Source organism: Melospiza georgiana, chromosome 17, assembly GCF_028018845.1.
Source record: "Melospiza georgiana isolate bMelGeo1 chromosome 17, bMelGeo1.pri, whole genome shotgun sequence".
Taxonomy (NCBI): domain Eukaryota; kingdom Metazoa; phylum Chordata; class Aves; order Passeriformes; family Passerellidae; genus Melospiza; species Melospiza georgiana.
Window position 1 is genome coordinate 5,925,011 of NC_080446.1, and position 107,720 is coordinate 6,032,730.

The window sequence follows — 107,720 nt, forward strand, 5'->3', positions numbered from 1 at the left end:
ATCAGCTGTTCTGGTCTGCCCATGTGCCATCTCTTATCCCAGAGTGTGTGAGAGCTGATTGGAAATGGTTTGCCACGGGTTATTTAAAATATTTTTCCCCAAAGCAAATCTTGTGAGTCTGAGGCTATCCCAGACATGAGAAATTATACGAATGTTTGTCTCCTCTAATTTAGAATAATCCACAGACCTTTGATTCCACATCTTTCCAGCAGTATCAACAAACAATTAGTACTTTTGCTGAAACTTGTTTATGCTTTCCTCACTTTCAAGTGAACAGAAGGTATGGCTTCCTAAAATAAAATTATAAAAAAGGGAGAAAACCAGAATATGTCAGTCGGAAGGAATTACATAGTGCCTGGAAGAGAACAATTAATGGCCTCTGAGAAGTTGAGTAAGAGCTACAAAATTTATTTGTATCCTAACAGGATTTTCTTTTGTAAAGGAAAACATGAAATATAAATCAGCGATTGACATTTCTCCTTGGGGAAAAAGAGAGAAAAAGTGATGGATGACAGATGGCAGAGAAGTGACAGTACACTCTGCAGAGATGCTCAAATCATTTGTTGACAAGGAGAGCTTAAAAGCTTGAACAAAATGATATTTCTGCTCACGCATTTAGTCAGATAGTGCTTAACTGGTTTTGTGATGAAGGCAGAAAATGCTATTTAAAGTTTCTGAAGATCTGAAAAAAAATAGCTCAGGGATGATAATTTTCTTTAAAGTCCAAGTTGTGAAAATATGATAAAGCACTGGCAAAACATTTTCTTCAGGATAAGACTTGAAAGCCAGCACAGGAAATAGGTTAAATAAACATAACTTTACTGTCACAAGAAATTATAATTTTGCATTTTTCCTAAACATCTTTTGATTTTCAGGCAGGCAGTAGGAACTCTTTAAAGCCTTACTTAAAATACCCATATATTTATATATAAATACATATTTTATATACAAATATATAGATAAATACACATATAAGTTAATATAAACCCCTCATGTATAATTTTATATTTTTACATATTGCTTTTTTATTGTCAGCTGCTGATCAATGAGGATTAAGGAGAGGAAACTTCAAAAGGAACCAAATGGGACTGGGGACAAACAAAGTGGAGCCAAACTTCAAAGCCAAGTCTGATTCTTCCAGAGTTTTCTCAGGAGCTCAAGAAGCGAATGCAATCCCTTGTTTTGTTTGTGTGGAGCAGCTTTGCAAAGCCCAGCCTGTCAATAACAGATTTGGATCATCCCAGACCAGAAGAAATCAATGCCATGAGGTCTTCCAGGGCTGTGTTAAATTTGGTTCTTGTACATCAGAAGAATGATTCCTATCTGGTGCTGGTTACACATTGTGGCAAATGATGGATGGAAACTGCTTCATCTGCTGCCTTCCTCATGACATTTAAAATTGCAAATGACCCGGAAAAGACTCCAAAAGGAGCATTTTTCAGCTTTCAACAGAGACCATCAGCTCTTTCCACATAGTAGAGGAAAAAAATCTTTTATCTTGGTGCTTTTAAATACAATACAATGTGCTGGGAGGCAGAAGTGCTCAGACAGGATCCAGACATGAGTTGTTTCTCACTTCACAGCCCTGTGACCAGCCCACCTGAATTTTGCAGCATGATACAAATTCAAAACCAACACTTCATAAATAATGGAAACAATTAGCAGGGCTACTTGACAGCCTCTGCCTGGATAAACCCACATCCACGCTTAGTCTGGAGTGGATTTAAAGTCTTGAGAAATGTGGGACCTTCTTCCTAAGAGGATCACCTCTGCACAGGATGTGCTGCAGAACAGTCTGAGGGTAACTCTCTGCCTCTTAAAAGAGGAAACAGAGACAAGAAAGGTTTTAACGAGAGGGAATTCACTGAGTCTATGCAAATTGTGATGATTAGGGTTAACAAAGCTTTGTTAGCACAGAGATGCACATGGAGAGGAGTTTTTTAGGGTTATTAACTCTCATATCCTGTTGGTTGGGGTTGTCATGAAGCAGAGCAATGTGAATTCTGTATGTTGCATTTGTTTGCAAAGCCTGGGGCGTTTCAGAGAGAGGACCACCCTCGGATTTGGGCTGTTTGCTCAGGCTGAGCAGAAGAGGATTCCTAATTCCTCCTCCTGCTCAGTGGAGCAGTTGGTTGTCTTCAGCAGGGGAATTCACTGAGGGTCGAGCAGCAGGGAGATAACCTTGCCCTGCAGGGATGGGCCATTTTATGTATTCATCAGCCATTCCTTGGCATGCAACAACAGCATAGCAATGAGCTGCTCCCACCCTTTCCTCCCCTCTCAACACGTTAGGAGTCAGGCAGGAGATCAAGCTAAGCTTCCTGATAAATCCAGCTCTATTCTCTTCCTCTTCACTCCTCAGCTGAAAGACAAAACAAAACAAAAAACAAGAGAGAAAGGAAGAGACTGGAAAATGGAAATTTCATGGGGAACAACAGCTTAAAGGTCATGAAGTGAAGACAGGAAAAAGCTGCAAAGACAAAACCTAACACTGTGGATCTTCCAAGTTCCTCATTGATAGTACTTAGATGATTCTCTCTTTTCTTTTCTTTTTTTCCCCCTTAGAACCTGTGTTTCCAATTTGTTGTTTGCTCCAAATGAAACAAGAGGAAGCTGATTCACAGAGATGCAGGTGCCTCTGTTCTGGTGGGTCAGGACAACCTGAAGCCTCAGAGGTGAGGCAGAAGAAGGCACCGAGGTTTCCAGGAATGCATGAAAGAAAGATAGGTGAACCAAGATGATAAATAATTATCCTTTTGGTGTGTACTTCAAAGAAATGGGTGAATACCATCCTGTCTGTGGCAGGAAAGAGCAGTCTGGACCTCTGTCCTTGTGGCTCAGCAGGAATTGAGTACTGGGGGGTTGTTAACACATACGGAAAATTTCGTGGAAGTGCCAAACATCAGCTTCAGCAGCACCAGCAGAGGAATAAAGCTGGGAGCAGCCTGCTGCACTCCCTGCCTGTGTTTACTGCAGGGAGAATGACTCCTTGTCAGCACTAATTCCATAATGGGAGTGACAACCATTTAGGGGCTGAGTGGTGTCATTAGATGTGGCTCGCCTGCTCTGCAGCCACTTTTTCTGGCAATTTGTGCCGTGTTGTCTTTCAAGATGTGCAGGAGGGGACGAGGGGAGGAGGCAGTGCAAAGGGTTATCTATTTCCAAACCTTTCTAACAGGAAATAGCAGGATCCTGCAGGATGAAGGGGTCACTTGGGCAAGGCATGGAGAAGAGGAGGGAGTGTATGGGGAGTGGGGAAGCAACCCCAAATCTGATCTTCATCACAATGTGTGGATCCCTGATGTTGCCCCTGTTCCCCTGAGCATTTTCAGGTGTCAGTGAACAGGCACCAGCTCCCAGTGGGATGGGAACCCTTTTCCTGCACAGCAACACTTGGGATTTCTCACACACCCAGAGGACCTGGATCCTTATTTTCCTATCACTCTCGTGTCACATTTTTAGACATAACAGTGCACATTCATCCAGGGTTTCCCTCTTGGAATTGCTGAGGAAGGAAGTGTTAAGCCCATTACAAATATGCTTTTTGACTGAGAGCTTAAAAAATTTCAGATTGTGAAGCAATAGTCCCATAGTCAAATATTAATTACTTACCATTATTCATTGTGGAAAATAAAAGTTGTGGTAGCTCTCAGACACTCTTGTCAGCTCTTAACAAAGGCTTGACTTTGATCAAGGGCAAACAAAATAGAGAAGGAGAGCAAGGTGCTGTTTGAGCTGGAAATGCAGTTGAGGTTTTCATTTTTTGGGATCTCACCCTGAACCACAAACCAGCATGGGCTTTGCTGGAACAACACTCTTCCCAAGGCACCTGGAAAGTAAATTCCACTCTTCCTTTGGACAGAAAGAAACCAATATGATGAGAGATGTGGAGAGGATAAAACTCAACCAAACCCTGAAGGAGCCTGAACAGGACCCCCGTGGCCTTGCTCCACCTGCTCGCCAGGCTGGCATTGCCCTCTCTAACTCTCCATGAGCAGAGGAATCCCCTTGGTCCCAGCAGCTGGAGAGATGGCTGTGTCCCTCTGCAGGTGCCCAGCTGAGCCCTGGCCGTGTGCTGGGCAGCAAATCTGTTCTGGCAGCAAATGAAGATGTTTCCCCTCTTCCCCTGGACAGCCATTCCTTACAACAACTTGTTTTTCTTCAAGGCTCACAATGAAGAGCAGCAGAGATGCGTTGAAATGATTGAATTGACTCCGGGAAGATGGTTAATCACATTTAGCTGGAGCCTCACTGCAGCGATACAGTTTTATGAATCGTGTTCTGTGGCATTCACATTCTCTGAAAAAAGTTCCTTCACCCAGGATTTTTCTCCTGGGAAGCTGAGAAGCCTCAGAGAAAAGAAAAACAATTCTTATCTCATTTGCTTCTCCTGTGTTGTGCTCATGTGTGGAATGTGTTTGGGGATTGTTTACCCACAGGTGATTGTTTCATTGGATTCTGCTGTGAGTTGTTTTCACTCATTGGCCATTCAGGGCCAAGCTGTGTTGAGACTCTGGAAAGAGTCACCAGTTTTCATTATGATCGTTTTAGCATTCCGTATCCTTTCTGTATTCTTTAGTTTAGTATAGTATTCTTTAATATAATATAGTATCTTAAAATAATAAAGTATCTTAAATACTTTAAAAATAAAGTATCTTATAGTATCTTAAATAATAATTAGCCTTCTGAGACCATGGGGTCAGATGCATCATTCCTCCCTGCCAATACAATAGTGTTCCCATGGGGCATGAAGGAGTTGCACAGTTTTATGTAACTACATACACTTGGGTGATAAATCCCCCCATGTATTTTACCTGGATGGCTCCACAGATCCCCACAAACACTGTACCTGCTGATTTTTATATATTTGCGGGCGATTTTTGGGTCCATTTGCACATACAATTAGCAGGGTTGACAGCAGCTATTCTTAGGAGAGGGCAGGCAGGTTGGGATTTAAAATAAATACAGATGTTAGACAGAATTCATGTTGATAAAATACTTCAACTCTAATCCTGGTATAAACCAAAAGGCAGTGGTGGGTTATTATTTTTCCAGTTGTCAGGTGAAAGTTAGATTTACACAGTGTTGAAGGAAGAGGGTAGAAGAGAGAGCTGCTGGGCTCTCTCAGCAGCCCCAAGCTCTCACTTGGAAATAATAATTTATGGAGCTGACATTCTGTGGACAGAAACCTGAGGGCAAGTGAGCCCTGCGAGGGGAAGGACACATCTGAGGGATGTGAAGTGTGAGGTCCACATTGCCGTGCGTGCTGGCATGTGTGATGGATGGGCAAGAAGTTCAAGCAAGTGCAATAATGGATTATGAAAGCTGTCCTCACTCTGGGAAGAAGAATTGCCCAGGTGCTGAAAGCAGCAGCAGCAGGAGTGGTGCCATAGGGGATGAAACCCTTTATTTCTGTCACTGGAGCCATGCCAGAAGGCTGTGCTTGGGATCTGCATGTCACAGAGATTCTGCATTGTCCGATTTCTCTCCTGTCCCCTGGATGGTGATTGATTTACTGACCTTGAGTCTGACACCTTGCCCTGAGAGCAGCACACAGCCTGTCCCTGCTCTTCACCCAGGCTCTTCCCCTTTAGTTATCTCTCCATGCATAATCCAGGAATCTCATTTCAATTCAGTACAAAATAACAGTTTTATGCTGCTGCATAATGTAACATGGGCTGAGCCTATTGCAGGGACTGGAGAACATGCAGGTGAGGGAAAACACCTCTGTTATTTAGCCATGCCTCAGAGGCTGAAAGACAGGGAATGTGTCCTGGGAAATGTGGAAACTTGATGGGGAAAGGTTCCTTTGTAAAACGAGCCTCCTGACACTTCTGAGGGCAGAGGAGGCTCAACCACCCCAAGGGTTTCCTTCCATCCCCCTGTGTGCCTGGACAGGGCGGGTGTCCTGCTCTATCCCTGCTTTGGAAGGAGGTGGGATCTGTGCTCAGCCCTGAAGCAGCACCTCCCTGAACCCAGCACATCACTGAACCCTGGTTTTACCTGCGGACCAGCTGGGCTGAGCCTCCAGGGAGCTCGGACCTGTCCAGCTGAGCTCCGCGTCCTGCTGCCTCCCAGCACAGCCCTTCTCATAACCACTCCGCAATCTCTTTTTCTCCCACCTTCCCTTCCCTCCCCTTTCTTTTATTTCCACCTTTCCCCACATTTGCCCTCCTCCTTCCCTCTCCCCACCTCGCATTGTCCTTCCTTTCATTCCCCATCACTCCAAACCCTTTCTGGCGCCTGAGCTTTTGTTCTGCTCCCTCTCGGCCCCTGCTGGGACCTGCTCTGCCTTTCTGTTTACACGCATGTCTGTACGAGTGCTGTGTGTGATAAAGCATGGAAAAGTGCCCCTCTGAGACCGGTTTTGCTTTTGCAGAGCAGATCCTTTGTGCCAAAATAATGACTCAGCTCCGCCGCGGGAGAGGGGCCGTGTCCGTGTCTGCTCCTCCACAAACAGGGATGCAGATGAGCTGCCCAGGCTTTGGGCTGAATCTCTGCCTCCAAGGTGGTGCCTTCAAGTGAAAACGCTGAGATGAGAAGGAGGAGGAATTATCCAACAACATAAAATTAACTTTTAGCTTTTTTTCCTTCTGTGTGATGAACCAGAGGCCAGACAAAAAGCAGCTCCTCTCTTGCTCTTGCCTAGCACATGCATGCAGAGATTTCCCAGGGGTTTGCCCATTCCCTTATAATCATATTATAAACAGAGATTGCAGCATTTTGAGCTTTCAGCTAAGTGTTCTTGAATGGGCACTTGTCAGTTCGACTCCAGCATCCTTTATCAGTCACTTTATGCCATGGCATTTCAGCTTGAAGACAGCCAGCTGCATCTTTCAGCATTGCCCACTTGATCTGGCTGCCAGTTTCTCTCTGACTCACAGCATTTTATTTTAAGCAAAAGGAGTAATGAAATATTTATTCTTTTTCTTGGGAAACTTGAAACTGGAGGCAAAATGTAGCTTTTTTGCTTTTTCTCTTCCACCTTCATGTCTGTGAACTGTGCCATTCTCTCTGGGATGAGAGAGCTCAGGAGTGACCAGAGCCTCACTTTACAGATATTGGGATTTCTTTGTGGGACAAGGCATGAGAGTCTCAGTAACACAAAACCCCTTTCACCTTCTGCCTGGCCCCACAAATTCACCCTGCACAGCTCTGTCTCCAAACCTGCTTTCCTGGTTCTGCTGGGGGTTTCCAGCATTACTTCTAGGGACAGGTAATTGCACACTTTCTCCATGGGTTTCTTATTTTATCCTAAAGGAAGCAGCAGAACCCAGTGTTATCATAAATTTGAAAATCACAAACTAACCTACTGATTATCCTTGTGTACTTTCTGCACTCTTAGCATCCTTTAGAGATGGATTGCCCTCATCTATCACCAGTGGGAAAAGGGGAAAGGCTGGGATGTAGTGGGACCAAGCTGACTTTACCCCACGAGATAATAATAATAATAATAATAAGCCCATGGGAGGAGGTGATTAGTGGAACAGATTCCACAGGCGCCCTGCCGGCTCTAATCTGTCTGTTGTCATTCTGCTGCTGCTGTTATGCCCAAACATCCAGGCAGGGTGAAAGCCACGTATTTCTGAGGGGTTTATGTCAATCTTCTGACTTTTCATTTGACTGGGGTGGTATTTTTATTTATGGAAGGTACGGCGTTGGGCCTGCCTTGGGGTTGTGGATAATCTCCGCTTAGAGCTTTTTGATCCATTTTCCAAAAAGATTATTTTAATCTCTTCCTCCCTTCCCCCAGTGCATCTCGCTGCACCAAGGGATAATTATTTATCCTCTTGGCTCACCTCACTCCCACTGGCCACTGTTTGATGCTGGCCAGATGCCTGGAGCAGAGGAGACAGGGTGAGTTTTTGTGCAGGGGATGTGATGTGACACCGTGTCAGTGATTTCAGACAGCGGCACAAAAGGACTAAATCCATACTTAAGTAAACTATCACAAACAATGGTTTTGTTGCTTGTCTGTGCCCTGGGCCAGGCAGAGGGCAGGCTGACCCTAGTTTGAGCAGTCCCAGGGATGCTCTGCTCTGCTGGGGCAAGTTGTTCTGCTAAGCAGGAAGAGAGCAAACACAAAAACCCTTCAGGCAGAGCCAGGCAGGTCCCCAGCACCCAACACTGTCTCTATTTTGCCAGCAAAAAAAAAGGCAGCAGCTGAGACCTTCTGCCTGTCCAGCTGCTCAGTGTTAACAGCATTGAGGAAGAAATTATCATATTCATGTTCAGAGCCCCTAAACCCTCCCAAAATGAGTCTGTCATTTCCTTCAAAGGCTGCTCTAAAGCCACACTCTGGGAATGGCTGGGTTTGGTCTTCAGGATGATAATTTGGGAGAATGTCACCAGTCTCAGGCTGCATAGAGCTGGACTGCATGTACAGGCTGATAAAGGGAATTAGAAATTCACTCATAAATATTATTCAGAATGTGTATTTTCCCCTTTCTCTTCCTCCTGCTTTTGTCTTTAGCAAGCCCCTCTTCCTACTCACCCAGTCCTGGAGGGTAATTTGTCTCTTCATGGCTTGTGGAGCCTACTTGAAAAGGTTCAATTAGTGAATAAAGGTTCTGGCTCTGTATTTGCAGCATTTCCATTCCCTGGTTTTGCTGAACCTCTGTCTTCATGGAGATTACACACTCATCTTAATTAGGAAGTGGAAGAGGAAAAGAGAAGCTTTTTAGCCTGCGTTATTCAACTTTGATCTGACTTATTCCCTTTCATTCTGGAAGAAAAACATTTCAAAGACTTCCAGGAGCCTGAGTCTAATGGCATTGACCAGAGGCACTGTCAGTCTTGCTGGAGAAGAGAAGAATGCCCTGATATCTCAGTTTCTCACAGAGTGTAATAATGCCCTCCTTAGAAACCAGCTTTCATTAGACAAATTTCTAAATTTAAGGTCATATTCTTTTCCTTGGGTGATTCTCATTTAATAGTCTATAATGCAGATGCATCTTATATCTTGGTTAGCTTTAGCCAGGGAGAGAAAATGATTCTTTGTCTTTACTTCAGGTTTCACAGGCAGTTATTAAACACATTTAAATAAACTGAATATTTTAAAGAAACTTCATGGGCTTTACCCTGAAAAAGGAGTATGAACTCTAAATTAAACTTTCCTCCCTCCTGGTGTAGAATTGAAACATCGAGAGAAATTATTTGCAAACTGAGCTCACTAATATTTGTTTAACAAATATCACAAACACAACGAACATCTAAGGCTTTTTTGGAGAGGGTTGGAGGGCTTTGCCATCTTTTCACGTGATATTTACTTTAAACATTTAAATGTAGACATGGAGTTGGCAATGTTTTGCTTGGTACCCCCAGAGAAATTCACATAACAGAAGAGATGATGGCACCTCCACTAAATTGTAGCACAGATCTTCCCAGCCTCTGTCATTATTGTGGTTTGAAGAGCAAATGGCACAATGGAAATGTCCTGGGAGATGTCTCTGGCTCTGGAGCTCACACTTGTGCCTCTCTGCTTTAGTTGTCGCCCTGCTGTCGTCCTGCCCAGGCTGTGCAGAACCTTCAGCAACAATGCATTATTAACATCCTCCTCCTGATCAGAAATCAAACATGAATAGACTCATACAAAGTGCTCCAGTTCAGATTACTCCTTTCTTCCTCCTTTCTTTTGCTAACAGGAGATGTCAATACGAATCTCCCTCTGAGCTGGGGGTTGGCTCAGGGTGGAATTTCACCACAAAGTTACTGTCAGAAAAAGAGGAGGTTTGGTGAAGCTTGGGTTCATTTAGTCACAACTTAATACCTGCTGCAAGATGGAAAATCCAGGTTTTGCTAATGTGGAAAACATGGAGCTTCACTGAGGTTTAATAATTAAAGCAAACAAGCAACCACTCCCCACAGAACACACCTACCCTTCCCCTGTCCTTTTTGTTCAGCAGCCCAGACAGTTTCTCACTGGGATCTCACACTACCTTTATTTAAAATAATAATAATAAATAATTTTTTTTAAAGTGTATGTGATTTTCAAGACCAGGCAATCTTTTCCCCCTTTCAGTGCTAACAATTCCTCTTGATTTCAGCAGAGGAAGACCCAGGGTGACTCTAAACCTGTGTCTGAGCCTTCACGCTGTCTTCAGCAAGGAAAAACAGTGAGGCAAATTTCTCAGTCTCTCAGCTGCCTTTCGCTTTTCACAGGACACAGACTTCTCCTCCTTTCAAATGCCAAAAGGCTCTTTTTGGGCTAAATTACCCAGGCCATAGTGGCAAGATTTGTCAGATTGTTCTTTGAAAAGACTATGGGAAGATGGGCAATGGAATGGAAGTCACTTTGCAACATTGATGCCCTATTTAAAATACAAATAATAGAGCATTAAAAATATAATCATGTCTGAAAAATAGATTAGAGTGAGGAGACCTGCTTCCCAGCTGTCCGAAATGTGGAAGATCTTATAACTTCAACCCTAAATTTTCTATCCTGGCAAAACTGACCCGACAACGTCCTTCAGGGACAGGGCATTACCAATTCCTGACCTAGAGATGTTCTGTCAGATACAGAGGCTGGGAAAGAGTCCAGGATCTGCCATGTAAGGGTTAGCCAAGGATCCTAATTATAAACTGTTCTGGTGACAGCTGAAACGTGAACCTGCCTGGCCAGGAGGGGCTGAGCAAAACCAAACTGAGCAAAACCAAACTGAGCTGAGCAAAACCAAACTGAGCAAAACCAAACTGAGCTGAGCCCCCTCCCACCCTCCGAGCTTGCTGTGCTATCAGCTCTGCCTCAGCACAGCCAGGTATGAATAAAATATCACAGGAATACATCCATCCCACCTGGAGAGCTTGTCTGACACACAGAGAAACCAGACAGCTCTGTTTAATAAAGAGCTTCCTTGGGTGCTTCAAAGGACTTGGTTACACCAATCAATTGTATCTTTCAAAAGCAGCTTGAACTGGACTTTTAATCCTATTTTTAATTATTATTTATTTATTTTAACAAGACCCAACAAGGGGACAGATAGAAAGAATCCTCAGATGGTGTCAAATTTTAGATTAGTTCCTGTAATATGGGAAAATCAAATAAATTTCAAGCTATAGCAGGAGTGATTTTATATTTAGAAAAAGGCAGCAAGGAGTGATTCCAAATGCAGCCTGGCTGAAGATGGACAATTGGGCAATAAATGGATTTCCAAGCTGTAATGAGGAGGAAGTAACTGGTAAGGGGAAGTGTTTGCCCTTGCAGTGTTGCCCCCAGAAAGAACTTGCCTGGTCCCTCACACAGCACTGTCATGCTGGAACAACCAGTGGAGTAGCAGAGACTGGGATAAATCCACAGGACCTGAGCACACATTCAGTGACCTCTGGAACATGAAGTAATCCAAAATAACAGTGGGGTGGAGAAGAAAAGACAAATCAATGAGGAAAAAAGGAGGAATATTTTTTTTCAATTTCCCTTCCCAAAATGAATACAGCAGAAAGCCATTACCAGAGGGCTCACTCTGAATTTAATTTCAATGGCACATTTGGGAGAACTCCTGCTCATCACAGAGGTGTCAGAGCCATGTGTCCAGTGGTACTCCAAACATTGAGCAAGTTTCTATAATTTATTTTAATGCAATGACTTTTCCCCTGTTGGCTGAATCACATCCAAACCAGGTTTATGTCTGGCTCTGTAATTCAGCTCCTTTGCGGCCTTTCACGATGGAATTCTCTCCCTCTTCTCTGCCTCCCTAAATGTGTCATTAGCTTCTTATTTTATTTTGGAGTTTGTACCTGCTTTCCAGCTTTCTTAAGATATTATTTTGATCACCTCAACTGTTCCAGCCCCTTTCTGTGTCATGCCTGGCATAGGTAGGGCCAGATCATCAGAGGGGATACAAATCTCCATAATTCCAGTGAAAATCTTGGAATTCAGCTGGTTTTTTTTGCAACCTCTGGATGTGACTGACTGCTCCTCTTGCAGGAGCCAAATGAGGTTTTGCTACACCCTGGATTGTGCATGTCAGAGTGACTCAGATCCTGTGGAGGTGGGCATAGTGCCTGGGCACAAATGGCATTTTACTTTTTTTGTTGATTTTGTTGTTTTCTCTGCTTAAGGTAAAATAATTAGCTCAATTAATTTTCAGCATATTTTCCCTTCACATTCTAACTCTCCTTCCCATAATAGTTTTTCCTCCAAGGTGTCAAAAGGAGCATCCTTCTCTACAAAATACCCAAACAAGAGGATTCAAGTTAATTGCTTCCTGCAAACCCTTATAAGCCAAACAAGCCAATCCACTGTTCTTTAATTCCCTCTTGCTTTCTGTTATTATGGCTTGGTCGGTGCTTAGGGATGCTGCTGATAAGCTAATGGTGATTAGGACTCTAATCACGTGCCATCTGGAGTGAAAAGATGACTCCAGGGAGAGGCAGAACACAGATTTAGCGTTTCTGAAGGAGAGAGCTGCTTGTAGTGTGGCCAAGGGAGAGCTGGCAGGGATGGGGACAGGGATGGGGACAGTGCCTTTGTGCCTTTGGTAGAGGCAAATCCCCTGTGCCCTCCCCTGGCTGGATGCTCAGGAAAGGCAGGGCTGGGTTTGCTGCATGGAGCTGTTGCCATTGCTCTTTGAAGTGCTCAGGGAATATAATCTTGTTTTTCCAGACTCTCATCTACCTCATATAAACTAAGGGCTGGCAATCACTTCAGCCCTGCTTGGGAAGGTGTGAGAAGAACATTCATACGTCTGTCCTTCACCCCAAAGATGGGTTCTGCCTCACTTTTCCCTGACAGGGTCTGGGTCTTTGTGCTACAAAACACTTCTCAGCTCAGTGAGGGCCTGTAACCTGTGAGTATCTGAAAGTCTGACCCCACCAGCTCAGGAGGGGCTTCCTTTGGGTCAGCTTGGGTGGTCAGGACCTGAGTGCCATGACTTGAATGCAAGGAGCGTGCCCCATCTTCCCTCCCTGTGCCTGAGATGGTAACAGGAATCTGGGATGTGCAGCCCAAATCCACAAAGGAATATCTGCACAGCCAGGCTCTGCTGCCCAGAGCCTGGGGAAAACAGGAAACCTCTTTTATGGTGCGTAACCTCAGTTAGACAGAGAACAGGCAAAGGAAACCAAAGGCATTGTCTGGACAGAGTCCTGTGAGCTCCTTTCTGAGGGCACAGACCAAACGACAGCTCATTATCCAGGGGAAAAGCTGTGTCCTCCATCACCCCAGCTAAACACTGTGAGCAGGCAGATCCTGCCCCTCAGAGGATGGAGCTGCTCTGGGCCAGGCCAGAGTGCAGCCAGGCTTTCACCTTGCCCTTGGACTGGTTTACAAGGTGATGGTGATCTTTACCTTTCCATGGTCTCTGGCGCTGTAAAAATGGCTGTGAGTTAAAGAAAATCGTACTTAGTTTGGGCATTTTTTTTTCAGTGTGTGTTTAAAGAAAATATTCGAGGCGCTACCAGCGCCCAGTGGGGCACTGTGAGATGGAGAAGCAGCAGCTCCAGCTGGAGCCAGAGATAGAGGAGCCCCACTTGGGACTGCTGCTGATGGGAGCTGTCAGTGACCAGGGGCTTGATGAGGGAGATCAGCATTGCTCCTCCAAAGAGAGAGAGGGAGGGCACAAAGCCCTGGGGCCGTGCAGAGCTGCTGCCTGCACCAGGTAAACTCTGCTGGGCTGGGCTGTGTGAGCAGACACAGAGCTCACAGCACAGGGGCTTTGTGTTCAGGGAACTCAGGGCACAGCCAGGAGCAGAGCAGGGGCACCCCAGCCAGGGACTGTCCCCAAGCCCTCAGTGCAGGCAGGTTTTCTCTTCCATCAGTGTGCATTTTACGGGATGAAAGAGGGTGTCTGTGCTTTTTTTGGTGGGATTTTTTTTACCGCTCAAATAAATACTTGGTATTTGAACAGTTTATTCAAGCAACTCTGCTGCCCATTTCCTCCACCCCCTCCTGCTCAGGTCTCAGCATCTCACCTGAAGGGTGGATGGTGGAAACTGCCACTTTCATTTTACAGGCAACTCAGGGAATGGAGAAGCAAGGTGATTGATCAAGATTAATCTGTGGTAAAGCAGAGCCCCCCATCCCAAATCCTACCTCCTGTGTAATCCTTGCTCTGTATGCCTTTAGTAAGAACAGATTTGGTCCTAGAAATCAGCCTCCATTCATGCTCAATGCAGCGTGAAATCCTCCAGTCCTTACTACATCTCTGGGGACTTGGGTTGCTTGTATGTGAGATCTGGCTTTCAGCTCAGGCTCCTGATTTTAATTTCCATCATCTACAGGTGCTTGGCTCGAGAGCCTGCCCTGCTGCTGCTCCTGAGTGCCAATTCCAGCCACGCTGCACGGGAGAGCTGCTGGAAATGTGATAAGGAAGCACTGGGAGCTAGTGCCAGAGTCTCAGCTGATTGCAAACTGATATTGCTGCCTTGTTTAAGTGGAAAATTAGATGGAAAAAAAAAAAATCATTAAAATATGGTAGACATTTTCTTCGGGCTCTTTTGAGGGCTGCTGTTTCTTGATGCATTCCAATAAGATCTCTATTCCCTGTGCCCTTGTAATACAGAGCAACTGCAACTGCCTGTCAGAAGGTACATGACTAAGTGCTGTCTTTTCTCTGTTCCATTGTCATTAAGGCACCAGGAATGTTTATGGAATTTGGGCCCTTGCTTTTAATGAGAGGTTGGACTCGTGCCCCCATTTTAATCAAGTATAGGACCAGTTATTATTAATGTAGGACTTTGGATGCACATGACTGCTTCCAGAGCTAATGAAGATGGATTCCTTTCCCAGAATAGATTACAGGCCCAGGTCCTGCAACCTCTGATTGTGAGGTGTTCTTGGGGAGTAAATCATGAGCTGCTGCAGGATGACAGAGCTCTGAAGATCAGCAAGAACTGCCCCTCCTGAGGATGCTCTTGTGGTGGAAATTGATTAGGGATTTTCTTGCATTGGATAAAATTTGGGCTGGGGTCTAGAAAATAAAAAACAACAAGAAATGAGTCTTGGAATGCCCCATCTCTGGAAGTGTTTGAGTTCAGGGTGGATGGGGCTTGCAGCAATCTGGGACAGTGGAAGGTGTCCCTGCCCATGGCAAGGGGGTGGAATGACATGAGCTTTAAGATCCCTTCAAACCCAAGCCATTCTGTGATTTTGAACTCTGAAAAGCCAGTTTGTTCCAGGCATCAGGTCACTGAGTTCCTGACACTTTGCTGCTCTCACTCCCCCTCCATCAGACCCACCAGCCTGTCTGTGTCTGCACCCTGAGACACAAGCTCAGGCCTCCCTTGTCACAATATTCCTTCTTCTTGTGTCCCTCCTGCCCTTCACGTGCCCTAAGGCACATCTGCACCTCTGTGTGCCTCCAACTGCAGAATAAAGACGCTGCTGTTTCTTGCTTAGTTCAGCAGTTTTCAGACAAATCACATCCATTTTGTATCTGTGCATCTTTGTGCACAGTGGTGCATGATGGCAGTTGGGTGTTCTTGGAGACAGAATAATGGAAATACTGACTGAGTGAGAAAAATAGGGGAAAATAGGGCAGTGTGAAGGGCAGGGATAAAATCCACAAGGTCAGGAATTTCTGGCCATGTCTGGCCTGATCAAGTGCTGGCATTAGTCCTGCTCCAAGCTGGAGGTTGGATTAGAGGCTTCCAGGAGCACTGTCCAGCCAACACTGCTCTGATCTGGAGATTACTCATGAAGTCAGCACGTCAGTTCATGATGAATTTCACCAGTTTTAAAGCAGGGAAGTTGGGTAAATAAACTTATGTCCCCTGAGATTCATGTCTGAATCCCATTGGAAGAAACATCCTTGGTGTTTAATCTCCTGTGAGGCAACTTGATTGTGCAGAGAGGAAAAGGGAAGGACAGAGGGGAGGTCCCCAATTTGTTTCCATAATCCACATCAGCATGGACTGATGCCAGCTAATATGGCCAAGTTAGATTGATTTATGAGGAATCTTAAGCAAATACATTTTACCATCCAAAGGGATGAAAGCATGGACAAGGTTTTCTTGTCTCTTCTGCTGAGCTGACACTTGTCATGCCATGACTTGATTTCATTTGATTATGTGCTTACATGATTTGGCAGAGAAGCTGCACAAGTGTAGCACTTGTCTGTGTGTCTGTTGAGTTCAGATAACTGAGTGCTGTCTCTATTTTGATAAGGACTCTATTTTGATATGAGCAGCCCACCACTGGGCCATCAGCAGAGTCAAAATTGTACCAACCCTTCTGCTGTTCGGCTTCAGGCTCCCTGGGCAGGTTTCTTGTGGAGGCTGTGAAGTGTCCATCCATTCAAAAATGGATTGAAAATGGCCTGAGCAGACTGGTCTGGCTTCAAAGCTGGGTCTAACACCAATGTCTGCCCTGCCTGGGGATGGAGCAGGAGGCACCCAGGGGTTCCTCCAGTTTACAGCCATTCATGGTGTCACAGGGGGAAAATGAGCTGAGATTTCCTCGGGAAAAACACTCAGATCAGCACTTTTACACAGGCAGGGCCCATATGAATTACACCGTCAGGAAAAGTTACCAAAGCATGAAATTCCTTCCCCCTGAGTGTATTGGAATTGATTCACTCTCCTGAGAAATGTGCTCACGCTTGGCACTCAATCCTTTCACTTCTCTTTCAGTCTGCTCTGAACTCCCACATTGAAAACTTGGTGTTGATCCCAGCGTTTTTTACGTGAGGTTCTGTGCAGGTTTGTAGATCTGATGGCTGGAATGAGTGACTGCAGTGAACACCCCTTAAAAGGAGAGTGATGAAATACCCCTTTAACTTTCAGTCTCTCTAATCTGTCATCATATTAGAGCAAGCATGGTAGGCTCTGTGCAATCAGATCCTTCCACATTTAAGCAGAATTCTGCTTTCAAGCAATTGCTGGTGTACAAAATTCCAGAGATTTGCTGTCCCTTTTGAAAATTTCACAGCCCAGCATATTCCCACACTGAAGTCTGTGTGAGTCCATATTTTTCTAGCTAGATTTAACTAATCTTAACCTCAGCTGCCAAAAGCTATGAGAGTTTTCAGCATAAATACATTTTTACCTGGCAGTAGCACCCACCCTCCTTTACCTGTAAATAATTTTATTAGAATTTCAAATTTTAAAAACAATTCAGGTAACACTTGATATGAAGAAGACCCAGTGTATCATCTTTCATTTCTGCTTTGTATTCAGGGCGTTCTGCTTCTAGGAAAAGGAGATTTTAACTGTTTTATCATCCACACTACATCTTATTCTTCCTGTAGGATATAATGCTCCACAGAAGCTGATCCATGCTGAATGACTAGCTGTTCTAAAATGCCTTTGAGAAAACAAAATGGTTTGATTACATCTTTTAAGTCATGAAATCATGAAGAAAAAAAAGAGAGGTTGGAATAGAGAATGTGCCAGAACTGGTTTGTGAGGACTGGGATTTGCCTGTTGGGGTGACTCGTGGCAGTGCCAAGGGCAGCAGCATCATTTCAGTGGGATGTTTCCAGGTCTGCACATCTTGGGGACATGAGGAAAGGTGTCAGGGACAAGCTGGTGCCTCAGATGCTCCTGTAAAACCACAGAGGGGGTGGCACCAGAGTTAAGGAAATGCAAACCCATTTCAAATGCAAATACCAAGGCAACAGTTTGCATTAAAAAATAGCAGCTCTGAATGTCAGGGAAAGAGTTCTAGAGGCTTCCTCTGCCTCATACCAGCCAAGGTGTCCAAATGTGGGGAGGCTGCTATTTCCAGAAATCTGGGCTGGAAAGGGAGAAGTTGTGTGGACAGGTTCTGTAATCACTCCCATGGCAGCAGTGAGCTGGGAGAGCTCTGAGCTGCTGTGAGGGACCTTTGTGGGAAGCCGGGGAGGATGGGGGGTCCCCAGGTGGGATTGGAACAGCAGAATGGGGGAGAAGATGGTCCAAGCTTCAGTGAGAGGATGATTTGAGAACATGATGCCAACTTGCTGAACATCAGCAGCAGAACTGGAGATGTCCGGCAATGCCAAAGGCTGGAGTCTGAAAAGCAGGAGGAGAAGCACCAGGGATGGGCCAGGATTGACATTGTTCTGGATTCAAAGGTCTTCTCTCAGCCTGTGACCTGATACTTCTCTCTCATGTGCTGTAAAATCTGTTTAGCTCACATTATTATTTTTTTTTTCCAACAGGATTTCACGTTAAAAAAATTTTCACTGAGCTTTCCAAGGAAACAGAAGCTGATGTTACCTCAACAGCTTCAGCCACCCCTTGCCAAGTTCTGCTCTGGCACAAACAGGTCTCCTCCATCTGCTGTGTATTTCTGTCTCTCCAAATTGGTGTTCTGTGCATGTGATCCATTCTCTGTAAGAGAAAGCTTTGTGGGCCATTTCTAGCAGCTCACTCTGTCTCTCTGTCCTGGCTCTGCGGGCTGTGAGGGTTTTGTGCCAGCACAGCTCAGGGGCAGGCAGCTGTACAGCTCCTGGGCTGGGACCCCCCCAAAAATGTCTCTGAGTCACTTTAAAATGCACAACCCCAGGTGGAACAGCATCTCCAGCATCTGAAGAAACTGTGGTTTGCAAGATGGCCCCTCCAGGGCATTGTGCTCAGATCTAGAGGGTGGAAATTAATCCTTTTGAAAACACTACCCAGTTTCACTTTTTAAAAATTTTGTGCTCTGGCCACCATTACAGTTAAGAATAGCAGTAACTGCTGTTATTACAGACTGTTTTACCCACACACATTTCTTTACAGAGAGGCAAACTTTTACTGAACTCTTCTTTAAAAAGAAATTATTTTGTTGAAGGAAGACCAGAGGCACTGGATAGCATTTTCTTTAAATTGTCCAATTAAAACCAAAGTGTCCAAGAGCTAATAATCAAAGCAGATGTTAGCTCAAAATCTAAACCAATTATTTTTAAAATCTGTTCTTGATGGACTTATGCTAATGAACTATTTTATTATCATGAGAAATTGTAGCTTGTGCTGTGGTTTTAACAGTCTAATTACAGAGATAACACTTGTTTTGTGTGCCCGTGATAAGCACAGACTTTTAATTCACTCAGCAAATATTGGCATGACAGGAATGGGCCAGGACTCTGCATCTGCTGCTCTACAGAAGGCAAAAACCAGCGGCTCTCAACTTCTGAAGAAGATTTCAGAGCTTCTGTGTGTCTTCTCTCCACGGGGGATTAATGAGCATTTCTTTATGTTCAGCAGAGCATTTCTTTCAGTGGCTGTCCCTGTGCAGACCCCAAGGAAAGCTGACTTGACTGCGCATGAAACTGATGACTGGAGGTTTTAGGAATATTGAAGATATTTATTTATTTTCTATGCCTGCCTTTGCTGCTCCAGAGAGGGAGAAAACACTGGAGATGTTGAAGAGCAGACTGTGGTGCTGCTATGTCAGCTTTTGATTTCCAAACAGGGAGCTGATCAAATGCTGTTTAAAATCCTTGAGAAGGGAGCAGATCCTGATAGCAGCCCCCAGGCAAGGGGAGGTCTCTGCCCAGGAGGGAGAGGTGAGGGTCAGTTTGGAGCTTTCCTCACAAGCTCTCTGGCTCTCTGTCCATATGTCCATGAAAAACAAAACCTGGTTTTTCCTTTTATTTTGCCAACATTACTGCAGATACTTTAGCCAAAGGCAAGAGAACAGAACCTCTCTTTTCCTCTGTAGATTTGCTCTTTTTTTATTCTTCTTTTTTTCTTAGCATAAATCATACCTTGCACAGAAATGAAAACTGCAGTGCAAGGACCCACAAGAGCAAGGATTTCCAGAAATCAGGTATCCATCCCATCTGCCACCTCATCTATGAGAATCCTGGAAATTTCCCTGACCTCATACTAATGTAGCATCTATAAACAGAAAAGTTTTAAGACTTTTTCCAAAATTCTTGGAAAAAGAATTGAGCAAAGCTCAGTGTGCTGCCTTCAGTAGGGTCTGGCTTTATCAGATGCCTTCACTGTAGGAATCCCAAACTCTGTTTATGCTCAGTCATGGCCACTGAAGTCCCAGTCCCTGCCCTTGTCCTGTGATTCCCTGCAGGCCCCACTGCCCAAGAAGGATGTGTGTGGTTTATCAGGGGGATGTGAGCAGAGCTTGGGAGCACCCACAAGTCCCATGTGACACTGGAGCCCAGGTGTGTGGCTCCTGGGAAGCGTGCTAGTGTGAAAAATGCATGTATTTTATGATTGGCTTTTCGCAAATATTAAAATGAATATTATATGTGTTGTGTTAGAAAGTGATGCTGTATTAATTCTCTTAAGTACTTTGTTAAATATAGTTTTAGGTTATAAAAATTGTTAAAATAGAAACTGTGCTATGTAGGATGCTTTTTTTAAAGAAAGGGCTTGCAGCGAGATAGCAGCCACAGGACATCTGAATCTTTCAGAGAAAAAGAATTTATCGCCCTTTTATCAGAAGAAATGAACTTCTTCCCGCCTCGGAGGCGCTGTTAGGATTGGAGGAAGATGTTGAGGATGACCAGACAGAATCCTGTGTTTGAATGGAATTTGTGCATCATGTATGAGGTGTATGAATATGCAACAGGCCATTGCTTTTAAGGGTTAATCCTTTGTTAACTGTGTCCTTTTTAGGGCTCATGCTGCCCAAAAAAGGTACTCAGAGATCTGTAACTCTTTGTCTCTATTGTCTCATATTGTCCTAATTCAAATTGTCCAAATTATTATTACTCTAATTGTATTACTATTTTTATAACCATTTTATTACTATTAAACTTTTAAAATTTTAAAAACAAGTGATTGGCGTTTTTTCACACTGGGAATCCCACGGGGTGTGGATGAGAGGAGCACATCTGGGTGGGGGTGGTGAGGCCCTCACCAGCTCTCTCATAAATGCAAACAGCTCTGGTGGAGCTGCACCCATTGACCAGCAGCAAAAGGAAAGAGTGTTCACAAAGCCACTTACCTGGAGTCCGCTTCAAAAGGGCTGAATTGGACAAAATCCCCACTGGAATAAATCTTTGTTCAGAGCAGAGAGGCAAATTCTGCTGCCTGTGGCACTCTCCTGCCTACATCAGCTGCCCAGCCTGAGAAAATTGCCAGGCTATAATCAAGAGATATTTTTCAAGTGACTCTGACTGCTGAAAGAATGTGGAGGTCATGGGGCTGTTTTCTCCCTCCTTCTTCTAAAATCCATTTTCATACAGATCAATATCTGTGAAGACTGAAGGAGAAAACAGGCTTTGGGAATCAAACCCTTTCTGCTTGGAAGCAGGGCAGGAACAAGAGGCTCTGCAGCAGTGCTGTATTAAGGAGCAGGATTTATCATTGCCAGCCAAGGTTGGCTTCTCTTTCATTCTTCAGCTGGATCCTTCCTTTCAGTGACTCTCATTTCTTCCTTGTACAGCAAGAGGGTGAATGCTGAATAAAGATCAGCACCTGGCACATCCATGCACTGACATTTTAAAGGAATTGTCTCTTTTCACAGCACAGGGCTGAGTTTTCATCCCATCCATTGGTACTGGTGGTTCCTGGGAACTGGAAATCTTGTAAATTAAAGGAATTGAAAAGTTCCTTGCTTGCTTTTTTGTTTTTCCGGGTCCTCATTCACCTGGGATGATTGTAGCTTTGAGATTCAATGACTTTGATCAAAATTCCCATTTTGCAGGCAATGTGGTGAAAAGCCTATTTAAGATTTACTCCTACACAACCCCACAATGTGGCAGATAATATTCTCAAATGCTGCTCAACTTTGTGTTGGTGATATTGGTTTTTTGGAGCCTCCTCTGAGCTAATCCTCAGCCACTGGACAGAAGCAGGAGCCTTCAGTCTGTCCCTGTGTGTCCCAAACCTCCATGTGAGTGCGCAGGTTGCTCTGTCAAACATTTTGGGATGCTGTCGGGAAATGGGATTCCTGAAAGGCTCATATTTCTGCAGAACCAGTGGTGTTTATCCCGCATTTGCTAAACTGCAGCCCATGAAAACAGCTTTTTCTGCATTTTGTGTAATGCCACCTCACCCACTTCATAGCTGCAGAAATTTGATTTTCAGACCTTTATTCTGCCTTCATTCCTCCCTCAGCCACCCCCTTTCTCTATTGAACACTCTCCCTATCAATATCCATCACAGAGCATCTCCTCCAAAGGCCAGCTTCAGCCTCCCAACCCTCTCCTCATTAGGAAAGGATGAAGTAAATCAGCTCTTCAGCCGGTCCCAAAGGCTGTGGTGGAAGACGAATTGCACCTTTGCCTTTTATGAGTAATGCAGAGCAATCACAGCAGGGCTTTACAAAGGGCCATACATCTTCCAAGAGCCCTGGGTGCATTAGCTAAGTAGCTCTGCTGCACACAGGACAGCTGCAATTGTGCAGGATGGGGGGAAATAGTGCAGCTGAAACACACAACCCACATGGGAGCTCCTTCCCTTCTCACAGGACAAACTGTGGATTTGGATGTGGATGAGGTGAGCACAGTCTGTGTCATCTGCAGGACACAATGCAGGTGAAAGAACTCAGGGTCAGCTAACCAACACTGCATTAACAAATCAAACTGCAGCTCCAATTAAACGTGCGAGGATTAAACACCGCTCTGGAAATAAAGCTCCTGCACCCTCTGCTGGGGAGAGACTCGTGGCTGCACAGCCTGGTACACCAACCATGCTGCTTTTTCACAGGACTTTAATCTAAAATTCCTTCCTTCACCATGGAAGTACTCGCAGGGATGTGGCTGAGATGGGGAAAACAAGACAGCATCTCCGCCCACCCCAGCCCTTCCTGCCATGCTGAACAAAAAGCCTGCAGACCTCAGATGAGAAGGAAGCCTTGAATAAATAATATATTCTATGCTATCAATAAATCATGTAATAAAACCTAAATAATGTCTCTTCTCCTCCCATCCTTAGCTTAAAGGGCAGGAGGCCAGGAAACATTCATATTCCTGTCCCTGGTTCTTCCCACCAGCAGCTTTTCCCACTTCACAGAGCACCCCATTCCTTACAAGCCATACACATTTTGCCCCTTTTAAGAACCCAGTTTCACTGAATGCTTTTATTTCTGCCAACAGTGCTGTTTCCACTCTGCAAAAAACAAGGGTGAGACATCCTAAGGGAGACTTGTTAAATCAGGGAAGACCCCAACTTTGTCTGCTTTCTTCCCTTATTTAGGAGAAATGAAATCCTGACGTTTTGAGCTGCCGAGGTGGGCTGGGGCACTGCCTGTGTGTGTGTACAATTCTGGGAGCACTCTCCTGCTTCTCCCCAGAAAAGCAGCTCCAAGGTAGCTGGTTGTGATGCTTCCCTGGAAGCCCTCGGTGTGTTTGTGGAGTTGGTGCCTGGCTGTAATCAGCAGCAGCAATGAGGTTTCCTGGGCTCTGCAGGCGCCAGGAGCGCACCTGGGAGGGAATGAGGATGCTCCACCGAGGGGATGCTGAGCAGCTGCAGGAGGTTTCCAGCTCAGCAGCGAACTCCTTCTGCCCTCTAGGGTCCAGCTCACCTCCCTCCCCTGGGGAACGGCTCCAGCTTTTCTGCAGGATGGGCTGGAGGGGAAATTTCAGCTTTGAGCCACTCCAGTACCTGCCCTAATGATGCTCCACTGAGGAGGAGCAGATGGGATGACACCAGTTCTCCCAGTTCATCTCTTGTGCCCTGCTGCTGTTTAACCACTCAGTTAAAAGTGTTCATTAGTTTATATCCATTGGCTTCTTCATACTCTGATTTCAGGAAAAGCTTCAGCTGAGTCAGAAAAAGGTCAACTATTAAAGAATATTTTAGCATTTACTCTTTAAAATGAAATCAGGACCTGAAAAGGCACAGCAACTGTGGCTTTTATTTAGTTTGTGATTTTCATTTAGTTTGGAGAAGCAGTCCCAGGCCCATGCACTGCTTTTGTGGTCAAAAAGGAATGGAACAGAAAGCTACAAAAATGAAAGATGTGCCAGTATAACAAAAACCTCACACCAGTGCTGACCAGTGAGAGAGGGAGAAAAAGAAGCAGCAAGAATTTCTACTCATTTTTGATACTAGAAATTTGGAGAGATAAAGTGTGTCAGTGCCTCTTAGAACATTTGCTCAATAAATAATTAGGAAATGTGTAATTTATAGGTCTGGTGATGGGGGAATGTCTCGGACTGGCTCAGCTGAAGCTGAGAAATCTCTGAAACCCAAAGTGGAAAGAGGAGCTCAGGGACATTTGTTTGTTTTATTTAACAGCCATGGTGTGAAGAGCAATTTTATCAGCTTTTTAGGTGTGTCCAAAATCTCCTCCTAACTTGTCTCGTGCTAATAGTCCTTCAAGGGCAAGCAGATAAAATATTTGGTTATGAGTTTTGTATGAAAAGTCTCATGTTCCATTATTCACTGAATCCCTTATTCATGCCAAATTACATAATCTTTTAAAGTGTGTCCCATTCCCTTTTCCTTCCACTTCAATTTCTGTCTGCCTTTCTCTTTAACTATGTATTATTAACTTCCTTATATAAAGAGTGACCACCTTGCTGAAAATGGTTTCTCTTTCCAGAAAGACACTTTATGCCCAAAACCACCATTAAATTACTATTGATGGAAACAGGGTTCCATCAGGAAACAGGAAACAGCTGCCAAGAAAGTAATAAGGGTAAATTATACCCCAGAGCAGAGCTGGAGTAGCATTTAATGGATCAGAGAGATTTCATTCACCATCCTGCCACTGAGTTATTGCACAGCTTCCTAAAGGAAAAAGGTTTCTGCCCACCTTGAGCTTGAAATCAAAATGCTGGAGTCAGGTTTTATCAGGATCAAAAGCTGGGGTTGGCTTTTTTTCACCTTGGACTGAGAAGTGTCAGCTTTGGGTGTCTTAAACTCAGTGCCCAAAAGTAGGACTGAGGTTTTACAAACTGCTTCTTAATCTTGCAACACCTGCTTACCCCTCCAGTGAATAAGGGAGAAACGTTCCTTTAATTTTCCAGGAGAGTAAATGGTTTAATTAATCAGCAAACAAGGCAAAAAATAAAATACCCAGACTGGGATTCTGCTTAGGAGCAGAGCACAGCAGAATTTTTGGCAATGAGTTTATCCTGCAGAACTTCAGACCTCTCACTGCATATACAATTCCAAATAACTGTTAATTTGGAAAAAACACTTTTAGTCAAATTTTGAGATTTAGTTAGAGTCAGGGGGCTGTGAAGGTGCAGGGGAATCATTGCTGAGTTTACTGAAGGTTGCTGTCACAGCTGGGGCCCAGCTCCCAGCATCCTGATGGGCCAAGAGCTGAACAACACTGAGGGCAAATAGTTTTGAGTAAAAATCTGTTCACCTTGAGGAGCTCTATCTGTGAGGAGACAGGTAGATGTGTTCCTATGATAGCAACTGCTCTCCTAAGGGATATAAATAATTTCTATCATAACTTTTTTTCTAGGACTCCAATATTTATTTCTGCTGCGGGGAAAGGGCCTTCCTGATTTTTCCAGAGGCCAATACTCGAGGAAAAGCAATGCCTCCTCCTGCTGGTCTCCTCTCTTGGCTTGGCAAATGTGAGAAAAGGCTGCAGGTCTGCTTGGCAGCTCTGCTCTGGCACAGCAGGTGCCACGTCTGGCTCCTCCAGCATCCCTGTGGGATGCAGCAGGACAGTGTTTGGATGCAGCTCATAATCCTGTGCAGACAACTGGGGAATGTGCCTCAGCAAGCTGAGAATTTTCCTGTTTATCTCACTGGTGTGAAGCCTAATGAGATAAAATATAATGATGCTGTTGAAGCCCGCTTAGAGTGCTGTATCCATTGGGAAATGCTCACACCTGGAATTCTCTAATAGCTCTGGGGAGGATGGAGCTGCTGGAGGCTTCCAGCCAAGGGCTCTGGCACGAGCAGGGGCTGCTGTGCCTGGGCACGCTGCTCATTCTGCCAAGCCTCTGTCACTGCCTTGCCCAGATGAACTGGCAGGCTTCCTAAAACCCAGGCCCTGGATCATCCAGATTCTCATGCTGCATCATTCTGGAAAAAAATATCAGCATGGAGGAAGGGATTTTAATTTTTCCTTTTCACTTACAAAATGGAGCTGCTGTTTTTTCAGCCAAGATCACTACAGGAAATGCTGTCAGTCAATTCACTTCACTCCTAGACAGTGCTCCAAAATCCAACTTTTTTGATTTAGAGCTGATGCCTGGTAAGCAAACTAACTCATGGGTACCTCCCTTGCCAGTGCCATTTCTTGGCTCTGAACCTCAATGACACCAACCTCCATTTTTAGCAGGGTGATAAGGAGCTGGCACAGGGGGTGAAAGGCGTCAGAACCATCTTTTATCTGTCAGGATGTGGTGGATGTTCAACCTTAAGAGAGTCAATATCAGTAAAGGACTCTGAAGGGCAGTGTCCTAGTAACTAAGGGCACTTGAGATTTATGAGCGTGATTTTATACACGACAAAGAAAAATATATTCTAACATCGGAAATGAAACTGTGTGGAGGTTTAATGTCAGGAAGTCAGGGCCCCATTTATCTTCTCTTCATCAGCCATTATATACATCCCCAAAGTACCAAGAAATCCCCACAAATAAAGAAACAAAGAGAGCAGAAGAAGTGCAAAGAAAAATAAATGTGTATTTCATCTCATGAAGGTTAAATCTCTGGTATTTTTACTGAATGCAAATTTTCCATTCTGATGCTTCGAGGCTTAAATTAATGATTGTGATTATTTAATTTTCCTCCATTTCTCTTCCAGTTGCAACCGTCGCTGTTGGTTTTCACACCACACATAAAGAGTTTTGCAGCTGCCACAGTCATTCCTGTGAAGGTACAAGCTGACCCACGCTCAGTGCTTCAGTGTAAAAGTCTGGGCTATGTTGCTTTTCCACGGTGCTCATGTAAAACCATGTATGACTGTCTGTCAGCTTCTAGCCAGTCCCTTAGAAAAACCACAGGTCCTTCCCTTGGCACCTGTCCCTATAAAATGTACATTGCACAAAGTCATGATTGAAATGTACAGAGGAAATTACACATTCACCAACAGAAAAAGAAAAAAAAGAAAAGAAAAAAAAAAAAAGAAGAGAGAAAAGAAAACCCGATTGCTATTTTACAAGAGAAAAGTGTGTCTCATTCCATACATACAAAATGTTTTCAAATTGTACATAAGTACCAAAGGCATTATGAGAGATTCTTTGGAGATGAAACGAAAGTGCAAGAAAGCCAAGGCAACAGAGCAAATGAAAGGAAGCAAAGCAGCAGCTGTCTTTGCTTTCTGAAGGACAACCAAACTCGCCGGCTCAGCCCAGCCCCGGCGCTTTTCCCGCGCGGGATTCGCGGGCGTGCGGCCCCGCGCTCCTCCCGCTGGGAAATTCACCTCTCAGCTCTCACTGTCAGGACAAAAACGCGAACCATTTTTAGCCCAGGTAAGGCCAAATGAGCCAGGTGCTGTTATAAACCAGGCGAGTGTCAAGGTATCTCAGGGAAGCGGCAACACGCTCCAGAAATGGATGCACTCTTTGCTCAGTAACATGTTCAGGGCTGAAGCAGCTCTTACAGCTGAGAACTTTGGACCCAGAGATGAATTTCAGGCCAATGCAAAAATTTGATTACTATTTATTCAAGGCATCCAGCAGTATTAAACCAGAAAAGTTTCCTCTTCGTGCCTTTGTTTATTTAGATTAAACACTGAAGGGTAAGCCCTACCCAATATGAATCTTGTATCTGTGAAAATATTGGCAAAGTTCAGTCCTAGAGGATGATTCATTTGGTGAGGCTGGTGAAATCTCTGTATAGGGGCTATTGAAGTCTCTGGGCTGACCTCCTCGGAAAATCAGATTTATTGGTTATAACATGGTCCTTTCTTCCATAACTCTAAGATCAAAGATGGGCTTTTAATGTTTCTTTTCTTAATAATGTCTTACCTAAGGACTTTTTAAATATAGGCAAAGGTAAGACCCATGGGGCGCTGGGATCCTCTGCCTGGGCAGTAGGTTTGTGGGAGACCCTGGCACTGCCCTCAGCCAGCACCGCTGCCGTGGGACACCCTGGCACAGCACATAAAGACTTTGCCCTTGGATCGCCAAAGGCACAGGACAACTGCTTGGCCACACTTCTTAGGAATGGGCTTTTTGGACTTGAAGTTGGCACTGGCCACTCTATTATATTTGTTTGTTTGGAAGGAAGCCAAAGAAATTATCACTCAAAGAACTGCATCGCTCTGCTGCATGGGCTGTGCTGCCTTCAGCAGTGGGGTTTCTCCTTGGGATGGCAGTCACACACCAATCCCCTCTGCAAATCTTCCTTTTTGACTGAGACAAATTATTGAAAAAGTAATTTGGTTTTATTTTACCCAATGCCTCACCTCCAAAACAGAACTTTTCTTCCCCCCCTGTGCATCTCAGATGCAGCTTTGTCTGTTTTGATAAAGAACACGTGTGCACACGTGTTCATACCCACATGCACACACAGCCACACGTGGTGCATGTACTCAAACCACATGCACACGCTTCTGCAGCCAAAGTTGTGTTGTCCTTTTATCCTGCAGGTTATGACAAAGATAAACTGTGAGCTTCATTCAATCTGTACAGAATTTACAGTTCGGATGAATAGCAATGAAGAATACATAGGAATACAGTAGCTGTTAAGTATTTATGGGCTGTGTGTGTTCGTTTTGTTCAGGTATTTTTAATTAACATCACAGAGGCAATCTTGTATTTTAGCTTCCTGATAAAATCTGTTTAAAGAAGCATTCAAATGCAGTGAATTTCTTAACAAAACAGGATGTTCATTTTTTTCCCTTTTCCCAGTTATGTTGAGTCACATCACAAACCAGGCAGGTGACACTTTGGTGTCTGTTCAATGCACATAGGTTGATTACATGTAGAGATACCTATCAGCACATGGCATGTAATGTGCAATCTGTGTGCAGTACATGTGGATAATGTGCCAAAGTGACACCAAGCAAGATAAATTTCATAAATACAGTGTCTATATTGGAGAAACGGGAATATAGTTTTAGTGTGTGGAGTGTTGTTGCTGTATAAGAACAGTGGCACTCACCTATATGAATTACTGATAAAAGAATAAAACATTTATAAGAATAATTTTGAATCTCCTAAAGCGTTTGATACACCACGCAGCAACTGCAGCTATGTTTAAAATCTGCTCTTGATTTAAAATAACAAAATCTCTCTCATTTATCAGCTATATCTTGTTTTGCCTTGGTGTTCCTGAAAGTCTCAGGTACTCTACACTGTGTGTGAATTTTTTGAGAAAATGTGAAGAAATGTCAAATTTTAGGGTTTTGGGAGGAGGGAAGAGCAACCAACAAAGAAAAGTCTCCATCCTGTCTGCTGACAGGAGCATGGGGAAACTCCAGCTCCAGGGAAGATGCTGGATAAGCAGGCAGGACAGAGGAGACCTGTCACCAGCCTTGACTTGTCCTCATGTTCTCAGCAAGGCTGAACGTGGTGTCTGTGGAGAGGATAAAGAACCACACCCACACCTGTGATCAATCCTCTTCGTGAGCATCACTGCATATGGAAAACACTGGATCATGGCCACTGTGTTGGTCAAGTTTAAGCAATTAGTGTGAAATGCTGCTTCTGCTTTAAAGGGAGGTGCCCATGATAAAATAAAGAGGTATTTTCCCATTGTGGCTTGCAAGGCTTGTGCTGAGCTTTTCTTGTGTGGAGTGGGAAGAAAAGAGCATTTCTCCACATCCACAGCCATCAGTTTCAAATGGAGCTGAAATTCCAGCAGAGGCTTTACTGGCAGTGTGACATTCAGCCTTGTTTTGGGGTCAGAACCATCCAAACTGGAGGCTCTGGCATGGCTTCTACCTGAAATCATTAACCCTGCCCTAAAATTATAGGCATAGCTGCAGGTGAAACCCAGCCTGGGCTTGGCACTGAGCTTTGGAAAGCCTTGTGGTTTCTCAGAACCAGGCAAACAGATGCTGCTTGAACAACCCACCTGCAGCTGTATTTACAGGAATTAGGAGAGGGCAAAGTGCTTCCAGGTTCATTGGCAGCTTTGGAAACAGCACAGCTTGGACCAGCTGCTTTCCAGCTCTCCCCATTACCGAGATGGAGCCTGGCATGCACAGCCACATCTGTGGGTTGCCAAAGTGCACAAGGGTCTTGAAAACAGCTCTGGCTTCAGGGAGCAAAAACATCTCCACTGGTAGAGCCTGTGAGCTCAGAGATGTTCACCTGGACAAGAAAACCTGAGCCAGACCTCATCCCTGTTTCACTTTAATCAGCTAAAGCCACGAGGACAAACCCTCAGAGGGCACAGAGAGACAGCACAGACCCCATCCCTGTATGGAAAAGCTCCAGCAGAACAAATCAGGGATGTGTTGAGGCCATGGTGGCTCAATGAGGAAGCAAATAAATTGCCAATAAAAAGCAAAACTGTCATGCTAACAAAACACAAAGGCTCTCTGGTGTACCTGGTGATGCCAGGCCAAGTCTCAGAGCAGAGTTCTGGCATTACAGCTTCCCTGGTAAATAGTCTGGGCAGGGAAGGGGAGGATATGGGGTCAAACTCGGTCATGGCAGCAGTGCCAAGAGATACAAGAGACTGCAAACACCAGCAAGATGGGCAAACCCCGAGGGCCTCATGGCAGCCTGGTATTGCAGTGGGGAGAACACCGGCAAAATGTTCATGGAGATGAAAATGTAGCTCAGTGCCACTCTGTAAGGAGAGTGAGAGATGGTTCCATGAGGAATGGTTATGGCACAGTTCCAGGGTGTCTGAGACCACCAAGGCTGTAGGGAAGGGTGGGTGGAATTCCCAAAGAGTGGTTTCCAAGGTTTGGAAGTCACCTTCTCCCCTGCACCTTGGGCTGTGCTGCAGGCACAAAAGCACCCCAGGGCTGGATGCAGGTGAGAGGATCCTATGGGAATTAAATCAGACATATGGCAGGTCCCACACATGTGGGTTCAAATGGCATCTTTGAAATGAAGACCAGGCCTCCATCCTTGGCACTGCCTGCTCCTCCAAACCCCCAGCAAGGGCTATCTGGGATGCTCCTTTTCAGAGGCATCCAGATGGAAAGGAGGTTGTGACACAAAGCCAATACAACTCGTATTTTCTCCTCCCCATTTACACATTTGAAGGAACCACAGGTACAAACATGTTTGTTTTTTTTTACCCCGTAGTCACAAGCAGTAGAAATGGAGTCTGTGCATGCTGTATCAGAGGGATGGGGGGATGACCAGTTGCAGCATGAAAGACACTTGGTATATCAGTGTTACCTACAGAAGCACCGCAGCACCCTGCGAGGCGGCTCCCTGGGAGCACAGCCTCTCCCCAGGGTGATGCTTTTGGCAATGTTTACCTTGTCAGGTACTACAGCAATCTGGGAGTGCAGATACAGCTGGAGCATATTGCTGTCTACTCATCTCAGGCTGCATGCAGTAGCAGGCAAAAATTGAGAGTACAGTCAGTGAGATAGTCCAGAAAGCACATTCATAAGTTAAAAAGGTTCCCGCTGCTACCTAAATTCCAAGCGTGATTAATAGTGTATCAAAAGGTGTGTGTGACCCCTCTCCCTCTAGACACTAAGGTAAGGCAAGCAGTATTGTGTCACTGGGGCATCAAACACTAAGATATACTAAAGAAGATTCCTATGCAGTATTATTATCCTTATTATTAAAAACCCACCCTATTGTTATTGTTAAAAAAACCAGTGAACCCACACCCCTGCCCGGAGCAGGTTCTGCTCCGTGAGGCAGTAAAGTCGGGGTGTTTGTGTGCTAAAAGCAAGGGTTTGCTTTTACACCTCTGAGCAGCAGTGACCCTGCAGGGCTCGGAGGGGCTGCTGCCCTCAGCCCTCCCCACAGCCTTCTCCTCAATGCTACCTGCAGCTGAAGGAGCTTTTGTATCTGATTTCCTTGTCTGGGGCTCAGGAAAAGGAAGCTGATGAGAACAGAAGAGGCTGACCTGTGATGGAGAGAGGATGGAGAGGATGGGGACGTGAAGCTGTGGGTTGGGAAGAAAATGTTGGAGGCTCAGGGTTCACTCAGCCTGAGCGTTCACATGATGGAGAAACAGAAATCCTTATCCTGCTCCTGGGCTTTTTAACATTTCCAATAAAATACTCACTGCTAAGGGTCTTTGTATGGGACAACTTTGGGTAAATTCCTTAGGAATTTCAGTTTCTCTTTCAAAACTTACATTTTAGTCTTAGCAATAATGTTGCTGTGACCATGGTGGTCTGAGGATATCAGGAAAATGAGGTTTCCAATGGCTCCCTCTTGGGAAAAGTATGAGTGAAGGTGTTTTTCTTTTCTCTTGGGCAATTATCTGTAAGGGGAGCACTTGTATCTGAGGTGATGATCTGGCTTCTCAGGTAGATTATACAAACTTTTTCTAAAAATTCACATAATTTAAAATCTTAAAAATCAATAAAAATGTAAAAATATACCTATTTATCCGTAAATAGCAATGACCCTGCAAAATTTATTTGGACCTATGAAGCAGCATTTGAAACAAAATGCATTTTTAGAAAATCTGATCTGTCACATAGTCTGTCTAAAGAAATAGAATGGCTTGTTTGAGCTGGGTGAGAGGTTTGGTTTTGGTAAGCTCCTTGACATTTTTTGCTCTAAAAATTGTTGTTAAGAAAATGGGTCAACAAGGAAATTCACATACAAAATCTGCACTTGAGTAACATTAAAGTCTCTTCCCAAATATTGGGAAATTTGACTTATGGCTGTTCCTCTGTCTCGGGGTCACATTATGAAAGGCCACCTTGCAACATCTCCAGCCACATCTCCTGTTCAGAGAACTCCTCAGACCACCTCAACTCACACTTGGACCTGAAGGACCAAAAAACTTCATGTCCCAGCCCCAGGCATTGCTCCATCCCGTGGGTGGGCCAATTGCAGGATTTCTTTCCAGACCTAGACCCAGATTATGGAAAAAAAAAAAAAAAAAAAAAAACAAACCAGAAATTTTTTGGAGACCAGAGCTCAGGCTGTGGTCCAAGGTCATGGCTTCACATTCAGCACAGACACACCTGGAACCAGGCTTGGGCACAGAGCCCAGTGTGGCCATGGGCAGCCATGGAGCAGTTCAGGACGGTCTGCTGGAAATTTGGCTTTCACATCTTCAGCTCTCTTTGGACTCCTCTGTCCACTCTTGGCACTGCCTAGAACTTGTTTCTGTCCTCCAAAAAATAGGGAGTAAGATTTGGGAGGAAGAGGGAAGCAAAGAGTAGCCCAAGAGAGGCTCAGCAGAGGGACAAAGTTTGCCTGCCCAGCCTTTTAAAGGTCTTTGTCATCAGGACTGCCTTATCAGCAACCCAAAACTGATTTATTTTCTTGCAGTCTGGTGGCTCTTGCAGGAGACTGCCACCAGGAATGTGTGGTACAGACATGGGGGAGCTGAGTGATTAAAGGGAAGACTTTTCACAGAGTATTGGACTGTGATTTAGGGGAAGAATGAAATTATTTATGTCAATAAGCAACAAGCAGGACCTGTCATTGTTTATGCAGTCTTAAATAATTTCATGGAAATTATGAGTGTTATTTGTAGCTAATTCTAGTGTAAATTAACCCCAAAATCCACAGGGTTTTGCCTGGATAAATGAGAGATGATGATTTGGCTGTGCATGGCTGTGCATGGCTGTGCATGGAGGTGTGTAAGAATTTCTTTGATAGCACTCCACAGAAAAATACTTCTCATACCTTCAAAGAAAAATTCTATGTGAAAGTGTATAAAACTAGCTTTTTGCAATCACTGATTACAGGACAAATCCAACAACTTTTCAAGATACGAGTCAAAAGATCTTTATAGATTCCAGTGCAGGAAGTTGAAGGGGAAAAACTCAATTTTTCCCATGCAACCCCTGAAGATGAGTTTTAAGGTCCCTTTCCACCCAAACTATCGTGATTCTGTGAATGAATGATTCTGTGATTCTCTCACTAAAGACCAGTCATGTACCTGTGCTGCAATAGGACTGCATGGCATCATCCTCATCCTCATCTGGCATTCCTGCCTCTATATCATAGCCTCTGTTCCAAATTTCTAGCAGGCCTTGAAAAGTAATTGCAAACAAATAAGAGAATAAATCTTTTTTATCTCTGACTTGGACAAAATCTGCAGTGAGCAGCTGGCTGGAGCAATGTCAATTTTTGCCTCACCAAATGCAATTTCCATTCTTGTGGTGGGTAGAAAGGCCACACATTTGATTTAGGACCTGCTGACACTTCTTGTTCTAGCAGAAAGGATCTCATTTTGGAATACACCAGAGGCAAATCTGCACAATTTACAGCCATTTGGCATTTAAAGTTGTCACTGTGTGGAAGTCAAGGGCATCGCTGCGTTAACTCTGCACAAAGGAATCTGGAGCCAGGAGGAGTTTTGGAGCACAAACAGAGAGGGGAAAACTGCAGAAGTTAACAAAAACATGGTTCAAGAGGGGAAAGAAAGGAACTAGCATGGCTGAAAGCCCATTTTCTCCTTAAGAACAAGGTTTTCCCCTCCTGAATGGTGAAAAATGGTAGGAAAAGTTGTGAAGATACTTCCCCCTTCCTCATTCCATGATAAGACCTGTGTGCTGGCCCTGGGCACTAGCAAAATAATGGTTTTATTTCCTGTCTGCAAGTTGTCAGACTTCACCCACATCTTCCCTAAGGCCAAAATTATCCTGGGTCTCCCCCGGTTGCTGTGTTTGGCCAAGCAAACAGGAGGAGAGAAAAAGGCTGTGAGTCTCCCTTCACCCCAAGCAAATTAATGTCCAACCTCTCAAAGGCCACACAGAAATGAAGTTGTCACCTAAACAGCCTTAACAGGCTCTTGATATGACACAGGGAAAATGTGGAAAGACAGGGCTTGAAATCACAGCAGAAAACACGCGTGGGATTTGGGCTGTGGATGCACAGCAAGGCTCAGAGGCACAATGCCAGCCATGGTGTCCCAGCCCTGGAAACACTTCCCAAACCAAACTTCTCCTGATCCACGCCCTTGCAAATAAAACCCCTACCAACTTATCCATGTAAAGGATCACTTTGTGGCTTTGTTTTGGTCCCAAAAGAAACTTGGAGCATCACTTTTCCCCTTGCCTTCCCCCAGCTGAAGGAGCTGCTGAGGTTCCTGGTAATGACACAATGACCTTTCCAAGAGGAAGTGCTTCCACAACGAAATGGAGCAGACTGGGATTGGCACAACTTGCAGGCAAGCACGGGCAAGAGGCTTCTGAAAGACCACGAAGAAAGAAAGAAAGCAGAGCCTCTTAACTCAGCTTGAGGGATCCAAACAAACCAAAGGATGTCCCAAAAATGGGGGGGGTTGAGATTCTTGGCAGGGCAGAAGAAGAAAGGAAAGATTTTCACGAGCATAGTGTGTGCAATAAAGTGTTCAGGCACGATGCAAACCATAAGAAAAGTGCCCACTCTGACCAACAGGGCTTCCAGAGGATGGAGCTCAGCACTTCACTCACAGCAAGGCAGGGACCACAGCATCCTGCATGTCCACCCTCTCCCTTTGCCTGGTGGCTGTGCCTCCCCAATTGCTGGCCATGAGAACAGCTTGGGATCATGGCAGCCCTCCAGAGGGGTTGCCTTTCGTTCATCTTTGCTTTCAAAGCACCCCCAAGTCCCTTGTCAGCAGAAGGAGAGATAATTAAATATAATACATGGTTAAAAATATAAAATTCCATCCCCATAGTGTCTCGTCCTCCTCCTCTGTCTCATTTCTCTGCCCTCTGGATTGTCCCTCTTCTTGCACTCAAGCTCATATTTTCTGAGTTTTTCCCAAGATGGGATCATTTCCAAATTGGTGTGGTTCAGAGCAGTACCCCAGCAAGTCCCACTTAAGGCCACGTCTGCTGCTCATGGAAATATCCCAGCCATCATCCCTCTCCTCCAGGGATTTTCCATGTATTATATTGGAATTATGTCACCTTCCTGACAGCTAATGAGGAACCACAGAGTAACAACCCCTCACTATTACACATGCCCTGAAACCTAAGCCAGAAACAGACACATATTCTGTCTTTGACTCCAAAATACCTAAAGGTGTGATCAGCTCCTGCCGTTACATATCAATTCCCACCTAACACTTGTCAGCCACCAGTTAATGTGATCTACAAAAGCCTTGGCTGGGTGATTTATTCCTGCCCTGCGCTTCTGAAGATTCCCAAGAAATGCAAATTGCCTACTCTGCGCCATGGAAGTTTCACCTAATGATCTTAGAAAGAGAGTATGAAAGAAATCTGGACTTCACGGCTCCAGTTCGCTCATCACCGTGACCTCTTCCACAAGGGCAGGCTCGGACCTGCTTGTCCCCCCCAGAGTAAGCTGCAAGAAAGTATCTGCCAGCTAAGGGTGTCCTAGAAAGAGGAAAACCTTAGCTGTCAATCTCCTTGAGAAGTTCAACACGTGGGCAGCTGGAGCGGGCAGCTGCCAGCGCTGGGAGGCGGCGCGGCGGCTGCAGGGAGGCTTCACTGCCGGGGGGTTGACCAGCCCATGTCACTGAAGGGTCCCTCGCCCGTGGCCGACCTCGGCGGGGGACCACAGGGCGTGCACAGGTCAGAGTCGGTGTCTGACTCCCCTTCTGCAATGTAGGGTCTGATTTTGGCCACGGCTGCATAGCAACCGTTGTTAAGGATGTCCAAATTCTCTTTGGACTGGGAGATGCTAAAGCCGCTGAAAGAGCGCTCCAGTTCCTCGTGGTCCACCGAGGGGATGGAGATGGACGTGTCGCTGTCTCTCATGGCACTCTCGTGGTGTTTGGTTGTAATGTCTTCGTTCCTCAGGTACTCCGCGCTGCTCGCCCGGTGCCCGCCGCTGTAGGCGGACAGGGAGCGCTCGTGGGAGGGCGGAGGCGGGATCCGGACCAGCGAGCCGGGGTCCCCGATGGGAGAGGAGCCGTGGCTCTGCCGCTGGCACGACGTGGAGGGCGGGCAGGCGTTGCTCGGGGCTGGCGGGGCGGAGAAGTTCTTCTGACCCATGGAGCTGGTGGACCTGATGATCTTGATGATGCAGCCGTTCTTGTCGATGTGCTCCCGGCTGTCTTCGGGGCTGTGGTAGGGAGGGGCCGGGTCTGGCTCTTTGGACCCAAAGTAAGCCTCTGTCTCCGTTGGTGGGATGCCCATCCGCTGCATGTAGATGTTCACCAGGAAGTCCAGCTTCTTCTCCATGGACTGAACCTGCAAAAACACCACAGTTCCAGCACTATGTGCAAGCTGAGGCACATCAACATCCTGAGTACAAGCAACTTCCATCCAGGCACAAGTGTGGGACTGGGCTTCATAGATCACCTCTGCCTACAGTGACCCACAGCATCTCAAACTTTTAGAGTATTTAATTGTCCTGTTCTGAAGGGTTTAATTCTCCACCTTGTTACAGGATTTTCCTTATGCTCCTCTAATCTTTATGACTGGCACCAAGTTCTAGAAAAGCAGGAGAACACTTGCTCCTTCCAGCTCCTTCCTGCACTTTGCACTCGTCTGAGCTCAGAAGGCCATTGGGATTTCTGGGCCTTATGCTCTAGGAAGATTTTAAATCTTCAGCAAGGCCAGCAGCTCCAGCAGCCAGGCTCAGGGATTCATTTGAAACTTGTCCAGTGTGGTGGCAAAGAAACCAATGTGCTGTTTTCAAAAAGAATACAGGCTTTTTACAAACTCACTAAACTATAATTAAGATGCCTGGTTTGAAAGTAGCACTTAGGCTTCCAAGGTGCCTTTTCATAACATTTAGTGCCTTTTCATAACATCCACCTTGCTTCTTTTTCAAAGTATTCAGGGGTCTCATTTTTTTTTTAACTAAAAGGTAACATTCCACTGAAAGGAAAACGCCAAGGAAAAACCAACACAATGCATGCAACACTCTCTGACAAGAACCCCCTCCTGACCCAAGATACCTGTTTTTCAACTTTTCCAAGCCTGCCCATCATGCTGGGGTCTTCGGGCAGCTCCCCTTCTGCCGGCCCTTTGGTCCGATCCTTGTCGGTCATGGAGGATCCTCTCCCAACAATCTGGTCAACTCTAGCGGGATCAGAAAATCCCCCCACCCCCGGAAAAGGACCTGGAGTCAGTTGGAGGCAGCAGGTGAGGAGGGCACTGCTTGTTGTGCCTCCACGGGACAAAGCAACAGCCTCTCTCCCAGCTAACACTCCAAATTACTCACAGACACGCAGTGGCACTGAAGTGTTAATTCAGATGCAAAATTCAGAGCGGTATTAGCGGAGTTTGAAATTATCCATTTCTGTTTATACAGATAAAACCTGGCACATTATGCACAGTAAATTTACCCACTGCAAAGAATTTCTTTAGCTGGCTTTCTCCCAAATCGATTAACTTCTTATTTGCGCTGAGAAATTATTGTTTTGGGGGAAGATCAAGTTTTCTGTCTAGCAAATATCAATGGGATTTTTTTCAGTCTTTGCAGCAGTTGCCTCTCCTCCATGCAAATGTCCATGTGTAATTCTCATGTCCATGAAAATAAGCTGCTTGTCCTAAGATCCAGACAAACAGGTGCAGTGATTACTGTTTTAGTGGAATTACATCAAGGCTGAATTTGGCCAGAACTCACCAAACATTACCAAACTGTTTTCATCTCAATGCAGTTCACACTTGTACTGCTAGATTTACTGGTTTTTATTAGCAGGGCTCCCAGCTGGAAGCAGCAGAGAAGGCTCCTGCCAAATCAGCTGGGAAAGGTTACCAGGAACATAATTTGGTACTGAATTCTTTACACACGTCACATTTGCACTTCCTTATTCCCAGTATGGAAACACCTGGCTTGATTAACAGCTCCATAGGCAGGGAAAGGAGGAGAGTAGAACCAGCCTGGAAGTTGGAATTCAATTTTATTAGAGACATCGAATATAAATTTCTGCAGAGTAAACAATGGAGCTTTTTGATCCCTCCAAAGTCTGGGGAGCAACTCATTTTTGGAATAACTTCTTAATGGCAGCCAGGTTTATGGACTAATTCTGTGCTGGGCAAACTTTACTCTTGCATAATGCACCAAACGTAAGGGTGGCAGGGGGAAAGAAGGGTTAATTAATCTGACTGAAACCAAGTTGAGGAATCTTGAGCAAAAACTCAAAATGCTTCTTACACAGTTCTGCCGTGTGGGCCATGGGTCCATGCACCAGGAGGAGGAAAAGGAAGGAGCTGAACACAGACAGACAGGGGAAAATGAACAAACAAAAACCAAGGAAAGGAATGAGATGTGAGGCTATTTCCAACACAAGAGCCATCTGTTTGCTTCACATTGGACAGGGACTTCATACTGATGTTGGCTGTTGACACTGAGGGACAGGTACCAGTGGGAATGGACCAGCGTGGCTCCCTTAGCTTATATTAGAGCAACAGCACTTTACAGCACCAGATCTGGCTCAAAGAGATGAAGTGGATGAGCACATCATACCAAAGACAGAAAATATAAGCCAACAATTGTTTCAGAGTTTAGCTTTGATCCCAGAAGCTACTTGATTTGGGCAGGGATGTGACAGAATTCTGTTCTGCTTAAAAAGCCATGTTTGATCCTTTGCTTAGCAATATAAGCACAGGAGTACAAGGAGCACCAAGTGCTGGAATTACAAGTGTGAGGAATATGCATGCCTTATTTCTCTCTTGTAATGGGAGAAGGAAGTCACTGACATTTACAGGAACTCCCCACGAGGGATGCAGTTACTGACAGGACATACAGCACAAGAAATCCTGGGACAAAGTCGTTACCATGTAAGCAAAGAGCTGTTAAATTGGGTACCTCGGGCTACCTTGGTGGGGAATCACAAGCCAAGGCGTGGTACAGCCACTGTATGACCTCCTCTCCTGTATGCACAAGCAAGTAGACTGGTAAAAGAATGAACATGAGTTTAAAGAGGCCCAAAGTCTAAATGTTATTGAGTATTGCAGAAGGCCGAGAACAGTCGGGGTGCTCTGTCCTCCTGTCGCATCCAGCAGCACAGTGACACTGAAATATGTCCACTCATGGAAATGAGACGTCCCTCAGGAGCTGTGGAGTGGAGCAGGGAGGCAGGACAGACTGTGACACAGAGAGGAAAACCCAACATTGCATCCTAACCCTAATTCTGACCTTGCAGAAATCAAGGCAGGACTTCTGCTGTCTTTCATATCTGTAGAGAAGAGCTATCCAGTGAGTGACCCTCACATGGCCCATTTCAGGGGCCAGCTGGCACTTCACTGCTGGAGTGATCACTAAGAAGAGCATTCAGTTGTTGCTCACTTTCAAATTGCCTTTAGACCTGCTGGGATTTAGGAGCAGGGCTGAAGCCCTTCCCAGAGCTCACCCATGAAGCATTCAGAAGCCCTTTCCCATTATAGAACTGACACCAGAGCCCAGAGATCCTGCTTGATTCATTCCCTTTGTGTCTGTGCCTGAACACAGCCCTGACTCCTGGGGTGGTTGTCTCCCACAGCTCTGAGGAAGCAGAGCCAGATCCCTCCCTGGAGGCAGAGCAGCACCAAGTGTGGTGCAGGGGGCAGCTCTGGGCCTCTGGCTTCAGTGCAGGGAGGGGAGAAGGTGAACCAAGTCCTCCTTACTTTATGGGAGAAACCAGTGTCAAGGTCTCCTACCCCTTTGCTGCCCATGGCACAAGCTGGAGCACAGGAGAGTGCTCCTACCCTCAGCAAAGCCCAGATTTCATTTGTGACTTATCTGATATAAGAGAAAAGAGGAAATTCCTTGTGAGCTCCCCAACCCACCTGTACCTAGCTCAGAACCACCAAGAGCAGGAGGTCTTTTTAGCCATTACAAGATTTTGAGATTTTGTCCCAGCTGGGCAACAAAGCTCAAAAGATGAAGAAGAAAGAAGATATTCCACTATAGGAAGCAGAAGGGGATAATTTATGTTCTTACTGCATGACAAAGGACCAAGAATCTTCTGGGGTGCCCACCCCACTTCTACACTACAGGCCACGGGGAGATTTGTGTCTTCTCAATACTTATTTTTGCTGTGCCAAATACACTTGTGCAGAGGGAAGAATTCAGCTGAAGCTTTGGAAGAGCCAGCCCTATGTTCTTCCTTTCCTGGCAGAAGAGGATTCAGAGATTTCTAAGGATGCACAACCAACTGTGCCATCTGCTGTCCCTGGTTGGCTCTGCTGGGCCTCACTTTGGGAGGGAGAAAGAAGAGGGGATTGCTCTTTAAAGTGGACTTTACTGTCTTTCCTTCTTTCTAATGATACAAAAAAAATGTAAATTCTTGCATCAGCCACAGTGCAGGTTTTCTCATGCTTCATTATGCTTCATGCTAACAGTGCATGCAAAGAGGTGTAATTTGTCACCCTCGGGCCAGAAGCAGACATCAAAAGGTCAAACGGCTCAAATGATATAAAAATGAAGTGTTTGGGAATAGATAGTCAAGTATTTTCCCTTTTTGTCCTTTATCTCTTATAAATTTTTGTAAACAATCCAGGCATTGAAGCCAAACCCCCTTCATCCATGTCACAGGACTGGCTACTTACCCCTTCATTTGGCAATGAAACTTGCTCTGGACAAATTTAGATCAACAACTGTTTTCTAAAAATTACAGCTGAGATTGCACCTATTCTAGGCTAAATATTATCCAAATTGTCTCTGTGCAGAGCATGGAGCAAACACCACCAGCCAAACCACAGCTGCGGGCACCTACCAGGATCCCCCTGACTTTGCTGGGAGCTTCTTGCAGAAAGATTTTGGCTGAACTGAGCAATCCATAGGGTGAAGACAGCTCATGAGACATCCCTCCCATGGCCTTTCTCTGGGCAGAATTTGGCTAAAACAGGGGGTGCAGACTGAAAAGGAGAGGCTGGAGCCATCCATGGGGATCTCACAGGACAAAGACCATGGCAGCAGCCCAGCCTGACCCAGGGTTTTTGGATCAGAGCTCTGATTCCCATCCATCAGCCCCCTGAGCACCTCACAAGTGCTGCTGGTGTCTGTGGGAGGATGAAACTGCCAAAAATTAAGTGTAGCACATGCCTTTTCATAGGTGGGAACAGAGATTTCAGCAGCCTTCTGCATCCTGCTGCTTTCTGCAGGCACGGCTTGATAAGGGGGAAATGGAAAAAAAAACCACTGGAAAAAGGAGAAATTACATTAAAAAGTCTAAACATCCCAGGAGCCTTGTGGGCATGGGCAAAGATTTTTAAATCAGTATTAGAAACTGTATAAATGGTGGGGGGAGAGTCATTAGCATGAAGCTGATACAGCAACAGTCTTGGACTGAATAAAATAAATATTCCATTTTGAGGCCTCCTCCCCTCAGATCCATTAATCACCTTTGCTATGTGTGAGGCACAAGTTTTCACATGAAAATCTTGCTTTTAGTGAAGGCTTGTTGGACGTATCATCTTAAAGGTTAAATAAAACAAAATCCATTTGAATATGTATTTTTAAATTTAAATATAAATGTTTCTGCAGATAGCAAGGTTATTTTGTTTTCAAAGACTTCTTTTGCCAGGGAGGAAGAATGGGAAAAAATACTTTTCTGAAAGCATTTTTTTTTCCAAGCATAAAGCTTTGGGCTTCTAGAAAATTCAATTTTTTTTAATGTTTGAGCTAGCTGAGTGGGAAAAGGTAAGCTTTCAATATTTTTTTACTTACATTTCTCTAGTGAAGATTACTCAGAGCAGCTTAAATAAAAATCAAGAGATTTGTCACATATTAGCTCTTAGGGAGGCAAATATATTTAGGGAAAGAAAATATTTGAGGCTAAGCTTACTGCATTTAAAAATCACCTACTATTTCTGCATGGAAAATTACTTTCTGGCAAATATTTATACCTGCTTTGGGCTCTACTGGTCTCAGTACAAGGAGAAAATACAGTCCAGCTCATGGCCTTGCTGCCCAGACCTCAGAATGCCCTAAATTGGGAATTTTTGGGAGAATATATTCCTCATTGCATGAGCTTCAGATATGATTTTACTTAGAGAGATCTTAATGACAACTATCTCGCTGTGTGACTGAGGGCTGGGTTTGACTCCTGCTCCTTTTGCTTGGAAAATCAAGACTGATTTCTTATTTTTCAGAATATGAGTCCCATGGTTGTAGTACTTCAACACAATTTTTTCCTCCATGGTCAGTAAAATGGCACCAGGAGGAAATAGAGATCACTGTGTTCATCAGCTACAAAACACTTCATTCTTACTCTGCCCACTGAAATAAATTCATTTAATTGTCCCAAGAGCTGCAGAGGCTCCTTTGCTTGTGTGTGGATGGTGTCATCCTTTAGGAAGTGGATTGTTCACTTTATATTGGCTTTGTGGGTAAATATTCCACCTTCTACATTTGAGGACAGCCTGATAAAATATGAGATCGTTTAAAAAGACACAATTTAGCTTTCTAACACCTCGAAGAAGACTGAAAATAGGAAATAGGCTTGCTGAAGGAACTGATGGTTATTGATGACTGAACGAACATCCCCTTTTTTGTTCCCCTCTGGCTTGAAGGCAAATCAGAGCACACCCAGAGCAGCAAGTGAGTGTTGATTCAGCAGGCTGCACTGCTAAGTGAGAAATGCCGTCATATAACTGGCATGAAGGGGGTTTGACATTAAGCAAATGAAAAAAAAATTCCGGAGAAAGCGGCATTTTGGTGAATCCTAACCTAGGCGAGTATTGGGGAGACTCTTTGGAAGAATACATGGGTCCTTTGGTTGGATACTTCTTATGCCGGGGAGTTGAAGGGGGTGGGGGACCCACAATCATATCTATCCTGGCAAAGTAAATAAGAGAAAAGACACCAGCAAAATGCATAATGAAGCAACACGTAGAGAAAAGTTGGTCAGAGAAAAGCCGCGGAAAGAAACAACTGACAAACAGAAGGACAGGGAGAGAAAGAGAGAGAAATTGAAAATATATTCCGCTGGAAACAGAAGGCTCTCGCCTACCACCTGGTTGTTGGTGAAAAACCAGTCTTACCCACCTCAGGGTAAGATTTGGGGATTTAGGCACCACTGCATCACCATTAGGAGCTCCCCCCGCCCCAGATATAACAGGCACCATGCTTTACCCTCTGGAATATATTTGCATATGTGTGGCAATCAATATCCCATTGAGGTGGCTGGACATGAAACAACATATATTCATCCTCCTTTCAGTTCCAGTGCTAGAGAGCACATCCTCAGCTAGTTCAGGGAAGTATGAGCTGCTGGGAGTCGGCGAGGAACGCTGCAGGGCTGGATAACTCAATGAATGGGAGACATCCATGGTTGGCAAGGTGTCAGGATGGAACACGAGACAATGTGAACACAACACTGAAAAGAGCACATTGCAGACACAGTGACAGAGGCTTTACTGATTAAAGAGGAAAGTACATGTAAACACCCCAGAAACGTGCTTGGATGCAGCTTTAATCCACCACAGCCCTGGCTAGGGGAGGTCAGAGCTGAGCTGGGCTGGCAGGCAGAGCGCAGGGCTCTGGTGAAGGAAAGGGACACTAAAATATCTGTTCTCCAAGGTGCCCCATGACTTCCTCTCTGGGATCCACCATATGGATTCAGGGTCCAACACTGGCCATGGCCTTGTCTACAGGGGGCCTTCCAGTTGTACTGGGCAGGTGCCCAGCCGTGGGACATGTTGGTGCCCAAAAGGTGGCCCCAAAGGGGTCTGCTCCCATCACCACCACTGATCTCCTGCTCAGTGGGGACAGTGAAACCAATGAAGCTGCCTGGCAGTCTTGGATCCCAAACCCAGGTGCTTCATGCATTTGAAGCAGCTCCTGGTCCTCCTGGCTTCCCTGTGAGAGGATGGGTGGTGGCCTCCTCCAGCCCCAGAGCCTCATCCTCACAGTCCTCCTACAGCTAAGAGAAGAATCCAGTTTGGTCTTCGAAAGCTGCAATTCCTTACCCCAACCTCCCCAAAAAAGCAGACAACCAAACTGCTTTGTCTCTGCAGCACATGTCCCTGAAGGACTGGGGAGATCTGGATGGGTGGTGAGGCAATCTGCCACAGCCCTCAGGGTGCCGGAGACTCAGGCATCCCACCTGGAGCCAGCAGAGGTGACAATCCAAATGCCCAGGACCCACTGCAGAGGCGGCCTCAAAGCCTCTTGGTTCAGGTTACTAAAGTTAGGAAATCTCAATCCCTTCCTCCTCTCTTCTCCCTCTATATTCAGCTACACATCTTGGATCTATGATCACTGAATTTGTTCAGAACGGGAGTGAGAGGCTCACACAGAGGAAATTCTCCAGGATATTTTGGTCTCCATTGCAAGGGAGAATGTTCCTTCTGGGAAAAGCACAGTGTGCAGCAGGGCTGAGAAAGTTACCTCTGCGTCTTGAACATCAAAAATAGCAGAGTTAAAATGGTCTCTGAGAGATTCATGGCAGAACAGAGACTCCTCTTTTTCCCAAGACAATTTTCCTCTTTCATTCCTGAGGTTCATGTCAGCTGTTTGCATATACAAACATTTCTTTTTCCTTCATATTTGCTGACTCTACCGGGGACTTAAATGGGTCTGAAATTAAAGGAAAACTTCCTCAATGGCTTCTACGGGAAACTGGGCTGCCACAGCCATCAAGGGAAGCAATTTCATTCTCCAAGTGTAAAAGCAAATGGTGTATTTTTTTGACTGGAGATTGCCCATGGCCAAGCCCTGCCATAGTTCTGGGTGTCCTTCAAACTCTGCAGAACTGGAGCCACTTCTGCTGAGCCAACACAACCAGGGCTGTTGGAGGCTTGGGGTCTGCTTTTCCCATGGGAAAAGCAGGGCTGAGGGAAAAGTGGTCAGACTGAAAGATTAAACTTTGATCCTCTGTTCAAGGAATCAAATGTTTGAGGGGTTTATTTTCTTCCAGGAGAAACATGAAAAACATGGAACCTTCCCGGTTCCATTTGTCGCTTTTCCACATTCCTTCTCCTCTTAAAATGAGCACATCTTGCCCTAAAATCTGAGCACAGAAGCTGAAATGCAGCTCAGCTAAACCCCACCTACGTTGGTGGGCTTGGATGAGACACTCCCATCTGCATGGATTTTCAGCAGACTGTGCCATCTGAGGAGGGATTCCTCCTGAAGCAGCTCAGCACCCTGAGCTGGGTGGGAGGGAGCTGCTGCCTCCTCCTCACTGCTCTCTGTGTCTGTGGCAGCAGGGCCACAGCCAGGACATCAAATTTCATCTTATTTCACTCCCAGAAAGGTACCAAGTGACCCACATCAGCCTTAAACCTGGGGCACCAAACCTTTGCACCCTGCCAGGAGGACCATGGAGATATACATATTGGGATAAACCATATTGCCAAAAGCTCCCCAAATAAAGCAGGAGGATGAGCCATGATTTCTGTATGTCCTGAGATGGGCAGTAAGGGAGTTTCAGGGCAGTCCCTGCCCTAAAGACCTGCTTATCCCTGTGGGTTCCAGCCATTAGCACTGATGTTCCACGGGGATTTGTCTTAAAAAGGAAAAGAATAAGCTGTAGCTGCAAAGAGAAGTGTCTCTCCTGAAAACACCTCCACAGTGAACAAAATGCAGTAGAAAATGAAGCAAAGAGAGGGGTCTCTTGCCTGGCCTGAAGGTTTTTGATCCGGGAGAGCATGTCCAGGTGCCCAGCTGAGTACTGCTCGATGACGTCCATCACGTCGTAGGGCCGGAGGCTCTCCTTAAACTTGCGCTTGGAGACCAGAAACCTCATAATGCTGCAGGAGACAGACAGCAAAATCATCACACATCCCTGGGCGCAGCCTGACCTTCTTCATGGCGGGTAAAAAACACTGCAGGGAGCTGCTCTGGAGGGAAAATGGAATAAATCCCAACCCTGTGGGTTTGGGGGAGGATGCAGCAAGAGGAGAGAGGAAGGGGATTGCGGGGGCTGGTGGCTGAAGCCCTGTCTGCACCAGGGGGTCCCTGATGCCCCTTGGACTGTCATCTGTGCATGTGCTCTCTGCACCACTTTTAGAAATGTCAGCATTACGTTCAGAGCTGGTGAGAACTGTCATTTGGATGCATCCCTGCGGGGGATTTTCCTGTTTCTCCATTTATTCCTTCCCTAAGCAAAAATTGCCCTTCCTGGCAAAATTGTCTGTAAAGCAGGGCAGGCCACCCAGGGGAAAAGCAGCCTGCAGCACACACATGTCAGCATTTGCCAGCACTTCTCAGGCTTTACACTTCTCATTTTTCTCTATAATTTATTTTTCTGAACCGCTTCCCCCCTCTCCCTCTCTTACCACACAGCCCTGATGCTGACTTTCAGCCCTGGTGTCAAATCTTCTGTCACAAACTCGCAGTTGCAGCTTTTGTTCTCATCAGGAATGTCTTCTCCAGGGAGGCTTGCTTCTGGGTTTGGGACAGGGAAGGAGAAACACAACACGTTACTGCTCCCTGTGCCAGTGCTGCACAAGGAAAGATGAGGCAGATCACAAACAGCAACCCCAGGGGATGCAGCAGAGAAGCCTTTGCTGAGCATCCAGATGAGAGCATTTCCCAGGATGTGCTTAGGTGACATTCAGCAGTGCCAAGTGCAGCTCTCACATATCCCTGTATCAGTGAATCCCAGTGAATACCATTTGGGTTGGAAAAGCCCGCTAAGATCAAGTCCAACCATTCCCCCAGCACAGCCAAGCCCAGCCACAAAACCATGTCCCCAGGTGCCACATCTAGATGTGTTTTAAATCCCTCCAAAAGGTGACTCCACCACTGCCCTGTGCAGCCTATTCCAGGGCTTGACCACTCTTAGTCAAGAAAGCTTTCCTGATATCCAACCTAATCCTCCCTAGTGCACCTTGAGGTCATTTCCTCTTGTCCCAATACCTGACTCTTCCTTCTTTCCCCATCCTTATATACAGAAATACAAACATTATCATGGGTATTAGAAGGGGTTTCCTTGCCTCTTGTAATCATTATTGACAAGTTTGGGTTGGAAGGGACATTTTAAAGGCCCTCTAGCCCAATCCCCTGCAATGGGCAGGGACATCTTCAACTTGATCAGGTTGCTCAGCCTACTCCAAGCTAAAAGACTGGGAGGAGAAGGAGAAGGAGAAGGAGAAGGAGAAGGAGAAGGAGAAGGAGAAGGAGAAGGAGAAGGAGAAGGAGAAGGAGAAGGAGAAGGAGAAGGAGAAGGAGAAGGAGAAGGAGAAGGAGAAGGAGAAGGAGAAGGAGAAGGAGAAGGAGAAGGAGAAGGAGAAGGAGAAGGAGAAGGAGAAGGAGAAGGAGAAGGAGAAGGAGGAGAACACCTTGGCTGGCAGCTCTGTCCTTCTTAGGTGGGGAGGGACAGGATGTTGGGGCCAGCTGGGGATTTAGGGTCCAGCATGGCATCCCAAGCCCTCACCTTCCGAGTTCTGCCGCGACGCCGCTCCCTTGATGCGGAACGCTTGCCGGGCTCGGCTGCGGTCTCCGAAGCTCCAGCTCTTGGGCACTTTGCTCGGGCTGTCCTCGATGCTCTGGTCAGCACTGGGGGACCTCCTGATGCCCTGAGCCTGTGGAGAGCCTTTCCCTTTGGTGCCAGCACCGCGGGGACTGGAGAAGACACGATCTTTCAAACTGACCTTCTGACTGTTCAGAGAAACACGTTGAAACAAAGACAAAAAGGAGACAGCAGGAGGAGTCATTCTGGAAACCACGCAGTCCTTCCCCACCAGCCATTAGAAACCAAGAGCACTTCCAAGCAGCAGTGACATGTAGCTTTGCTGTTGGCTTTTCTTTTTTTCTTTTTTTTTTCTCCAATATGTATTTTTTATTTTTGTTTTAAAGAAAGCATTGTAGAAATGTTTCCGTCATCATGAGTGAAATGGGAATGGTTCGTAAGAGAGAGAAAATAATGAGGACTTAAACAGCAGCCCCTCATGGGATGCCAGGGCTGGCGGGACAGAATGACATTAACAATGAGGTTATGATTCCTTAAATCACTGATCGGCTCCGATCACCAGTTAGGAAGCTTTTCTTTCACAACTGCCTTCCAAAACACTATGGCTAATAAGAAAATACCAAGTAAAAAAACCCCAAACCACCACCTTAAAACTTTTGTGCAAACTTCACTTCTGGTGCTCAGATCTGTCCCTTCCCTTCCTTCAGCTCCTGTATTTCCTCCCTCTTAAAACATGATCTGACCCCTTTATATATTCCAAAGAATTCTTCTTTATCCAGTAACATGTTGAAATATAAATACAAACACTGTGCCACTCCTTTGCATCCTACAAAAATCCCATCTAAAAGCTATCTGCCATCTCCTTCGAAGTCTGCTATGGCTGTCATAAATATGGAAAGCAAAATTTTAAAACTCCAGAATATGGCACTTTCATGCCTTTTTTCCTACACGAGTCTTTGCAATTATGGTTGGAAAAGGAGGTCTCTCCAGAAACAGAGATCTCACTGGAAAATAGTGACCACCCAGCTCTACTTAGTTTCCAAATTCTGAAATTAGCATTTAAAGCCTTTCACCCAAATGGAGATGTTGAATTTTTACTCAAAAAATTAAGAACAAAGAGATTTTGTGAATCTTTATGAAACCACAAACTTTATAGAGACAGCACTGAGGAAAGCAGACTGCAAATACTTTTGGATCATTTCATATTTTCTTAATAGCAATCAATGATTAAACTCCACTGATTAGAGGTTGGACAACCAGTGCAAGATAGCTGCACGAATAGCCAATATTTTATATATAGACATATCAAAACTGAGTGAAGACAGGGATTGAATTCCCAGCATTCTGTACCATTGCAGCAGCCACTTATCGTTCTGCTGCCAACTCTCTGCCGCAATTTGCGGGAAGAACATTTCAGAAATTTCAATTTCCACATCACCAACCAAAGACCTGCTTTTTTTTTTTTTTTTTTTTTTTTGGTGCGTCTTTCAGCAGCACCAACTTAAAAGTCAGAGCCCCACGGCCCCTTCTTTGCCTTCAAAACTGGCACGCGAGGTTCTTCAGCGAGAACTTGGCTGCTGGTTTTGAAGCAAAGCAAAGCGCGGCTCCCTTTTCCCAGCCGCCGGCTGTTCCCTGCTGACAGGAGCAGACACCAGCTCTGGACAGCCAAGGAAGAAGATGTGACTCGAGGACACTCAAGGAGCAGATTTGTCAACTAAGAAGGTGCTATTTTTACAAAAAGTCACTTTACATTGCGAGACAACAAACATTTACAGGGAGAAGAGAAAGGTGCTTAGGCAGCATTTTGCGGAGTTGTGTGGGGAGGGCATCCCCTGGGCTGCAGGGAAGGGTTGGCTGCGGCCACAAGCTCAGCAGCAATTTCACATTGAAAGATGGGTTGGAGAGAAAATAAAATTTGCTCATGACCAAATTAAAAAGGTGGAATTATTCCAATTAAAGATGAATTTTAATTGAGGTAAGTGCTGGGGATTGAATTTCCAGTGTGGTGCCCATCTGCAGGGTCTGTCTGAAGGCCATGGGATCAACAGAGCTGAAATCCAGGTCAGATGTACAAATCCACACAGGAAGCTAGGAACAAGCACGTGCCTAAACACCTTTCTGGATGTAAGCCTTCATTACTACTGCCACCAAAGCCATTGCACATAATGTGCCAAAGGTTTAAAGGAAATTCTCACTCTGAGTTTCTTGGATTAGAAACCAGATTGAAATTTCATCATTTGATTCTAAATAGGCCAACTGGATCTTCTTTCTTTATTTTTATTGATTTTAAAGAATAATACTTTTGAATCCACTGTGTTTCAGTAGTATTATTACTTTGAATTACCTTTTTAAAAAGTAAGTTTTATAAAAATGCTTTAGCAACACAGCAATATTCAGGAATCAAAGTGATCTTTTGTGCCCTATCCTCTGCTGAGTTTGTCCCATCACCAATCCCAGCATAAAACCAGTTGCCTTTCACTGAGTATGGCAGCGCCTTTTTCTTGGAGCCTCTTTTCCATTCCCACAACAAATGTGCTACAAATGTTTGCAGGAATCACAAAAAGTAAAAAATAAAGGGTTGAACTTGGTGAGGGATAAAAGCAAAGAGTTTTAATCCTGACAGCATGAGGAGCAACACATTAAAAAATCTCATAGAAATCTGATGAACAATTAAGATCTGGGTGGGTTTTGTTCCCAAGTACTCACTAAGGAAAAAAACCCAACACTTGATGTAACTTCTTTGTTTTAACATAGATGACACGAGACACCATGAACAACTTAGAGAATCTTTCCTTCTGTCATGCAATTCCTCATTGGAAATGACACCTGGAATCACATGCAAGTACAATCCCTGCAGAGGAGGATGCTGTTGGGGTCTGCAGGGGCTGGTAGGAAAAAAAATCCCAAAGAAATACAGACATACATAGGGATATATGTTGTCAGCTAATCCAAGATCATGTTCTCACTCAACCAGAAAGTCATGCAGAGGGACAGGGATGCAGAGTGCCCCAGAGAGGTGGTGTTGGGATGTCGCTCCAGGATGGTAATGAGCCTCAGCTGGGTGGGAGGTGTTGGCAACACGAAGGTGGGGACAGCAGGGACAGACGGACACTCACAGTGGCATGAGCACGGGGCAGGAGCTCTGCTCGTGCCAGGGGGAGGAAGGGAAAGGGATCTGTGGCTGTGCAACCAGAGGCACAGGTTAGGGGAAGCCACAACAGCCTATCAGGTTTAAATCACAGGTTTAAATCAGATTGTGATTTAATTCTAGGTCCACTCCAAGTGGCATCTATGAAATCAGATTTGATAGCAAAAAATTACCTTTCCAGGCTGACTGTGGGGAAGGTCTATAAATATTCAGGCTTTGACTTCAATTTAACAAAGGATAGAAAATGAGTTGATTTTTCTCCGTTGCCAGTCAAAAAATGAGAGTCCATGCTGGAGAAACTGGATGATGTTCACTGCTTTAGTGGGCTTTGCATTTTGGTTAAGTCCCAGCACTCAGCAGAGGAAGGCACAAGTACTGACCTTCAAAATGAGCTGCCATCAGCCTCCTTAGGATGCCAGGGGTTTAAGCTCCTGTTTGAAATGCTCTGGTTTGGGGTTTATTCCAGTTCCCTATAGTACTAAATCAGCACTTTAAAAAAAATGTGGACTCATTATATTAGAAGTAATTCTAGATCAATAAAAAGTATCAGTTGTAAGGTCTTGCCATTGATTTTAAACTATGCTTGAGCCATTACTTCATTTTCTTCTCAGCTAGCCAAAATGAGTCGGACTAGCACAGACCCAGATCCATCTCTGCACCCAAACTCAACCAGTATCTGTGCTCATTCTTCTGAGAAGCCGTGGCCAGGAGAAAAAGACTGTCTCCTGTTGGTAAATGAGGGGCTTTTTTAAATCAAGAGTTTGTGTTGAGCTTGTGGCATATGAGAACAACTGATTAAAACCAGGCAGGAGTGCCAGGAGTGAATGATGGCCTTTGTGACTATCACAGGGCTCCAGTCTGCTTGCTGCTGTGAGTAAGAGGCAGACAACAATTACTGGAGACATGAAGGAAAGGAAAATAAAATTGTGTATACAAAATTTACCACGACTAAAACAAAAACCAAGAGAGGGCCCGGCTCAAGCCTGGTTTGACTCCAGTGATTCCAGAAAAAAACATTGCTAAAAGGTGAATTCAGCCTAGAGAACGCAGTTTCTAAAAGCAGAGAAACCTGGGTATAAGGGAAACAAAACATCAGCCAGTGATCCTGTCATGGTGAGTAATCCCTCTCCTTTTCCTCATCCACAACCACAGTGCTAGACTTGGATGGGAGCCACTGCTGCTGTGATGGTGAGGATTGGAGTTGCAGCATCCCTGCAGCCACCACAGGAGCACAGGAAAGCACAGGGATGAGTGAAGGGACAGTGGAGCACATCTCTAACCTTGGCTGTCCTGCAGCATTCTGTTATAATCACCCATCTCTTCCTAATTCCCAGCCCTCTTCTCCCAGACTGGTGTTGAGTGCTGTCAGACACCACAGCAGCCCCATCCTGCATCTTCTCCCAGCCCTTTGCTGTTTGCCAGCTCGGCTGTGCTGCGTTTTGGGAGGAAAGCAAAGCAGCCAGGCTGCACTCTGAGCTGGCTGATCATTCCCAGAGCAGCCTTTAAGGAACCTGCTCCACCCAGAGAGCCACAGGCCAGTCAGGGCTCTGCAAACACCTTTCCCTCACTGCTCTGGGTGCTCTTCCCACTGTGAGGTGCCCTCCTCTCTGAGTGTGCTGGGAAAGTCTCTTACAAAGCAGAATATGATAGAGATGATAATAATCTGGCTTGGTGTAGTTACATTACCGTCTAAAAATGAATGTGTTATTGCATTTATTGACTAAAGATCATTGGTTTAGTACATTAAGAAACCACAGCTTCTAAGGAGTTTCCTATTAATTTACCTACATTGAGTTTTCCATGATTGCCTCATCGTGTGCTGTTATTTCGTTATGTGCATCCTAGATGAAGGCTTTTAGCACTCAGCCTGAGCTGCATCAAAGTGCTGGCATCTGCCCCAAGAGTTTATGCAGTGGGGATTGGTGGCAGACACCCAAGGGTCCACAGAAACAAGACATCTGAATTATTTTTACAACCCTTAAAAACTAACCCACAGTTCTGCTAAAGCACAGGGTGTACAACACTACATTCAGGATGGATGCAGGTAACAAAGATGCCCTTGTAGCTATTCCAAAGTCCAAGGCTCCTTTTTGACTGGAAGAACCACAGTCTGTCATCCTTCTTTACAGACTCTCCAACAGATTAAGAAGATATTGAGGTAACACTTTGTTTCATCCTCCCTTTCCCTTGCAGAACTCAAGACATGGGAGATGAAATGAGGACCACAGTGGGAAGGAATTCAGTAGAAAACAGAAAAATATCACACTGGCTCTAGCAATCAAAAATCCATGCCTAGGAAGACATGCAAGGAAGACATTGAGATCAGAGTGGCTGATTTTCCAGAAAACAGAACTAGACACGAACAGATGAGAGGACAGATTATGAATAGCACTGCTCATTTTCATCTCTGCCAAAAAACAACCTCAGTGTTAAGCAACTGAGAGGAGGCTTTCTCTGGGGAAAACTCCCTGCTCACACTACACCTCCACACATAAAACAACCTCACCTGGCAAATGGGAACACCACAGAAGTCAGGTTCATTTTTTCCAGCTAGACTGTTGACCAAATCTTTGCCATTTGTCTTGAAATGCTGCCTGTGCAACTGATGATCACCCAATATTTACCCCCACTTTTCAAGGCTAACCTTCAAGGAAGACCATAGCACCACCAAATATGTAGCAGGAGGCTGACTCAGAGGTTCAGGCTATTTATCCAGATGTAAGGGATTTCCTACCATGGAGAAACTGCTTTTTATGAACCTAGATCATGACCCATCCCTCTTTGTTACCCATTCAGAGATGGGATTTACCACTCTACTTCTGAGCACCTGGTACACGCAAACCTCAGCCATGAGTCCTACCCTCTAGACTGACAGAGAATAAAAAGAGCCAGCAGGTCAAAAAATAGCAAGAAAAGAAAAGATACAGGTTGAAACAATTAATGAAGAAAATCAGAGATACATATACTGTTAGAGCTGCAGTTTTACAACTTTCAAAGCTGTAGTTTGTTGGCTTTCTGAGGGATACAGAGACTGGTGATTTTGAGAATTAAAACGGACTCCAAAAAAAGAGCATGCAAAAATCCGAGTTCACAAACATGCGGCATCACTCAGTGCCCTGCCACTCCTGGGCTGTCCACCTGCCTGGCTGTGGGGCAAGGAGCTGGGGGTCCCCTGCCAGCATTCACAGCATGCAAACTCTGGGCACAGGGAGATCAAGAAGGTGAATGTTTGCTGCTGAGGAGCAGGGGTGGGGGCAGAAACTCTTCTAGTGCAGGTGTGGAAAGTATTTACGCACAAGTAAGAGAAGATCTATGTGTCTGTGTATATGGCCGTGGGTGCACTAAGGGATGCTGGTTGGGAAGCCCCTGAAAACACCTAGCGGTTGTCAGCTGGATGAAAAAGATGCAAACCCTGCTCGTAGAAAGCCCTGAGCTAAAGCTGTCTGTCCCCCTGGGGGTCTAGAAACAGAACCATTCACAAGGCCAATGTCAACGCTCAGGGGAGCCCTGTCCCCTACGTCTGGCGGGACAGGCTGAGATTAGTCCTTCTCTAGCTGCGTAGTAGAGGTGCTAGATAGGCAAGCTGTGGCTTCCAAAGGCCACCAGGCTAGGAAAGGTCAATTTGTCACGGTCAGAGAGCCAAAGGAATGGTGACTGAGCAGAGGCAGGAAGCTGGTATTTCTCAGGCTACTAACTGGACATTGCTGTACAGTGTAAGTCAATTTGCAAGGATGCCCTGGACCTTGAGGAGGGATGGGGTGATAGGGAGGAAGGGATCTTTAAAAAAAAAAATTAAAATTTTTCATTTTGGCTTTTTTTGAAAATTTTCCATGATTTGTTTAACTTCATTTCCTGGCCTCCTCCCTTGCTGAGCAGACACTGGCTTGGCTGGCCCAGCCCAAATTCCCCATCCTCATCCGTTCGCTTTGTGCGCTCTGCACAACAGGCAAGGCTCTAATTTCGGGGCGGGCAGCGGGGAGGCTCTTCCACCTTTTTTTTACTCATCTAGTACCTCTATTAAGCAGAGAAGTGATCAGAACGGGTGGTAGCAGGGTAGAGGGAGAATGAGCCGTGCAGCTTTTGATTAGTTTCGTGCGACGCATTTCCCGTGGTACCTAGAGTTTCCTGAGCAGCATCCGCATAGTGACTCTCTGCACGGTTTGCTTTTACTGGAAATGAGGGGAGAGTAAAAATTAGACCTGGAAGCAAATGCCAGACAGGAAACTTTTGATTATGGACTCTGGGTTTAAAAGACAGGTGTTTTGAGGGCCGGGTTCATGACAGGATTGTTCTGTTTGAGTGTTCAGTGAGGAAAAAATAAGTAAATCAAAAATCATGAGGGTTTCTGAAATTTGTTTCACTGTGGTCAGTAATTTTAATTATTAGACATGAGGCATTCTGCTCATTGAGTTGGTGGTGTTAGTTTATCTAAAATTAACTACAGAAAGATTCTTCATCTTTGTATCAGAAACAAAAAAATACTCTGTTCTTCCTCTAAAGATATTTTTTAAAAGTAAGATTTTTCAAATTGTGTAAACCATGGAAAGCCAAAACTTTAACACGTTTTGTCAAATAATATCCAAAAATCTCAAATTTCTTCTTTTTTTTTTTCCCCAACAATAAACCCACTCACAAAAAGAGCTAGTTATTCTGTGAATTATTTGATATGGAAAATACCATTACATTAAGCCTGGCATTGAAAAAAAACAAAAATAGATAAAAAACGGTGTGGTGCAGTCCCTTATGGGAAGGGAGTTGAACACCTGTGTTCACATATTTGGTTTTTGTAATGATTTTCAGACAGGGCCTACCACTTCTGGGGAGTTGCTGACTTTGAGGAGGCACCACCACAGCTTCATCCCAAATGGCTGCTCAGGCACTGCCCTGCCAGGAGATCCCCACCAGGACCAGGGTCCTCCACGCCATGGAGCAGCCCTCTACCTGTGGAAGGGGAATGACGTGGCCCCATCACCCCACCAGGCCACCAACCACCAGCAGGCAGCTCTTGCTGAATTCAGGGCCAGACTGCAAAGGCTGAAGGGCATCAAATCCCAGTCGTATTTTACACTGAGGTGGGTAATCAGAGGAGCTGACGGGCACAGCATCCCATGCAAGCTCAGCTGACGCCACCCTCGGCATCCTGGGGACTCCTCAGGTGTCCACAATGGGATCCTGCATCCCCAGGTAGCCCCAGGGGCTGGTGGTGCTACCAGGGCTGTCCTGGAGCTGGCGTGGGAGTGGGACATTGAGCATGCAGAGCCTCAGGGAGACACATGGGTTTCTGTCCTCTCAGTCTCCTCTGCAGTCCCTCCAGAAAGATGCAGTTCCTTCCGTGCAAATAATCCGCTCCCCTAAAGGCAACTGATTATTTCCAGATTACTGTCAGTCCCAGCATGAGTCTCTGACACCAGATAAATTGGTTAGAAGGCCAAACACCAGCCCAGGCTCATGTGGCCCATGGGGTTCCCATGATTGACCCTGGTTTCCATGGGCAGTAGAGGTTTGGGACACCTTGGACATCCTTGGCTGGATGAGCAGGGGCCCACTGAGTCAACCAAAGGCATCCTCCAGTGCGTACAGAAGCCATAATCACACCCCTGAAGAGAGATCTTGGGGTAGTGTGTATCTCAGACAGACATATACACACACTGAGAGAGAGATATACACACAGATAAACACACACGGTACAAGGACCCAGCCCAGCATTCACCCAGAACACAGCCAAGGTCCTGCTGAGCTCACTGGGGTCAAGGACAAGCCACAGCTGAGAACAACCTTCCAAAGAGGTTCCTCTCATCACCTACAGCACTGAACTCATGCTGGACAAAGTAATCTGAGTTTTAGCTTCCCACTTCCCTGGAATCCTTCTGTTTCTTTTTCTCTGATATGAATGTGTTATTATGATCATTTGGTTCATTAATTTTAAGCTTCTCACCCAATTGTATTTTGGAAAATGCAAGAGGAAGAAATGTGGTCGTGGATGCCTTCAGATGTTTCTCAAACCATCTGTTAAAGAGCATCTGAAGCCCACATTTCATACAGAAGCCTCCATAGCCCTGGTGAACCATGTGTCTGTCTTTTTGACATTACAATCAAAGCAAAACAAACAGAAACGAGATGCCACAGCTAATTTTCAGCCTGATTAACAGAAGAGTAATCACCCCCCATTACCACTCTGATCCGCTGGCTCTCTGCAGCAGGAGGGGTGAGAAAAGCCCTAGTACAGAGCAGGCCCCCTTCCCTGGGGATAGGAGGGACAGTGGATTTGTGTTTGGACCCTGGGCAGTGGTGAGGTTTCAGAGGTGGGATGGGCAGCACAGCCAGCCTGGGGAGGGGCAGGGGGCATTGCTTGGCTGGGGCAGGGTGGACACAACACCCAAAGTGATGGGCAACAGGAGGCTCTGAAAGTGTTTGTTTTTTTAAAGGGAGGAAAATAAAAAGGGGGAAAGGGGTACATGGCATGTAGGAAAAGGCCAGCATCTCTTCTGCTCATCACAGCCCAGGCTCCACCTCTGGGGGAGGTGAGCTCCCCAAGCGAGGCAGCACAGAGCGTTCCCAGCACTCAGATGGGGATGCAGACAAGCTCATGGTGGGAAAACAAAGCAGAAACCACAGAGAAAGGACATAACCTGTCTCTCAGACCAGCTGTCCCATTTTGTGCCAAGACTAAATCAAAATCCACCCAAGAGGAATTGCAGGTGACGCCGAGCCTCTGCCACACTGACCCCATCACCTCCTCCTGTACTCCCGGCAGCTCTGCCAGTGCTGTGTGGGCAGAAATCAGCACGGCCACAGCAGCACTGGGGGCAGAGGGCAGGACCCCAACAGCCACCCCTCTGCTCTGGCAGAATGCTTGGGATGCTCCCTGACCTTGCAAGACAATGTTTATCCTGCACAGCATAACCCCATGTGCCATGCCAGCATCCCTTCTCTAAATTGAAATATAATAAGGTGAAAAATAGTGAAAAAGCTCTTTCTGTTCCATTTGCTGCAGGGGGTTTGAGTGCATCAGTTATGGAAAGAAGGATGTAGGAAATCAGCCACTCCCGACAAATCACTCAAACAGGAGGAAGATCCAGCTCCCTCCAGGTGTAAGACTGTTTCCTTACAGCAATGGAAACGCAAAGGGGAAAATCCTTTCCCAAGCTGAAGCAGTAAAAGTGTAGAGCTGGGGTCTGCTAAGAGAGACAATTCAACCCCAGGAGCTTCCTGAGTGAAGCATCAGCAGCAAGTGGGTGATTAACTGTCAGGTGGGCAGAGAAACAGGATGAGTTCTCTTTTCTAAGGGCAGGATGACACACTGAGCATCACCGAGAGGCTGCTGGAAATTCGAGTGGGTGGAAGATTTGGGATGTGAATGTAAAAGACCCAGAAAATTTTATTGGGGGAAAATAGGCAATTTGGGCCCCCTTGAACACAAAAATCCTTCCTGAGGGCTGAAGAATTATCAGATGGAAGGAAAAGGACAGTGGGGACAGGTAGAATTGGTATTGCCCTAACAAATCAGAAGGAAGGAGCTTTGGTGCTGCCATGGCAGCAGAACTGAAGGATATGGAATAAACTTTAAAGCTCTGCACAGCAGCTGCAGACCCTCAGCTTCAGCCCTCCTTGGGCTGGGATTTTGCAACAAAACCCTTCAGTGTCACAAGAGACAGATGCACCACAGGAGCAGGAAACAGCACTTGGAAATGGCACTGATGAAGGACCTATAAATAGTAAAAACTACTCTGAAAAAGCACAGGGAAGGACTATTTTTACTTCTTTCTGTGACATAAGGTTGAGAAAGTAGAAAATTATCAGGGAAAAACCTGCAACCTCTACGAAGAAATATTGTACTCAGCTTCAGGTGTCAAGTAAATAAATATGAACCCTGAAAGACGGGACCAAAATTCAAAAACTAGAAATAAGGCTAGTGACTCAGAAATAAGATTGTTTAGTTTGATTAGATTGCAGGGATGCTGGCTCAGGAAAGGGACTGTCAGACCTCAGATTTCCTTGGCTATGGAGCAGAATAGGGATTTTGTCTCATTGCACTGTAAGAAATGTGGATTTACCCTTTGATGCATCCAAAGTTTACTACTGGCTGAGGCAGGGCAGCAGAGCAGCCAGACTGTGGAATTAAATTCTGACCCTCCTGATGCCACAGGCAGGTGGCCAAGATTTCAGCCTTGGTCTGGTCCCAGAGAGCTGTTCCCAAGTAATGCTCCCTGCTTTAATAATGCTGGATGGAGGCTGCCTTCACTCAAGCTGCACTTAACAAAAAGAAACCAAAAACAAAAAAAAAAAAAACAAAAAAAAAAAAAAAAACCGAAAAAAAAACCCGAAAAAAAAATCTGGATAGTTGAAACATGATCTTGGAGATGTGGGTTATTTGGCAGGAAAATAGATGGAGTGCTACAAAGGTTCTGCTTGCAAAGAAAAGCTCAAATGAATGACAGGGAAAAAAAAAGGGGGTGGGGAGAGGGAGAAGGAAGGAAGGAAAGATAAAATTTTCCACCCTTTAGTCAGCAGTATATCTACCCAGATATCTTTGGTTGGCTTTTATGCCAAGGAAAAATTAGCTTCTGGCCTCTTATAAGCTAAGAGGCACGGCAGAGGGGTGCATCTGCAGAATGCCAGGCTCTAGCTGTACTTCTGAAAAATGTATTCATTGTTTACAAAATTCAGGCAGTAAGCTGTGTTTTGAGGAATGAGATGGAAGATCAGAAAGCCAAGCAGATGATCTCCACTGATCATCAGTTTGTGTCTCATCAGCCGAAAAAAAAAAAAAAAAGAGATTCAGTTCCAGAACTATTCTTTAAAAGAACTGGAAAATACAGGATGAAAAAAATCCCAAAATTAAATACTTCTAAGTGGATGAAGAGTGTCCTAAAAGTATCCCAAACACCAGCCCTGCTGCTTTCCCTGGGGAGTTGTGAACAGAGAAAAGCTCTACCACAAGTGAGATTTGCAGCCGCCCTTGGAAGGTGCTCGCCACGACCCAGAGCTCGCTCTGCACCGTGGGCTGGAGGCGTGGAGGGAAGATGGAGCAGGGAATGTGCCTCCTCCCCAGCAGCGGGGAGGACCAAGGGTGTCTCTGCCATGCCACCCTGTGCCGTGCCACAGAGCCCTCCTGTGTCCCACGGAGAGCAGCAGGTCCAGGCCGTGCCCTGCAGCGAGAGGAGCTCAGCAGGAGCTGCCAAGGCGGTGACGCGGCGATGGCTTCGTGTCCCCCCCGTCACCCCTGCCCAGCACGGGTGACAGAGACACAGGCAAAGCCTCACCTGCCCTGGGCACACGTTGAGCCTGTGTTACACCGAGTTACTCAGCTATAACCCCAGCACCAAAATAAAATAAAGAAGCGTAAACCAAAGCCCTGCTGTCACCCCCGTGAGTGTCTGCCAGCTCTGCCTGTGCTGCCACCACTCTCCATTCCCCCCCAACCTTGCTACCCTGCTCCAGCCTGAGGCAGACTGGAGGGAAGATATGATTTAAGGTCCAGCATACACGTAGATAACATCGGACTGCACAGCACAGGAAAAGCACGGTAATACCTAGGAATGCTTCCCTTGATGGTGCCACGACATGGTACACACACTCACACACACAGAAATCTACAGGGAATGCATGGGGATGGCGTGTTGGCAGTGATACAGACCTTGGCGATGGTTCAGGCTGCTGCTCTTTCCTTTAAACAGAAGCAATAGTACATTAGCATGGTGTCAGGTGGCAAAAGATGTTGCTGCTTCACTGTTAAAACATAACGAAACGACAATACCAACAGTACAACTAAGTGGAAGTTGTGGACAGAAGAAAGGGAAAGGAGCACTTAATTCCTGGAGTTTCTGGCCCGGACAGAAGATCACTGGAGACTCACACAACCTCAGAGAAGACACATACAACGCACAGGGTTGAAGATTTCATCCCAACCCATCCTTGTGCCTACGCACCACTGAGACACCTGAGGGCTGTGTGATTTGTGTGAGCACAGGAGGACTTCTGTGGGCTCAGAGAGCGGCCCCCTTCCTTTGGAAATGCACTGCACTCATGTTTTGCACAGGGGGTAGGGTTTGAATGGCTCCCATGACCTCGGTGCATTCACTTTTCCTCCCTGGCCATGGGGACAGAGCTCATGTCAGACCTCTGAATGCAGGGATTCACACCAGGTGCTGGGATTGGACATGGGTGGGAAGGAGCATGGACCCCTTCCCTGGCATCCTGACACCTCAGGTGGGGTTTGTGCCTCCAGACTCTTTGGCAGCTACTTTACCAAAGCAGTTGGCAAAGGCAGCATGGAGGGAGTGGGACACCACAGTCTGTGTTTGCAGTTTCGTATTGAGATCCGAAACTGGATTGCCCTGAGAAATCATTGAGGACAAAGTGAGTTGAATGCCTACAAAAGAGCAGCCAGGACACTGCAAGCCATGCTAAGGCCACACTGAAAAACACCCCTCACCTCCACTGAGCAGGCATTATGGTGGTATTTCCCTCCAGCAATGAGGAAAAGCTGCTCTGATTCACAACCCCTACACTGGGGAATGGTGTTTGGTGGGGGCCCGACCAGTCCTGCCCCTGCAGCCCCCCAGAGAGGGAGCAGACAGTGTTTTCTCAGCAGATACAGCTCTGCCTCCCCTAACACAGGTGTCCTCTGAGTGTGATGCTGCACCAGCCCTGGCCCTGCTGCTGCTCAGCAGTGACTACTGAGACCTGCACAGAGCCCGACCCCTCTCCCTCAGCTAAAGGCAGCAGCCTGGAGACACTAACAAAAATCTCCTTCCCCCCACCTCTGCTTCTTGCTCAGAAAAGCCTGGAAGCCCAGCCTCAGTCACTAGCTCAAATACTCACATTTAAGCTGCTCAGGCTGACCCAGGGGTGGATTCTTTGTGGAGGGCAGGCTCCATCCCACACCCCCCCAGCTGGCCCCGATGCCCACTGGCACCTCTCCATCCCTCCCAGGGTCTGCACACTCCCCATTCACCAACAGGGCAGCCTGGAGTGCTCAAAAACCCCAGCAATTTCCCCTCCCAAGCAGAGGGTGAAGGTGCAGGACTCCTGCCCTTCTGGGGGGCTCATGTAAACCCTTCCACAGCCAATTTAGCAAAAATGTCTCACTGCTGCACCCTTGCCTGCTGTCACTGGCGGGAACAGAGAATGAATTAACACGTCATGGGCCTGAGGGTCCTCTGAGTGTGGTGAGGAGCAGAAAGGTCAGAGGAAGACTGGGATCACTACCTCCATCAGCCCCTTTGAGAATATGGCTTTGAGTTGTCAGTCAAGCACTGTGACATTGCTCCAGAGCCAAGTTAGGCTGAAGGAATTCATGTAGAGCACGGGAGAGGGGCAGGGAGGAGGTCACTGAGTGACCCATGTGGGACCAGCTGTCAAACCTCTTTCATCTTCAAGGATGTCCATATGCAAAAGGCAGGAAGGAAAAAAAGAAAAAAGGAAAAAAATAAAAAAGAAAAAATACTGCAAAGTGTGTGCGTTCCAAACTCTCTTAACTCTGCTGCTAACCTGAATGTCAGTCCCGACTTGCTCTTCAGGTTCCTCAGGAGCTCCAGCTGGTTCAGAGGAGGGATGAGTCTAGAGGGAGAAAACAACAGGCATTAATATCCACTCAGAGCTGATTGCAGAACCTCCTGTCTCGGCAACTTCCCCTGCTGCCCCATCCTTTCAACCAGAACCAGCTCTGTGCCACCAACTGCAGCTGGGGGACAGCTCGGGAAGGATGGAGAGGGGTTTGGTGCCACTTCCAACAGTGTCCTGAGGCAGAGCAGTGGGGTAAGAGAGAGAAAGTGACAGCGAGAGAGAGAGAGAAACTTGTCTGCACCACTGGATTTTGAACCTCCCCAAAACCAAGCAGCTGCCAGGGTTCCTGGGCAGCCCGGTGGTGTTTTGGCAGAGCTGTAGTCTGGCAGGTTGGCATTGCTAAATGGAGAGAAACTCCAGCTTTGGGGAGAAATAGGAAAACTCAACCCTGCTGCTCTTGGGAATGTGGGAAGGCATGGGGAGGAGAAGCAAAGAAAACAAGGACCTGGAGAGCATCCCAGGAGAAAGAGCAGTGGGCTGCAATGCCCTACTCTCCATGTCAGGTTTTGCCCTAAAATGAGACAAAATCTTGTGTCACTGCCTTCCAGAAACCATAGGGCTTCCTTCTCTTATCAGTTAAAAAAAAAAAAAAAAAAAAAAAAAAAAAAAAAAAGAAGAATCTGACAATGGGAATCCTGGTAAGAATTAAAAATCCAGAGAACATCCTTTGGCCTACCCTGCTGAAAAGCCATGGAATTAGTTCCACATCCATTTTGGAGTTCTTCCCTGAGAACCTGGGAATAAATGTTGCTTGGTCCATAAATATTTCATATTGATATTCCCAGCCACGTTTTCAACCAAGAGAAACATAGGATGGAGGTGTCAGGGAGGAGATTATAAGAAATGAGCTTCTAATAAAATAAAGGGAGAGATATTCATGTTCACATTTTTTCAGTCATGATGAGACCAGTAGTTTCACACTTTAACTAAAAAAAAAATCCAACTCAACTGGAAAAGCCTCTTCTCTGCAGGCACAAAACTCTTCCTCAAAACCACAGTGGTTCAGCAGAGATTTTGTGTTCACAAGATTGAGGCAATCAGAAAATTTTCCAATTCTAAGTATGGAGAAAAGAATAAAAATAGGCCTGAAAAATTTTGGCTCAGCTCCTCAGTCGCTTCCATCCACAGAAAAGCACATCCTGATCTGCTGAATTAATGATCCTCTTCATTCCAGACATCAGGAAGAAGCTGACCTTGATGCAGTGGAGCTGTGCATGAGTGCTGGGCTGTCACCTCCCTTCAGCTGGGTTTGGAGATGCATTCCAGGTTGGCAGAGGTGGTGCATAAATCCAGCACAGGGTGTACTCAGCAGCTAATGAAGGGTGCACGGCTCTTCTTTGGTGAATTAATTCCTCAGGGAGGTCCATAGCCCAGCAGAACACAGGAAAATCACCCCATTTTCTCCAGCTGGGATTGCAAATCCCAGGCTCTCACTGGTGGAAGTCTCAGCTGAGGAGCTCAATAGCTCAAAAGATTGGAGGATTCAGGATTCCAAAAGGAATGACTTCTTTTGCATCAGCCCATGGTCTGCAGTGGCACCCACCTCTTGGGCCACCACAGATGCTTCCATGAGGAAGTACAGACACACAACAAACACAGAAATTCACCATTTCTGTGGTTGGCTCATGGGCCTGGCACACATGAGGTGGAAACAATGAGTGTTTTAATGAAATAATTATTACTAAAAATGAGTGAAAACATATACTTGACCTGAAATTTAATCTCAACTAAGTGCTCAGCCTAACCTGTCACTGCAAGAGCAGCTTGAGGAACAGCTACTGCACCACACCATTTCTCCAGAACCTTAAAAAAAACACCAAAAAAAGGCAAAACTCTGCACAGCTCTTGAACTGAGCTTTGCTGTGGAATGCTGGGTGCACAGGGCACACAGGTGCCAGGTGCAGGAGGAACCTGTGGCCGGGGCTCCTCACGTTTTCTCTCTCTCCTCCCGCTCCGTGCGTCACTGGTTAGCGAGGGAAGCACGTTTGGTTAGGGGGGAGCTGGCTGAGGAATGTGCACACCACGGGACACACACAGCTCATGCCACCCACCACAGCAACACTTGTGAGCTGCTGCGGGTCCCCCCAGCTGCCTCCACCACCCCTCCCAGTACAGCACAAAGGCCACGCTAACTCCAGCTGCCGGCTCCCGCGTCCGCAGGAGGGAAAGGAGGATCCGCTGTTCCTGGGAGCACAGAGAACTGTTCAAGCATCAGGGGACAGGAGGGAGGCCATGCCTCGGGCCAGGACACCACCAGAACCCCACGACACGAGGAGGGCAGCAGCACACGACACGGTGGGAGCCACAGGGACACACCACGACACGCTCGCGGACGCCACGATGATTTTTTGGAACAGTCCCAGGATGAACAGTTAAGGAGATGGTGACAAGGAGAATGGTGCTGGAATGGGGTGGGAACCTAAATGAGCCTCCATGCAGTGCTGGAGTTTCTATGAGCAGCCAATTTTTGCCCTAACCAGGACTTTATGTCTCCAACTGAAGCTATTTTTCATGACTGAGAACATTTGTGGAGCTTATAAAATACTTCATTACGACAAATGGAACAGAAGTGGCACATTCTTATTCTTCTGCCAGTAGTAGAAAAATGTCTGATTCTCAAAACAGGCTGTTGTTCAGCACAACAGGAAAATATATTCTTAATATTATACTTGCAGTTCATTGATGCAATTTGCTATAAATTAAGCACACAGAGCAGTAAGTGTGATTTACTAAGGCTGTAAAACTTGCATCTGTGAAAAGTGGAACTGGGTTTCGAAATCAGGCACTAAATCACATCAGCTCTAGTGGCATTACAGCATCTAGGGAGGATTTAAACTGCTCTAAGAACAGAGCTTGTCCTGCAGTCTTGAAATGAAAGTCATTTATTCCCCATCTTAAAATATTAACTTGACTACACCTTCAGATACCCATCTCATATAAAATACTCCTGTGATTTGCAAATCTACTCCTTTCTGCAGAACCTGAGATAATATTATTTATCATAAATCTTACACAGCCATATCCAGGACTTTGCATTTGGATTGATCCCAAAAGGTTAAGTCCCAGATTGAATAAGTGTGGCTAATAACTGCTTAGCTCTAGGTGGGTCTTGGAACTAAAAACTGAAATGGAAAAGTCCTACTGAGATGAAGCATTCTTTCACCAAAAAATCAGATTGGATTACTCGAAGAAATGAATGATCATGTCAGTTTAGCATTCCAGATCTTTCTCTTCTCCACGTTTTACCTTTAAAAGCAGGCACAGCTGCTCTGGAGGTTTTATTCTGTGCTACCACTCATGTACCCTGTGGTGCCACCATACCAGCAAACTCAAAGCCAGCATCACCAGGTGGGCACAACTCCTGCAGCTCAGAGCTAGATAAATGACAGAATGAAGGATGGGAGAAGAGGGCTGAGAGAGGGAACACAGGGGAGTGAGGGCAGAGGGCAATGGAAGATGAATGGGGATGTTTTCTTGTTAAGCGTTGCATGGATCGGGGAAGGTTGGAAAGACCATCAAGAAATCATCCTTAACAAAGCAAGCTTATCAAGCACGCTCCCCTTCTCCTTCCTGACATCATCATTTTGGCAGTTTCCCAACACTTGTGTGTATCAATAGCTAAGATGTACATGGAGGTGCAGGGTTAGTCTGTAGCAGCAGCAGGGCGTGTCTGCTTTGGGCTTTCACTCATTCCTTGGGGAAAAAACTCATCCTCAAAGGTTTCTGTCTCTTTTTGTTTGTTTGTTTTGTTGTTTTGGCTTTTTTTTTAAAATTCACGTTACAGTCCCAAATGAAGAACAAGGAGTGACATGACACACACTTTCAGAGTCACATGCACTTCATACCTGGAGGCACCATACGTTTGCGTTTGCGTGCTTTTCAAGTGTTTTCACCAAAGAAAACCAAAGGGGTGAGAGAAAGAAAAACAGGGGGGGAAGTTGGGGTGGAGGAGAGGGGGAAAGAAACAGAATAAAGAAAATTAGCATATGAACCAAGTGTGTCCCCAGGAGCAGATGCTGTGGCCAGGCTCACAGGTGGGCACAGGAGCAGGGGCTGAGCTGGCTCCTGCTGTGGCTGGCTCAGGAGCCATGGCACGCCCGTGTCACCCTCGGGGACAGGCAGCTGGCACCTTGCTCTGAGAGCAAACGGGCACCATGGGGCAGGGAAAGTGTGGGGGCCTCCCAGAGACCTTCCATGGGACATCCTCAGCTCCACCAGTTGGGGACACCCTGGGCTGGGCTGCTGATGGGCAGGATGTTCCCATGGGTTTGCTTTTTTTAGTGAAGGCCAATATATGATAGCAGTTCAGAGCAAGGCTCTGCTCTCATGAGTGACAATAAGAGCAGGGGGTTTTTTTCCCAATAAATCCAGTGGCTGATGCAGAACAGGTTATTTATGATGTCTGGGTGCACCAACCCGAACCACACCTGCACACACAGAAGCCTTGTGCATGTTTCAGAATTTGGTCCTGCCACATTTTGGATTTAAAGATGAAATCTGGGATTCTCTCAGAGGCCACCATATTTTCCCCCAAACAAATCAGAGTAGCTCTACTGCAGCGATTGAAGTGATGCTCTGGAGCCATATGAGCTCCTCCAAGGCACTTGTCACAATTTTCTCACATCAAGCAGCCAAGCCTTTCCAGAGATGCCTTGGGAAGAGAGATGAGCTAAAGGCACAGCCTCCTGCTATGAGGGATGAGCAGCTCAGTGCTGAGCAGAAAGGATGCCAAGGTAGTGGTGACTGCAGACCATCCCCAGGCACCTGAGAGGGGATTTTGTGTTCCTCTAGCCCACTTCCACACCACACTGTGCATTGCAGCCACATGTCAGCAGCCACAACCTTAAGGGGCTGCTGGGCTTGATGTGCTGCTGTGGCTGCAGCAGGACCAGCAGCATCATGGGGCTGCCAGTGCCTGCCCATGGCCTGGGGAAGTGGGGAGGCAGGAGAGATGGTCAGTGTGAGTGATGAAAGCTGCAGCCAGAACATACAGTTACTCCCTTTTTTAAACGAAAAAATCTACTTAATTTGACAGGATTCAAAATATAGTCAGGAGTTCACTGGTTTTTGGTAAAACAATTTCATTGAGGGCTGAATCCATTGGTGCACCCACAGCTCACTCGCCCAGGTGATGTTCACTTGATCTGAGCACAAACAGGAGCTGGGGTTTAAGGGAGAAGCTGAGAGCTCAGAGAAATCCATTTCTAAGGAAGCCCAGGGTGTGGGGCTGAGCAGCACCCACAGCAGCAGCCAGCAAAACTGCTACAACCCTGCTAAAAACCTCTCCTGGCTTTTTACTCAAGATAAGCAGGCTCTCCAAACTACATTTTTTTTCCTCTTTCTCCTCCCCAGAGTTTCTCTTTAGCCTTTTCTGGAGATCTTTAGCTCAGATTTCTTCCTGCATATTAGCTCTGTGGAAATACAGGTTTTAACAAGGGGGTTGTGTAACAGGTAATCAAAAGGGTGTCACTGCATGTCTGGCTGCATGGTAAGTTCAGTATTTCAAAGAGCAGTAAAATCTGGCAAAGTCCACTGAAAACAAGCCCTGAGCGCCTGCATTTTGCAGTGGATTTTGGGCCAAGCTCCATCCTCATCCTCTCCAGTAGCTGATCCCAGGCAGTGCTGCAAAGGTACAGCCAGGAGGTCAGGTACTGGGAGGGAGAGCTTCAATGGGTGGGTTTAATGCTATTGGAAAACAGCTTTGTTCTGTTCTGTTGGGTTGTTATTGTTGTTGTTTTGGGTTTTTTGAGATAAAACCTTCATGTTGGTTCATAAATTTCTAGGGGAAAAGCAACCAATCAGACACACACTGGGAATGAATCCAATGAGAACTTACTGACCACAACAATGGGACTTCCAACAGGTTTCTATGATGGGTTAAGAGGCTGGCTGCTGTGTATGAATTACAGGCTAAAGCTTACCCCAGGAAATACATCCAGGCTGTCTGCCTGAGGGCTAGAAGGCACCAGTAATATGGGAAATCAGGAAGGGATTATTCCTGCAGTGGCACAGCCCAGTGCTGGCCCACAGCCCTGCGTGGGAGCAGGGAGATGGGGCACAGGGAGCCCCATCACACCCAACAAAACCCCACAGAGCTACAGGAACATCCAACAAACATATCCAACCATTCTACAAACACAGAGAGTCATGGATAGGCTCCAAAAATACACCAGGAAGGGGCACATGGCCCTGCCCAGGATACAGGGAGGTGTGGGGTGAAAATGAGTAGAACATTTTGTATTTTAGCTTCTGATGAAGCCACCAGGCCCAAAGGGAACATGAAGGATGCAGTGCTTCCCCATGTCCTGGAGGGCTGGGAGGCATGGCAGGGGACTCTGTTCCCAGCTCCATGGAGCTCCAAATCCCAGGAGGCTGTGAATTGCCACAGCACTGCTCTAACCTGAATGGTTTCACCATAAAAACCTGCCTGGTTTTACTGCAGGTAGAGCAAGGCAGGTGGGAACTGCTAGAACACTCTGGTGCTCAGCAGCCTCATCCATCATGGCTCCAATGTCATTCGCTGCTTGTGTCAACTCCCTGGGACGGATAAATGAGATACAAGAAATGGGAAAACGCTCCCCGAATCCCGAGTTAGTTTTCCTCCTCTTAGAGGTAAAAAAGGAAAAGAAAGGAAAGGAGGACCCAGGGAAAATGCACCTGGGAGAGGGCCAGGCTGGTCAAGGGTGGGAGAGAAGTTTGCTGAAAGGCAGAAGGACCATTAGAGACCAGTTGGACCAGCAAGGAGAGCCTGAGAGGGCACAAGGAGCTGCAGGTAGGGTGAGGGTGGTGTTTACCTATGATCCAGGGCAGCTTGGAGGGAAGTCTTCACACCTGGGCACGGCAACTGTCACAACACAATGCAACTACCAGCAGGCGTGGAGAAATAAAGGTGAAAAGAAGAGCATGTACACACACAAAGACATGGGAAGAAAAAAAAGAAAACACAAAGCAACATGGAAATTAAAATCAAGTCAAAAAAGGAAAACAATGAAAAAATACAAAGCAAATAAAACCACCAAAAGCAAAAGCATATACCAGCCCTTAGGAGCTCAAAATCAACTTTTCAACCAAAAAAAAAATTAAATAAATAAGCAAAATTATATACTCAGATAACAAAAATAACTATGGAGACAGTGGCATCACGAGGAAGGCAGTGGAGGAGGAAGCTGGAGGAGGAGGTACCTGTACATGGGGACGGTGACGGTGCGTTCGTAGTACTGCCAGGTGGAGTGCAGGTCTGTCCGGGACAGGTTGGTGGCATAAAATCTCCAAGCCGCCTGTGCAAGAGAAAACCCAGTGGGATTGTGCACCCAGGCAGGGCCAGAACCACCCCTGGGTTTATAAACCTCAACCAACACCCAGTCCTATGGGATGGATCCAGCATTCTGCCTTCCCCTTGATTTGGTGACAAACGTGGGGTGGTGCCAGGACACTCCTGACCATGTGTGCCCAGTTAAAAATGCTGCAGGTCCCAGGCATTCACTGCCAGGCTGAGGTAAGGATGGGTGTTGTTGGCCATTAAGAAGTGAAAAATATGGAGAGAGAGGAGCAGGGGAATGTAAAATGACTAATTTCAATTCTCCAAGACATACAACAAGGCAAGCCTTCTGCACGGACATCTGTTCTTGTGAAGAAAATGCTCCCAACTGTACCTTTATATCAGGATAAATATTCTCTTTGGGGAGAAAAAAGGGTGAAAACAGACTGTCCTAATGCATTTGTCCCGCTGAGCTGGCTGCTTGCTGAATTCCATCTCTTTTCTGTCTAGATTCCCTACCACATATGCTGTTTCCCCACAGCTGATTTCCTGGCATTTATTCCCAGACAAAACCAGTCACCGCCTGCTGTCTCACACCTTACACACACGGCCCCATTTGTCTCCTTCCCAACTTCTAAAAGTCTATGAAGCCCCCTAAAACCAGGATGGTGCCACCACAAGGCTCCTTGGACGTGACCCTCACCTGGATCAGGCCCGCTGCTGGGTTTCGCCTCTTCTCAAAGTGTTTTTGTCGATGCTGCTCTTGAACCTTCAGAGCAAATCCCGAACCCAAGATGCCCTGGGGAAGAGAACAACAATTTGCCACTAGCAGGGGTTTAGTTAAGCTTCCACTTAAAAATTGTGGCCAGCTTTCCCTCTAAAGGTTTTTTCCTGGCTCATTTTTTGATTCAAACTAGAGGAAGGAAAGAGCCTCCATCCTGGTAATCAATGGCATGCACTCTCCAAGGGGCAGCTGACTTTGCTGGCACTCACTGGAATTGCAAGTTTTCCCAAACTATCTCCAGTCAACTGATAAAATACAAAAGAATCCCAGTGTGCTGGCATTCAACAGATCATCCTCACAGGAATCCTGATCCCACAACACATTGAAATGCACTGCCAAAGGGACAGGGGGAATTTGCTGAAATGGTGTAATCACAGAATAGCAGACTGGTTTGGGTTGGAAGGGACCTTAAAGCTCAATTCATTCCAACCCCCTGCCATGGGCAGGGACACCTTCCACTAGGTCAGGTTGCTCCAAGCCCAGTCCAGCCTGGCCTCGATGGGCAGCCATATCTGCTCTAGGCAACCTGTGCCAGTGTCTCTCCACTCTCATAGGAAAGTATTTCTTCATAACATCCAATCTAAACCTACCCTCTCTCATCTTAAAGCCATTAATTACCCCAAGGAACAGCCTTCTGGGGAAAAAAATTACTTTTTATTGCTTCCATAAATATTTGTGCAAAGCCAAATCTAGAGTTCCCATCCCATTTGCTCATGCACACAATTCCAAGTTGGGGACATTCAAATAGGCTTCCTATTTTTCTCCCCCGTTTTCTGACTCAAAAGCCATAGAGCATTACAGTCAGAAGGTCTCTGAGTGCGTGACACTGTAGCTGTTAGAGTGTCCCCAGCACCAGGGGCTGGGGACAAGGCCCAGGTGAGCTCAGCACCCACTTACAGCAGGAAGGGCGAAGAAGGAGACGCCGATGAGTGTGAAGGTCGCCGCCAGCAGCCGCCCGTTCCAGGTCTGTGGATACTTGTCCCCGTAGCCAATGGTGGTGAGAGTGATCTGCAGGGAGGAGATCAGTGCCCAGCCCTTGGTCAGACAGCCTTAAAACTGAAACAACTCAGCCAAAACTCCCACAACAGCTGAGTGGCACACGGAGGAGCCGGGTCACAGTGCAGCTTGGGGAGCTGGGGCACCAGCAGGGATGGGCAGCTCCACGGGGTGCAGAGACACCCCAACACTCGCCCTGCTCACGTGCTGGTTTCACACCAGTTGGGAGCGTTTTGGTGCCTTTCGCTGTCACAGAGAGAGCTGCCATCTGGTGCAGAGGCTGGCGGCAGCTCGGAACCTCCCCCAGGAGGGGTTGTGCCTTCGGCAGGGGAAGCAAACCAGCTCCGTTCCCCCAAACTCCCTCTCAGCAGCTCAGGAAAGCTATTGGCATGCACAAAAATCTGCTGCTGTTTATTCCCAACCTTCCCAGCAGTGCCCATCAGCTGGTCTCCACTCCCCTATTTAACAACAGCCTGTTAGGCTGAGAGGATGAATTACAGCTCCTTCACACCACCTCATTTAGAGATGGGTTTTGTGTTATTGCAGTGCACCAGGAGAGAGCTGGCAAGATGCTGTCTGCATTTTAGGGAAGGACTTGAGAGATTTGTTGGAGACAGAGGCCCCTGAATTCCGGAATTCCAAATTCCAGAATTCCAAACTGCAAGGGAAGACACTTTTTACCACTTCAGTCCATCGACACCACAAGTAGGAGATGCTGGCTAATCCCCCAAGGCTTCCAAGGGGATTTGGAGAGCCTGGGACTGGCAGGACAAAGCAGAGAGGAATGGTCTGACCAGAAATATCTTTGAGACTTCTGATCCCAAAGGCTGTCCCTGTCACACATGGACAGCACTGGCCCCAGAGATGGGAGATGACACCATGCTGATGTGGCATTGGAAACATGCATTCCATTTAGAACAAAAAATCACTTTTACACAAATGGAAGTAGGATCCCAAAGCGCCTTTTAATTTGGCTCACTAAAAGCCTTATCAATTAGATGCTATTTTGACCAAGTGGTTAAAAAATGCATCAATGTGGTTAATCCTTACTGAAACGCAGAGTCGGAGCAAGGCTCTCTCCATAATCACCGCAAAGCTGGTTTGCAATATTTTTGTAATTTCTATAGACAACAAGAAGTGTTGGATACACTAAGATCAACGAAAGGATGAGCTTCTGAACCTGAAATTCGGTTTGTCTTATCTCTCAACATCTGCCCATATTGGATCCATGAGCTGGACTCTGACAAAAACTGTTTATATTATTGAAGCTCAATTTTTTTTCTGAACTTCTCAGTGGCAAAACAGTCTCAGAAGCAGAAGGGATAAATCTGCCCATGGTTCTCCCCAGACTGAGCTCTAATCTGGGCTGTCACTTTTCCTTCATTGTTTATTTTCTCGTTCTGTCAAATTGGGCTTTGTTTTTATTTTTCTGTCCTAACTAAGGGGCTTGAAAAGCAATTTGCTGCCTCCATTGTTGGAATGGAGGAGCTGCTTGATCAGCTGATTCCTCCCCAAGCCTGTTATTGGGATTTGATCAGATTGGGGATTTTCATTACATGCTTTGTAATCAAGGCCAAACTAGTGATGGAGCAGAAGAACAATAACGCAAGAAGATTAGAATGTCATTAATTCTCTCTTTGTTAATCGGGTAATCCAATAATTCACATGCACACACACAGGCACAGCAAACCACAAATACTGCCCTTTCAGCAGAAATGTGATGGGGAGTGCTCACCCCACTGGAGCCTTTCAGCTACTTAGGCCCTATTAATTTTATGAAATTTATTCCAGCATATTCAACAGCGCCTTGCTCAAGTGCAATTTAAATAATTAAAGGGCAGCAATAGTTGTCAAAACAATGATCAAAGCACCCTGTGGTGTGGGATCTCTCTCTGACCTGCCTCTGTCACGACAGAGCTCAATCCCACGACTGAGAGCACACCAGTTCTCAGCTCCCCTGCAGCTCTAGCCAGTTCAGAAATGTGATCCCGCAACAATTTCTATGAGGTTTGTGTAAGAAAAAGAGCTAAATGGAACAGCCTGAGGCCATTTAATAAAAATGTTAACTAAGCACTGCCTAAGTCGATACCTCATGTAAGTGATAGAAGATGGAGGGTTAATGGACATTTTATTTTAATAACCAGCAGCTGCTCTATGGAAATTACTTACCAGACCCCACCAGAGTGCATCTGCGTATGTATCAAAGTGCTCATTTTCTCCCTTCTCGGCCAAGTACACCAGGAAAGAGGCCAGGATGAGGCACAGGAAGCCAATATACCAGGCAGTAATCAGCTCCTGTGAGATCATTAAAAGAAAGAAGAGAATAATTGCAGTCCTGGTGCGCATCTCCAAATGCTGAGTTTCTTCCATGCTGCTGGGTCTGAACTTTCCCTGCAGTTGTTTAGGGTTTGGGGCTTTAGCTGGAGATCAGTGATGGCACTTTCTGTGATGGGACCATGGCTCTGCCAGTTCTGAAGATCAAATCATCCAAACATACACAGCAAATGGAGAATTGAGTGTTAAGAGCTTCATTATTGCAAGAACTAGAACTGAGACTTTAAAAACTCTGATAATTCCCCAGTTCACACAGGGAAGTGGAGCTGAAACTTAAATAGGAACCTCAAGATCTCTGGAGATTCTACTTAGGGCAGGTCCAATCCACTAAGGGAGGAACTGTGAAGTTGGGGTCTGGATGGACTATCCCCCAAATTTTAATTCAGAATTCACAGGAGTGATTATTTTTGGATCAGATTAGTGCAAGGGTGGAAAAGGAGACAACAGATTTCCTGTGATTTTCACACAGTGCTGGAGTAGCTGGCTAAGCTTCTCTTGGGAAAAGAAAGTGAATGAAGCAGGAGAAATGTTAAAATCATAAATATAGCATCAGGAAGCAAAAAACTACCAACAACCTCTTCCCAAACTGATGCCCTTACACTGGGGATTGGTTCCATGACTGGATTCTCTCTCTCCCTTCCCTTCTTGTCTGGTGGAGTACTCCGTCAAACCTCGTGTTGCTCCCCTGTGTTACCTACAGTGTCCTTCCAATCTCCCCAGGCCTGGAAGAGCTTTGTGATGGAGAGCTGAACCAAAGCAGTGACCATGGTGGGGAGAACACAAAGAGCAGCCCCACATCCCTGCCTGGGCCTTGCTCACCTTGCTGTGTGCGTAGACCACGGAGCCCAGGAGCTTCCAGGTGCCGCCGCGCCGGTCCATGCGGATCATGCGCAGGATCTGCAGGAACCTCAGACTCCTGAGGGCCGAGGTGGCAAAGACATTCCCCTGGGAGCCCGCTGCCAGCACGGCGATGGATGCAATCAGCACCATGATATCTGTGGGAACACAAGCCAGGCAAAGGTGAGGAAGCGCTGCCAGGTTGGAAAACTGACAACCCCGCGATGGAGGGAGGAATGATGAGGAGGACTCCGTGGTATCAGAAGGCTCATTAATTACTTTTTTATACTATAATATTCTATTCTATATTACACTACATCTAAACTGCACAAACACTCAACTGAACAAAATCTCGTGACTGTCTGCTGACCAACAGTCTGGACACTGATAGGCCAAAGAAACAAAACATCATCACTTTGGGTAAACAGTCTCCATATTGCATTCAGCTTTGGCACAACACAGGAGCAGGGAACAATGATGAGGAGGACTCCATGATATCAGAAGGCTAATTATTACTTCATTATACTGTATTATTCTATACTACATTACACTACATCTAAACTGAAACTGCAGAAACATCCAACTGACCAAAATCTTGTGATTGTCTGCTGACCAACAGTCTGCACACACACTTGGCCCTGATAGGCCCAGAAGACAAAATACTATTACTTTAGGCAAACAATCTCCACATTGCATTCTACTTTGGCACAACACAGGAGCAGCAAATGAGATAAGAATTGTTTTGATCATTCCCTTCTCTGCTTCTCTCACTGCTTCTCTCAGGTTCAGAGAATGTGAATCCCACACTGCCAGATGAATACTAAAGGGAGTGGTGTTGCCACTGCCTTGGGCTGTGCGTGACAGGGGTCCCCTACACTTGTGTCCCCTGCTGGAAGGACACAGCACGAATCTGGAACTGGAGGAAAGCAGCCACTGCACACCTTGTGGGAACATCCTGGTTTCCTTCTCCATGGTCATCATTCCCATAGAAAATGAGTCAAATGCTGCAAATGGATTTTGATCTGACTCAGTGTTTCCACTGGATTAAATCCTTGCCAAAGGCTCCTTCTTTTATTAGCCATAGCTGCCTGTTACACAGAGCATGGAATTCCCCCATCTAAATTGGGAATGAAAATCCATACATCCTCCATAGTAATCCTAAGGTGCTTAAGGACAAAGAAAGTCCAACAAATTTTCCAAGAAAAAAAGTCTTGCTCAATACATATCAAAGATCCCATAACCTTCCCTATTCTCTGATTTGCTACACAAATTTTATAGGAGTGTTTTTCTGTGGAACAAACTGAAATCCTGCATATGACCATTGCTAGCTCCCAAAGGCAGCCTCCATAGTGAAGGGCACAGCCATTCTGTCCATTTCTAATCCCAGAAAATATCACTGCTGTGCCCAGATGGCCCCTCTCACAGGAGACTCGCTGAGTGCTTTACAAACAATAATTAATTAAGTCTCACAGTTCCCTTGTGAGGCAGCTCATCAGCACCAGGGAAGGCAGAGTGAGACACGGAGTCTCAATGACTTGGGAACAATTTGGTGTGGAGGTTGGACGCAGGATTGCACAATTCAAGTTCCTGTGCTCAGCTTCTCCTGGCTAAACCCTGTTTCTGTGGCTGTGGACATCTGTCAGTGGCACCTGAGGTATGCAGGGCACTGGGATAAGGCCAGCAGAAAACAGGGAGAGCCCTGTGACAAATAACAAAAAGCATTGCCATCGATTATGACTTCTGCCTTTGGGATTTTTTCCCTTTCTCAAGGTGACCATGAAGCAGCTGAAATTTAACCCCCAAAACACGTGCAAGACACTGGAGCACCATGCAAGCCAGTGCTTGGAATGGCCACCCTGGGCTGGGGAATCTCAAGCAGGGGCTCAGCTCTTACCAATGACACAGAAAGGCTTGCGGGCAAATTTCAAGCGTCCCCTCCAGCCCCGGTAGCGGCAGCAGCAGCCGGCGGCCCAGATCCGCACAAAGTACTCCACCCCAAACACCACGATGGTGACAATTTCCTGCAAGGAGGACAGTGACATTAGTGGGGGGAAAACTAGCATGGAGAGCATGCTCTAGAATCCAGGATAAACCCACAGCCTCGGAAAAATGCACCTCAGAAAATGCAGCACTGAGCAGTGTGCGCCGCTCGACAGAGAGCCCAGGCTGGAGAGATCATCAGATCTCTGCTTCTGTGTCTTCCCTCCCCCTCCCCAGCGTGGTGAGAGGTGCTGCACGTTGTAGTCATGAACTGGAGCTTTACACCTCCTCATATTGTGCTTGTTCCCCCATCACAGGACTGATGAACACCTCGATGTCTCCCTGCCACCAGTCTCCAGGACTCAACTCAGTTAATGCAGAGGGAAGAGCAGAGATGAGAATCACTGAACCTGATCCTAGAGGATGACAAAAGGGGGTTTCAGCTTTTCTCCTGTAAAACTGGCTGGTTGCCTGTGTGTGCTGGGAGATCTGGGGCAGGCATGCTGTAGATCCTCCATCCCTTGATGCCACACGAGCTCTTTCCATCTCTTTCCATCTCCACCTGAATATCCTGTGCACGCTCCCTTCCCTCTGAGATCTTGTCTCACCTTTCTCATGTGTCAAACCCAGTGAAGCCCTAATTAGTCCGGAGCACCTTTTGATTTGATGTAGGGCAGGAATGGGGAAGAGGAAAACAGATGAAAGGAGAGGAGACAGGTGAATCCAGCAACCTCGGATTTTTAAAAATATTTTCCCTATTTCTGATCCACAGGCCTGAGTGGTCCCCTTCTCACAAGGGACAGCTTAAATTCTTGCCTCAAACACCTCCAGTCTCAGGGGTTTTTGTGGTTTTGACTTTATTTTAATACCTCACTGTCAGCCCCCACTTACCAGGATGTAAAGGGCCCCTTCTGAGCTGTTCTGGTACTCATCAATGGTGGAAAAGACAGACAGCACCAGGCAGGAGAACACTAGTAGAAAACTAAAGCAGACAAAAAGGGAGAGAGAGAGGAAGTCAGTCTTAATGGCAGTAAATTTTCATACTCATCCAACAAACTCAGAGAGCAATTTTGGATGTATTTCTCTCTGAGTATTTACTGCACAGCTGCTACACCACCATGTAAAAAGGGTAAGTCAAGTTTTGCTAACTGGAAGGGTTATTTGTGGATGGACCCACTGGACTATCCCCAGTTTGGCCAGTGCCAATCCAGTTCCCCTTCCAGCTGGCTGCTCTGATCACTTCTGACGTTTTTTTCCCCAAGAAAGTGTCAGCTCTTTCATCAACACACATCCAAAAAGCACCCAAACGAGCAGGGGCATTTCTAACAGGGATAAGAGGGGAGCAGACTGGCTGAGGAGCAGGAGCATGGCCGGAGAGCATGGACTCTACTTATGCATTTACCGCCGCAAACACTCACACAGAAGTGGTGCTGCAATTCTTGCCAGAATAGGACATTTTTGGGTGGATTTAATGTTCCTTTCTCAGCCAGGTACTCCACATTAACTCCCCACTGCCTGGAAAGACTGGTGATTTTTTGGGTTTGCTGGAGCATCACCAGGAGGTGGGTGGTTGTTACTCTGCTCTTCTGTGGCCAGACATGGGTTTGATCCAGCCCAAGGGAAAGTGATCTTGGGGAGGGAGCTGGGCTGGTCTCTGTCCCAGCTCTCCAGGGACAAAAGAAGCCTCGTCCCGCCATAAGCTGCAGCAGGGATACAACCTTGATATCATCTCTCTCAGTCTCTAATTTACCACAGAATCAGGGAGATGCTCAAAGCCCAGCTCTGTCACTCACTGCCTGCCCCCACCAAGGCTGCCCAGTGCTGGATGTGCTGATGCAAATCAAAGGGCACAGGATGAGTGACGGGAGCTCGGCTCTCTCCTGACACTCAGCGCCTGAATCCGCAGCTGCTGAGGTGTCCTGGCATCTGCTCAAGGATGGAGGCTGCCACCCCTGCCCACTGCTGGCTCCAACAAAAGCAGGGAAATTAATTTACTCAGGATCGATTTACTAATACAATAAAGTAGGCCAGTGCAAGGAGAAACTAAAAGCTGCATTCTTTAAGAGCATTAAATAATTCATCTGTCTGACTTTGTCTCACATTCCTACCAACTGCATTGTGAATATTTATAAGGGTTGGTTCTGCTGGTGGGGGCTGCTGCATTTTGGTGAATAAAGAAAAGGAGTTTCACACCACCAGGTCGTGCTTGTGGCTTTGCAGTGACCATTAATGTCACAGTAACAAGTAAAAATAGGGAGATTTGCAGTATTTATTTGAACCACAGGCTGAAACGTGGTGGTGAGGAAGAGCCTGCTGGAGGTGAGGGACCTTCAGAGCAATCTCAGCCAAGGCTGAGCTTTATCAGCCGCAAGATGAATCCAGCACCAAGCAGGTAATTGCCTGATTTCTCACTGCAAATTTCCCCTTTTTACATCAGATTTGGTGTGCAGACACTTGAAACTGCCTCAGGAGAGTAATAAAACCTCACTTGCAATCCCACTCATGATGTCACTCAATGTCTTGTCTAGGTTCCACTTCAATATCTTTTCTCCCCAGGCTGGTCTCTTAAAACCCTTGCCATAAACAATCTCTGCAGTCAGATGGGCTCCATCCATCCATTTATCCATCCATCCATCCATCCATCCATCCATCCATCCATCCATCCATCCATCCATCCATCCATCCATCATGCCCTGGGAGCTGGAGAAGGTCCCCACTGCTGCCCACACCATGGCAGGGGGATCACAATGCCACACTCCAGGAGGAGAGGAGCTGCAACTAGGCTGCTGCACTCCTGGAATGGCCCAGATTTTGCTGCAAACTTCTATGCTGAAGTGAGAAACAAATGAATAATCCATGAGAGAAGAAAGAGGGAAACAAACAAATAAATAAACAAAAAAACTGTAACGGAAAGGTATCAAGGGAAAACAGAATTCTACAGTTTCTGATTAAAGAAGTAGAATGTGAGCTGCATTTATTTTTGTGACCGAACATCACTGTAAAGTGCCTGAGGAAGGGCTGAAAGCAAAATGTCAATATCAGGGCAGGCTTGCACACTGTGCTTACTCAGTTGATCACCTTGGATTGATCCAGAATAAAGCCAGTATCAATTCATGATTCCTGGCAGGGACACACACCACAAAAAAAAAAAAGAAAAAAAAAAAAAAGAAAAAAAAAAAAAGGAGGATTTCTGTGTGTTAAGCTGACAGATATTGATGGGAGATGGGGGGAAAAAAAGAACAGAAATTGCTTTATCACTTCAAATCTGAAGGATGGATTGTGCGAGCCATGGTTATGGGGAGAGCTGGGGCAGCTCCAGGTGCTACTGGAGCACTTGGACACCGGGGTGCTGCTTCTCCCCCTTCCAGCACATCCCTGCAGCCTCCTCCCCAGCCTCTCTGTGCTCCCCAGCTCCCCAGGGCCAGCTCAGAGCTGCTGCAATTTCCACTCTGGGCTCCCCAGGGCTTCCATTGCCAGGGAGACGTGATGCAGATCAGGCCGGCAGGGCCAGCATTAATTACAGCTCTGCTGAGCGCAGGAGGCAGCAGGGAATGCACCAGCTCCTCCAGCAGAGCGTGGGGGATCCACGGCCAAACCCCACAGGGACAAAACCTGCCCTGGCTCAGCCCCAACAGGTAAGGGATCTCCCTGTCCCAGCAAGGGATGCAGGCTCTGGATCAGCACGGGATCCCAAAATAGCTGCATGGTGATGCAGCTCCTCTGCCTGAGCGTGTGGGTATCCTGTGCATGCTCCCTTCCCTCTGAGATCTTGCCTCACCTTTCTCATGTGTCAAACCCAGTGAAGCCCTAATTAGCCTGGATCACCTTTTGACTTGATGTAGGGCAGGAATGGGGAAGAGGAAAACGGACAACAGGAGAGGAGACAGGTGAATCACCAACCCCAGATTTTTAAAAATTTTTTTCCTATTTCTGACCCACAGGCCTAAGTGGTCCTCTTGTCACAAGGGAGAGCTTGCCTCAAAGACCTCCAGTCTCAGGAGTTTTTGTGGTTTTGACTTTATTTCAATACCTCACTGTCAGCCCCCAATTACCAGGATGTAAAGGGCCCCTTCTGAGCTGTTCTGGTACTCAATCTCCCCACCAGCCTCTATGGGTCTGCAAAAGGAGACTCAGAGAATGGCATCTTTCTGCAAGGAAGCTGTATTTGGGGGGCTGAGGTCTGTCTGGCTCCTGGGAGGCCTTGAGGGTCTGCTTTGAGGGAAGCTCAGAGGTACGTGCACATCGGGGCATGCATCGTCTGAGCTGTCACAGAGGCAGGGCACTGGGAAACAGGAAGCTGCACTCTGCTTTAATTCCACCTAATCTATCCAGACAGATCAGGAAAGGGCTTCAGATAATAATGGATAGCTAAGGAAAGGGAAATAAGCCAATAAATAGTGTAGCAATTGGGATGAATCTAATTTTTAAAGCTACATATCTAATGAAAGTAAATTACGTCTGCAGCCTGACTCTGGGAAATGTTAGTTTGCAATAGGGAGCATTAATTAGGTCCCATCTAATGATTTTTACATTAAAGATGCCAATTCTGCTTGGAACATTGGAGGAGACACTGTCCTTCTCCTGAGCAGACAGACCCAATGCATGGATGGAGTCAGCAAGCACCAGCATCCCCAAAACTCAGGGCAGCTTCAGGGTGGCTTGGCACCACTGTCTCCTCCCCAGAGTGACAGGAAGGAGAAATCTGGACACCTCATGGCATTTTCTCACCCACCTCTCATTCCTGCAGGCCCCAGCACCTTCTGCTGCTCTGACATCCCCCACACCTGTTGCTGAGACCTTTAAGCTCAGCCAAGACTCAGCTGCGCAAATCTGACTGCTGCTAATGCCAGTAAATCCAAAGACCTCCAAAGTCTGACTTTACATCCAAAGGTTATGTTGACTTAAAACTCCCGTGCAAGCTTCTTATTACAATTTTTAAATCCCAGCACAAAATCTGCATATCCACATTTCATATCCATCCACTGTGCTTCAGGTTAGCAACAGAAAAAGGAATGACTGAACTCCCCCTTGGAAATGACAACACTTAAAATGCATGAAACACGAAAGATTGTCCTTCTCTTTTTTTTTTTTTTTTTGTTCTTCCTCAGTGAAAGCACATGATGGAATCATCATAAACCTTCTCAGGTTAATCATCTAATTTGCCTTCCAAAAGAAACCCCCTTGGAATCTACATGCCCATTTGCATGAGAATTTTAAAAAGGCCTCTAAATCTATTCCTGAAATACTCCTATTCAAATAACATTCACTGACATTCAGAAATGTTGGGGTTCCTCTGATGGAGCACCACTAATTACAACTGGGTTCCTGGATGTGATGGAGATGGATATAACACAAGGAGGTGACAGAAGCTTGCAAAAAACCACTGTGCTTGTTGCCCACTTTAATGGCTTTCCCTGGAATTGGGAAAGGCCACTAATGATTTGTTTAATTAGAAAGGGCAAAGCTGGAAAGGAAGGAGTATTTCACTGCAGGCATTCAAGAGCTGCACGATGAAAAGCAACTTAAAACATTTAAAACACTTGAAAATTACTTTGGGGATGTAAACAAGGCATTGATAACTGTGCTGAAATAAAACTGATGTGCTTATGTGCAATCCCAGGAAATCCATTTGCTGTGGGCTCTGTAAAACCCTGCAGTTCAAGTACCTAAAACTTTGATGTAAATCAAAGGCCAGGAAAACACAGAAATGACAATAAGTGAAGGTGAAAGGGCATCCACAGCAAAGAGGAACAGAAGTTGGCAAATGCCTTTTAGGGCTCAGAGAGCCTTAAAATCAGAATGGGAGTATTTGCAGCTCAATTTAAACCTCCATTGAGTCAGAAGCAAAATGCTGAGAAAGCTGTGACTTTTCCAGGGATAAAAACTTTTTTTGTTGTATGGCACCTACCCCTAGCCAGGAGCATCCATCATCTTTATTCATGTAAGCAATCCTGCTGTGACTTGCAACCTGGCTGCTCATTTCCAAGGCTGAATAGAAGCCTGAATGCCTCACTCTGGGTTCCCACATCACTTGGTCTCAGCCAAAATCATCTCCCAAAGCAAATTCTGTCGCTAGAAGAGCTGGAAATAGAAGCGGAGACTCCTGCCTTTTGGTGCTGTGCCTTAATAAATGCTCTCCTTCTGCCCCAAAATAACTCCTGATGGCATCTCAATCCCCTCAGGTTTGGCCATGCCCAGCCCCATCCTCTGTCCTGGAATTTTGCTCCTTGGATGAGCCTGGGGGATCCCTGAGCATCCATGTGGGTAGGAAACGTTGTTTGTGACGAGCACAGTGGCTGGCTCCAAGGCAGGGACTGTCATGGTTTATAAACTTTTTAATAAATCATTATCAAAGGCCTGTCTGGGATAACATTTACAGCTCCTGTGCATTCTGAGTGCACTCAGGTGATGCCTGAGCTGCCTCGATAAGAACCCCCTTGCTTTCCAAAGCCACAAAGAGCACTGAGGACTGTGGGGTGAGCTGTGGAATGGTCTGGGTTGAAAAGGACCTTAAAGATCATCTAATTCCAAGCCCCTGCCTTGGGGATGCCACCTTCCACTGGAGCAGGTGGTCTAAAAGGAGCACTGGAGCTCTCCAAGGCAGTGTTCCAGGGCAGGCTGTGGTGTGCACAGAGAGGCTTTAGGTGGTGTGCTGGGAGGTGAGAACTCATCGGGCCACAGAGAAACAGCTCTCAGGGATCCATGTTAAAGGGCTGGCCCTGGGATGGGAAGGAAAATCATGGAATGATTTAGGCTGATAAAACCCTCCAGGATGTTTGAGTCCAACCCTTCCCCAGCACTGCCAAGGCCACCACTAAACAATGTCCCCAAATGCCAAATCTACAGATCACTGCAATCTTCCTGTAAGAGCATGGCAAAGTGGCACAACCCAGTCACAAGAAAACCTCTTGCCCTGCCTTCCTTCTATAGGAAGCATATTTCTCAGAAATAAAAGCAGGATTTAGGAAATTTTTCCTTCAATATCCACTACTTCTGAAATCACTTGTCACTCCAAAAGCTCCTCCAGCCTTTTGCCCTTGCTTGTAACAGAAGTGCCAGAGTCCTGACCCAAACTCATGAGCTGCAGGAATTTGAGCTGAAATTTGGTTTCCATGAAATAATTTGTTCCAAGTCCAGCAAAGGATTGTGTATCCTCACACTTAGGAGCAAGAGTGAGCTTAAGAGCTTTTCTGGATTGAAGCCTCAAAGAACAAAAGCTGTCTGGAAATGCCAGGGAATGGAGATCAAGCTCTGAACCCTTACAGTGGGAAAAGGAGTTAAACGTAAGGAATTGCTTGGGATTTTTACAGGCTGGCTCCAATCATTTAACTCAGGCTGAATAAAAGCCTTATTAATAACAATGACTGCATGCAAAGTTCTAGCTCCAATGTTCTGCTTTGTCCTCACCCAGAATGAATCACTTGGAAATGCTTGTCTGCGTATTCTCCTCGCCCTGCACACGCAGCCTCAGAGGAGCCAGATGTCTGGGGGAAAACCCAAAGTATTAATCAAGCCTGTGCACCTGCCAGAAGAGTCTGTTCCTGCTGGGATCCAGCTCTGCTGGGCTGAGGCTTTCTTTCAAAAAATTTGGTGGGGGGAAATATATTCATGCAGCTGCAGAAATGGTTCATGGGAGAGAATCTTAAAGCCCACAGTGCAATTACAGTGCATTGGGAGGTAAATTAAGAGTATAAAATATTGGACATTTAAGTAATTCTTAAAATGTCTGTGCAGGCATTTATTCAGATCATGTTCATTGATTTTAATGTGAGGGAAAGTTGCTGTCTCATGCAATACCCACATTATTCAGATTGAAATCTGAGCACTGTCTCTCTTTCATCCCACAGGGTATTCCCCCAAAAGTGCCTCTGCTTCCCTCCCCACCCTGGAAAAATCATTGCTAGTGAGCACAGGAATACAAACCTTCCTGATCCAACCTTTATTTGAAGATCAAGATATTTCTGTTTCTTAAGCCTTGTTTTTCCACAACACCTCAAGGAAAATAAATCTCAGAAGCCAAGGAAATGCTGCATGGTCGGACCATGCAGGAATTAAAATTTTTCTTGCTGAGGTCAAACTCCTCTGACTGACCTGGGCAAGTCACTCGATCTGAGGTGAGCTCTAGAACTGGGTTAAAAGAAAGCTGTCCCTATAAAATGTAATGCTGCATCTCATCTAAACATTCCTCGAGGGAATGTGATATACAAAAATAGGCTCTGGTCTAATTGCAGATAGGAAGATTGTCTCCAATCGGGCTGGTTCCTGCAGCAGACAGGAATAGTAGCTGGTTTTTCAAGGGTCTGTCCCAGAAGCAGCAATTCAGCTGGAGCCTGAGGTTTCCTGCCCACAGAGGATGAGCTCCATCCCCCCAAGCTCCTGCAGGTTCCCTTCCCCATCTCTGACTCTGCACTGCTTCCACAGCACCAGGAATTCCAGCACCTCAAATCCAAAACTCCTTGCTGAGAGCATCCTTGGGGAGCTGCTGCCGCAGGGGCTCAGCAGCTCTCAGCACCCACCTGAACTGCCCCAGACCCACAGAAGGCAATTAAATGGCTCAAAATCCTTGTGCTGCCTTTAAAAACCTCCATTTCCCCATGGCTGAGGCCCTTGGCTTGTGCTGCTGTAAAAGCAGGACCCCAGAACTGCTGCTCTTGGGCTCTGTCCCAGCTAAGAGAGAAGGAGAATGGCTGAGATATTGGCAATTTTTAAGGCACTCAGACGCCCCAGTCACTTCCCAGGGCCCATCCCCAGCTTCATTCCTTGATAATTAGAAGACAAGGATGTGGTTTCTGAGAACCAGAGGCTAATGGATAACACCAAAGTGTAAAATGCAAGAATTACCAACCAAAGCCCCGCTCATTTCATTTGTTCATTTGTTTGTTTAATTAACAGTGTCTTGGGGAAAATATGGAAATATTTGCAAACTGACCATATAAAATCTAAGAGTTGGTAATTTCAACATCTGTATAATTTTACCTCTTGTCCCAGGTAGTGAGCAGGCGCTCACAGCCAAGGTGCAAAAGAATTGGATTTCAGCCTTTTGATTTCAGTCCCCAAAAGACTGTGACCCCCAAACTGGATGAAAAAAATGTAACCTGAGGAATAACAGGAATGCCACAATAATCAGGGTTGATGTTCTCTTTTATCCATTCCAGCACAAATCAGGAATAATCCTTGAAATCCAAGGGGACTGCACTGCCACAGGAGAGGCTCCAGCTCGGCTGGGTCCGAACCCTGCAATGCCTGAGTTTGGCAAAGAGAATGCAGGACTAGGTCCAACAGACAGAACTAAAGGGCCAGTGCTGGTTTTGGAGCTCTGCATCCCCTCCCCACATTGCCAGCATATCATGGTGCTCCAGAGCAGGGGCGGCAGAGCACAGCCCTGGTGTTCCCATGCCTGGGAAGCTGCTCCTGTCAGCACGGGGATGTTTTTTCCAAGAGAAGCATCTGGGCCATGCAGACAGGCAGCCCAGAGGAACTGCCCAGGGTGAAGGCACACAAAACAAACTTGGATCTTTGAAGAGATCAGCATTTAGAAGACAGAGCTCTTTAGCCCTAAAAAATTGCTGATCCATCCCAGTTATGCCGCAGGGAGAGGAGAACATCACACCAGCTGCCAGTCAAGCCCTGCTCAACTTCAGCATTAACAGAACTATTTTGAGTCTCCCAAAACTGCAAGTCTGAATTTAAAAGTCCTTTTCCACCTTTTCCTCTCCATCAGCAAAGTTTCCCTGAGCAGTTGGCAGATTTGTGCTCCCCATGGGGGAGCCATGAGGACATCACCATCCTGCCACCACCCACATGGGCACCTCCTTGGCACAGACAGGGCCAGCTCTGCCAGGGCACAGCCTCTCTCTGCACCTGACACAGGAATCCCCAGCACCAAAGGACAATTAAACACTTCTGTCACCTCTCACTTCTTCCCTGGTACAACCCAGGTACTGCAGGTGGATGGCCAGGTGTGGCTGGGAGCAGGAGAGCACAGCTCACACACTGAGAACCTTCTGCAGAGGGAGAGGCTGCCCAGAGAGCTGAAGCTGCAGAAAGGGGAGGGAAGGCATGGCCCTGCCACAGGAAATCAGGGTGACCTCAGTTAATGAGGGAGCCTCGTTTGAACTGAGCAGCTCTGGGGGCTGCTGCAAGCAGGGCTGGGCTTGAGAGCCAGCACATTGAAGGCTTTTGTGCTCACCTGGATACTCACAAAAAAGGTGCCATTACCTCACCCAAAACCTCCATCAGTGGAAGAGGGGAGGAATGCATTTCCCCCCAGCTGTCCCTGCACTGCAGCAGTTCACAGGTCAGCACAATCCCTTCAGCTAAGGCTACATTACCCAGCCAGTTCCCAAACCCCACACCTGTCCCTCACTGCTGTTCATTGCTATGAACCACCCAGACATGGGCAGATGGCAATCAGGCTCAGACAGCACCAACCAGGTGGTGACCAAATAAATTTCTGACATCCCTGACAATGGATGAGCCTCACACAATCACCCTGTCTGCCTGCCTCCCTGTCTCTACCTAAAATTTGGACCTGCTGGCCGATTTTCATCAATTTTGCCACAGTGATGGGCAGCAGTGAGGGTAAGAACCTCTTCCCCCATTTCTGCCCCTCCAAGGAGGCTGCCACAGGAGCCCCATGGGGCTGGCCCACCCCAGCCAGCCTGGGAAAGCCACGAGCTCCCAGAAAGCAGCTCCCCCATGTTCCCCCGCACAGCAAATGACAGGTTTGCTCCCTCTCCTTATTTCCCTGTGCCAGTAAACACAACAATAAATAGCAAGCTGCAGGAGGCAGATGATTGTGTGGTGAAAGGTGGAAAACATCTAAAAATGATTTAAAGCAGGGAGGAGAATAGGAAGAGAGGTCTGTGGATTATAATCTCTGAGGAGGAGGAGCTGCTTGGCTGGAGAAAAGCAGCAAAGGAAAGGAATTTTCCTTTCCACCCTCCAGCTCCTTGCTCTGGGTGATGCTCAGGTCTTTCTGTGCAGGTCCCTCTTTGCAAAGGTCCCCAGACCCAGCCCTGGCACCCCAGCAGCCCCAGCCCTGGGACAGGAGCAGGGGCAGCACTGCAGGGGCTGGAGCCTTTAAAAACTCCTAAGGACAAGGGACACATGGCATGGACAGAGAAAAGCTGAAGAGAGATTATCTAGCTGCCATTTCAACACGCTGGTAAATCAAAGTCGATGGAAGCCATATGCTCTGCTGGGAAGCATCCATCTCGTTGCCAGGGAAACATCCTTCCCGTTTAAAATGGCAGGCAAAGGCTTGCAAAAAACCTGCTTTTAACCCCCTTTTCTCAGGAATGATCATCCAAGTGCCCCAGCAGCTCCCCCAGCCCTGCGGCATCGCTGTGCTGCTGCTGCTGCTGCCTGGAGAGCTGCTGCAGCCCAGCCTGGGAACAGGAGAGGAGATGCTGCTGCTCCCCTGGGCTCCAGAGGAAATCAGAGCCAGCCTGGCAGCAGCGAGATCCCACATCCAATTCCCAGCTTACTCCCAAGGCAGCTTTCACAGCCCGTTCTCTGGAAAAGCAGGGAATCTCCCACCTGGGTCACATCCAGCAGCTCCTCTCGGGGATGCTGCAGGTGCCTGGTGCAGGCACACACAGATGTGCCCAGATGTGCGGCAAGGGAATGACCAACAGCAGGACCACAGCTGGGTTTGTGCTGCTCAAACCATCTCCTGCAGAGCTGCAGGTACCACCCATCCCTTCCAGGCAGCGAGCATGGTCTGACCTTGGGAATTACAGCAATCTGCAGCCAGGACTGCAGGCTCCAGGAGCCACAGGAAAGCAGCACTGAGCTCAGCAGCTGCAGCTGGCTCTGGGCCTCCTGCTCTGCATCTGCACCTTCTCCTTGCTCCCTCTAAGCCAGAGCTACAGCCCTGGGTCTAACACGGCCAGGCTGGTTTGCCAGGGCCACTGTCAGCTGCCGGAGGAGCTGATGGGGATGTGGGAACAGCACAATTTATAACCTGGCACCGTGGAAGTCACAGCATTTGGAGTTCACAGCATCCTCAGCCTGCTGCTAAAGCAGCAGCTCCACGCTGGTTGTGTAACCCAGCCTCACAGGACCTTCCCCATAATGAGAGGGCCTTTCCCTGCAGTCCCATGGGGGCCATATGCTGCACTCCTGAAAGGATGCTCAGAGCTCAGCTTCCTCTCCAGCACCTATTTTCAGTCTTCCCTAGAAACGGCAAAGAGCAAGAGGAAGCAGGAAGGAGGGGGAAAGAAAAAAAGTTTAATTAATCTTCATTTAATTTCTGCTGTCTTTTAGCAAATGGAAAATTAGTGATCAAGGCCTGTGCTCGATGCTGCAGCCCTGGGCTTGTCCAGAAGGGATGTACATCCCACTGCAGCCATCACAGGGTCAGGCTTCACTCCAGCCACTCTTCCCAACACATCCCACGGGGATGTGGCTGCAGGGCCTTCCCCAGAAACAGATGGGGAGGCAATTCATTACCTTCATGAATTTCTCTGTGATTTCCACCTCCCAAGGGGGGAAGAGCAAGGCCAGAGAGGACTGAACTCCTCCTGGAGGTTCAGCCTGTTTACCTACAGCAGGCTGGGCTGTGGGCAGGTGCTCTCTGCCAAACACACACCCACAAAAGGCTGTCTGCAAAGAAGGGAACCAAAAATGGCAGGTTTGATGGAGATACTCCCCAGGTACCCAAGTTCTTGCATATGGATGAGCCAAGTCCAGGCAAAACCAAGCCCTGAATTATTAGTAGGTCTCCTAGGTTTGGCTATCCCAAATCTTGGGTGGAGACCCAAGGTTGGGATATGCCCCACATACTCATAGATGTTTACATCCCCAACACCTGCTAAAAACAGTAGGAGAGAAACAACTTTAGAGTCCCATTCATTTGTCTCATTCAGACACTTCCATTACCTTCTCCTAAACTTACAACCCCAAATCATTCTCCCAATACTAAGATTGTTTAGAATCACTGCCAAATTAAAACCAAATTTCATACCTGCATGGTACTATCTAAACTGACAGAGGACAGGATTAGATTAGATATTAGGAAGAAATTCTTCCCTATGAGGGTGCTGAGGCCCTGGCACAGGGTGCCCAGAGAAGCTGTGGCTGCCCCATCCCTGGAAGAGTCCAAGGCCAGGTTGGATGGGGCTGGGAGCATCCTGGGCCAGTGGAAGGTGTCCCTGCCCATGGCAGGGGTGGAAAGAGATGAGATTTAAGATCCCTTCTAATGCAATTCTATGATTCTATTTATCCCATTAATCTGCTGATCCTCACACCAAGCCTCAGCAGCTCTCTCTGTGTCATTTAATATGGCTTGAGGTGCTCCCACCACCCACAACTGCATCAGAAAGGGAGGGTGCAGCCTCTGGGTCTGGAGGGGCAGCTCAGAGAAAGTTTTAAATTACATCTGTTTTCTGTTGCAGAAAAGAAAAACATCATCAGCTACAAAAGGTCAGTGCAGAAATTCTTCCTATCCCTCATTAGCCAGCAAGATAAGCAAGAAGCTGCTAATTAAGAATAGTATTAAAAACATCACGATGTTAAAAGAAGAAAAGGTGAAGAAGAAAAATTCAATGCAAAATTCTGGTAAATTACAGAGAAAGAGCTCAGGAAATTCTCCTTCTGTCTAAGATTTTTCCCTTCCTTACAGGAATAGCCATAACTAAGAAAAAGACCATGCCAGAGATGTGCATCCCCTACCCACAAGAACCCAACCAGAGATCACATTAACCAAGTTTCTTTAGAGCTGATACGGATTAAATGCTCCATTCCCTCAGGCTGTGGAGACACAGCCCTCATGAAGTGCCAGCAATTGAGTTCAAGACATAATGACATGAGGACTTGTCCCTCTGGCTCAGGGTGATGCTTAATTGGGTGTGAAGTCAGCTTTTGGATGAGCACTGCCATGAGCAGGCTGGCTGCTGTGCAGGTCCCAGAGAGGTGCTACTCCTTCCCCCCCAAACCCATTGCAGGGCAGCTTCCTGCAGGCATGGAAAGGCCCATCCTGGGGAAAAGGACACAACAAAATCCCTGCACTGGAATGTCTCAGAGGAACCCACCCAGGTTTGCCCATGGCACCTCCAGTCCCTGCTGGGATACCAACAGAGACTCACAGCCCCTCAACACCTCATCTCTGCTAAATAATGAAAACCCCACTAATCAGAAACCCAGCAGGACCAGCAGAGAAACCTCCGGGGGAAAAGAAAATGGTACAAATCCCACCTCCCCCTCAGCCAGGAGCCAATGGACAGCAAGAGCTGCTCCTGGACAAGCACATGCAGCACACTCAAGTCCCCAGGAGCTGTCCCAGCATCTCCACACCCCGAGATGGACACACATCCCATGCAAGCTCCTACCCATGCTCCAAACAGCCATGCCCCTGCAGTCAGGAGAGATGGGATCAGCAGCACGGATCTCCCAAAGGATGGAGCCAGTTTGAGGGTTGGCTTTGTTGCTCATTCAAGCCTGGAGTCTTTATATAGTGTCAGGGCAGGATCCAAAAGCGGAAGAGAGACACCCACTCCCAGGGAGTGTAACACACACACTGAAATAAATAGCTCCCTGCCTAAGGGGATGACTCAGGAATCTCACCAGTCCTTAAAGCACAAATCATCGCTAATAAACCCCAGAAAGCTTGGAGGAAGGCCTAGCAAGAGGTCAACTGGGCAAGACTTGGCATTTCCATCCTTGCCAGGCATAAAGAGGAAGGATGAATAACCACTGAAAAATAACAGTGTCCAACGTTGAGGCAATGGTCACACCAGCCCCAGCTCTTCCTGCAGTACACCTGCCTCAAGAGCACTGAGTAGTCCTTGTTATTGGGGAGAGGTTTTGTTTTTTGCTGCCCTTCCTGGAAGCACTCAGGCTTAACCACCATATGGCTTGAAGTGGCAGGAGGAAACAGAGCCTCACTCCCTGTTTGTCCAGCTAAATATACAGATATTTATATTTACCTATTTTGCTCTCCTCTTGAGTGAAAGATGGAGTGCTCTTCTATCCCTTATTACATTCTTCAGATCAGGTAACGAACCTCCCAGCAAGCATAAACCCAATTAATGGCCACTCTGGGACTGTGACTTGAGCACAAGCCCATAAACATGCAGGAGAACGTCTCCCAGAGCTGTCATTCCACTGCCACACACAACACCCCAACAGGAGAAAGTCAACAAGAGCCACTCGCAGCCCTCCTCGCGCTGCATCTGTAATGAACAGTGAGATCACAGCAAACTGTGCCTCTGAGGGTGACCCATGGCACTGGGAAGGTGCCACCTCCATCCTCCCAGCCCAGTGCCAGCCCTGCTGAGGCTCTCAGGCTGGCCAAAGCCACCCCTGCCTTCCTTTGCAAGGAGCACGGACAGAAAGCAAACCACCAATCCAAAAGCAAATCAGGTGACAGGAAATGCTGTTAAAAAGCAAAGTGGAGCAAAGATAACACTTACCAGCACTGCCCCAACAACTGTTTTATGCCTTTTCTTTTATGAGCGTCTTGGATGCTCAGTACACCAAGTCTTCCAGCAGGGATTGGCTCTTTTTGACTTGATAGGCAGAACGGATGCTAGTAGAATTCTCCTCCCCTTAGGGGTGCTTACACACTGCTGTAATACTAACAGAATAATATTTTTTCCCTTTCTATTCAGTTTAATTATTCCTTGACTGATTTTTTTTACTTTTTCCCTGCACCCCATATTAGTTTTTTCCACCACACCAAACCTGCAAGAAACAGGCACAGCAGGTACCCAGACACAACCTACTGCCCTCACACAGGAGACACACAAGGTGTCCACCAGTTACCCTTGAGCCAGGACTCCTGATAGCTTATTTTTATTTTTTTTTTTTCCTGGGCATCATGATAACTTCATGGGGAGTGACAGGCTGGCTGTGGAAGCTCTGTCAGGAGTGCCTGCCCTGCTGTGCTCATCCCTTGCAGTGCGTGACAGCAGCTCTGCTGCCACCCCAGCCCTAATTTGCTCCCACACTGTCACCTCCCCAGGGCTGGCAGAGCTCTAAACGAGAGAGCAGAACTGCCAGGCAGATCAGCGTTTGTTTACAAATGAGGAATTTGTGAATGCTCGGGAAAGACCCTCCGCGAGGCAAAATCTGTCCTGAAGAGACCAAGCACCAGCCACGATGGAGCTGCCAGGACGTGCAGACAGAGAGCAGTCGCCTCCTAACTCAGAGATTCCTTCTGCTTCTGCCTGTCCTCCTGTTTCTTTCCCCTGTCCCACCCTCCTGGGGGTGGCAGTAAGAAAAGGAGGATTTCTGAATGGAGATGGCAACTGGGCACTTGGGCTTGGTGGCTTCTGATTTTTCCCAGTCTTGCTTGCAGATCACAAGAGCTGCTCAGGGCTTGCTACACAGATTCCTTTCTCAAAACCACTTCTCAAAGATCTCAGAACCAGGTCATTCCATCTCAATATGGATCAGGCTCATCTCTCCCCTTCACCTTACCTGCTGGGCTGTCCACAGTGCAGCTCTGCCTTTGAGCACCCCAGTTCCCACAGGCTGTGGCAGGAGGTGGGAGATGCCTCCTCTCACTCCTGTTTTTCAGTTGAAAATCATGCAAAATCTCTCTTCCTGGACTGCACTGGTGCCACCCAGCTCTCACTAAGGTCTGCAAGGTGAGTTAGGCTCCCTGTGCCACCAACAGAGGGAAATGGGCACCTGCAGAAGGCAAACCTGCCCACCTAACCCTGCACTGGGCCTGCTGTGGGATTTCCATGCAGAATCCAGGACATATCTGAGCATCACCGAATTCACAATGAAAGCTCACTGCATCTTAAACATCTGGACATTATAGATCTCAAGAGAAATCAAGTGACTACTCAGTCCCCCAGCAACCCCACTGACTCTGATGTGGCTCTAAATCATCTCCCTACATCAGCAAGAGAGAGAGGTGAGAAGATTCCAGAGGTTTTCTCGCTTCCTCTCTTGGAAAAGGCAGCTCTTTGACATCCGATCCACTCCAAAAAAAAATCACCTTATGGATGCTTACCAACACCAAAACTTTTCCGCACATCTAAAAAGCACATTAAAAGGCTGGAGTTATGCCAAAGAGAGACCAGAGAGTTCTGCAGGAGCTCTCTGCTTTCCCTCATTGATTGGCAGCTGTAGAGCCAAGAAGCTCTGCCACCCCAGCCAGTGCTTGGTGTGACACTCCCCATCCAACAGCACTAGTAATTATTTCAGTGCCTCACAGTGAATGCACAGGACGCCCCCAAGACACCTCTGCTGTCAGTGTCACAGGAGGCTGAGGTTGCAGCTTTGCCAGGAGAAGGCCACAGGAGCCACATGAGGAGCCCAGGTCACCAAAGCTTCAGCGAGCTGAGCAAGCTCACACAGCCTGCTCACCACACAGTGATGGTCTCAGTGCAAAACATTTTACATTGAAATATCTACTCCTGCAGTCCTGGGGGAGTCATCTTTCCTCACAGGTGGCTGTCAGAAGAGCCCAAATCTTTTTGTCTTGCAGCCTGATTAGGAGCATTTAAATGTGTGGTGTGGAGGATCCTGCACCCCCTGTCCTTCTGCACCACCTGGTTGTGCCATCGTGTGCTCACTAGTCAAGTACATCTAAATACACTCTAAATGCACTCTAAATACATTCATGAAACTCTGTCCAGGCCACCACAACAATCTGGTTTTGCAATGTAGTTCCTTTTGGACCATCAGGGATGAAAAATTATTGCATTATTCTAAAGAAATGTGTGTCCCAGTGCTAGAGACTCCTCTCTTTGATGTGCAGGGACATCACACCAACAGGGACATTAATCCTCTGTAGGAACCACTCCCCACCTTCCTCAGCTCTACCATATCTGTTCCACAGGAGATTACATGGCAGGAAAAAGGACTGGCACAGCTCCCTGTCACCACAATTTAAAGAACAATCTGTTCCTCAGGAACTCAGAAACCAGTGAGCATTTGGGCTACCTTAAAAAGGGTTATGCAGGGCTAAGTGTTTGCTACTTAACTCCCAGAAGCTGAACACTAAATTTACATGCTTTATATCCTTGTGAGCAGCACTGATGCCTGGCAAACCCTGTGCTCTGCTCACCCTGGGCACAGTGTCTCACCCTGCCACCCCTTCCTTGTGCTGCAATGCAACCAAAAAATCAACAAACCTGATTTTTGTAACTATATCTCTTTGAGCTGTGCCCATCTTCCCTTTAGTAAAGAATTTGGAGCTTGCGTTTTGGGTTATTCCTCCTTTAATACATCAAACCACAGCAAGACTCATCTGAGGTGTGTTGCAGCACAAGAAAAGGAGGTCACCCAGGGGATCAGCTTGTTTTTCATTTCCTTAATGTCAGTGTGGGGTGAATATGACGGCTGGAACGTGACACATTAAAGCAACTGCAATCAGGCTGCTCCCACCAAGCTCTGACTAAGCAGCTGGAGAGGAGCTCGTGAGCCGTCCCAGCAGGAAGGTGCCCGGGTCCCTGGGGTGGGCACGACCCCACAGCTCAGGGCAGAAGCCCCAGAGGGCAGAGCCCAGCAGGTTTATTAACCTGTGGGAGATCTGTGCTGGCCCCTTCATCCCCCTCAGCCCGGAGTGGGCAGGGAAACCCAAGAGAGCTCGCTGCACATCACTGATGGATGGGCTGGGTTGGGTGGCATCTTATCTGCCCACATCCACCCTGTGTGAGGGTGTTCACAGCGGTCTCAGGTTGAGGAAAGGGATGAGGATCTGACTCCATGTTTCAGAAAGCTTGATTTATTATTTTATGATATATATTACATTAAAACTATACTAAAAGAATAGAAGAAAAGGTTTCATCTCGGAAGGCTAGCTAAGCTAAGAATAGAAAGAGAAAGAGTGATAACAAAGGCAGCTGTCCCAGACTCTCTGAGCCAGCTGACTGTGATTGGCCATTAATTACAAACAAGAACATGAGACTAATTACAGATGCACTTGTTGCATTCCACAGCAGCAGATAATCAATGTTTACATTTGTTCCTGAGGCCTCTCAGCTTCTCAGGAGGAAAAACCATAAGGAAGGGATTTTCATAAAAAGATGTCTGTGACACCCTGTCTGGGGGCGAGAGCTCGCCATGAACTCCTCAGGGTTTGGGGATGGACAATTGACACTGCCATATCACATTCACCCTGAATTCTGGGTTAACAGATTAGCTGGGAATGGATCTATGTGAAATAACCATCAGTTCTGAGGAGTGAAAGGAGTCACAAAAGAGGCCACGTCTGCAAAGAGAAACCCTGGAACTCCAGGGAAACTCCTCACCCACCCTCTGTGCTCCCCCTGAGCCAGCCATGGCCATGGATGCAGGCAGGGCACTGGAGAGAGGGGCAGCTTGCCTGGGTGAAAAGGGAAGAACAAATGGGATGGGGATGGCACAAGGAAATTTGAATGGAATTAGACAGGGAGGAAATGTTCCTCCTTATTATAATTTAAGTCCATGCACTTGCTTAATTAACTAAATGTATGGTGCACAGTATGAAGACGAAAAATGCACCCAAACTATTTTTAACACAGTTAAAGAGATGCATCAGGGTTGTAAATTCTAAGTAGGAAATGCAAGAATTGTGTTGGTTCCTGTGCACACAGCTTTAAAAGTGCCTGAATCCAGGCTGTTTCCTTGCCACTGTTCCAAATGCAGCCCCCCATTCAGCTCAGGGACCAAAGCTGAGCAGCTCACCCAGGGATCAGCAAATGTGTCCCCAAACACCTCAGACCAGGGGGGTGCCCAGGGTGAGCACCCTGCTTAGGCTGGCACAGAACAGTGATCCCTCCTGAAATAAGATGGAAGGTAGGGACAAAAAAATCACATTCAAGTATTACAGCCCTTTCTGTGCACATGACAAGTGACAGAAACCAAGCCAAAAGGACTAGAAGGAAAAAAAATTATTCAGAGTAATAAAATGGAAAACTTTTAGGAGCCAAATGCCCACCTGTACAGAGAACTAAATTGAGGTCTAAGTGCTGCTGCACCCCTCAAAAAGCCTGACCTGCTATTTAGATACAGCTCAACTTTTCAAGTTTCAGTTCAGCCTTGAACAGAATGAAGCCATGTGCTGCAATGTAAAGGATCTGTCACAAAAAAAAAAAAAAAAAAAAAAAAAAAAAAAAAAAAAGGTGGGGGGAAATAGAAAAGAAAGGTATTGAGAGAAATATTGGGAGAAGGTGAGAAATAAAGCAGGCTCAGACTGCTGTGAGCCAGACAGCACCTCTAGCTACACTCAAAAATGGGACCCCCAATGCTCAGTTGTCCATGGGGTTATCCAAAATATACACTATATATCATATATATCATACCCACAGCTCCCAAGAGCAGGTCACCCAGTTGTGTCAGTGTAGGAAGAGCTATTAAGTACAAAAATGAATCATAACACAGAAATATAAAACCCTGCTTTTGCTCACAGAGGTAACAGCTCTGCTTTTGGAGAGGCAACATCTGAGATGAGACCAGGGCTGGGGGAGTGAGAGATTCCCTGGTTTGAATTTCCCTGATTTCTTATGCATGAAATGGTGAGAAAGGGAATGATCGACAGCAGGAAGAGGTGGGGAATGAAATCAGATGGATTGGATCTAGGATGCAGCACTGGAAATAAATGCAACCTGCACAGGCTTCTCAAGGCAGAGCATCAGAACCAGCCTGGGCCTCTGCAGGCAGGAATTTAGCAGAGGTATTACCCAGAGGCACCTCTCATATTTATTAAAACATCTCCGTGCTGGGAGAGCCCTAATAGTTTTGTCTTGGCTTTGGGTGCAGGGAGCTGCCCGAGCAGCCCTGGAGCAGCTCCGTGCCTGCAAAGGCAGCTGGGTCTGCAAGCATCTGTGAGATAAAACCCAGCCTTGCAGCATCACAAACTCACTCACACTGGAAATAAATCTGCATGCCAGGAAGCCCCTGTGAGCAGCAGAGCAGGGAAATAGGGGTGCTGGCAGTGGAGAGGGCTGGCTGGAGCCAGGACAGTGGCAGGACAGGGCACCCTCATGCACAGCCTTCTTCAGGACTCCATTCCTGCAGGATGAGGGCTAAAGGCGCTTTTGTGCCCCAGGATTTGGCACAAAATGAGGTTTGGGGCATGAGGAGACAGAGGGACCCCAATAGCACACACAGGGCACTGCACTGGCCTTTGGGACATGGGAATGGCTCCAGCCCTTCCATACAAACTTTGTGACCTTGAGGCAGGCTGGTCATCCTCCCACACCTTTGAACAAGCTTTTTATCTGTCCTGTCTGTCTGCATTACTAACTTCCAGTTACAGAACCCATTCCAACAGCCCCAGAGCTGGCACAGGCCATGCCAGGCTCACCCGGGCAGCAAGGGGGGAAAACTGAGCCATGAGCTTATCCTGGCAGCTTTGTGTGAAGGTTCCCATATCCTTCAGCTCTTCCAAAGCTGTAACAGCAACCTGCCAAGGCTAAACCTGTCCTGGGTATAGTACAGAAAACTGCAGTCCATAGAACTTCCCAATACACTGTAAAAAATTATGATATCATCAACTCTTCACAGACATTGGTGCGATTACCACCTCAGCCCAGAATTCAGCCTCCATTTCCCAGCAGGTGCGTGAGGGGAGGGGGCAGAGCTGGTTTTACAGGCTCCCCGTGGTGCCACAGCAGATACAAGTGGAGTCACAAGCCCAGAACAAACGCAGCTGCTGGGGCTGGGGGGATGCAGCTCCGGGGTGAGAGCCAAGGGGCACTGGGAGCAGGACAGTTTGGGGTGGCCCTGGGAGCACCCCTGGCTGCCCAAGCAAATGCAGAGAGCCAAACAGGTCAGAAGTTAAGACAGAGCAGCTGAAGAAGCCCAAGATGTTTGCAAAGCCCTCACAGCCAGAGCTACCCCTGCTGTTTGTCATTTGGCGTTCAGCCCCTTCCATCTCTGTCACTGTCACCCCAGTGTCCCCAGCTGGGGTCTCAGCTGTATTTAACAGCACACTGCAAACTGCATCCCCACCCTCAGTGCACACACAATAACCCAGCTCCCAGCACGGACACTTGGCCCCTCCACACCGTTCTGGAAGATTTTGTGACACAAACCACCCACAACTCCAGAGCATGGACGGGAGCGTGAGAGGTGCTCAGGATGCCCAGTGCTGGACTTCACACTCCTCCTCGTAGCTGCAGCTGAGCTCCACAGATGCTCTCTCTTCTCCTCTCCCATTTCCCAGGGGAAATGAGCTTCCCCAAGGACCCCAGCTCGCTGCAGTGCTCAGCAAACCTCCCCCTTGCACCCAGCAAGGATCTCCCCTCTCCCATGGTCCCACCGACACCTCCAAGGAAGGCCTCAATGTACAAAATGGCTGAGGAGCAGAAAGCACATCCCAACTCCTTATCTTACAGCAGCACAACAGCAAAAGGATGGAGGGGGAGGAAAAAAAACCCGAAAAGGCCCCAAAAATCCTTTTGCCGTGGCTGACAGAGGCCCTGGCCATGAGGAAAAGCACAAAAACAAAACAAAAAAAGCATTGGCACCAAGGGTAGGAGCAGCTGAGCCCGAGCCCAGGCCTGCAGAAGAGCCCGGTGGGACTGTGGAAAGTCCCAGAGGGAAGGGAGTTGCAGTAACACCGAGATTTATCTTGACCCTCCCTTGGCGAGCCTGGGAACAACGGGAAGTCATCTGCACTCCTATGCAGCAATGCTTCAGGGATTCGGGGAATCCTGCTGCCAAACGCGGGTCAGCGGGGCCATTCCTGCCCAAAACCCGGGTACCCGCGGAGGGGATGAGCACCCAGGGATGCTCCTTTGTTTACCGCTCGGCCGTACAGGCTGCGAGCCCCAGACACTGATTAGCATTTCTTTCTAGACACATCTCCCATTCAGACGCTTCCCACCGGGGACAAGAAATACCTCCAGAAGCCTGAGCAGAGCCCCAGAACCAACCCCGGCGCCAAACCTTTACCTGCAGCCACCCAGCAGGCAAAGATGGGGCCGGGGAGGGAAGGATGCTGGGGGGGTGGGGGGAGGAGAGACGGTGCCTGAGCGGAGCTTTTTGTTCCTCTGCTCACAGCATTGCTATGGTGATTTCAAGCAAGACGGAGGAACAGTCGCTACCCATCACTCCCGCTGCACCGACCGCATGAGCAGCCCCTTCCCCCGCAAGCGGCAGCGGGCAGGGGGAGACAGGGGCTCGGTGACTCTCCTGGGAGCCTCCCCCCAGCTCTGCAGGGGCAGCTCCTTCCCCGGATGGCCATCGCCGCCCCGATCCCGGGCACCGCCTGGGCTGGGGCGAGGGATGCGGGATGCGGGATGCGGGATGCAGCGGCGGCCCGGCCGGCCCGGCTGATCTCGGGGAGGATGAGGGGGAGCGGCTCAGCCTCCGCCCCCCGCAGCATCCCCCGGGGCTCCCCAGCCAGCCCTGGCACCCGGCATCCCTTCCCGCACCCGCTCTGCAGCTGGAGCATCCCCGCTCTCCGGCGCATTCGGGGGCTCAGGGGATGCAGGAGGGCACCTCGACCCAGGGAGGGGTCTCTGCCACCAGCTTTGCCCCCCACCCTTTTACTCACACGTATGCGTGGTAAATGAAAGCCCATCCCCGCGGTCTCTCCAGCACATTGTAGAGGAAATTCTGCAGCTTGCGGTAAAAAGCATTCCTTTTGGGGGGCTTCCCGCTGCCCGAGACCCCGGAGCGCGGCTTGCTGAGGATGCTGCCCCGCTTGGAGCTCTCGGAGCCGGCGATGAGCAGCGCTCCGTCCCGGCTGGAGTCCGGGGCGCCCGGGTCCAGCCCCACGAAGCCCACCTTGAGCTTCTTCTCGGCGGCGGGCCCCGGGTAGACGCCTCCGTTGCGGGATTTCTGCACCATGGTGGCGGCGGGGGGCGGCGGGGGGCTCCGGCGGGGGCTCCGCCCGCGCTCCCCGCCGCTGCTCCGCGCCCGGCGCAGCCGAAGCCGCAGGAGCCGCTGCAATCGGCTCCGCCAGCGCCGCCCCGCCGCCGCCCGCCCCCTTAACCCTTGGCATCCCCCGCCGGCAGCAGCCGCCCGCACCCCCACCCCCCACACACACACACACTCTCCTAAAAATCCGGGCTTGGCGTTCCTCACCCCCTCGAAATTTAAAAAAAGCCGCTCCGACCAAGAAAAGCAGTGTTTGGTAGTGTTCCCCTAAATGTAGGTCCCCTCTAATGCAGGGGGGGACATCCCACCTTCAAATCAAGACACAACATGTTCCTGCTGCCCACAGCTCCCCAAACCGGGCTCTGGCAACCCCTCAAAACCCCCATGGAGGGAGCTCCCCCTGCGCCCCCCAGGAAGGGCTGGGCAGTGCCCTGCCATGGGATGCCAGCCCTGTTCTTAACCTTTGGCATCCCCCGCCGGCAGCAGCATCCCGCATACCCCCCACTTCCACCCACTCCTAAAAATCCGGCTTGCCGTTCCTCACCCGCTCCAAATCTAAAAAAAGCCACTCCGACCAAGAAAAGCAGTGTTTGGTACTGTTCCCCCAAATGTAGGTGCCCCCTAATGCCAGGGGGACATCCCACCCTCAGATCAAGGTACAAGATCTTCCCCAGCGCAGTGTTTGCTCCCCAAACCGGGCTCTGGCACCCCCTCAAAACCCCCATGGAGGGGGCTCCTCCTGCCCCTCGAAAAGGGCTGGGCAGTGCCCTGTGGTGGGATGCCAGCCCTGTTCTTAACCCTTGGCATCCCCCGCCGGCAGCAGCCGCCCGCACTCCCCCCACTCCTAAAAATTCGGGCTTGCTGTTTCTCACGCCCTCGAAATTTAAAAAAAATGCGGCGCCCACCAAGAAAAGCAGTGTCTGGCATTTTTCCCCCAAGTGTAGGTGCCCCCTAATGCAGCGGGGACATCCCACCCTAAAATCAAGGTACAGCATGTTCCTGCTGCCCACAGCGCAGTGTCTGCTCCCTAAACCAGGCTCTGGCATCCCCCTCAAAACCCCCATGGAGGGGGGGCTCCTCCTGCCCCCGGGTAGGGCTGGGCAGTGCCCTGTGATGGGATGACATCCGTGTTCCTACTGGCAGAGGTTGCAGACACTGCCAGTGTCATAGGGGGACCCCATCTCCATGAGCCCACTCAGCAGCAGACCTGCTCAACCCCTCCACAAATCCCACTGTGCAAAGTCATTCCCTTCTCCATGCTTCCCAACCTCCTCCCAGCCTATCCTCTTGGAAGCCCAAATTCACCTTCCAGCTGAAACTGCACCATGACATGGTCACCAAGCTGCTCAGAAAGTCCATCTCCAGATGTGCTGACACAAACCGGCTCTTTAATACCCCACTATTTATAGTCCAGCAGCAGCATTTTCCCCCCTTACACCGTTGCTGGATTCTGCCCCAGGGAATATTTCCTGCTGACACACCTTCACTGGACTCAGGAGAAGACAGGCAGACTGCAGAAAACAGGACAGAGGTGCCTGCCTCACATAATTATCCTCCAGGGAAAGGGTTCTTTGAAGTGCAATGGGAAGACCTGCAACCAAATAAAATCAAGCCCAACATCATCATCTCCTTCCCAGTGACATTTCTATCCCTTACAACCAAAAAATTCATAGGTGATCTGTGAACTGCACACGTCTGAGTGTTCTTTGTATGTAAAATAAGGCTTCAGGACAAAACTTTTTGTTTGTAAATTAAATAGCAAGCTCAGGTAAGCTGCGCCTTTCATCATAAATGCCTCAACACAATGTTAGTAGAGAAGCAGCAAAATGGTGGCCCTGAATTCTATGCCTGCAGGAGCCACCCAGGGCTGGGTTTTGTTGGAAAACCAATCTTACCACTCTGTATTGTTGCCAGCTTTTCCTGAAATTCATATTTAGATGAGCAAAATCAACATAACCTTTTGGAGTGCTCTTCTCAAATCCTGGCTTTTTGGTCCTCTCCTAATTTCTCAGGAGGATCCCAGTGAGAACTAATGGATAAGAGGAGCCCTGAGATTAAAGCTGCTGCCTCTCACTCCCCAAACCCTGTCATGCACGTTGAGAGAAGAGTGAGCGTGGAGCAGCCCTACATTTTTTATGAACAGAACGTTTCCTGTGACCCATATTCTCTCCAACACATGGCTGAAAGAGAATCCATCTCTGCAAGGCAGGCAGAAAACTAAAGCTGGGTTAAATACTGGAAAACCAGATCTGCAAGTATGTCAGTGAATGAATTGCTCAATTCAATGAGGGGCCATTCTATTCATTATTTGTGAACACTTGTAAGATCATTAGTGTTCTTTAATAGGGTGGCCAATTACAAATGTGCCTGGCACTAATGTACAAAGTGCATTATTATAGATCCAGTGACGCAGTCCCAAAGCAGGAAATATCCCCCTCCACAAAAAGGCCAACAACAAACAAAGGAAGCAATTTTCAATTAACAAATTCAAGATTACAAATAGTCTGTGAGCCCTAAAGAAGAATCTAAATTCAACACACTCCTCTTTGCCTAATTAGTTGGTCATTCTCAGTGTCACACTGCAGCACAGCTCTGGGTGCCCTGCATTTCTGAGACCACCAGAAATGGGGAGTGGGAAAGGCAAGGGGTGGGATCTCACCCTTTCCAAGTCATGGGTGGGCTGAGGAGAGGCACAGTGTGGTTGTAGGGGCTGTCAGGGATTGTTGTTTCATTCAGGAGGGAGGCAAAACCTCAAAGACAAACAAGACCTTGAGAGCAAGTGCATCAAGGATTGCCTCTTTTTGTGAACAGGATGCAGTGGAAAAGGCCTGAAATTGTGGGTGAAGACCTCTTCTAGCCTCATCCCTTTTCTCTTTTTACCATGGACTCTGGGCATCTCTAACTCATTTTTTATGGATTGGCACCAGCAGATGCAGTTGAGTGCTCAGAAGCACATGGCTTCACCCTTTCCACCTCCACGTGTCACTCACAGCAGCTGTCCCTTGATCCAGTGTCCAGTGCCCGGCCAGTTTCAGCCCCGAGGAGCAGCAACTGGTTACAAGCACGGAGCTGTGATGTCCTGCACAGAGCCTGCAGCAGGTAATTTTGGAGATGAAGTCACTTGTGTGTCACTTGTGCTGGGTGGCACAAGACAAGACACAGCCATTAACACTGGGAATTAATGAGGTATATAAAAGCAGCAGTGGGAAGGTGCTTTTATCTGATCCAAGGACATTATGTCTCCACAAACAAACAGAATTACTGAGTCAGTCCTTTGCTTTCAACACTGGTGATGGCTTTAAAACACAAACACCATGGCAGATAGCTTAGACCCTGAAGGTAGGATGAAATCCATCAATCCATGTTAAGATACAGAAAGTCCATGCTCTGTCCCCTGGCGATTTTTGAGATGTAGTAAGAAATGACTGGTGTGAAATATCTAGAATGACTCCAGGGATAAATTTCTGCTTGAAACACTGAACGAGAGCCCTTTCTCCATCCCCACCCAGCTGGTGGTGGCTTGTGTGAACTGTGCTACCCATAGCCTGGGTTTTGTCACTCACAGCTCTCTCCCAGAGCTATTTTCAAACCCTAAAGCAGATGGCTTTACCTCCCCTTGTACAGGATGCTGCAACATCCCAGCAACACCAACCTGCCAAGGGAAATACATGAACAGCTCGCTCTCTCTGCACCCCTTGTCCACCCATCTCACTCTGCTTCAGCTCCCCCTCACCTCCCACCACCCTCATCCTCTTCTCTGAGGAGAAAACAGCCCTCAAGAGCCCCTGCCCATTGATTATTCATGTCTCTTCCCTGCCTGACTCTTCCCAACATGCCAAATCAGTTTTGGCTTTGAAACCAGCAGCCCTGACCCAAGAGAGGTTGGTTCATACAAGGAACCTGACCTGGAAGGAGTTGCTTCCCCAACATAAGGTGGAGCCTTCAGGGGAAGAAAGCTGTAGGAAAGATAATTCGTGTGCACAAATGGAGAAATCTATGTATTTCCAAAGGAGAAAGGTGAGGGTGACATTTCTGGCTGGGATAAAAGACAATGCTCAGACAAAGCTTCCGCATTTGGGATGAAGAGATGTGGTACAGCTGCAGAGGATGTGCAGGGTGGTGAGGGCACTGGTTCAAAACCTTGAGAGCAAGAGGGTTCAAACTGGCAGAGATCAAAGATTGCTTTTGGCACTCAGTCACAACCACAGCATCAGCACTGATTTTTTTAAACTTTTGTTTTTAATCACCTGAAACGAAGGTGCACCAGATGGTTTTCCAGTCCTGATCAAATCTGACAGTCATCTGTTTCAATGCTAATTAAGTTTCTATCCATTTTCATCAAAACTAGAAGCTCTGATAGACAGAGGCTCCCCAATGGTTCCTTCTCCCCCTTCAAAGGTGATTTTAAAGTGAATTCTCCTCTTTACCAGGCACAGGAAAAGGTGCCCATGAGGAGGCCACGCCTCCCAACCACTAAAAATCTATAGATCAATCAGAATTTGCAAGCAACATGCTGATAAGAAGAAACCAGGCTCCCTTCATCCTGCTGCTGACAGAGCCGCTTATTTTATATTACATATTTATTGGATGCAAAATTTCTGTGCCACCATCCATCTTCCTGCCCTGTTCTTAGACAGCACCGACCTCATTGGAGGCTGCTCCAGAAAAAAGTCAGGACAAATCCTGCTGTATGAGATCAGCTTGAGCTGCAGCTGGAAGCATCTGACACTATGAACAGAAATCTCTCCAAGTTATGCTGAATTGACTTGGGAGATACACATGCTCCATTCTTAACTAGAAATTTATGTTCCTCCTTTCTAAGGGTGATTAAAATTGCTGAGGTCTAAATATTAATTTATGCCGTGGAGGCCTGACTTTAAGGAAAACTGGTTTCTGGAAAGAACAGCTGCTTGGCTGGGCATGTGGAAGGAGAAACAAGTGGAAAAAAACCCAAAATTAAGGCAAATTCTCTTGAATTAATAAATTGTGTTACCCTTGGAGCGCCCACGAAGCTGAAAGTCACAGAGGGATCAGCACCCAGCCCAATTCCCTGTCACCTTTACACTGCTCTGCTTCTGCCCCACTCAGTGCACACAAATCCTGGCAAATTCCCCACTGGCCAGGTCTCCTTCCCCATCTCCACTCTCCACCCTTCCATCATTGCCCTCCAGCTCCTTCTCCTGCCCTCGCCTCCTTTGGGACCACGTGTAATTTCTTTTCTTCATTTATGCCGTTACCTTGAAGGTATTTTTAGCCCGTGACCACAGTTGCCCCTGAGCCTTCCTTTTCCCAGACTCTGTAAATTTAGCTCTCTTAGTCATCCCTCACGTCTCCCAGTGCTCACATTGTTCCTCCTGACCTCCTTGGGTTTCCACCTCCTCCTCCTGCACCCACAAGGACCAAAGCCACACCATCAGATTGCCATCACCTCAGTGCTCTTTGACCTCATCCCCCAGGACAAGGAGGCTCCAGGACCTCGTCCCACACCCTGATGGCCACCACAAGCTCCTTGGGGACGAGCACTCAGAGATGGAGGAGCCTTGCCACCAAGAGCCCCCTCCCACGTCTCCAAACCAATGCTGTGCCCCTCACAATACACAGCTTACAGCAACAAAACCAAACTGGGTCTCACTTGGGAGCTCTTCCAGCCTTGCCTGGGTTCAGGAGCTTGGAATTCAGCTCAGGACTGGCTCTGGTCCCAGCAAAGCACCTCCCAGAACCATAACTGCATCCTGGCTCAGGCCCAGTCCCACAAAGCCCATTAGGTGCTTTGTTCCCATTCAAGCACCTGCCTCCCACTGACTTCAAAGCTGAATCAAAACCTGCATGAATATTTAGGGACTGGAGGTTGTCATCCGAAAGAAGCAAGCCCATACTGAAATAGCTGATTCTGACACATCATCTCTGCAAGGAGGGGCACATCAGATTGATCTGTGCTCTAGCCTGACATGGAAGGGAAAGCAGCTCAAATAAATATATTCCAGATGGCCCCAGGTGTCCTGGGTTAGGAGGGGAGCAGCGTGAGGAGATGCTAAAGCCCTAAACCTGCATGGAGGAAAAAATAATTTTCTTTTTTGGATGCAAAAGCTTTTTTTCAATTCTTTTTCTTTCTTTCTGAAATGTCAAAATCTACAGAGTTGGAAAGTAAGAAAACCAAACACAATTACTAAAATACTGAAAGGCTTGAAAGCTAATTATTTTACCTCTTCATTGTTGAGAAAGATTTTAAAAAATCCTTCCAAATTAAAAAAAAAAATCTGCATTACATTTTTTCCATGTAATTTTTTTTCCATTTCAAAAATATTGAAGAAAGAATATTAGATTTTGATTTTAGTTGGGAGGGCTGCTTTTGATCCATGTTTCAGGTTTTAAAAAAATTGAAGTATTCTGCTGGGAAGCTGCCAGGCAGAAATGGCTGTCTCCATGCTCCTGCCTCTGTCACAGCATACCGTGTGTCATCTGCAAAGAAAAACTCTCAAAGTAACTAAATTCATAGTTTCTATGCACCACGGGCTTTTGCTGTAGGCTTTCATCAGTCTTTCAGCCTGGACACCTGGGAAATCAAAAGAACGTGAAAGGGCCAGGGTTTATGATTTATTTATCTTTAACCTGAGGTCTTAAGGAAAGCTGGTGTACATGCATCTGCATCTCTCTTGCCTTCTTTAATAACTGCAGAGCTTTTGGGCATTTCTTTATCTTCTTTATTAAAGATTGGGGGGGACATTTCAGATTGCTTTGAGTGAGAGTATGTGATGAGAGAGAGGACAGAAATCTCCTCAGTGCAGGAACTGGTGATGCATGGACACGATAATAATGGGCATCAGAGAACCCACAGGATATTATTAGAAATATAAATGTATGGGAAAATGGGCACCCCTGGTTCTACTGGTGATGAAATTCTCTCTTTGTGGGCTCACCTTGGATCCTGTGTGGGAAGCACCTGCTGAACATCTGAGGTGTTGGGCACAAATGCAGGTGCTGTGCCTGCAGGGTGGCATTTCCTTA

At 47.0% G+C, this 107,720-nt stretch overlaps 1 protein-coding gene across 9 annotated transcripts; it reads right to left on the reverse strand.

Moving 5' to 3' along the window:
- Nucleotides 1-33,410: 33,410 nt before the first annotated feature.
- Nucleotides 33,411-100,691, reverse strand: KCNQ2 (potassium voltage-gated channel subfamily Q member 2). 9 transcript variants are annotated; one of them, XM_058036473.1, is made up of 18 exons: nucleotides 100,390-100,691; nucleotides 77,835-77,925; nucleotides 76,858-76,984; nucleotides 74,946-75,121; nucleotides 73,962-74,087; nucleotides 71,694-71,804; nucleotides 70,716-70,811; nucleotides 69,937-70,031; nucleotides 66,600-66,629; nucleotides 62,680-62,748; nucleotides 60,824-60,853; nucleotides 55,302-55,355; nucleotides 48,003-48,226; nucleotides 46,903-47,011; nucleotides 46,243-46,374; nucleotides 43,349-43,456; nucleotides 37,650-37,773; nucleotides 33,411-36,936 (listed from the first exon to the last, which is right to left on the reverse strand). In XM_058036473.1, the coding sequence occupies exons 1-18, from the start codon at nucleotides 100,683-100,685 to the stop codon at nucleotides 36,229-36,231; spliced, it is 2,706 nt and encodes a 901-aa protein (XP_057892456.1). In that variant the 5' UTR covers nucleotides 100,686-100,691; the 3' UTR covers nucleotides 33,411-36,228. The 9 variants fall into 9 exon arrangements, with proteins under 9 accessions (XP_057892456.1, XP_057892457.1, XP_057892451.1 ...); XM_058036474.1 differs by lacking the exon at nucleotides 55,302-55,355; XM_058036468.1 differs by lacking the exon at nucleotides 43,349-43,456 and having other exon boundaries at nucleotides 48,003-48,190.
- Between the last annotated feature and the right edge of the window lie 7,029 nt (nucleotides 100,692-107,720).

What these genes read in the sequence shown, in the direction of transcription:
- KCNQ2 (XM_058036473.1), bottom strand. Translation starts at nt 100,685, where the DNA reads ATGGTGCAGAAATCCCGCAACGGAGGCGTCTACCCGGGGCCCGCCGCC. An exon ending in CAAGCCTTTCTGTGTCATTG is followed by an intron (nt 75,122 to 76,857) that starts GTAAGAGCTGAG and finishes GTGTTCCCACAG; the next exon opens with ATATCATGGTGCTGATTGCA. An exon ending in ATGCACTCTGGTGGGGTCTG is followed by an intron (nt 71,805 to 73,961) that starts GTAAGTAATTTC and finishes TCCTCCCTGCAG; the next exon opens with ATCACTCTCACCACCATTGG.